The sequence below is a fragment of the Xiphias gladius genome, chromosome 17 (genome assembly GCF_016859285.1).
Source record: "Xiphias gladius isolate SHS-SW01 ecotype Sanya breed wild chromosome 17, ASM1685928v1, whole genome shotgun sequence".
In the NCBI taxonomy this organism is placed as follows: Eukaryota; Metazoa; Chordata; class Actinopteri; order Istiophoriformes; family Xiphiidae; genus Xiphias; species Xiphias gladius.
The window spans coordinates 2,973,581-3,117,759 of NC_053416.1; the positions used below are offsets into that span (position 1 = coordinate 2,973,581).

General features: G+C 42.6%; 1 protein-coding gene across 1 annotated transcript; it reads left to right on the forward strand.

Moving 5' to 3' along the window:
- Window positions 1-31,914: 31,914 nt before the first annotated feature.
- Window positions 31,915-103,190, forward strand: LOC120802654 (polypeptide N-acetylgalactosaminyltransferase 10-like). Its single transcript, XM_040150706.1, has 15 exons — window positions 31,915-32,137; window positions 51,152-51,254; window positions 55,068-55,206; window positions 59,683-59,849; window positions 82,729-82,914; window positions 84,617-84,800; window positions 88,982-89,099; window positions 94,697-94,804; window positions 97,151-97,372; window positions 98,572-98,676; window positions 99,237-99,386; window positions 101,413-101,647; window positions 101,794-101,845; window positions 102,606-102,769; window positions 102,851-103,190. The coding sequence occupies exons 1-12, from the start codon at window positions 31,979-31,981 to the stop codon at window positions 101,575-101,577; spliced, it is 1,806 nt and encodes a 601-aa protein (XP_040006640.1). The 5' UTR covers window positions 31,915-31,978; the 3' UTR covers window positions 101,578-101,647; window positions 101,794-101,845; window positions 102,606-102,769; window positions 102,851-103,190.
- The last annotated feature ends 40,989 nt before the right edge of the window (window positions 103,191-144,179 follow it).

Genomic DNA, 144,179 nt, shown 5'->3' on the forward strand with positions numbered 1-144,179 from the left:
TCTCCAAATTTCCTGAAAAACAAAGAAATCACACACGAAGCCCCATTTTCAGCACCTGCTCTCGTACAGTCCCATTCCACTACAATCACAGCTCACATCTCTGCCAATTTTCACTTATGCTCATTTCACTTTCCTCCCCCACATTGACTATCTGTCCGTCTCCCTGAAAGCAGCATCATCACAAGCCCTGGCTCCCTCCAAAACCATTGTGATGGAGCACTTTATCATCCCACACACACTAATGGAGGGAGAGCGAAAGAGACAGAAAGGGACCAATTACCATCTCTGTGCCAGACTTTAACCCCAGAGAGGCTGGCGTTATCTCAGGTTTTTCATTATGCAGAAGACCTTGTTCTTTTCACCCAACTTGCCTCAGCCCAGTCCAAGAAAACTCAGAACTTCTTCAGAGAGAAGAAAAGTCAGGAGGGGAAAAACTTCAGCTATTAATCAACGCCAAGGGCCTGTGGAGGAAAAGTGTGGCCTGCTTGAAATTTGCTGGAGGGCTAAAGTTTTTTGTTTTCTTTCCCCCAGTATTCACAAGTGTATTTGTTGTGTCAGTGACATAAACACTTAATTATACTTTCCAACATGACACTATTACAAAAGTCAACTTTGATGGCTGCAGCCTCCTTTTCCCCTTTTTTTAAATCTTTTTATTTGATGTGATATTTTTTATTCGACATTCAAATCTTTCAACTAAATAGTTCGCTCAAAAAAGGGAGCAAAATCTTTCAAGCAACATGAATTAATGGTTTGAAACTTATTTCCAACCCATGTTCCTGACGCAGGCAATCGTTTTGACAAATTCTGGGGAAAAATCAATACACCATAAGTAATAACATGTTTAATTTTCCTGAAAGGTGCTGTCACGCAAATCTTTCAGTGTGCTTCTTTAAATAGTTTCTATAGTTTTGTTCCCTCTCAGTGGCACTCCGTGCATGGAGGATTCGAGATTCAGCCACCGAGCAGCGATGTTACGTATGCAAGAAATGTCCAAAAATGTATTATTCTTTTTGACAATGTCAGTGTTTACTTGCTCATTTTCAAGGGTAAAATTTACTCAAGTAGTAACCAAGTCGTTTTTGTGCCTAAACCCAACCAAACTGTGACTCTTGCATAAGCTTAACTGCGTGTTTATTACCGTAACCACGGCCAGGAGGGACCAGTGCACCTGCCGCAGTAGGGCCACTATTTCACGCGAAGTTCCTATAGGTCGCCTCAGAGGGTGGGGTCAAATAACCTATATGGTCGTTCTGGTTGGAGGACTTGTTGGGTTGTCCGGTGGCCATATTGGAGATCTTCAGCTCCTTGGCAACAGTGGCCATCTAACCACCACAAAGTAGCAGTCTCAAAAGAATTCGGTTCACATTCATTTCCATGGCTGCTTTTAAAAGGAACTGATCATTTAGCCACTGGTAAAAGGGAATCTTCAATTTGATGGGTCAAGTCTTTGCTTTGGAGATTTGTGATACATTCCTAAAAACAAAAAAACAAAAAAACAAAACGAAACATAAGCTGTACTTAAAAACATCTACTGTGCTGACACTTAAGGTTCTAGTGTTTCGGTCGATTGTTTCCACATGACAGCAGCACTAAAGTACCGAGCACGGCGGCAGGTAAACCAGCTGTGGCACAGCTGGTGACGATGTTCAGGTAGAATAGTTGGAAAGGTCAGAGGGCTGTTTATCAGACTGCCATTGACTGAAAAATAATCCACTTTCTTTCCCTCACTGGTTTCAGAGCGGGAGAAAAAGAAGAAAGAAAAAAAAAGAAAATTACCGTGTGGTGGAAAGGGACACTTGAAACTCACATGTTGGAAGTGTCCAACCGCGGAATCATGCAGATTCACTGTCACAGCAGTGTATTCGATTCAACATTACACTAAATGCATCAATTTGTCAGTCAGTGTAGCCATGTTGTAAGACACCTTGATACATATTAAAAGCCCTTCCTCGTGCATTTAGTCTGTACCCACCGTCCTGATTCTTGTAAAAGCACATTTGATATTGTTTTTTTGCTGTTGCATAGATAATTATATGGTAAGAAAAAGCAATTGTGAATAATTGTTCTGTCAAATTCTCGGAAAAAAAAAAAAAAAAAAAGATTCCCTTTAGGGAAAAGTGGTCCGCAATCAAATGTTCACTTATTTTTGTGGACTTCCTAATATCAGCCGCCTGCTGTGTGTGAGTGTGTGTGCCTCTCTGTGTGGATGTGTGTGTGTGTGTGTCTGTTTGTCTGACACACCAAAAGGTTTTGGTTAAATATTAAAACAGTAAACACGTCAGGCCTCGCATTTTAAAGTCCTTTGGACTTTTTTCAGCATGATACGGAGACTACGACTATTTCCCCGACCTTAACCCAAAACTCTGAGCGCCTAAACATAACCATGAAAAAAAAGGTAGTGACGCTTTTAGTTGCTGCAAGCGGAGGTTGTTTCGTATGGTGGTTTATAAATGAAAGGTTTTACCATACCCAGACCGAATCTTAATAGCAGTGTCAGATCACAAAAGCGCTCATATAAATGATTTTTGTAATGGTTTTGGAAGGTACTGCCAAATAAATGTTGTCCTGCTGATGGGGGTGTGAGGTCATAAAATAGGACATGGACAAAGACCATATTTTGTTATTTAGTTTTTGAAGAGCTGTTGACGTGAGCACATACTGCATGTGATACATTTATTGTAAAGCAAAGCATACAGCTTCAGCACATTATAATCGTGTATCACGTCATGATGATATTGTGTTTCTAAAACACCGAGTAAATATGAGGTAGAACTACACAGAAGAGCAGCCCAGGTTCAGCACTTCATCAGTGTTAAAGTTTAGTTTGACTGCAGACGGCGGGGGGCAGACGTAGCTCTGTGGGCGGAAGAGTCAAAGCAACTCCACAGAAAACTGGTATCAAACCTGTTGATCTCGCCGCTGCTTATCTGCACGGAAACAACCGACAGATTACATCCGTAACAAGAACCGAGACCCATCGGGAAGATAACGCCACACTGCCTGCTAACGCGGCCCCAAAAGCATTTCACTAGCCTCTGATTTTCTTTCCGACTGTAAAAGGACAAAAGCTGAATTTGTCAAAGGCTGAATCAGAGATAAAAATGGAACAAGACTGACGCACATGTGCACATGGTAAGACAAGAGGCAACCTTCACCACAGGATAACCAGGATTCGAAATGTTCGCCGCTTACAGCTGAAAAGATGTTTCTCACAAGGCCTGTCTGCCTATTTCCTATTTTTGTTCTTTTTCTAACTTCCCGTCTCTCTCCTTCCATTCCACCACTTTCCTTCTTTCACTCTCTTTTCCACCTATTTCCCTCTCTCATTCTTTCTTACACAGCATAGTTTCCTTTCATTCCTTTGTCTTCACCACAGTTAAAAAAGGATTTTTTTTCAAAATTCAATTTTAATATTTTTTTCATCAAATATATTCGAATGTTTAATGACGTGCAGATTGGAGCAGAGAGGTGCTGTTTTCTGTAAGACAGAGTTCACCAGTGTGAGTCTGTGCTTGCAACGTGTCTAGTCAGCGAAAGGCTTTGTGGAGTATCCAAACCCAGAAAGAGTCCATCTTCTGTAGACCAGGACGGTGCTCAGTTAATTGAGACCTTTTTAGATACAAGTCAGTATTCGCAGGAGATTTCATAGAAACCTGGCCCTGATTTATTTGCAATTTTCCAGCTCTGGAACGAAATCTTGGGACGACCAGTTGACTAACCAACTGACCAGCTGGCGCCGTCCTCTCCGGGCCCTGGTGGGATCTGGGTAACCTTTTTTCTCAGTAAATTAGTAGCGCACCCGAGAGAACGTGCTCAGTATTTAAAGTCAAACTTCCTCACTTCTATAAGGAAATATATGATGATACTGCAGCCATCGTGCACATACCGTATTTACTACATTTGTGGAAAACTTTGTGGAAACCTTTGGTCGTTGGGCGGGCGGTTCCCTTAGCAAACAGCTGACAGTTGAGAGCTGGCGTTGCTCGGAGACGCGCTGTCCACTGGCGTGGTGCGTTACTAACTGGAGTGCGTCAGGTCCCTCTACTATGCTATAGCTCATGGCACCCACTCGTACCAACTTAGGTGGCAAAATCCTTAATAAGTCGGACTTTGGGAAAATCGTATATTCTGAAACAAGAGCACAAGTTCTATCTCTCGCCTACACAATACCTGACAAGACCATCTGATGACCTACGCAGAATCACGGCTTTGAAATATTTATGACTTGGAGGGCACCACCCATCTTGTACTTTTGGACTATTATTGTGGCTGCATCTCTGCTCCTGTTGCTAAGCCCCCCCCCCCCCAGTTTGTAACACTTCTTTCTTTGGGATTAAATAGAAGTACAAGAAAGTAGCGGAAGACCTCAGTAAAATATGAAAGGGAATTGAACTTGACATCACAGAAACATTACAAAGTAACTCTTGAGGTTAAATAACTCTATTGTCTTGTGTTACCTACTTCCGTTTCATTCTTCCTCCAATTTTCTAGTTAGTTAGTCAGTAATTCATTGTCCACACAGCTGAACAGTACTGTATGTTCATAGGGACCGTGGCCATATTTCTTAATTTCTTATTCCTCCCCCATCATGTATTCCCACCTCATCTCACACATTTAATGTTATGGCCGCAAGTTTTAATTAATTTCCTCTTAGTTTATGAGAAATCATGAGTACCCATTAGCCTCGGCTGCTGAGAAGAAACCAGTCCGAGGCGCGAGTCAGGACGGTGTCAAATTCAAAGTGCTGTGCCGAATTCATCCGTAATTGTCACAGAGTTGAAGTGAATTGATTTAAGATGCATATTGTGTTTTCACAATGAAACACACACCATAATCTCAAGCTTGCGCTTGCCGTTAGCGGCTTGTAATAAAATATTGTTGGTGACTGGATATTTCTTGCAGAAATGCACCTTGGGAGTCAAAATTGAATTCCACCTCTCAAGTGTTTTTTATTTTTTTTAATGCCCAGACTTATGCTTGCAACTTTAATAAGGGGAAGCAGATATTCTCAAATAAAATTGTAATCCAAGCTGTAACACTGGGTCCGGGGGCACAAAAGTATTTTGAATGTGCATCCCATTCAAAGCAAGTCTTCCCACTTCACAACTATACGGCCTCCTAACGTTATTGTGGCGAATGTGTTAACAGTTACAAACAGTTATTTTGTCTTTCTGCTGTTTGGTGCTGGGTAAGAACATACAGTGGGTTTTGGGAAGAGTAAAAATCTCCTGTAAAACCAAAACAATGAACTACTGTAAAAAAAACTCTGTGGATCAGCAAAGTTGAATTTAATTATCTCCGGGTTCATCACTGCAATCCACCCATCCTTTCTCTTCTGCTTATTTGACATCCCTCTCCCCGGCAGCGTTTTCCAGCTCCTCCTGGGGGATCCCGAGGCGTTCCCAGGCCAGATGAGATATATTATCTCTCGGGCATGTTCTGGGTCTACCCCGGGGTCTCCTGCCAGAGCCCAGAAGACCTCCAATAGAAGGCATCCAGGAGGCATCCTAATCAGATGACCAAACCACCTCAGCTGGCTCCTTCCGACACGAAGGAGCAGCAGCTGTACTCTGAGCTCCCCGCCGATGTCAGAGCTTCTTACCCCATTTCTAAGGCTGGGCCCAGCCACCCCACGGAGGAAGCTCATTTCAGCCGCTTGTATCCGCGATCTCTTTCTTTCGGTCATTACCCAGAGCTCATGATCATACGTGAGGGTCGGAACTCAGATCGACTTGTAAATTGAGAGCTTTGCCTTTTGCCTCAGCTCCCTCTGCACCATTACATACACTGCTGATGCCGCACCGATCTGCCTGTCAATCTCCCACTTCATCCTACCCTCACTCATGAGCAAGACCCCGAGATACTTATACACCCCCCACCCGGGGCAGAAACTTCAACCCAACCCGAAGGGAGCAATCCACCGTTTTGGTGCAGAGGGCCGTGGCCTCAGACTTGGAGGTGCTGACCCTCACCCTAGCCGCTTCACACTCAGCTGCAGACTGCCCCAGTGCATGCTGAAGGTAACGGTCTGATGAAGCCAACAGAACAACGTCTTCTGCAAATAGCAGAGACGTAATTCTGAGGCCCCCAAACCGGACACTCTCCTCTCTGGGCTGCGCCTTGAAATCCTGCCCATGAAGATCACAAACAGGATTGGTGACAACCCTGGCGGGCCGACACCCACCCTGTGGGCTCACCACCTGGAGGGGTAGGCATCCGGCTGGGGCAGATCGTGAGCTGGGCGGCAGGCTGGGACCGGCGGCCTGGGCGAGCCGATAGCTCCAGGACATCAATGCAAGCGATCGCTTTTTCGAGCATGTCATTTGATTCCATCTTAATTATTGATCTTTTGGACTTTAATGCTCAATTCAACTTCTACAAACATCTGACAATACAAAAGGCTACACCACTTTTAAAATTAACATTGTCATGACCTTCAAACCTTTCCTAAATTTTTGGCTTTGAAAAGTTTAAAAACTGTTCAACTAAGCTGATTAGTTTTTTCCTCTTGATTCTTTTGAAAGTACTTTCACACACGATAATGAGGAACTTCGCTTTTCTTGTTGGGACTCTCCATCATGCTGAAGCCTTTTCCCCTTGAAAAGGCCTATGTTATGTCTCTATCCATACAGATCTGAAGGTGACTGTGAAGTTCACTCCATATTTCCATGGTGGAGATGATTTGCTCCTCTTGTCTCTCGTCTAAGCCCTTTTCTGCCTTTAAGAGATGTATAAGGAGGAGGGGACACACTGGGGATTTTCTATAAGCTGACTCTTTCGCCTGTCGACTCTGCTGATTGCTTTTTCCTGTCAGTAAATGTACATCCACACTGCACTGAGCAGCGATGCACATATATGTGAACCCAAAACCCCCTTCCCTCCCACTCTGGAACCAGCCCTTTGCTGTTGAGTATGATACATGCTGGATGAGCTGCAGTGCCCTTTATTTCTCTTCTTTACATCCTCAGTCCTCCTCTTTCTCTCGCCCTCTCTCTGCCCCCACGTCCCCCCTCCCTATCCGTTAGTCAGAGGAAAAATCGGAGAAACATTGTTCTCATTTTCCATAACCCAAAAAACAGACCTGGCCTACAAAAATGGCCCCTTCTTCACCTTCCCATCGGAATAAGCCAAGAATATCTCCTTGGAAGAAAAAGAAAAAAAACGAAACAAAACAATAAAACCCCTCTGTAATTTTTTTTAATCTCATAATTAAATGACTTTTACTTACTTCATGGTTTACCAGTGGCCATACAAGAACACATCTTATGAACATACTCCTGCCATTATACGGATACCAGCAACAGTGACTACTCTAAAATAAACAGGCACGGACTGAGGTAATTTATGGTCAAACTCTATATTTATTTATGTTTTCTGTCGCATGTGGTTTGTGTGTCTGATGGTGTGAAAATAATAACAAGAAATGTGTAACCATTTTCAAAGCAATGGAAAGTATGGAGGTGCTTCAGACTTATGGCACAAAAATTATACTGAGCGTGTAAAAATAAATTTCTGGTTAAGGAGAGAAAATTCTTAAAGCCAGACACACGTGAACAACTTTGACATTCTCAGCCTTTTTTCAGTTTTTATTTGTCATTTTTTTCTATTTGTCCAGGGTAAAATTGTCCTTTGCTGTACATCAAGTGTTCTAGACAGCAAAATTGTCCAAACCATGGATGCTGAGGAAAAACAGGTAGATATTTCTGACATTACACTTGACTCTGACAGGAGGTTTCATGATAGGTGCCCATCTTGAGATGACGTGCAGATATTAACGCACTGTATAAACAATAAACGTATTTGTTTCCCCCTCAATTTATCAACCTGCCTGTGCGACTCCCCTATCTGAATCCCTCCGAACAGAAGGTCGCAGCACTCAAATTCAGTTCCCATAGCAGAGAACCCTGCAAGAATACAGAAAACAAAAATTTTTCTCTAGAAGCCTCACATGTATCTCACAAGCCTCTTTGCATTTAGCTTGCTCTGTCATCTTGAGCGCAGATAACCCAGCACTGAACCCGAGCAGTAAAGCAAGACGTAAAATAAATATTGTAAATAAAACAAACATTTCATCATGTATGGAATTCTAAACATCACATTTCACATTTTCTGCTTGTTTTCATGAATAAGCTGCAGAAACTGGGAAACTGCTGAGAGTCAGGTCCATGAAAGCTTCATATGTCTCTCATATGTCAGTCCAGCGTCCCTGTGAGTTTATGGTGGACGATTCTGTTCCTCATGAAAGTAGGTGCAGGTGTAGAAGTTGGGGTGGTGGATGGGCCTGCAGCACGAGGTGTTAGAGCTCCCAGACCCTAACCATACTTTAACCAAAGTTTATTGACATAGCTACAGTCTCTCCCTAGCCTGAAATCTTAACCTTTAAAAAAAACCCATCCCGCCACGTTACGGCATGAATTAAAGCCAGTCGAAGGCATGTAAGGACATGACACCAACAAACAACATGACTAAGTCTTGAGAACACTCGTGCTAGGCCACTGCCAACAGCATTTGACTGTTTGTACAGTCAAAAATGTGTTAAATTTAATGTGATGGGAAAATGTTTATTTCTCATTTGATTATGTTCTATTTTTCCTTTAATGTGTAAACGGTCGACCCATGTCCCGCCAACTGAGGCCGATGTTCTGTCTGTTGAGCCAAGGTTGTTGGAATGAACTGTACGAACTGATTCTGGCCGACAGATGCAGGCCGGAGCTCGTTGATCTTCTCAAGAACTCTTGAGGACAGGGTATGGAACTTGAACAGTTTGTCTAAACTCATGCAGTGCCTACGTGACCACAACTGTATTTAAGGACAGGATTCTCCAGTGATTGACAGCGTCCGGTCTCTGAAACCTCTGTGGTGGAGAGAGACTGAACTCTGTTTGGCCAAATAGTTTTGAAGAGCTCATCTCTGTCTCTGTCTGATGATCAGTGCTGATTATTGCTGGTTGTTCACTTTGATTCATTTAATATTCTGTAATAAATTCTTAGAATCTCAGTAGACTCATTGTTGTCTTTACTTCCTCACCACAGATGAGATTTTTGCCTCTACAAACTTGGCGACGAGGATGGGATCGGGTGCGTGATCTGGACTCCGCCGGACGGACAGACTTGGCCAATCGAACCTCCTGTTGAGAGACTTCCATCCTGCTGAGCCCGGATCGCCAATCCGATCCAGCGGACAACCGGCTCCGCTGAGGACACACAATGATCCAACTCAGACAGAGACAGTTGACAGGAAAATATCTCACAACCACGGAAAAGTTGTTGACAGACGTGCCATGGTTATTGCTGTAGTATTTCCTGGATCTGTATGCTTCAAGTGAAATTTGAAGGTTCATAGTTGCACACTTTTGGTAATACAGAAGAGACAGATAGTTAGAGATGGGTAGCGGTCAAAGTAAAGGAGAGACAGATGCAGCCGTGGAGAACCTGTCACCCTTGTGTAAATTCAGGACTGAACGTTATCCTGGCAGTTTGAACCAAATTCGGAGGTGGGTAGAGCTGGGGTTTCCCTCTAAAGGAAGCCTCAGTGAGAACCAGCTAGAGCAGCTGAAGACGCAGGAAGGTGAAAACACACATTAAAGGAAAAATAGAACATAATCAAATGAGAAATAAAGATTTTCCCATCACATTTAAAACAGGCAGTTCCTGAAAATGTTAAAAGTTCTAGAATTGTACAAAATAGCAGTTAAAAAAAGCAGGTTCTGAGCAAATCCTTCAAAATTTTCTGAATTCTCAAAAGCTCCTCAAATCCCATATAAATTTAAAATATTCAGTCCAAAAATATCAGAAAAACTCCCTGTTATTAAATGTTTTAACAGTAGAAAAATGTTGGCATCATTACGCCAGCAGCACGGAACCAGAACTACCGCCCTGCTTCTGTCCGGCTCCTCCCACCACTCAAGTTGCAGTTTACGTCCACGTCTGTCCAGCCTCATCTAATACACGTGGTGAGGACTTTTGGAGACTTTCCAGCACAGAAGGTCTATACAGTCACCGCAGTTACAAGGTGGGCACCCAAGATTAGTGTCACCAATTCAGTGTCCGACCAAATGTGAAATATGGCCACAGTCTCCCTTTCTGTTCCAGTTATGGTGTTGAAAAGGGACCCAGAAACATTATGACTTCCCAGTGAAGTCGGACTTTGACCTTTTAGATATAAACTGTCATCACTTCATCAGTTTATCCTATTAGACTTTTGTGTGAACGTTTGACATAATGACGGTGTGAATTCTTGAGTTAGGGCCAATAACCTGTTTTGCCAGGTCACAGGAACCCTAACCTTTGACCTTTGAGCACCAATATCTAATCAGTTCATCATCGAGTCCAAAGGAATGTCCGTGCCAAATCTGAAGAAATTCCGTCCAGCCGTTCCCGGCCACGGCTGCCGCCGGCACGGCGCCATATAAATGAAGTAACTGTCAGCGAAAGCCGTGTGTGAAAGAAGTGTTGGATCTAAATCAAATCTGAGTGCTTGTTTGCAAATGTTCATCAAAACACTCCACTGAATTATTGAATGAGTACTCTTAAACGTCAGGAGGAGGAGGCAAAAATGTCCTCTTAAAAAATTAATTCCTAACACTGACAGGCACACACATACAAATGCTCAGTCTGGCACACACTCATACATATTCACCACCTGCAGTCCTTGTATAGAAGCAGTGGACCTAATCTCGTCCACATACTGTTGGGGGTAACACAGCATGAAAGATGCATGCACGACATTTTGGAAAGAGGTTACACCCCACGAGAGAATGACTTTCATTGTTTTGTCCTGATTGGATTGTTGTTCCTTTTTAAAAAAAAAAAAAAAGTAATAGATTTCGCTCTGCAGGGCTGCAGAGTTTGAATGTGAAGTGAAGGTCGTCCTGTCGGTCCAGAACCGAGCCTTGCACTGTTTTAAAAGAACTGAGCTATATCAACAGAGCCTTAATGGGTTTTAGTGGAGAGGAGGTTATTTTCTGGTTTTTAAATGGGTTTGCTGAGCAATGAAAGTCCTTTTGCATCTTCTTTGTGACGGGGCACGGAGTTTTATCTCTGAATAGAAAACGGGAATGATTGTGGAGGTAAGGTTACCCTCTGGAACCGTAATAATGTGCTGTAAAGTTAAAATAAATTCAATACTTTTCCCAAGGACCTGCATCTGTTTTGAATCCGCTCCACTGAAAACATCTAAATCAGTTCAAACATTTGCTTTCCAAAAACATCACTGTGCTAATGTCTGCAGCTGGCAGAGAGAAAACTTGGGCCAGAGTTGTTTGGAGCCACATTTTTTTGCATCAGAATTCAGATGAAGACGTCTCTAGACTGCAAAAATGTATCTTGGGAATCACGTGCACAATTTGTCACGAGTTATTATTCCAAGGTTATCGGTGCATAATGACGAGACAGTAAACTGAAGCTTGGGTTTGTTCCGACGACTTGTTTTCCTCCCGTGGACTTTTGATTATGTAAGAAATTACAAGACCATTAGAATGCAGATGGAAATATCAGGCAGGGCTGGATTGACTCTGCTGTATGAAATGAGGGACACGTTTCTGCAGTCCTCATTCAGTGCCATAACGCCTGCTGATGCCAGCCAGATAAATGAGTCTGTATAAAGCTGAACAACCCAGTCAGATAAACGGTTTGGCACGTGAGCACGGTATTAAGACAGACTCTGAACAGTTTGAATCTATCGTTTAAATCGGACTATTTTTCTCTGCAGTGGAAAGGTTCCATTATATGTTTCGCAATCCTCAGTAAATCCAACGGTTAAACTTGTGTTCAAGCAGCTCTTTTTTAGAGTCTGAAAATTTCCACTTTGCACCGGGATCGATCCGTTTCTCTGTGAACACGAACCGATGCCAATAGAACAATGTGAAAAATAAAATAGTGACATCAAATTTCTACATACGGGGCCTTTAATATGCAAAACAAACAAGCGGAAGGGTTGATCTCCAGCTTCTAAAACCACGCAAATATGCTCGCATAATAATGGCGGCTCTCCACTAAAACTACTCTTAAGGTCTTTATTCACTGTAAATGTCTTTTGATTGCACATTTGTACGTTGAAATACACTCCACCAATGCTTACATTCTGGTGGTCCGCATACTGTCCGCAGTATGTGTTGCTTTATTTGCTTATTTAAGAGTACTTTCATCTGTGTGTTGGAAAAAAAATATATATATTTTTCAATTTAGACTTACAAAATGTTTAAAACAGGTAAAAGAAATGTGAAATCACTACAAGACCTCCCCCTAAGCAGCCGCATATTCACAACAGAGCTCGTTTTATATTTTTACATGAAATAGAAAAATTCAAAGTGCAGACTGTTCTGAGAGAAAAAAAAAAAAGAGGCTAAATTAAAAGTAGTTTCAGCTATGACAAACATAGTGAAACCAGCTCTGTCTGGCAGCTTTGTGGGGAGTCGCTAATCAAAGGCGGCAGCCAGGAGGAAAATCAGTAAACTGAGTGCTCAGCATTACATTGCTGTTGTGTCCATCAGGTAAGCGAACCTTTTTGCACGGCAGCTAACATCAGCCGGAAAGTGGAAAATCTGGTGAATCTGAAAAGATATCTCCATTTCATTACGGCAATGACCAGTAGACATACCCGCCCACTCATACATCTCTCTATGATGGTCCAATTAAAGTAATGCTCTCTGGCGTAATGTGCGGCTGTTTGCTATATTGCAAAATGAAACGATAAAACAGGAATAATGTTTTCTTTGGCCCAGGCAAGCAAAGCTTGTGACATTTGCTTGATGGCTTGTAACATTTACAGGACAGTACCCCGCCTCCCAAAAGAAAGAAAAAGAAAGAAAAAGGAATTCTTGGACAGATGCAGCCTCTGCCCTGCCAAAGTCTCACGTTCTTCCTGCAAGCTTGCAGAACTACGGCTGAACTTTCGCTTATCCCTCAAAGGGGACTGAGAAATTAACAGACGGACGTTCTTTCAGGCGCCATGAAGCCGACGTGATCATTGCTGAGCCGGAAAACATTAGTTCTCTGTCCATGCGCACTTGTTTTGTTTTACTGTATAGACTTTTTCTTTTTAATTATTGAAAACCTGTTGCTAAAATACAGCTTGGGTTCAGGTTTATTTCTTGTTAGCTGCTTTCAATATTAGCAATATTTGAGCCTTGTATTATACTGTAAGTGAGGAACTGGTAAGTATCGTTCTGCAAGTCTTTATTAGAGGACAGTTTGTCCTCGTAGATAAAGTAAAAAATATATGTATCTATATATATAGGTATGCAGGATTTTCTCTAATACGGGACAATGTTGGAAAAAGACTGAAAAACCAAAAGAAAGAGCTCTGCTCTGTCCATTTCAGCACCAATGAGTCTCCAGAGAATACAACCGAGAATAAGGATGCTGAATGTCATAAAAATTAAATTTAACTTTTAATAAAAACAGTGCCCCGAAGTACTAATTTGAGGTAAATTATTGATATAAAAATAAATAGAACTAGAAGAGCAGCTCACTGGGAGTCTCTTCCTCTATATCAATATCAACAAGAGAAGAAATTCAGTCTGTTCTGGGCATCATCCTTGTCCTTCAGCCTCCCGTGTTCAGCAGATATGGAAGAGATTCAAGTGGAAAACAGAATCATAGAGCTAGCACATACAGCAATACCACCGTGGCTGCCTGCTCATCATTTTTACCGTGTAGCCGGTGTAAAGAAATAACACAGAGACCTGCACGGGGGCCCAGAATATGTATTTATAGCAATGCACAGTGTCCATGGCAACAAACAGCATCACGTCCCCTACCAACACCGAGGGCCTACAGAAGTGCACATGCGGTCTACGGGATGACAGCACGGGAGAGGACGGGCTGCTAAGTTTGCCCGCACCACAGAATGCCGTGTAGGGGAGCTAACAAAAGCCACAATGAAGCTGAAGGGCACAGATGTTTAAAACCGACACGGCACATGTGAAATTCGAGGACTCAGCTGTCCCGGGGTCCCATAGTGTCCGTGTGAGTGCATCCGCGGGACCGAAACGGACGTTAGAGTTATTGGCGTGTGCAGCGACAATCTTCCTCCGTGTCAAACCCCAGGAGAGGAAACGGTCGAACCGCTGGCATCTTCCTAGTCCTGGTCCGGGGCCGTCGTTGGCTATCAGAAGGACCCCGAACTTATCAGTCACTTAGGCATTCATGAGGTTTGCTATGCGAAGGACGTTAATAAATACTAGCTAATCAGATGAAAGGCAAGAGTCTTAGTAACTTAACGGGAGAAAGAAAATCTATATCATGTGGGAGTGGAAAGAACAAACCAACAACACTTGACTTATGCTGCTTTTAAATGGTAATTGTGAGGCTACGCTGTATTTTCAAGATGAAATGTCGAGCTCATAAAGAGCTTTCAGTAATGTCCCCGCATTTACAAAGTAGTAAATACCATGTCACCTTGCCTTTCAGATGAACTCATGCATTTTAGAACAACATGAGGACGACTGGAGGCAAACAGACAGTGTGGTCTCCATACTTAGCAGGAACTCCAGATCCGTTACGTGTTATTTTCCTCTGGACCATCTCCGTTTCCTTTTCCATGCGTGGGTCTATGAACTGGAGTCACACAATCCTGGGATGGGTGCGAATATTTTCTCGAACGCTGAAGGATTTTCAACTTTTACCGACACGTCCTCCCATCGCTCAACGCTGCCACAGGCCCATCCTTCGCCCTGCCTCCCATTAGTTAGTATTTTCATCATAGTTCCTGTCACAAAGTATACGAATGCCTGAGTAATCGAAGCGTTCCTTCCGACGGCCGTCCAGTACCGTCATATGTAGTATGACCTGGTTCACGCCTGGGTGCGTACAGGACATCCCCTCCTCCGTGTCAAGCCGCCGACCATAGTGAGTGGATTATAGGAGGATGCTTAATTGGCTAAAACACTGGTTAGTGCCACATCCGCGGCATTAGCTAGTTCTGCTTCCACTGTAGCTGCTGGCTGATGAAATGCCACAGAGGCATGCGGTGTTTGTTTTTTTAAAGTCGAGCCAATTTCAACGTGTTCTAAACTTGTGTAAAACGTGCTTTTATTTGAGCTTAATGGTGTGTGTAGCCTGAACGCGCAACAAAAGCTGCGGCAAAGTCGGTCGCGGGGAAGACGGAGGGCCGCGCCTGGCCCACACACCTATCACCGCGTCGGCACGCGAGCGCACTGCCGAAGCCGGCGAACAGAAGCTGTCGCATCAGTCACTCTTTCCTTTTTTCGGCTTTACTGTAGAGGGTTACAGTTGCCGGTTGTATTTGTCTTTGCAAATGCTTCACACCGGCCGTTTTAAGCAGCTTCAAACTGTTTCTTCAGAGCCAGGCAATCTTGGACGTTCACCCTGCAGAATCTGCACTCGGGGACCCGTGGACGCACTGAGCGAACCCCTTCTCTTGGCAGTCTGGTCGATTTTGCACCAGGCTATCAAAATTAATTAGACAGTGTTGTGTTGAGTGTTCCACGTGTTGCAGTCTTAAATGTATCAAACACACATTTGCATAAACCGAGGACTCTGGAGAGAAGCTTGTTATTTACAGGCTCCATAGCAATGCATAAATAAATACTCACGACGCAGTTTTTTCTGATGCAAGGCCAACCCAATCGCTCTGTCAATTACCTCTGCACTTTTACTTATTTCTCTCTCCGTACTTGGTGATCCGTCTCTCTGCTTTCAGAGCCCCTCTGGCCTCCAGTTATCTGTCTTTTATTCTCTAATCTCTCCATCCAGGAGCAGCCTTGGTCTGGCTCCATGTGGCGGGGAGCTGAGGTGGCAGCTGGCCCTTTATCACGGAACCCGGCCAGGTTGCACACTAACGCACACCGGGGCAGAGCACACAGATACAGTGCACACAGCAGCAGCAGCAGCAGCACCGGCACTCTCGCAGGCCCTCGCCAGAGTACACACTGTTTGACAAGGCACACACATGCAGTTCAAAATGCGCATGGAGACTACCACGCAACGGAACGACAACACAGGCTTGTGCAGGGCAAACGCGTGCATCGGTGCGCGCGCGGTTTGTCGGAGAACTGGGCACGAACACCGGCTGGAGGGAGTAGAAGCGGTTGCACGACACAGACAAAAAGGAATTGGATGCTAGACTGGGGTATGAACACAGTTTGGGGACAAACCTGTGACCACGAAACAAATCCAACTCTATTCAAGACAGAAGTCGCCACGCGAGAGCACGGTTCGACCACAGAAGCCTGATGAAACCACAGACCACATTTCTCTCTGCGGCTCTGTCACTCCCTCATCTGACTGGAGAGCGCACGGCTGTTGGAAGTTGAGTGGCTTTTATGGTTGGTCCCTTCTGTCGCTTTGAGCAGCTCCACGTCGTTCAATCGGAACATTGTCAGTTCTGCACAACTTGCTGGAAATCCGACAAGGGACACGTGTTTTTGGGCAAGGTATAATTTTGAGACTATCCTCACCAGAAAACACAGCTTCTGTTGTTTATTATTGCTGTTTATTAAATCAAAACGAAACAAAAGAGACAAAAAAGTATTGAATTGAAAACTCTAGAAAACATCAAAATCTACAATGGATTTACAACCAGTTAAAAATGCTTTGTAACACACAAAGATCACTGGAGTAGTTCAAAGGACAGTTTTAAAAAAATGTATATTTTAAGTTATTTTACTTTATTTATTCATCTCATATGGAGCATTTTATCCCAATCCAGTTTAAAAACACAATCCTTCTAAACCGGTGTCTCGACTTTTGATGATCTCTACCTTTTCAGATAAGTTCAGGAGTTCCATGATCATCATCCTCTTCCGCTTGATTTATTATGCGAAGCATCAGTACATGTTCATGAATCGTTAAGAAGTTCATTAAACACTATGAAATATTGTGTTTCAGCAACTTTGAAGCTTCCAAGTCGATTTTATTTGAAGAACTGCAGCTGATATCCATGCTTTCCATCGAGAAGGCCGACAGTTATTTGTGAAAGCAATCCATTTTTATTCTTGACCATGGGCATGTGAGCGCCCGTGTTGACACACGTCCCGACGGTTCGCGAGAGCAGGCGAGAAAACACCTGAGCTTAGCCGTCTTTCCATCCACGTCCTCCTTGTAAACACCAAGAGCGGGACATGAATATTTTGTCTGACGTGAACGCAGTACGTTGGCTTGTATTTTACGGTCAGTCAATCCACTCGTGAATCTAGTCTGGTCCGGTCCCGTCTCACTGACTGCTCTGAGTGGATGGGGCAGAGGCCGAATCATCCAGGAGTCTAATGTATTACCCATTACTTGATTTCTGCCCGCTCTCGGTCAGATGCACTGATGCAGTGCGGGCTGACAGTGAAAGCCAATGTAATGTATGTGGTGACTTAGGACTGAAGACATATTTGTGGATGGGCAGCTCATTAATCAAGCCCAATAATCTACTGTGTTATCAATGCATTGATTGTTGGCGCGTCTGAGCCAAATCTATTGATAAAGCAGGGGGTTGTAATATGTAGTGAATGGGGAGCGTGTGAGTTGGAGGGAAGTACGTCATAACATGAATCCATAATGGCGTCATTTGAAACACTGTCCCCAATTTATGCATAACAGTAATTGTGAGATCACTTCCTCCTGCAGGCCCATATATATTGTTTGTACAAACCTCAACAGCAAAAGCGGTGTATGCTCATTTAAAGCTGCATTAATAGATTTGTGAGCCACTCGCGGGGAGTTAAGAGAGCTGTAAACAGAGCAACACCACCAACAAAGTTATTTGGAGTTCTGCCCAAAGGGTTGAGTGTTTGTCTCATCGGACCAGAAAATCTTTTTCCTCACGCTCTCCGAGTCCTTTAGATGTCGGCAAACTCCGAGCCTTTTACTCAAAGCGGCCGCCGCCCGGCCACTTTACCATGACGGCCTGACTGATGGAGCGCCGCTGAGACGGTCGTTTCTTTTGGTCGCAGCTTCTCCCACGAGGCCACTGGCCGCTCCTGGGAACACGCCCTAGACACTGTTTTACACCCTTTGCCCTGATCTATGCTTTGCCACAATTCTGCCACAGAGATCTACCAAGAGTCCCTTGGACTTCATGGCTTGGTTTTCATCGTGACATGCAGTGGGAATTGTGGGGCTCAAATGCCGATCGGCCACAACATGAAAACCAGTAGCTGGTTTTCCATGTTGTGTATGTAGGTATGTGCCTTTCTAAATATGTCCAACAACTCAGTTTCTCTGTCTGCTGTTTGCTGCTGAGCAGGTGTTGTGCAGTTTTTTTTTTTTTTAAAACTTTTTCATATAAAACAGCTGCCCACTGCAGCTGAAAATGACGCTATGAGAGTGGTCGAGAGTGACCCATCGCATATGGTCATTATAAACTGTTACTACAAAAAATATTGATCGCTGCTGCTTTAAGTTATTACTTAAGAGGAAATTTAATAAGTTCAATTCTCGATACAAAACAAAGTAATGAGATACTTCTCTTTTTTGTCTCTTTTTAACACAGGAACACAAAACTAGCACTAAAAAAAACAAAAAAAACAGATTATCATTGTTCAAAGTTCTGCCTGAAGCCAGTAACTCACTACACACACACACACACACACACACACGCACACACACACACACACACACATGTGCTGTACATGGGGACGCACACATGTGGACATATATAGCCACTGCACAAACATATGCATTCACATTGACGTACATCAGAGGTAAATACATAAAAGTGCTTCCACTGATGGGAACGTTGGAATCATTTCAGCCCATTTCACTGGAATAAGTAGCTGAAGCAGCAATCTTGATATTTTTCTCCGTCAATATTGTAACGATCGCTTTGCTCAGCTTTCATGAAGAAAAGATCTCGGGGGAAATAAAGGCAAAAAGAAGAAGACGGATTGGGAAAAAATCCCTCGTTTGTGTATTCATTTTGACCGTAACTCACCGCGCGTGAGTATTTCATAGCTCTGCTTAATGCGGTGTCATGCAGACGAGGATGTGAAGCTGTTAAATCCAATAGAAGCCTCACAGTGACAGATACCGAGAGACTCTCTCCTAGCCTCAATCAGAGGGAAAAAACAAGACGTAGGGGAAATCTGTAAAGATGGCATTCGCAGGAACAAAGAAGCAAGAGTCACATCATGTACACAACTGCTTGTCATGTGAGAGGTCAGCGTTGCCCACTGTCCAACTCATTTTGTCAAAACTGTTGGCAGCCGGAGAGCACACAGATTCACACGCCGAACACCTGCGACGTGACGGAAAATCGCTTTGTGTTTCGAAACGAAGTTGGAAAGTTGGACATCTTGTTGAAAATCTGACATTGTGAGAAACTTCCTGAGCAGAAGTGCAGGTCTGCTATATGGACTGGATATTACAGACTCTCCACAGGAGAAAGACTGTCTTTGACCTTTCTTTATCCGCAGTGGGTTCTCTTACTTCCCCTCCTCACCTGTAGCTACAGGTGGTACTAATTAAAGATTTAATAATGTTCCTCCTTTCACCGACAGCTGTGCACCACCGTGACCTTTACTGAGGCAAATGTACAGTCTGTACAAACTAGCAACGAGGTGCTGTTCATAAATAAGCTAGGACTAAACAGGAGTCTCCCACCACAGTAGCGGCTCTGTGAGACACCTCCATCAACCTTGTGTTGGGGAATGTTGGAGTTGCCCAACAAGTTTAATGACATGCTGCCTTTTCTAACCTTAAGCTACAGTACAGACCTTGGTTTTTATAGTGAATCCTTAAATTCAGAATTTCAGTTTAGTGTGTCAGCATGATGACATTTGTGAACACGCGCTAAAAGCAAAGTACAGCTGGGGCTGATGGGAAGGTCATAAATTTTAAAGGTAGTTGGTCATAAACCAAAGCAGGCAAACTGAAATTTTGATGATAAGTCAGGGATCGCCTAGGTTCACAAAGACCATGGGTGTCTGCACCAAACTGCGTAGTCATCCATGTAACAGTGGTCAAGACATTTCACTCAGCGCCAGAAATGTCAAGCTGCTGATGGTGCGAGAGGAAAAGTCAGGGCGGTTCTCGGGGCACCGCGGATATCTGTACTGAAGACTATGGGTATTTATCCGACAGGGGTCAAGACATTTCACCAAAAACCAAAAAAATGTCAACCGTGCAGTGGAGCACAAGGAAATTGCAGGGGAATCACCAAAATCATCCTCCGGGGACCATGAGTGTCTGCACAAAATGTGGCAGTCCAACCGGCGGTTGCCGAGATGCACTTCAGTCCGAAGCAAAGCGGTGAAACAACTGACCTGGCATTGCTCTTGTTAGAGCCACACTGCCGGTGTGCCTAAAAATGATTCTTTTTTTGAGTTAACTTTGTATTTGAGCGGCACTGACTGGCGTTGGCTTCCAAGAAAAGTCGCAAAAGTCCAGCACCTCATTTTCCCATCTGCATGCGGAAAAAAAAAAGCAAAATAGAGCCGCCGAACAGAGCGGGCTAGTCTGGTGCTCAGGCTGTTACAGTTGGCACAAAGACCCGGTTGGCTCTAGCCCCTGATGTGTCAGCGTGGCGGGCCAGTCCACCACCCGATTAATAGTGGAATTTACTGACACATCTGCAATGCTTTAAAAAGGGGGAGCAGCACTGCAGATGAACCTTTAGATGACAGAGAAAGAAAACTCAAAGAAAATCATAATGACAGAGTGGTCTCAGTGTTCTGGATTCATCCCGCAGGCCTGAACACAAGCTCTCAAGTATCAAACCATGTCTCCGTGATGAGTGAGACAGCGTTCCGGTCTATTCGGAAGATTGATATCATGGTTACATACACGCAAATGTTTGTGTTTTCTTGATTAGAGCCAGAAAGTAAATAACAAAGGTAACATTTTTTTCCCCGTGAGTGTTCTTTTACTTCTTTGTTTATTTCAGCTAAACTAAAAGAAACACCAAAACAACCCACATCTAATTGACATTGAGATTAGTTTTATGTTTTACAACTTTTCTAAGGTTGGTTAAGCATAAGCTCCACAGCTGGATGAAAATGTAGCTGCTGTCTGAGTGCTGGATGAGGTCCTGCATTATTTGACTTTAAAGGATAATAGATAGAAGCCCGAGCCGTACAACACTCCATTCTCTTTGGCTCTTGACATATCTAGCGTGTCTATTTGATCACAGAGACAAGGCACTTGTAGGAGGAGTGGAGCAGGAAGGCGCTGGAGCGTAGCTGTATGATCTTATTCCTCATCTTTTCATTCCCTCATTCGGCTCCGTCTCCGTCTTACACTCAGATTTCGTGTCTCGGCACACTCCTGTTTCCTCCCCTCTCCTCTTCGCCAGGAGTGACAGAGCCTCCAGACCGGTGTTTACATATTTCAGTAGTGGGAACTCGTGGGTGTGCCTCGGGTTACGGCTCATACTCACCGCCCCATCACAAGAAAACTAATTTAACAGGCTAAAAATATTTTTTGCATTATAGCTGATATGCTTATCCAGGGGGACTTACAGTAAGGCTTGAAAACGGGGTTGTACTGGAACGAAACAGGCGTCTAAGCTTACATTATTCCTTATCATGCTTATAATTCTAGGACTGTCGCTCTACGCTGTGATACCGTCAGCTGTAAAGACACGTGGAGCTGACATTAGCTCAATGAGCTACCTAGCCATCATTTCCACGTGATAAAATGCTCAAAACTATCTGCGCGGCCCTTTGTCTACCGCATCCATTGTCCTCGAAGGTCAGCTTGCTCTAAACGAAACTCACAGTCCTCGAGCAGCAACATTGGCGGCACCATCTGCCGAACTCATTAAGGCTGCTGTTTGTATAGCGGCTGATGAAGCGATTAAGGTAGCAGTGGGGAGAAAGTAAGTCAGAAAATGAGAGGAAAAGTGGATGAGCTGGCTATGTTTACGGAAGAGAGCGACGCTTTATGAAGCTTTATGTGTTTGGGATGGCGAGGAAATGAACACATTTGGCCGGCTGGGTATGATCGCCGCTCAGAGTGGTCGATGAAGCATCAGAAAGAGATGGACAGAAGAGAGAGAGAGACGGACAAACGGTGGCAGAGAGGGAGAGAGAGAATACTGTCACTTTCGTTGTGTGTGTGTGGTCATAATTCTGAAAATGGGGATGGATGGCTGAGGGTGGATTAGCATCAGAGAAAAACAGATCTTCAGAGTGACTGAAGAACCATATTGTCGGAGGTGACACGCAGACCTGTGGCAGAGAGTTAAAAGCAGCTAAAGCTCTCAGTATTACTCAGAACATGCAATCGCAAAGCTGTTGAAGTGAATAGCAATAAAACTGCCTCGACATATCAGACGTTGTTTTCGCACGATAACTTATCCGATTTATTATCTGAAAATAATTTGGATCTTTTGAAGTTGGTTTCATCATAGCATCTTGAGCGGAGCAAAAATGCAAGAAGGTAAACAAGCTTGCCCGTAATATTAATTTCACAGCTACAGTCTGACTGCCATTTATTATCCTGATATGAGGATAATAAATAAATAACTACAGCACCAGGGAAACACGATTCCTTATCTAATGAATATGAAATGATTAGAGTCGCAACCCCGGAGATTTTCATCAAAACCACGTTTTAAAAGTATTTTTGACCAGCAACAGCTATAGCGCTTCAGTGTATTCATTGCATTCCTTTATTGCCTCTCCATCTACGCCACAGTTTGTCTGGCGGTGCTGGAAACAGATGCCAGTCGCTTCTCCCCCGCTGCATTTCTGGCAGCGTCGCTGCTCCAGGTGTTTTTTCCGTGCCGTACGCGGCATTACCCAGATGCCATTCTTCTCACCCCCTGTAAGCGCCCGGGTGTTGCCGAAACAGCCGGGACTGAAACCCTGAACACGCCGTCGCCGATTTCTACGGCCACTCGGGAGCAGCCGTCGCAAGCTGTTAGAAAAACGACTTTGGTCTATTATCGCCTTTTAAGTTGATTTGGACGACTTGTTAGGAAACAGTTGCCTATTTACGCACCAAGAAGACACGGGGCAACATTATCATTCATCTGGAGGCGTGTCTCTTGGCCACCTGATCAATATAATGCCCAACATTCTCCTTTAATGGCTTCTTCCGTCAAGCCAGTTAGACAGTTAGATACTCGTGCTTGCATTGTGTTCAAAATGTCCGTATGGTACACTGCTTGAATCTGTAAATACTACATAATAATACAGGCCTGAACAGCTCAGTAAGTATAATCGGGTGTGGATCGCTTACTCAGAACTTTCATTACAGTTACCTTTAAGTCCGTGAGCGGGGGGGAGAAGTAATTCAGTAAAAGCTCTTCCCGCTCTGAAAGAGGTGTCATTTTTTTGTAGAGACAGAGAAGGAAGCAATAACAAGGATGATTTCAAGACAGACAAACTGCAGCTACATAAATGCATGCTGAGAGGGGAATAAGAGATTTGTCCTGTTTTACACCTCGAGTTATTTTCAGCACGATGCAGGAGCCACTTGCTTTACTGTCTTCTACTTTTCAATACGATTACCGAACTGTTTGGCTAAAAAGAAACCAGATGCTCTGTTTGGCTGGACACAAACCTACATTTGCATTGTCACTCTCGTGCATACAGCATGGCATCAGTGAAAACATTAGGGAGGTCATGAAAAAAAAAAAACCCACCAAACTCCAGTGAAATAAAAGACAAAACTGACAATCAAAAATAAAACAGGCACGATTTCTAATAGTTTGGTACATGGTTTGTTTGCCGCACAGAAAAGGGAACATAAAAAGAAGGAAAAGGTGACTTCAGAAACACACACTTATGCAAGTAAAGAAACACGTCTGCCGAAAAAAAACCCAAAAAACGGAGGTTTCACATCACTGCAGAGAGAGAAGCACATTACGAACTGCTCGGGGGTCAGAACTGACAATTCAGAGGACAACAAAAACCAACGAGAGGCAGCAATAGTCTGAAAATGGGCACGGGAGACTTTAAAATGGGATGATGAGACCGACCTACTGTCCACGGGTGGGATTTTGTCCTAGACAGGCTTCTAGGCAACAACAGAAGTTACTATGGGAAAGACAGATAGAAACTGGCAGGTGGTCATATATCTAAGGAATGTAGCAAAACTACAGCCGAAGCTTTCGGCTTCAAAAAAAGAAAGAGAGAGTTAATATAATTCAAGGGATGTGGAAAGTACTGTGGGACCAGAGGAGACAGATTTACAGAGGGCACTGGTCCAGTTCCAGCTTTGGGAATGTAACAGCCTAATCTTTCTTTCTCTGCCAGTTACACCATAAGTCCGTGGGAATACTGATGCCGTATAATTAATTTAAACACAAAGAGGGCAGGCTCGATTGTAGTCAACACAGAGGGATCCCTGCATGTAGAATGTTTGATTTGGCTGCCAAGCACCACCAAACAGAGTGATGGTGCAGCTGGAAGACCCTGGTGCATAAAATGAATAAATACATGAATTCATGTGACAAATGTGATTTTAATCTGTGCCAATCAGCGGATTCCAGGACTGACCACAAGATGTAATGTCGCATCTGACGTGACTTTACTTTCCTTCAATTGTCACAATGCCTCCTGACAAAAATGAATACAGTAGATTAATTAAATAAAATAAAATAACACAACAAAAGACCCCAACACTGACTGTCCCACAGTGATATCAGAGATGACTAATTACCAACAGGCACACAAATAAACCCTAGGAAGTCGGTTTAATTTACTTTATCCACTCACTGTCACTACTGCTTTCCAAGGAGTCCTGGGTACATACTGTACATTCAAATCAATAACAAAAGAAACAGTCGACAGCCAAGCTAGCCGCTCTGTGAGGCTGTACCAAAGGCAGTGCCAACATGCTGATGATAAGCAGGTAACGGTCACCATGTTTATCATGTCAGTTTAGCATATTAGCATGCTAACATTTGCTAATTAGCACAACGTCGCGGTTGTGCAGGAATCCGGTCATAGACCAGAGCACCGGACAGAATTAAAAAGTTGACCTCATGGTCAGGGTGTCAGCAAAGTTGTTACAATTCATTCTGAGAGGGAATTTGATGTGTGCACGAGATCTCGTGGCCAACGGCAGACCATCCAGTAGCTGTTGAGACATTTCGCTCTGAACCAAAAACGTCAACCTTATGGTGGCACTAGAGGAAAGGTCAGAGGGATCACCAACAAGTCATTAGGCTTCATGCTCTGGGAATCATGAACAGAGTTTTGTAACACACACACACAAACACGCACACACACACACACACATCCTCTGGGCACGATAAATGTACCAAAGTTCTTGACAATCCATCCGACAGTTGTCGAGATATTTCACTGAAAACCAAATGCGTCAGCCTCGTGCTGACACTAGAGGAAAGGTCAGAGGTCTGCCGAAGTCCATCGCTGTCCAGTAGCTGTGGAGACATTTCAGTCTGGACCAACTGTCAGACCGGACCGATCTCTAAAGCCCCGGCTCTAGCATCGGCGGTTACAGACATATCAAAGAATTGCAGCAGTCAGCAAATCCGTCAATTCCAATCTGTCAATCGCACATTTCGCTTTGAAAGACTGTGAATTAGTTTGTTCCCTTGTCCAACGGATTCCAGATATGGTGGCATATTAAACCCAGAGGCTACTTTTAAAACAACATTTTTGGCCGACCTTCAACCAGTTCAGAACAGATATGAAGAGAAAGACAGTTTCACACAAAATAGTCTGTTTAAAGCAGGTGGAGATTTTATGGCTTCCTCTGTTGAGTGAATCTGCTTCCTAAACCCTCCCGTGTTTACCCCCATGAAAGATCGCCGTGCTACAGATTTAGCCAGAAGAACTGATTAATTACCTAAAATGCATCAGATGAGAAGAGCCAAGTGGAGCCATAAAACAATGTTGTTTCACTTCCGCTCTTCCACTCAGCGTACCAGTCAGATAGCCTGACACTGTTTCGCTCGGTCCTGCCATGTGCAGTGATAATTCCTCTGGTGAATTACCACTTCTTGACCTTTCGTGACGGTGTTCCCCCAGCCTCTTTATCGCCAACAGTAAGTACGCAAAGGCAGCAAAGGCAGTGTCATTGTGGGAGTTTTTTTCCAGCCATGTCAGCTATATCAATGATTGAATGCTTCTTTTTTTTTTTTTTCCCTCAGCCTTGGATGCGCTTACCGCCAGTGGTAATACAGCATTTGAATAATAGTGTCATTGACATTGAGTATGTGCTGGAAGACATACACAAGTCCTTGTTTTCAAGTAAATACCAACCTGTAGCACATCCCGCTGACTCATGGGGTGTTGTTGCACATTAAGTCATTTTTTTTTAAATCTAAAATCACGCATGTCATTTTCCAGTGTATAATATACATTAAAAAAAAAAAAATGTTTTCTTTAAAACTCAAATGCTTGAGGAACAACTTAAACAATGAATCAGTCATCAAAATAGAACAGCATCTCTGATAATCAATTAGTGGTCTTTGCTTGAACTGGCAGACATCCTGTCATCAACGTGCAAACCTTGACAACAGTTCAGAAGAAGACATTACTTTGTCTTAGGGTGCATTGACCGCAAGGTTCGGGAACCAATGGTTTAAGTCATTTATCAAGCAAGAGCACCAGAGATTTTCTTCTTCTATCCTCTGAAGTGGGAGAATTGTAAGCTTTTCTCTAGTTTATGGTATGATACATCAATTATCTATGGGTTTTGGATATTTGACTTCCATAAGTCTTCCAACCTAAACCACAATATAGGTAGTTTGTCCACTGATAATTTGTTAAAAATCACTGTTGAAGAATGAACACTGAAGCCTTTTATGATGTGACAGTGCTACAGCACATGTTTGGTTAGGTGTAGGCACAAAAACCACTTGGTTAGGTTTAAGGAAAAGTTCATGGCTTGTGTTCAAATACGTTCTCTGTTTAGGTTCGAGGACCCTTGTCCTCATGGCTACACTAATAAACAGGCGGTTGAGGTTACTGAACGACTGTGGTAAAGAATGTTGCCTAGCGATTTGAAATGGCAAGCAAACAGCAGTCTCCCGCGTTGAAGTCCAATGTTTTGTCGACCCGTCCATCCGACCTCCTCCCTTCGCCGGCTTTCTGGCTCTATAAGCTGTTATGCCTTAATATTTTCTGTCGTCATATATTCTACCATTTTTGGACTCAATGAATCCCATAAGAATATAACACCTCCATTTAAACGTAAAAACTCAAATACTGGATATGCAACAGGATGCCGATTTATTGTGACCTGAACCTTGAAACCATGCCGCCCACAGCTACCGTAAGACTCCGAACTGGAGCTAACTGGGTTGGAACAAGAAAATAACTGGGAATGTGGGAAAATAACCTTCCTCGTATCGTGGCTATGCTAAAAATGAGCTTCGTCAAATACACGCTCACCATCCTGAACATGCCTGCAGGCTTCACACTCATGACAGATCAGACACTTTCTGCCTTTCTGCATCCGTATGTGTGAACATAAGATCATAAGATCTCATGTTAGAGATATTTGCACTGACGATTACTAAGTGTAAGTGTTCTTTTACACTCTGTTGGCCCTTTATACTCCGTTTTGTATTCACACGTGATTGTGCCTCAGGCGCCAAAGGCTCTCAGCCAGTGGTGAACACTTTGCTCTGGGGTCACTGCGGCCGAAGCATCATTCAGTTTTGCTCGCTCAATTCGAAGGCGAGAGGTCATGCATTCGCTCTTTGCTTTTCAATTGAGATAAATCAGATTTGGAAGAAGCAATTTTCACTCACTTTGTGGCAAAGTCTGACTGTCACTCATGGCAAAGAAAATGCGGACCTCCTCTTCTTGATCCCAGCCCGCCCCATGATTCCTCATTGTTTCAAGTGGCAGCCGATTTGCCTTTTGTTTCCCGTAACCTCTGACACACGCGATGAACGAAACCTAATTTCTAAACCAGTCGGGCTTCACCCTGATCTCCTCTAACCTTTGTATTTGACAGGCGTGCCTATAGAGAGCAGAAAGAATGAGTGCGGGTTAACTGAAGATTAGCCACATTGTTTAACAGAGTGGACTTGAAGCCATGACGTGTTGGAGTCACTTCCCCTGCTAATCCTGATCTTTCTATTCCTGCTCCGGACGCTCAGAGAGAGAGAACGGCTCATTCCTCTCGCCTTCTCCTCATCTGTACCAGCCTGAGTTGTGACAATTCAATCTGTTCAGCGTCTTCCCGCATGAATTATGGATGAACCCCGCAACCTCTGAATGTGGTGGGGATTTACGCTTTATAGCTCCTCCTGCCCGTGTCACAGCCTCAGCATGGATTTGAAAGAGGTTGGAAAAAATTCAAGGTAATTTGCAAAGCATAAAGCAGAGGAAATGCCAGTATTATTATCATCTGATGGCAGACCACTGATTGACTCCACAGTATTGAAAGCCATTAGCAGAGCTCATTCAGAAAGGGCCAGGCCATGACTTCCCTGATAAGCAATTACTGAACCGTCATTCTGTCTTAATGAACTGAGCTGTAGAAGCCGCTCTCCATCGGGTCAAATAAACAGAAAGATGCCCCCCAAGAGTCTGTAGAGGAAGAACGGCAAGACAAACCTGTGAAGAAAAAAATAAACATGAGGGCAAAGTTTGCAGGGGACATCATGATGCACACGTGTAAAACAGCTTGACCATGAGTGAATGTTAAGCTCTTTTTTCAACGGGACTCCCAAATGGTGTACATGAGGCAAATACTGCATTAAGTAACAAGTAATCATATGAATAGACAAAGAAATGTATAAAGTAATGAACCTTGCAATAACAGCAGGTTTAAAAACTCACGTGGTAATATCCCTGTCTACAATGAGGAGCAAAGGAGACTAGTATCAGCACTGAAGAGAGGAAAACATCAACCTGGGACTCCACTGCTCCACACTGCAGTCCACTAGGTGGCACTAATGTTTTTGATAAAAATAACATTAAAAGAACAAACTTCATATTCAGTTCAGCACACAAAATACTAAATCTGTTGTTTTTTTTTCCTTTTTCTCTTTTATTTGCAAAAACACCGGTCCCCCTCGTCACCAGTCACCATCTGCAATCTTCCAAAGGTACAAAATGGTCGACTGAGTGTTCAATGAAGACGTGACAATCAGTGCATTTCTGCAATTCATTTGGCATTCGCTATATCCTATAGCAAATGACGCGCATGAATAGTGGAGCTAACTATCTAGGGCCCCAGCACGTGGAGGGGCCATTCAAGAAAACCACAATTTGAATGTATCTTATTGTAAGCGTAACGATCTTGTTATTAGGAGATCACTATTGCTGGCTGAATGCATGTCTTGGCAGATAATTGACAGGTTTTTGTGTCTAAGTCAATATTGAAGCCCCCCCCCCCCATTGAAAGCTGCTCCCGCAGTACGGTTGGACAAAAACTGTCTCCAAACACGGTGAACTGCACGTTGAGAAAATGGGAGTGATTTGCTGAGATTTCAGGTTGTGCAGATCAAAGCAGATACAGTAAAACAAATTACTGAGTTTTTTTTTTTTTGTCCTAATGTGGTATAAGCCTACATCATTGCCTATGTCCATAATAACCACTACAGATGGTTGAGTTTAGTTTTTGATTCAATTATTTGTGCATGTGGAAGAACAGATGTCCTGTGAGGGGCCCCCCTGAGACCAGATTGGAACTTGGACCATTTGGCGAAAGAGCGTTTTCTCTGTTGAGCAGACACCTGCCCTGCCTCCAGTCCACTTTTCCGTCGTTGTCATATCTATCAAAAGATCTCGTTCAGATTCTGGAGGCAATCGCCGCCGGTGTTAATCAATGAAGTAAGAAGCGCGGCGCACAGCGGCAACGCACTTTATAATTCAGCGGTTACATTTACTGCCTCTGTCTGTAAGAGTGGCCTCGAGAAGAAAGTGGCATAAGAGAACGCAGGTGGGAGGCAGCGGAGGCAAGGCGGGGTGAGACGAGGGCAGTGACACACACTGGAAAGCAACGGTAACAAAATGACACAAAAAGAACTGTCCCTACTGGTCCGTATTAGCATCCCCAAGCCGGATTTCGGTACTTCAATGACCTCTCTGGTCGAAGGTTCCCGGTTTGTTTGACCTTTGTTGGGTGTAGTCGGCGGTCGGCTGCGTAGCACTCCCAAGCGCGCCCGACGGCGATGTCACAGGGTCCTGGAGTACACCCATACGTCACTGCAGCTTGGGGAGAAGTCAAACTACTGGAGGTCGGCAAAGACCAGACTCTTCAGCTGCTGTCGGGTTGCGCTTAAAAAGAAACTTTACCGGTCTTTTTTTCACGATTTAACCCATTTACAATAAATTGAGCCTGATTTAAATGGTCTGCACTGCATTACCATACAACAGTGTGGCTCGAGAGCAGCCGTGATGCTCACTGAGATGGATCACCTCGCGGAAACGAGCTCAAAGCCCCTTTCATTCTGATTGCGGTCGATTTTCACACCACATGGACGTCAAAGGGGAATCGGTGGCCGCCTGGATGGCGAGCGCCTGAAAATCCCACCGTGCTCTGGGCAAGGCTCGTCGGTTAGTTGTCTCCACATCTGTACTGTCGAGGTGATCAGGAGTAGAGCTCCCCAAGCACAGAGCGCCACCTGAAGACACCGTCTGGGACCAGAAGATTTAAACCGGTCACATAACCGAGCTTGGAGCCGCTATAGAGCTGCTGCGTGGACACGGATCAGTCGCTCAGATCATATGTCGCCAAATTATGTTTATCGGAAATATTCTGCATGGTCTGCAACAGTCCTGAATATTTACTTACCCGGTTTGTATATTACTTGTCCATGCCTTTACCCGGTAGGTATCTCAACATGCTTCGGCTTTGACTAACGCAGCGGGACGGCAGTGAACAAGAGTGAGTGCTTTTCAGTTTATGTAAGCGCTGATCTCAGCCACGGTCAAAGGTGGGATCCAGGCTACTTTCCCGCCCAGGTCTCCTTTCAAAATGATAATCTGCGTCAAGCTGCCGTGGAGGCAGTCAAAGGATTGCTGTTCTGCCCTTCAAAACAAAAGCGGCAGTTCTGTCGTGGGGGCTGGGGGGCATCAAGTGTATGTGCAGGACAATGTAATTCCTATGGAAACACTCAGTGGAATCACTGCATTGACTAAGGGGGGGGGGGTGGCAATCTAGCAGGTACATGCTGAATGGTTAAAACTGGGTTACGGTGCAAGGGAGCTCCTGGTGTCAGAGTTTCTTCTGGTGTATTTGAAACCCCTTGGTCTCGTAAGCCCCCATTTTTGGGGTTAAATAGACCCTTCAGAGCCAGTGGACTTTTTGTTTTTGTTTTTAACTTTTACATAAACCTTCTTGCTTCTCCGACGTGATCATCGGGGACATTTTAATTTTCTTTTCATTTTTTTCATTTAGCGTTTTGAATCAATTCCTCAGTCAGATGTACTACTATGGTCTTTTATGATATGATTGTTGGTGTCTAGGACGCTACCATTTCTGCTTCTCTGAAAGAAAAACAACGTATTGAATGTTCGCTTTTGTGATTCAGTCTCTATTTCCTCGAGTTCTAGTCAGATGTTAAAGGCTTTTCTACATCCTGATAAATGTTGTGATGAATAAAACTGTGAAAACAACAGGATGACTTGATTTGCAAACAGGCAATTAAAAGAAAAAAAAAACAAAAATCCCAGAGATTGATTTGATTTCAAATCAGGGAATTAACCTAAATGTGACACTGTGAATACAAACTGAATGTCGGGCACATTTTACATGTACTGTATATATGTAGGTCATTTTGTGAATGTTTAATGTAAATGTCTCTCTAACTGTGAATCCACAACTTGGTTGTCATCGCCACTGACTTTACTGTTTAACCCAGACGCTGTTTTTACAGGTAACATAACTGAGTTGTTGTAGTTGTTTTTTTTGTTTTTTTGTTTTTTTGTTTTAAATCGTACTAGAGTCAAACAGTCAAAGCAACGTTTGAGTGTAGAGGGTCTTATTTTGAAAGTGGCGACCGGACGTCGCGTGTGCGTGGCTGTTCCGCCCCCCCCCCCCCCCCCGCCCGGTCAGGGTGAAAGTTGTCTCCGCCAAGCCGAGCGGTGGTTTCGGGACTCGCCAGTTTTCCTCCGCCGCCGCTTCGCACGCTTTCTCCCGGAGAGATGAGGCGGAAGGAGAAGAGGCTGCTGCAGTTCGCCGGGCTGCTCTTGGCGGCTCTTCTCTTCCTCCCGAACGTCGGGCTGTGGTCTCTGTACAGGGACCGAGTGTTCGACAACTCGCCCGACGCAGCGGACGGTCCGGGCGGCATCCCCCCGGTACAGGTAAGGGGGAGCTCGGTCGCGACTCTGGGTCCTTCGGGGGGGGAGTCTTGACTCACGTTTTTTCGTTTCTCCCTTTCTTAACTGTCTCCTCGTTTTCCTCTCAATTCGACGGACTTCCGCGGCGGAGTGGAGCATTGATAGACTTTGCTCGGTACCTGATAATCTGAAACAAAGAGCAAAGAACCGGGCGACCTCCTAAGTGACGGTTACCGTGGCGGAAAAATCCGCGCAGACCGGCAGAGGAGGTCTGCGAGGCGCACGCCGACTGGATCCACTGTACCGGTCGCAGAGTGGCACTTCGAGCGCTGCCCGGGGTTCAGCACCGCGGAGAGCGCCGGGTGCTGGCGCCGGGTCTGAGGCGTCGAAAATTGAACCGTCGACTTCGTCGAATACTTGATCGGGTTGTTCAGGGTATTTTAGATTCGGTCCCGGCGGCGGCGGGGCCACCGGGTGGCGAGAAGTTGGGCGTTCAGATCATCTCCCGGGAACCGTGGGAGCGGTGTTGGTTTCGTCGGCCGCTCGGTGGCACCGAGCTCCGTTCCCAACTGGTACTTGCACCTGACGCGTGGCATCGGTTTCTTTATGAGAAGCAAGTGTGGACGGTTTCCCCTTCAGCATCCGGGTTGTAGCCGTTGCCATGGTAAACCACTAAGGCAGCCACCGGTTATTGTAATTGATTTATTGTAACCTAATGTTGATTAACTGACTAGAAATGACACTGGGACTAGGTCATAGAGATAGAAATGACTTCTACAACTAACTAGCCAGTCTCTACATTGTGTCTCTGGTATTTACACATTTCAGTTCTCCAGCGCCTCCCTACAGCAGCCAGTCGCTTTTTGAAACCGCCTAGGGTGATCCCACGGCCTGAGCACCTGCCACATCTGCCAGAATCGCTCTCGTCGGGTATCTGTTCGTATTGTACGCGTGAGAAGAAAAAGCCACCCCGACCCTCCGATTCAAAGCATGAAACGGCCACTTTTCCACTGCTCACGACGAGCTCCGGGTGGGGAAGACTTCAGGTTTTTGTCTGAGGGATTAAGTTCAGATTCAGCAGCCTGAGGTAGCACCACAACTTCTGAAGGCACGTCGTCTGCCGTGACTTGTGTGCAAATCCGCGCGTCGCCGGTCAGCAGCAGCGCTTGCGTTGTTATTGCATTCAGATGGCGATCCGCCGTCCGCAGCAGCAGGTTCAGACAGAGGTTCCCAGGCACGAATTTCCCCTTTGAAGATGAGAGAAGGTGATTAGGATCGATAAGGTCTACTGACGGACTGACTAATGACTCACTGATTTACCGACCATGGTGCAAAGTGGGCCCCCTTTTTTTTTGTTTTGTTTCTTTGTTATTTCCTCAGACTCACTTTATTAGGATTTGTGGATCAATTTTGAAGCAATAACTTCTGAGGCCAGAATATCTGAGCAGAGTTGGAACTTCCAGGCGAAAAACGCACTATCGCTCTGAAAATCAGAAACACCTAAGATTAGTTTTAGCCTTTCAGTTGATTTTTTATTCCATTTCCCCAAGTGAGAGTCCTCAGTCATTTGCCCCCAAGAATCCCCTCGTGGCAAGGTGTTGTGTTTTGTAAGATAGATCGCTGATGTAAAGTAACTCTCTGGTTGTGGAACAAATGTCATTTGATATTATCCTGAGAGAACGTTTTGCATAAATTGCCCCTAATATCCCTCAGAATTTCAACAAGAACATCACGGCTAATTAAATAATGCATCTTCTTTACTGCGTCGGTTTGGAAAAGCGTTTCTTGCTCATTTTTGCGAGCGAGATCATATTTATTCTGTTTAGGTGGTGGTTCTACGCTCCCGACGATTCCCAGAGTTGTCGTGTGAGAGGGAAAGTGAAAGGAAACGGAACCTGAGATTATTTTTGACCATGGGTGAGGAGCTAAATTTGTCCCCCTTCGTGGTTTCTAGACGTCGGATGGACGCCTCAGGATCATCCTGGCAAGTCGTCAAACGCGCAGGCAGGTTTTTTAAAAGTTGTAATGCTGGTCTGGCTGATGTTGTTATAGGGCAACAAAGTCCACGGATGGAAGAGGTCGTTACGGTTTTGGAAGGCACAGGCAAAAAATATTCAAACAATTGACTTTGTCATTTAAGTTGGAGCAGTTGTTGGAAAGTTGGTTTACGCTGGACCTGTTCAAAAGTCAGTCTCATTGCTCAGGATTGCGAGAGTGAGTCCTGGAAATTATGTTTATATGCAACTAGACTGCAACAGCAAATTTGTGCTTTGTCAAAAATGTCATTCTTGGCTGGATTATGTTCAGAGGCAACATTTTTTTAATTGAATGAAGCGCTATATTTATGGACAGCAGCGGAGTCACCGGGAGGTGGTTGGGGTGGATTTGGGGGCATGCAAAGGACACGACTGTCGCCCCAGAGACCGGGACTCGCGCCCACAGTCCCGGTCGGGTTTACCTTTCCTTCAAAACGTATTTGCTGTCGTGGTTTAGTTGTAGAGAAACGTCATTTGTGGGAGACAGGGCTGTGTCTCTGCCTCTGTCCAATGGCTGTTCAGAAGTCTGGTGAGTAAAACACGGTCTCGCCTGATGCAGTAAGTTTGATGGCTAGATCTATGATAAGCAGACCCGGGTTCTGAACTTAAAAAAGAAAAATAAAACGTCTTTTGCCCGTGTTGTGTGACATCTTTGGTGTAATTTTATTGAGGGATGAGATACAGTATTGGAGACTGTCCCCCTTGGGTCTCTCAGCATGCACTGGGTGAAAAGCAGCGAAGCGCCTCAGACAGGCTGCCGGTCTGTCGTCGGCCGGCACCCGCATTCGTCGGACTTCACCGTCCCACACGCCGCTGGACTGCTGGAAACTGGCTGCGGTCGTTCACCCTTTGCTCGGCCTCTCTCCCCTAAACTTTTATTAGCGAAAGACAGATGGGACAAGGGTGCAAATGAGGGAAAAGGAAGGAATGATATTTGTGACTGTGCTCCGTGTTTGTAGTGCTCCCTGTGGGCTGTTATGGCTTCACTGAAGTAGATAAAAATCAATACCCTAATCCTCTTCAGCCTTTTCCCACGTAAGTCTTGTTAGAGACATTTGTAGCTGATTTTTCCTTCCCCCTTGTTGGTTTCTGTCTGTTTCACTTGTAGAAGACACCATGCTTAAACCATCAGAATAAGATCAGAGCGGATTAAATTCAAACAGTATGAGCTGCAGTCTCATTCATACACAATCTCTCCCACTGATGTATTAGATAAAATAGAATATAAATGAATAACATTCATACAGATTGTTTTTTTTTTTTCTAAATGTATTTACCCAGGGAGGAAGACAAGAACGAGTTTCCTCAGCCGCATCCTCGTTTACATTTATTTGGTTGCACTTTTTCTCAGCCAGATTTCTGCTGTTCGCCCCGGAGCATTTTAGTTCCAGGAATTTGCAGTTTCCAGTCATTTCTACTGAGTACTGGTTATTCTAGCTCTATTCACATCACATCAGATCAGACCGGTCACTAAAACGAGCACCGCAGACATGTTGAAGGGTTGTTTGCCCATTGGTTAAACAAAAAAACCCAACCCGTGCTTCCTCTCCCCGAGCTCCTCTGAAGCCTTTCCCCAAGGGCAAGGATGGGAGGACGCATAATTAGCTGAATGAAAAGCACTGGCGGTTGAGCCCGTTGAACTTCTGGCCGCATGCCCCGATCTGTGATACGAAACCAGGTGTTTTCCGATGCGGTCTGGCCGCTGATTAAGTTGTGGCCAGAAGTGTGAAACGGTTGGAGGTTTCAGCCCCAGCGGGAGCCGAGCAGCGGCGCTTTGTGTGTTCTGTGGGACTCAGAGTCTCCATTTCATTAATAGACTGAAGAGTAAATGTTTGTGAAGTGAAACAGGGCAAAACGCGGAGAGGCAAAAAGCTGGCGTTGCTCCCTTTTATTTAAGAATAAAATGGATTGGGGTTAACTTTGCCAGCCGTGGGCGCTCCGGTGTGGCCGAATCCCTTTCAGCGGCACACTGGCAGTTCTTTGTGTCGAATCGATGGATTTGCTCTTTCTCGACCATATTGAGCATTGATCGCCGTGGCAGAGGGAGGGAGGGAGCCACCTGTCTCGGCGCGACGCAGCGTGAGCAAGGCCCAGCAGAGCGGAGCCCGTCTGATTTGGACGGGCACAGCCGCTTGAAAGCCGCATCTTTCCTTCGGTAGCCCCGGGTTGAACGGAGCCAGGCTCAGAGGCAACGAGCAGAGACAAGTCACTCATCTGTAGTCTGAATTCTGCTGACAGGGAGACATTCACACACGAGGGAGAGAGAAGACTGCGGGGCTGCCGCTGCTGCTGCCGCCGGTCATGTGACTATAGAGCTTCATCTGTGGCTCTAAAACAGAGACAGAGGGATGCAGTTTGTGGTGGCCTTCGTCGTTGCAACAGGGCTCCGCGTCCTGACTCGGGTGGGATTCTGTTGCGTTTCCTCGTGGTCTGATTTATCTGACCGTTTATGTGATTCATAGAAAATAACTCATTTCATTTGAGGTTTAACAACCAGAACACTGCAACGCCGCCTCCATGACCTCTGTGAAGTTTTAGGCAACTAAGGTAGGGGCCTAAGGTTAGACAAGTGTTATCGTCATGGTTACGGGGAACCAAGCGACGGCGTCCGAATCTGGCCTCCCTTGTAAAGTCGTGCGCTTTGTCGACCCAAAACGTCAACCCGAGCCTCTTGTAGATATTTTGAAGTGGTAAATGTCACGTCCTGCTACTTCCATCCTTGTCACCGTGGCAAGAGGTCACTTGTCCGGAAAATCTTTTAACAAATGCTGTTGTTTTCTCTGGTGAGGATAAAGTGTCTCAGTGACTGAAACGACGCTTTTCAACTCTACGCTCCCTTTTAACTGCATCCAAATCACCGTAACAGACAAAGAAAACAACAAACGCAACAGGAATTTTTGGATACTTGTTAATTTTTTTGATATTTTGAACAAAGGCAAAACCTTGCAATTATCACATAAATTGACTCTAACAGATACAGGTCTCAGTCTTTTAATAAATTCGTGTTTTGATGTCTGAAACAACTCAGAAGGGAAATTATCATTCACACCTCATGGCAAAAGCTGTTATTGCTCTCTACAGTTGATCTCCTGAGTTTTATTCTCTTGACAACAAAAATAAAATAGTAATTGGGTTGTGATTTACAAATGATCATCCTTAAAGAAAGAGGCTGTTTGACTAATGAGCCTTTTCACCAGACCAGATCAGAACGCATTAAACTTAAATGTTGAGCACTTAATGTCAGGCGGTAGCAAAGAAACGCATTTGCATAAAAGACAGCGGATAAAAAAGGGAATGTGGTGAACATAAAGAATAATTTAATATAATTAAATACAATATGATATTAAAGGCATGCAGTGTACAAAGTTTGAAATAAATTGATATAATTTATACATATCACTTTGTGGGAAAATATTAGACAAAGACAAACACTCAAATGAATCCTTCTGCTGATGAAGCTCACGGGATATGACCGAAAGCTCCGGAGCGAGCACTAAGCTCACCTTGAGGTGAGATGGTTTTGCAGTTTCCAAGGTGGAGAATCAATTTTGCCCTACTCAGCTCAAGTCAGATTGAAGTTTAATGAAACCATGCCTCTTTACTCTTCTGCTTCCCGAGAGACAAAACTCTTAACACGATTCTACTAAAAGTCGGTTCATTGTAATATTCAAGTTCTGCCCAGTTCAGGTTGTAATGTGAAAAACACAAAGTGTGTCTCGTGCATTGAGAACACCGGCAGCAGCCTCTTCCCCTTGTTTCAAGGGTGAAAAAATCTATATTTTTTAGCATTATCTCAATAGCAGAGGGACGGCGCTTTACACACAGAGTTGAATTTTATTTCCCTTTTTCTCACAAGGAGGTAAAATGCCTCCCTTTTTTCTCAGCTTCATCTGGAAGCTCAGGGTACCTCCGAAGCTTTGAAGCCGGTCCTTGCAGACTGTTTTCGCAGAGCGGTGAGGCAGGGGCTGACAGGTGCCTGTCTGTCAGGCCTCGCCTTCAGCGGTGGGACAGGAAGCTGCCGCTCTGTACCGGTGGCACGGATACTCAGCATTTAGTGGCCACCATACAGCATTTCTGTGCTGTTATTCCCCTGGTTTCCTCTCCCTTCGATATGATAACAAGGAGCTCATTTGCACAGCTCAGGTGGGTCTGGACCGGAGCCAGCGGAGGCTCGCGTTTCACAGTCACATATTGTGGACATGGCTGCACGGGAGAGTTTTTGCTCAATCACATCGAATTGTCCGGATCCATTCACGACGGTACCCGCGGGAGCACATCTCGCCCCTTCCTCAAATTAAAGAGGAAGGAAGTTTGCCGTGACTGCACCTGTAACACTTCAGAGAACCTTGGCAACAAAAGGCAAAAAGAAAAGCAAACGAACAAAAAAACCCCGCAGCATTGGGTTTGATCACTGTGTTTAATTGTGATTACAATGGGAAGGAAGGAAGCTTTGAAGCATTTTTGTCAGCCCCATTTTTTTGTGCTTAAGAGGCTTTAAAAAGCAAAACAAACTCTCTGTTAGCAGTACTGTATGCATATGTATCAAAGTGTTCAGTAGCAGTAATAGGAGTTTAAATTCCGATATCTGCATGTTCCCCAGCCATATCCGTCAGACGTTTTTATTAATATCCTTTAGCTGTTTGGGAGACTCAGCAGTCAGCTGTTACCGGTTGATAGCAGGATTGCTTTTAGCTGGAGGGGTGTTTGTGTACAGTTGTGCAGTTTGCCCTCCTTAGTGTGTGTCAGCGATATCTTTTTATTTGTGCATATTATACAACTGAAAGTGTGTCTCTCCTCTTAGTGTGTACTTTCTTGTTTTTTTTTTTTTTTGTGTTTGTTTGTTTACTATCTGTGCATGTACACGCAGATCAGAGCAGATACAAAGCCTGCAAGCTGAAAAGAGAAGCAGAGTTCTGCAGAGGGAGAGAGAGCAGGAGTAAACTATATCGTCAAATATATGTTGACACACTAGCGTTGCACCTGAACACGTCAAATTCCATGGGACTTTGTCTGCCGCTGTAGCAGCCTCCACCCTTCCGGTTTCGGTCTTTCCCCGAGATTTGGGAACCCGGCTGCAGAGATCCAGAAGAGCGTCAGTGATTTGGGTAGATAGGTTTGAGGTCAAGGCTCTGTGCAGGCCAGTCAAGTTCCTCCACACCAAACTCGGAAAACCATTTCTGTTGGGACCCGGCTTTGCGCACAAGGGTATTGTCACGTTGAAACAAGAAGGGGTCTTCCCCAAACTGTTACCACAGAGTTATAAGCACACGGTTGTACAAAATGTCATTGTATTCTCTGGCACGAGGAGCTCCCCTGTTTGGAACTAAGAGGTCTAGCCCAAACCAGGGACAGCAGACCCAGATCATTTCATCTTTGACTCAAGGAGAATGTACAATTTTTACAACTTACCTATTTACGTATAAGCCCCCTGCTTCTCTATCCGGGAATTCAGCTTGAAAACAGATCTTTGTTCACGCCACATTTAGTGCCTTTTAAAACAGCAGCTGCTGAGTGCCTTGTGGCTTTTCATTGCTCTCAGTACAGTTAGGGAAAAACACACACACACACACACACACACTCGTTTGCAGAATCCATTGTACATCTTTTTATTTCCCTGTGTCCTTCTTCATCTTTACTTTGACGTAATAGTTAAAATCAAAAAGGAGTGAGAGCCATAATTTGGATTCATCTTCTCAACAGCAGGTGGTCTAAACATTTTGTGAGATGTTCGTACCACAATCCGTCAATATCAGGAGCAGAGAGTCTGAGACAGCGGGAGGCAGAGGGGTGCAAAAGTCCTGGCTTCTTTCTGATTCTGTGGCTGCTCTTTCAGTCTCAGCAGGACTCTGGATAATGAATCCTTTTGGGAGATAATGGACTCTGCCGTGGCCTTGCAGAGCCTCTCTTTGAGGGGGGTTTGGAGTGCCTCTCTGCAAGGGCCTTCGCCTGGAGGTCCTCTGCCTCAAGCTCGTGTCTGGCTCAGACAGGAGTTCCAATGCTGTTTCGCCGCTTCCCTGACGCAGTTGAAAGTTAGAACTGACACCGTCTCTGTGTTTTGATTATGTCTGTCACAACCCTCAGAGGAATGATAATGCTGCTGTCTGCTGGGTGTGTTAGGAGAAAATTGTTTGCTGCCATACTAGCTGCAGCAGCTTTAAAACGTGATATTTCAGGGCTGTATGTCTATGGGCTATTCATGGAGTTCTCCTGCCCCAAAGTTGCCAAAGGAAAACAAATAAGAAAACCAAACAAAAAAAATCAGTCAAATAAAATAAACAAGAAAATGAAATAAAAATCAGAGTATGCAGCTTGAACATCCTTTCTGCACAGCAATGAAGCTGGTACCAATATTATCAGTTGTGAACGGACAATCATAGGACTCCTTCATCTCTCTCTATCCTGGCCTTTCACTGAGGCATCTGCATTTATGTATAAATTTGTCTTAAAATATGTTGAGATTTTTATGTTGAGAAGTTACAATTATGAACAAACACAATCTATTTAAACTAAAAACACAAACACAAAATTGCTTCAGAAGAAGCATCTGCTGATGTGAATCATACTCCCCAAAAAAGAAGAATCAGGAATTGTTGATTTGTATAAAACTGGAAAGGGTCACAGAGTCATCTCAGAGGGTTTGGCAATTCATCAGTCCACAGTCAGACAAACTGTCTATAAATGGAGATGACTTAGTTCTGCGGCTATTCTCTCTAGAAGTGGGCGCCGAGCTAAGATGACTCCATCATGGCGCCGGTTAACTTCTGTGTTCATGAGTCTACCATACACAAATCACAGTGCACGGTGCATGGTGTCCGTGGCAGGACACTAAAGAGGAAGCTGCTGCTCTCCACAAAAAACATCACTGCACACCTGGAGTTTCCCGCAGAGCAGCTTGACACTCCACAACGCTGGCAAAACGGTTTTTGGACTGATAAAACTAAGGGATAATGTCAGGGTGGCTGTGCGCCATGCGCCAGCTTTAGCTCAGTAGAAGTTGGGTGATGCAGCAGGACAACGACCCTAAACATCGAAGTTAATCTACTACAGAATGACTTCAGACAAAGAAAATCCACCTTCTGCAGTGGCTCAGTCAGAGCCCAGACCTTAATGCAATAGTGGTGCTGTGGAATGAGCTCAGAGAGCCGTTCACACCAGACGCCCTCAGCATATGGCTGAGCTGAGCAGTTCTGTAGGAAGAATGGAAATGGATTTTTTTTATGGGTGAGTTCAATAAATATACGAACGATTGTAGGTGTTTGTGTGTTATTACCTTAAGCACATTGTGTTTGTCTATACTTGTGACCTAGATGAAGATCAGATCACGTTTAATGACCAATTAATGCAGAAAACCAGGTCATTCCAAAGGGTTCGCTCACTTTTCTTGCCACTGTAGGTCAGTTAGTGTATGCAAAAGTTTTGTGTTCGTAGAGGAGGGGGCAGGGGGGTTTGTCGGCCTCCAGCACCGATTGACTTGTCTGTGAAGTGGCTGACGGTGGAGGAGGAGCAGCAGAGGTTGAGGTAGAACAGAAAGGTAATTGTGTCTCTGGGGATTGAGGTAGATCTGTCTGTGATCTGACAGAACAGGAAGGGGAAGAAAAAAAGAGCACTCCGGGCTACTGTCGACTCTCAGCGGGAGGAGAGGAAACAGAAAAGGGAAGTATTGACCCAAGGTGGTCTGATTCATCCTCCTCAGAGAATGAATGGGAAACTCTGTTCTTAACAGACATACTGCTGTTACACCAGCTTTTCTTCCACGCCAAACAAAGACTGTCCAGTTGTACTCCTCTACCTTCTTCACTCCTCCCCTTTGTTCTGCACAGCACATCTGAAAGCAGCTGAAAACAAGCAAAGCATCATCTATTCACAGGTGAATGCGAGAAATAAGGAAATAACAATGCCTAGCTAAATTGCACCAACCTTAGGTGCTCATATTGACTTTTGAGCCATGAGCTGCCATCAAAAGGTACCATAAAGCTTAGCAATGTCGATTCGGACACTCTAACCTTGTTTTTTCTTTTAATTGTTGCGCAACAATAGTGTTACAACTTCCCACAATGCAGAGCTACAACAGCTGATAGCAAGGATGAGGATGATAAAAACAAAAAAGTGCAATAACCAAATGAACTGTTTGGTTTGGACTCGAGGTTCTACCAGCTGACTGCTTCCTACAGATCTAAGATCTGGGTTTATATTCTTCAAGGCGATCAGACATGTATTTTGGCCTCACAGTATTGAGTGAATTATAAATCAGCAGCAGCACTTTCAAATCTATTCTGTTTGTAACTGGTAGCCAGTGTAAAGATTTACAAAACCAGGATTGATTTTCTCATCTCTCCCGGTTCTCGTTAGAACTCGGGCAGCAACTTCTGAAAGAGCTTAGGTTGTCTAATGATCTTTTTTTGGAGGACCAGACAAGAGCCCGTCAGGGAAACTCATTCATGCATTTTTCTCCACCCTGGTGATTAAATGCTTGGATTCTCTCAATCTAGTATGGACATGGGACATCTATTTCTCGTTATTAGTTTGAGAGGATAAAAAGCTGATTTAGTTGTCTTGATGTGACTGCTGAAGGTGCACTGCATTCAAGCGTTCAAGCATTGTGAGCACTGGCGGAGTGAGTCTGTGAGACCTCAGTAAATCTGAGTGTCATCTGCGTAGCTCTGATAAGCAATGTTATTGTCGGACAGCACCTCTGAAATTCAAAAATGGTATTGAAAAACTTTAATTTGGCTACAATGTCTAGTCAATGTTTTATCTTTTTTTCTGTCCCTTCCTGGTCTTTGAGCAAATGGAAATGATGGCGGGAAGTGTGGTGCACCCGGATGTACAGGGTGTTACCTAAATTAAAAGGAATCTGTGTCATGGTATTCCTCTTTTCAGGTTTTGAGGTATGTTATGTACAATTACCAGGGAAAGACATTTTCAATTTCCCATAAATTTTCTAAAATGTGTCACGAACCAAAGTGTTGGACAAGTGAGTAATTTGAACTCTTAGTGGCACGAGATAAAAAAACAAAACAAAAACAGAGGATCACCAAAGTAATTACAGTTCATATTGTAAGGGATAATGAACGTCTGTATCAAATTTAATATAGAGAATAATAAATCTAATAAAATAGATAATAATAATAATTTTTCCTCTGAACAAAATGATGTGAAATTACGATTTTTCCTCTCCCCCAGTACGAATGAAAGAAAATGCAGAATAGATGCTGTACAGTATATACTCATACTAATTGTACAGTGGATGCATTCATTTTCATACAACACTACCAGCAGATATTGTGCCCATGCCCTTTTACAAATGACAATGCAAATTTTGTACAGTTTTGTGATTTAATAATTATTTTTGCCAGGGAACACATCATTAGTTCAAATATTAATTGTAAATTGTTGACATGGCTGGTCTGTTGAAGATGCTCCTCGCTACAGTCATTCATCTTAACAGCCTGGAGAGCATAGCATTACGGTAAACTACATACTGAGGGCAATGAAAACAATAACCCAGTGGTATTTATTCAGTCAAGACCTACCAGGGCGCTTTCAAACAGAGCGCACACAAAGCAGGACAGGAGAACACACACAAAAGGAGGCTGGCATGTGATAAAAATCTGACACTCTAAACTCTAGGGGTTTTTCCCGGCAAAGTTTTTCCACTGCGCTTTAATCGAGCGTTTAGAAGCAACACTTGAAAGAACAGTTGAGACCTCAAATGTCACCGGTATTTTTTGCTCTGATTTTGCTGTCACTTATTGCTCAGGAGAAACATTTCTCTCCTGTTCCACATTACATCCACTGCGGAATAAAGCCACTGCAAAGCATGATGCAGTAACTCTTTGCAGAGGAGGTAATGCCTCAGAGGTTAGCACGGCATGTCCATTCCCGTTGGTCTCTTTTTTTTCCCACTGTGTTTTTGTGTTGTGGAAAACCTTTTCAAGTCGGGTCAGGTGCGACGTGTCAGACATTTTCAGAAACCAGTGGGAGATGGCATAAAATGGCTAGTAGATATTTCAAGAGGAAGAAGTAATGTACAAAAAATATTGAGTAAAGTAGAATCAAGAAGTACAATGTAGGAAAAAAAAGGTGCAGCAGGGTAGATCTTACGTTTTCTTAAGGTGCAGATGACTGTTGCTAAGCTCTGCTTTCCTAAATTATGTTGCTATGCCTGTCAAGATTTCCATACTATAACGGCACATTTCCAGTTTACATTGATAAACAGTGATTTAAAAAAGCTATGACCGCACAAATTCATTAGATACTGGATATCAGTTTCACAGCTCCATGCACGCTGTTTTTTGAGATGTGGAGAAATCCAGAGTATGACAGGCATCCCCTGCATAGTTACAGTTGCTAAGCTATGATGATCACTATTTGGGTGAGGGTTTTAGCAAATAGTCGACTTCATTGTGAAAATCCTCTGTGTGTGTTCATGGTGCTGAAAGAGTCAAACGAAGTCCCTTTTTCGTGTTTCGTTTCGTTTCGCAAGTTTAGACCACTATTTCAAGCCATTTTGAAAAGAAAAAAAAAAGATACAAAATTTAGAGTTGAGGTCTTCTTTCGTAATATAACTGCAAAACTGCATTTGTAATTTTCTTTAAAAATTGTTTAGAGGGGACTTTCAACCCTGGGGGACATCTACATATCAAAGAGGGGACCTCCATGGCCTGCAGGGGAACTGTCTGTGGTGAACACAGACAAGATTCGTTTTGACACCCCAGGTACTGAAAACAGTGAGGACTTGAACCAGACACTGCACCACTGGTGCCTTAGGGCCTCAGGAGAACATACCAAGGTACTGATTGCACTCGGGGCGTCTCTCCGAGCACCTTTCAGTCTTCACTTAGGGTGTTCGACTTCAAAATTCACTGAGCCTTATAAAGATCAAAACCACATCCTCAGAACTTCCAAGCATTCCTCTTTTACACCTAGTTACCTGGCTGGAGACGCTTGAGCTTAATTTCTTAAGTTCTCAAGTCTTTCATCTGGGTACTGAATTTAAAAATTCACCAAGAATTGAACCCACAAACTCAAAATTTCAGAGAAATCTTCTAACACCCCTGGGCCAGTTGGTCAGACACTTCCTAGACCTTTTGTGTCCACCCTTTGGAAGTCAGACATCGAAATTCAGTAAGTGCCCTGATGATTGAACCCACAACCTCAGAATTTCAAAGCAATCCTCTCACACCCTGAGCCATTTGGTCAGACACTTCTGAGTTGTATTTCTTAGAGAATTTGAGTCTTTGGGTGTTAGGTGTTCAAAATTCAGTGAAAGAAAAAAGGATCAAACCAAAATTCTCAAAACTTCCAAGAACTCTTCAAACATGAGATTGTTGTGAAGAGATATTCAAAAAATATTTGTTAGAGCTTCGAGTGTTTACTTTAGGTGTTGAAATTCAAAATTCAGTGCAGACCCTAGGGATTTAAATCAAGTCCTCAAAACTTGGTGGTCTTCGGAGACCCTGAGCTATTTGACCAGACACACTTGTGCCTCATTACTAGGAACCTTTGTCTCTTTCCTTTGGACACTGGACTTTTAATTTAGTGAGCATCACAATGATCTAACCCTTGACCTCAAAACTTCTCAACGGTTTTTCTTAGAACATATGTGTCCACCCTTTGGATGTCGGACATCAAAATTCAGAATGTTCCCTGAGAACCTCTGAATTTCAAAGAGATCCTCTCACACCCTGAGCCATTTGGTCAGCCACTCATGAGCTGTATTTCGTAGAGCCTATGAGACTTCACTGTTAAGGCTGGACTTCAAAATTCACAGAGCCTCATAAAAATTGAACCATAGAACTTCCAGGCAGTCCTCTAAAATGCTGAGATATTTGTTTAAGGAAGTCTTTTTCTTGAGCCTTTGACTCCTTCCTTTGGGTCCTTTCAAAGGGAAAATTTCGGACCACACTTGGCAGATAATGGTGGCCAAGTGGAGAGTTACTGGAGTAACAGGACCATTCAGACATTTTGAGGTTGTAGGTTTAATCCTCAGGTAACTTGTTGTACCACACTGAGAGGAAAGACTCAAAGGCTATGTTGCCCCCTCCGGACTTCCAGAGAGAGAGAAGCAGTTATGTACAGTTATGTCCACTGCCGGATAGGAGGTACACAAGCACACACACACACACACACACACACACACACACACACACACAGTCCATAAAAAGTCTTCAAAGTGGAACTCATAATGTTTATCTCCACCCAGGGACAGATACTTCGTAGCAGCAAACATTAGATGAAGAGATGAAGGGACCATTAAAAGGTAATATGACAGTTAATTAGTGATCACTTATGCAGGTGAAATTGGACACTTCCATGTCTTCTTCTCTTTCTCTGAATGTTTTGCTTGAGAAAATATGAATTTTCATTGCAGCCTGTCACTTATCAGACACAGTGCTTTGTAATTAATGATTGAAGAGTTGATGGAGATAAAGCATGGGCTGCATGGCTCCTGTGATGCCCTATTAGTTGTTTTTTTCGGCACCTTGAATTGATTGAGTAGAAAATTGACCAGAGCAGAAATTTGTTTGTGGCAGCGTGAAGTCTTGTCCCAGCGATGATGGCTATTAGGAAGGTACCAGCAGAGCACACAGCAGGGAGGGATAGAGTATGTCACAAAGAATAGAATAAAAATTGCTGTTTTTACTGTTTGTTTTTTTTTTCTTCTGTACAATGTGTGCAGCTTTCATGGGGTAGGTGTTGGAGATGTACGCAGTACAGGTCCACAGCAGTGTAGATCAGCTCCTTTATTTGAAATCCTGCACCACCTGCCTTGACGGTTCAATTGGACCTTTTTTAAAGTGTGGGAGTGGATGAGATAGGGTCAGGCAACCCTGGGGGTTTGGTGTAGTGAGGCAGAAGCAGGTGAGCCACCGTGAGACAGAAGAGAAACGATTGTTAGGTTTGCTGAAAGGATTGCTGCTATTTTCTGAACAAAAGCTTGACTGAAATTAAATCTTACGTGATGTGTTGTCGTTAATAACCCGCTGAGACCAAAATAGTGACAATTGATAGGATTTGATCAATGTACATCCTTTTAACTGGCTTTGTGACCTTACTTCCAACCTGAAGGTCAGATGCTGCCAGTTGCAGTTGCTTGCAGTTTTTTTTTTTTTTTTTAAACTGTATTCAGTAGTGAGTGTATAGTTTAACCACATCCGTCTTGCGGAAAAAGAAAAAAAAAAAAACCTCTTGCAGAAAAAATGATAGACAACAATTTTTCCAGTTGATGAAAAATGAGAATCACGGTTTACTTGTCTAATGGCTGCACCGTGTTCATGTCTTTTGATTTCGATGTGGATGTAGAAATGAATCTACGACTCTTCTGCAATGGACTCCATCTTGGGTGATTGTTGAACCTCGGTTGAAAAAACGTGGATCCGAGAGGAACTTTTAGCTGTTTGGATTCTGAGGGACTGACACCGGAACTGAATTTCGCAGAATCTGAAAGACAAATTCACCTGCAACTGGGCTCTAGTATGTTTGAACTGTTGCAGTGACTATATTGCACTTTTTGTGAATGGATTTATTTCACCGACTCTAGTTTGGATGCTGCTGTAACCTCAACAGAAGAGGTACTCCCTTTAGCTGTGCACTGGTGTGATGCAGAATGTCAGTACTTTCAAGCGTAACTGAACTAAATACAGCTGAACTACAATGAACTGAATGAAAACGAATGTGCATCTATGGTGGGGAGGAAATGGAAGTTCCACCAGAATGCTGGGTTAATGTGGTGTCCAGTTCCATTTAATGCATGTTAGTGTTGTGTGGTTACGACAGCTTTTCATCTGTGTGTGTGTGTGTGTGTCTTTTTCCATTTCAATCAGTTTTTCTTAGCCCCTGTCCACAAACACAAACGCACACATACTCAGATTGCAAAAGTTTTTCTTTCCCCATGTCTTGTTTTTCAAGGTCTTGTTAGAACACAAAGTCTCAGTGGAATCATGGTAATGTGTGCTGAAAATGTAATCAAAGGAAATGGGTCGGCACAGTGTCGACTCCTTTTATTTGGAAACACACAGATGGAATCTCCTTGCGTGTCAGGTCCTGCCGTGACACACCGAGAGGAGATATGAAACAAAGAGAGACAACAATGAAGTCTTGAGATAATTATACTGACATTTTACTTTAATAAAGTAAAGACAAACTAACAGAAACAAAACAGGATGGCAATCTTAAACTGAAAATTGTGAGGAAAGTCAGAGTGAAGTTTTGTTTTGTAGACTAAAATCGATGCGCAGCGACGCTTTCCATCATTCATTTCAGCTTGCAGGACAGCACTGTTTCAGTTCAGTGACCTCCTCATCCACAAAATCATTCATAACCGACCACATCACTAATTCCATCAATCGGAATAATTTGCCACTAATTATTTCCAAAAGAGGTTGGTATTGGAGGTATTGAAGCTTTGTTTCAAATTTCGGCTCTGGACCCTTAGATCAGCCGTTCTGTCAGTTGAAACTGTCTGTCTGACCATTCGTTGCCTCCTGGCACTGAGCCGTGGCTCGGAGTGCTCTCATGCACACTTTTTTTTTTTTGCATGTAATTAAATTTCCCTTCCATTTTTGTAAAAGGAAGGAATCATCAGTACTTGGTTGCATGCTGCGGTTGCATTTTCATTCTTATTATACTTTTATATCTGCTTTAGGAAGACACAGTGATTTCATGAGGAGAAAGGCTGATTTAGGTTTTACTCATAAAATGACATCCAGTAACACACATCAATTTGTGCATTTATAAACAAAAGGGGCCACGGACCAATAAGGTTGAGAAACTCACAAGGCATTCATGAAATAGCAGGCATTTACCACTGCTTGGTAAAAGCCTACATCTTTCAAACTCCAAACATCCCGAGCACTCAACCTGAGGGGTAAACTGATCTTGCGCAAAATGAGTGGTGTCCATTAGATTTAAGGTATAACTAAATCCAATGGATAAAGTTAAATGTACTTAGTGGTTGGCAGTGGATACTCAGAGTCGCTAGAGAATGAACAGTCATGGTTTTGACAACCACTCACCTTTTCACTAGCCACAGCATCAGGCTCAAACTTCCTCCGCTGTGCAATAGGTATCAAAATCTATGGGGATTCAGATCGCCATGACGTTTACTCCCCAGAGGAAAAACTACGTCACTTTATTTGTCACCGCATGAGCTTTCATCTAGCACCATCCCGAAGCCAAATTGCCCATTTCGCCCACAATAAACATGATATCTGAGGAGAGCATTTGGGTCAAACCATTATATTTTTAGTGCTACTATTAGCAAAGCTTGTAAAATATCGAAATCGCCACCGTGTCGTTCCATCCAACACTGCGGAACTGTGGGGTGTCATGAACACTACAGCCTCAAGCGGGTCGATTCTGACTTCTTCTGCTGTGTCCCGAATACGTACGGCCCTGCTAATCCTAAGCAAGTTCACACTGCACGCAACTGCACGTAACATGTCAGTATGCACGATAAAATAGAAATGCTCGATTTCTGAGTGAGTCACTGTTCTCCCACAATGCAGCGCACAGAGGAAATGGAGGTTGTTACACAGTTTCAGGGAGATCTCAGTAAATAAATGATAAAATGTTAGATATTTTGAAAATTATTTTTTTTTACAACAGCATAGTGTACTTACCTGTTGTTATGAAATGATAAAGTATGTTGATTTATTGCCTACTAACTATGGTTATTGTCGAGATTAGTGTATGGTACGTGCTGCCTGCAGTGCGAATGTAGAATGGCATACTGACAGTGTTTTGGCCTTGTGTTCTACCACCTTGGCAGATTGGCTCGGCTGTCGCTGAAATGTCAAGCAGACTGGAAGCAAACAGAGCAATAGGGAACAGCTGCCGTAAGCACTTTCACACTCACATGAACACACACTTCCATTGCTCGCCACAGTGGTTCGTTTGACTGTGCTGCGGTGCAGCCTGGTTAATAGCATTCCTCGCAGTGTCGCGTGTCGCTTGTAATAACAACATATCACTAATTGCGTCCTCCCATGGAACTAATTGATTTACCATTGTGCTGCGATCCTATAATATCATGAGTCACTAGAAAGTCATTTCTAAAGCAAAGACAATTTCATAAATGGCTGCTTTTACATTTTAATGCTGAGTAGAGAATAATAGCTCATGGTGATGAGTGTGTTTTTCTGTGTGTGGTGTTTACGGATGTATGTTTATGTATCTGTGTGCGTACATGTTTTTTATTACCTCTTTGGGGCCTTTTCTGGTATAAAAACTGACCTTTTCGGGACCAGTAGTCCTCATGGAGGACCAGAGCCTGGCCCTAATCAATCAATCATCGTTTCCGAGGTCCCGGTTAAGGTCCAGGGTAAGGTGTTAACTGAGGTCAGGTTAGGATAAGGGTAAGGCATGAATTGGTTATGGTTAAGGTCAGGGTTTGGGTTAGGCTGTTTGCAATGGAGGTCGGCGCAAACTTGCGTGTGGGTATGTGCGGGTGTGTGTGTCAGCAATGGCAGTGAAATTTTTAAGAATTTTTACTTTGTCCAAGCCAAGCTGATAGCGGCACATTTTAGGAAGCAAAATGAAAGTCATGCAGGTTTTGGGTGACTGCCAGGAGGAAGACTGAAGTGGGTATAAAGCCTGTGTTTCTTCTGGAAAAATATGTGTGTTTGTTGAAACAAAAAGGTCCAGTAAATAAAGTCTACATTATTTACATCGCAAGGTCTCTCCCTCCCTTTTTTGCTTTCTTTCACTAGCGCCAGACACCACTCTATTTCAAAGCATCATTTCTGTTTTTGAGGAAGCATCTCATAACTCTGATTGAGAGCATACTTTTCTTTATAGCTACGACAATGACCCTAGAGGTCACCAAGTTTTCATAAATGGTGTCCGTGCTCTTTTGGAAATAAACTCAATTTTCACTTGACTTCCATCCAAGACGACGAAGAGTGTGATACAACTCAACTTTGCACCATTTTTTGGTTGAGGTAAAGGCATGATGGAGGAATTAATAGTTTGCGTGTGTTTTTTCTGTGTGCTCATTTAGGAGCTGAGCCAGATGAGGAAGGCCGCTCGGGTTGGACTCGACGGTGTGCGGCGGACAGACTGGCACAACTACGAAGCGATGAGGAGAGATGCTGCTCGCGTCGGTAGGTCCGCGCTCTTTGCTGATGCTGCTGTTCTGCCGAGGCAGGTTTGCTGAGAACATCTCCTCTGTTTCAGCACAGGACCACACGCATATACACAAACACTGACACGAGGCAGCGCTACAGTTGAGCCCTTCTTTTTATTCTCTTAATTCCCTCCGAGTGGCGTTCTCTCTCTCAGAAGCAGTCTAAATCAATGCTGCAAGTAAAGTTGAGTTCATAATTAAACGCAGTTAATCCTCTACAAAAAGCATTGATTCAGCCTCATGCCTTCGGTGGGAAACATACCTTTGCCTTTTTATTACCAGTGCAACGGATTTAGCTGGCTTTTATCTGGTATTAGATGCTTAGCTGGCAAATTAGCTGATTTTGTGAGAAAAGTACCAAGTGGATTGAGACTCTAAAAGATCATACAGTGATTTTGTGGACAAAACAATGGTTTGGAGTACCAGGATCCAGGATTGGGACTTTGTTGCCCCCTCGCTGAAGAAAGAAAAACATTTAATGATTTATGATAAAGCACTGTCCCGTAACTTACACGTTTTCACTAATATTGCTTTGTGTTTGCTTTAAATTTTTATGATTCACCCTCGGCAGTGTCAACATGTGGAATTTCATATGGGTGGTATTTTGGGCACCACTGGTTCCAGAAGTAAAAGTCTCATTCATTTTCTCCATAGAGACAATGTTAGGTGGCTAACAGTTGGAGAACTTACAAAGTTTGGATACTATCCTGGTTGAATCATCAGCAGAAAAGACAAGCATCCGTGTTAGAAAAGATCTGGTTCATTAAATACATAAAAAGTGAAGGAGAAAATAACAACTACGACTCCCAAAGGTGAATTTGGGTGGCAAACATCCAATAAGTGTGCTTAAAGGTTCTGCTGCATGTGCCACTAACGATGGGCAGAACGTTGAAGGTATCGTTAAAAGAATACTTTGAAAAGGGAATTCAGAGTAAGGGAAAAATCTGCATTAGAATTAGAAAAGCTTCATCGATCCCCGGAGGGGAGATTGCTTTGTTGCAATTGCAGTCATGAAAGAGGAAGTAAATAAGTAAAAAGGAGTAAAAACTACAATAAAATAGTAATAATAATGAATACAAATTAAGCGAATGGAGAAATTCGCCAACGTAAATATGTAAAAGTAATGTGTGAGGTAGAATCAACAGAAAGAAGTCATTCCACGGTGAAATAAACTGACCAGAACTCTCTCTGCTAGCGTGTTTAACATTTAAACAAATATGACTTTACTAAGAGACATCAAAATGTGTCTCTAAAGATTTATTATTTTGTCTTCCAAGATCTCTCTGGAGCCATCTCACCACCGCCTGATTTATCTAAACTTGTTGCGGCTGTGACAAATGCCGACCTGAACAACCCTGTAGGTCGTTCGTCCCTAGTCTCCGATACGACACAGGAGCGTCTCCCCTACGGCAGCATGGTTGCCATAATAAACACGAAGTTAAGCTTATGAAACGGCCACGGTTTTGCTCGGCTCGGGCTCAAACGGGACCAAGGTTTAAGGTATTTAAGGTATGGGTTACCATGAGTCTCAGAGGACTTTCGTTGTCATGGTTACAATAATAAATCGCAGTCGGGGGTTGTCGAATGGTCATGGATAAAGGAAACAATGACGACTATCGGTTTGAAACAGGGAATGAACCCATCAAACCGCCTCCTAATGAGGACTTTGTAGCCCTATAAACTCTATAACCTTACGCTCCCCTCATACTTGCTACGTCTGCTAGAGGTAACCCAACAATAAAATAGAACTATGGGTCATAAAAAGCTGCTTGCACAGATGATCTATGATTAGGACAGTCTTGGCTGTGAGCATAGCCTCCATTTCCCTTTGTGCACTGCACAATGGTGCCCGACAAAAGCACGCTTAAAAATCAAGCATTTATTTGTGTTAATACCAACTTTTTTTGGTGTAATTATATCACTCTTCTAGGGTAAATGCACACTTTATACTCAAAACCTGCTGAGACATATCATGTCGTGTGAATTTGGGACACGGCTTGTGTTGTCGAATGTTTCAGCACCATGGAAAGAGAGGGAGACACACAGAAAGAGGGACAGGGGGTCCGTCTCGATACCCAAACTTGTCTCATGCGCCTCACATGCCACCAGTTAAGAAGGCAAGTGTGTATGATTTTATTTGGGATTTTAGGAGTCAGTTACACTGACAGAACGCAACGCTAGAAGTTCTTCCTCATGCCTGAAAAATAAGAGCTAAAAAAAATCCCTGCACTTTGTTTTAAACATTTTAAGTATGCATTGTGACTGAAAGGTGGCACAGACGTACACTCTGATGTGTAATATGCTTACGAAGAGCGAAAAGGGGGGATTGAGACCCGTTCAAAGCCTCTTTTCCCTGTTCAGAAAAACACAATACCGCATGATGTGTGAGTGTGGGTGATGCAGCTGAGCTGACTCCCTTTATAAGATCTGAAAAAGCAGAATACTTCAGCTGAAAAGACACCAACCCTCATGAACCGATAAAAATCCAAAATATGTAACCTATCTGAAGTTTGAATACATTTTCTGCAGCAAGGTATGCCAGTTTATTAGGCCTCTGAGATGAGTAGGTTTAAGCATCCCTTGCATTATCTTCAGGGAATGACAGATCATTAGCAAGAGCTCTCGCTGAGTTGTGTAGTTAATGTGTTGAATATGTACCGTATGTTGTGCAGAACTGTGGGAGAATATGTGTTTTGAAAGACAGAAAAGTACCATTAAAAATAAAAGATAGCACGAGTGTGCGCTGCCCTGCGAAAACATTACTGGGATCCATGAAAACCTAGTTTTTGAATAAAATCACTGAAAAAAAATCACTGTGACTTGGTTAAAAATAATCTAATGAGTGAATTTTCAAAATATTTTGTCAGAGTTCATATTTGCCCGAGGAGGGCCAGCATAGCATATAAGTTATAATTTAAGTGATCTACATATGTAACAAGTTTATCATACAGGCAAAAGTGCAACGCGAAGTAGAACGGGGTCAGAGTTAATTTCCACCGTCATTACCTTCAGGAATACAGACGTATCATTTCTGCCTAATGGAACAAGAAAGCTCATTTTGACGCCATTCGTTGACTATAGATCAGCCTCCGAGCATGTGTCTTTGTGTGTGCGTGTGTGTGTGTGTGCTGTATGGAGTGCATTGATGAGTGGCCAATGACACTTGCAGCACAGTGTAATTTGACGCACCCTTGAAAAGAAGCTCAAATTTCATCAAGGGTATGTGACGTGCTGTATAGGTATTAAGCTGAAAGTCCCACTGTGTAGAGCTGAAACAATTTCTCGACCAATTGATCCCCAGGAAACTTATTGGCAAATATTTTGACAACTGATTGGACTGTTTAAGTCGTTTTTTCCCAACTGGTTCCATCTTCTAGAATGAGGTTACTTTCTTATTTTCTTGGTCTTCTGTGATATTAAACTGGCTTCCTCTGGGTGTTTTGAGTCACTTTACACGCAATTAAAATAATTCAGCGTCATGTGTGAAGCAAAAACACCAAACCTAAATGGAGTGAAGAGCAAGAGTAGCTTCCCGGGGAGAAATCCAGGGGGAAAAGAGAAAGGGAATCTAGTGGAAGTGTCTACAGTGCAGCATAACTACCACACCAAGGACTAGGAACAAAACACTGACAAGGCCAAAAATCAGGGGCAAAAATCTGTGCCACAACCAGATACATTGCATGTGTGTGGGGTGCATACACCCTACAATGGATACCGATGAAGAGTGTCTTTTTTTTTTTTCACTGACATGTACCTGTACTGTACACGTGTGTGTGTGTGTTTGATGCAGGTAACGGTGAACAGGGGAAGCCGTTCCCTCTGACAGAAACCGACCAGGTCGACCAGGCCTACAGGGAGAACGGATTCAACATTTACGTCAGCGACCGGATCTCCCTCAACCGCTCCCTCCCTGACATCCGCCACCCAAAGTGAGTCCTGCGTACCAGTTCTGACGTCTGTTCTAAGAAGTCTGTGAAAATGCAGAACCAAGATGACAAAAAAAAATCCAAAAAGTGCATTGGTTGTCTTGAACCTTTTGTATCCCTTTAAGTCCAAAAAGGGCCCTGCAATTAATAATGTATTAATCACATTCGTGATATGGATTAAACATGATCTCTTGTGATTATTGTCCCTACCTGTGACACGACACATCGGAGTATCTCCTGAAATAGCGCCCCCACGGCGGAAGGCGTACCGGACCTTCGTCATCACGGTTACAATAATAAACGTGTCATTGTTACGATGACAAGCACGCCGTTAAGCTCATGGGACGGTCATGGTTAGGTTTTGGCACGATAGCAGCCAGGTTTAGGGAGAGGTCGTGGTTTGGATTCAAACAAATACATTGTTATGCTCAGAGGACCTTTGTCATCACGGTTACAAGAATAAACTCGCAGTTAAGCAGTACTGACTATCAGTTTCACAAGGGGACTAACATGGACTTCCTCCTAACTAACCTCCTCCTTTGCTCTTGTCATAAACACTATGCCCGCTGGAGATCTTCAGAGGATAAAATATAACTGCGGGTCATAATAAGCTGCTTGCACAGACGACCTATGGGGCTGTTTTTTGCAGTTGAATGGTCCCTTTAGATCCCAAGAACTGACGCTTCAACAGAGGTGCTCTTTATTCCCTCGTAAACATTGTGACCCCATATGGTAAAATTTGTAAGTTTTTCTTTAAGTCCCTGGAATCCACCTGTGTGTTCATCTCCATGGGAAAAGGGGGTTACTGAGGGGATGTTTGGCGCAGTGTGACATGACACAGATTTTGTCCATGATTACCACAGGGGCTCTGCGGCATTGGGAAACAGTGAAAAAAAGACTTTAAAGTTTTAGAATTCCTCTCTACGGAACCAAAACCTTTCCAGACTCTGACCTGCGTGCTCCCTTTCAATCCCAGAATGTCATTTTGAAAGAGCTTTAATCAAAGCTTTTCTTTTGCCTGACGAGAAGCTTCCTCTGACACTTGACCCCTCCCTCTCCTTTTATGTGAAAAACAGCTTTGAACGCTTCCTCTCTGCCAGTTTCCCCGGGAGGACTGGTTCTTTTCATCTGTGTTTAAAAACAGGCCCTTCTTGACCTTCCATATCTCTTGCCACGACCCGTCTGTGCTGTCAGGAACTCAGAATAAACGCAACATCTCTAAACATTCAGCCTCAGATAATTGGGGCTTTTTCTTACGGATCTGAAATTTGATTCTAAAGCCGACTGATGTAGCTGCGTGAAAGATGTGAATCCTGGTTTTTGGACGGTCATGGTGGGAATGGTGGTGCTTGCACTTCTTATGACATGAACACTCATGCATGCAGATGACAAGGCTGCTCTGAAGCCTTCTGGGATGAGTCCAATGTAAAACTCAAGTCAAGTCTCATGTCAAGTCAGCAAAGTCCAAGACACGTCTCCATTATCAGATTGCGCGTCGAGATAACGGTCTGTAAGGTCTCTAAATGCTGATAATTACATGCCCCAGAATTTGAATATTTCTTTTCAACACCGGTATTAGTGCTATGTTTACATAACTGAGACTAAGTCCTCTCAGTACAGAGGCCTTATAAGTAAATATTGAAGGTGTGTAGCAATGCACTTATCTGCATTTATTTTTCATGTTCCAGGATTCCAGCAGGTCAGAACTTAATACTTTACCGACGTTGTTCACCCTGCGCACGGTCCCGGAGGACTGGGGCCTATCCGAGCTCACACTGAAAAATGGAAAAATGGCTAGACTGGCCCATATTGGCAGATTTTTGACCTGGCGGTTTTGTCGGGGTCTTCCAAAAAGCATAAGACCGGTATGAAAATGATTAGTATGACTGTTTTCTTATCTGCCACTGGTGTGTTAAAGTATGGTGAGCTGCCGTCCAATCATCATGTTGACATCACAGCTGCTATAATCAGAATCTGGCTTTAATGTAGTTGTAATTGAATTATTAGCGTGAAATGTGCTAGATGAATGAATGCTGTTGCGATCTGATGTCGCCCCCTGGCTGCAAGACATTCATCACTCTCCTATGACCAATCAGATGGACACACCTGCTTTCCCCATCAACCAAACCCCCCCCCCCCACACCCAAACCTCCCTCACCTCATCTGCCCTGAAGGCAGCGTCTGCCTCTTGGTGATTGGCATTTTGCCTGTGCCTCGGAGGCAGACAGTCCCAGACCCACAACTGACACATTCGATTTCTGCACCCTGACAAGATTTAATTGAAGCACACTCTCCCTCATGCACACAGACACACACACCTCCATCCCCCCGCGGACTTGGACGGGGTTTGTTAAGATTCACCGGTCGGCCGCCTGACGAACTCTCTGCCTACCCGTCTGCCTGCGTTCATATTTGAATGAGCAACACGCATGTCTCATGTTCAACACAGACGTTGATCGACTGACACAGTTCACTACACGCTGTCTCTCTTTCTCCATCAGAGGGGGAACATAACTCTCCTCCCATGATTAGCTCCTCGGCATGGGTCCCGCCGCTCGCTGTGATGAGCGCGTACGAGGTGATTGCTGTAGCCTGTCGTCGGAGCGCGTTGGTGGCTGATAACAGCTGTATGTGCTGCAAATAATAAAATTAGAGCTGTCGCTGATGCAGGAGGAACATGTCACCGGCATCACTGCGGAGCCTGCTGCGCTGAGCTGTATTCAGCGGCCTGTCTGAAGGTCTTTGCATAGCGATCGGTCAAACTGATGTTGCCTGAGACCTAGTTTCATAGTTTCAGATACTTTTAGATTCTTTTTTTTTTTTTAAATTTCATAGACCTACCCACAGAAATCTCGCCAGAGCATCATTCATTGATCCAAAGAAAAATATTCTCCATTTAGAGACTCTTTTGCCTTTTTTTTACTGCAAATATAAAGACCGAGATCATTTTTTTCTGTTTTAGTTTTTATTTTGAAGTCAAAACAACATAATAAAAAGACAACACATCCAGTGAATTTAACATCAGAGTCAGAATCACAAAAACTTTATTATCTGTTGCAAGGCAAAGAATTTTGTATTTGACAGGGCTCACACATGGAGTAAAAATGATATACATATGTTTTTTACACATAGGAGTTAAGAACAGTTTGACTGTAAAGATCAAATAAGTCAACATCATTCTCTTGTACTTGATTGTCCTAAAACATGTGGAAAAGAACCACAAGAGCACAAACCTCTGCCGGCTTTATGATGTTGGTCACAACATAATGTGTGTGTCTGACAAATAAAGTTGTTAGAGGATGACCTTTGAAAAGTCTTTGCATCTTTCTGTCTAAAGATAGATAAATAAATCTGTGGAATTCCTGTGCCGAGCAACAAAGACTGTCTTCCCAAGAAAAATGGCAGCATCGGGTGTTTGTTCAAAAGCCCCAGAAATGACAGACTATGTTTATGTTTAACTAACAAAGACCTCGTAGACAAGTAGACAGAGACTTAGTATGGAGAACGTGAAGCAGTTGTTGACCACCGTTAAACACAACAAGTCCTCCAAACTTAACGACCGTACGGGTGGGCTTGTCCCCTGCCCTCAGAAACACCCCGTAGGAGCCTACCAGCAGCTGGTGTACTGGACATTTGTCGATACGTTAACAATGACGTACATGCGGTTAAACTTATGGCACGGACACAATTTTGTTGGGTTAAGGGGCAGAAATGCCTCGATCAGGTTAAAGGAAAGATTGAGGCTTGGGTTAAAATAACTGCCTCCTTACGGGGTAGAGGACCCCCCTCATGGTTAGAGTAACAAACACGTGGTCAAGGTTGTGGAACGGTCGTGGATAAAAGAAACAACAGAAATACTCGAGAAATTAACCCTGGCTTCCTGTGTGGAAGTCCTGTATTTTGTCAGCGCCTCCATCCACCCCAACCTCCACCTAACGTGGACTTTGTCCCTCTATGTCACCTAACTTCCTCCTTTGCTCCTGTCGTAATCACTACGGCTGCTAGAGGTCGTCTAACAATAAAACATAAGCTGCTTGCACTGAAGACCTCTGGGGTCGGAGAGATCTCTTTTTTGACAGGTGTAATTTTACACCTTACCGTTTACCGTTAGCGCTCGCCAGGTCTTCACTTACTTTTTTTTCCCTGTCTGAGAATCGAGCAAATACAGTTTTCGCTGAAACAGCAAAGGATAGAGAAAGGATTGAATAGCGGTTCCAAAGAAGGCTGCACCTGGATTTGAACCGCCGTTCTGCTCAGACACATTCATTTTAGCACTGAATCCATATGTCACCCCAGAGACCTAAGAACTGCTGAGGGGGTGAGTGTGTTACCAGAAGAAAGGTTGCTGGATGAGGGATGTGAATGAGTTGCTCTCTTCCTTCCTTCAGCAAAGTGGAAAAGAAAAAAAAAGAATTGTGAAATGGCCGCCATCCAACTATTGAGTGCTATATTTCCCTGTTCATTTGTGTGTTTGTGTAGCTGTAAACAGAAGCTGTATGCGGAGAAGCTGCCCAACACCAGCATCATCATCCCGTTCCACAACGAGGGCTGGTCGTCACTGCTGAGGACCGTTCACAGCGTGCTCAACCGCTCTCCTCCACAGCTCATCGCGGAGGTCATCCTGGTCGACGACTTCAGCGACAAAGGTACAGAGGGCACACACTCATCGCCGATCAGAAAACACACACCTGCACCTACACTTCCTCGGGGATTTGATTTGTGCGACTTTGATTTGTGGGAATTTATTAATACTACAGTGGTTGTCTATGAAGCCTGTGACCTAAATTAGTTATTATAATTATGCTCAGATACATTTTTTTTGGTATTTTTCTGGTGCTGTATTTTTTCGCGTCCCTATCTCCAAATGTATGGCGTAAAGAATGGTGCAAAGTTCTAGGTAAAAACAGAAACCAAATAGAAGACTGAGTGCTGAGTACTTGTCTCTTTTGCAGTGGAATGAATGAGAAGTGATGTATATTATAGAAGTCACCGTGAGATGCTAGAACACCAAGAGATGGGAAAAAAAACGCTGGCATCTTACTGTGAACTGAATAGGTTTCATTCACAAGCCTCCATGTGTACCACTGGTTTGTTTTCATAGGTATTTTCTGGGAAGGGAGGAACTCTATATATATATATATATATATATATATATATATATATATATATATATATATATATATATATATATATATATATATATTCCTGACAGTGCTGACAGGTTAGTATGCTCTCCATCTACCAGGAGGTTCAGTCCTAAATTTTAAGGGCTCACAAGTGAGAATTTTACTGCCAGGAAAATAAAGTTACTGATCAGTAACCCGGTTACTCATCACTGAAAGTCACTGATCGGCACCAAAGACACACTGACTACTTGGGCAGGGCTTGGAAATTCTTACTTAAACAAAAAACTCTTCGTCTAGGAGGGTTTTGAAAATTCTGTCTCTGACCTCCTCACACTCAGCCTCACAAAGCCAGCCTAAATTGTGAAAGCTCTGTTTCTGATGTGAGATCATGGGAAACAGCCACAAAGAACTGACTGAATCCAGCAGCTGGAAACCAGACTAATCTGTGGGCTACTGGGAATTTCCTAGAGGATAACTTGACATGATGTCTCTTTAAACTCCCAAAGCTTGTAAAAAACTATTTAAACAACATACTATAAACTTTAGATATAAGTTGAATATAAAATTAAGCCCCTTTCTGCAGCCTCAGTGTGTATATCTTGCCTCATTTTTACTCAAAAACAAGTTTTGTTGAACAATTTGGCAACGTTGCTAGAAACCCAACCCTAGAAGCAAAGATCAATCCAGTTCATTTGTCCAGGAAATGCTCTATACAGTAAATAAACCACTTCAGCTTCAAAAATCAAACCAGAAAAACAAATGACAAACCAGTAATATACCAGTGTTCCGCCTGGTGGTGTGTAAAGTATTACATCAACCCTAAGCAACACCTTCTCGCTAGATGATGTGAAGACAGAGGCCTGTTTCAACTTGGGCTGGGAAAGTCGAAGTAAAATACTTTGTTCTCCCCTCGATTCCTGTTGAGTTTCCTCTGATAAAGACACGTAACCCCAGCTTCCCCAGTTCCTCGTCTTATTGGTAATGGTACCATTTGAATGATGGAAGTAAGATGGTGACTCAGTCAGATTTTTTCAGAGAAACAAAGGTTTTGTGAAAATAAAAATAAAAAATGTCTGTTTTTACCTGGAAAGTGAAAGACACCCGCGGCACACGGAAGCTGCGCCGTTAGTTTTAGCCTCATGTGTCTTTGTAGTTTAGGGCTGCAGTAATCAGTCATTTAATGATGGCCGCCCATTTTCCAAAAGCCTGGTGACGGCATAATCACATCTCTGCCGCAGCGTGTACCGATCTGGTCCGCTCTGTCAAGTGTATGTGAGCATGTCTTTGTTTGTGTACCTCTGCTGCCGCTCCTCAGCAGGTCCCCGCCCTAAACATCTCTTTTCCATTGTCGCGTAGATTTGTGTTATTTTCTCTCTCGCTCTCCCTTCACCGGCTCTCTTAAGAAAGTGTTTAATTCCTTGATAATTAGCGTTCTCAGTCACAGTCCCTCGTTGAAGGATGTGTTTACCTCTCATCTCCAAGGTAATGAGGCGTTTTGTTGCCTGAGACTCATTTAGAGGTTAAAACCCATCAGAGCTCAGAGGCAAAGCTCTCCCACTTCTGCTTCCCTGTGGAGCAGAAACAGTACTTTGTTACTAGGCATTTGAAGTTACAAACGATGTCTCAGCGTTTTTTGAAAATGACCATTGGCGGAACCTTGTTTTTATTACCAACCAAATTCAAGATGTCCTTGTAAAATAACACACAATGCACGTGTGTGAGGATGCAAGAGTGGCAGTGGTTAGCGCCAGCGCATAGCTGTGCTGTAGCCCAATAAACCAGGGCAGCAGAACACCTGAAGAGTCTAAAGAGAAGCCAGGAAACTGAGACTCTCCGTGTTCAGAACTGTCATTAATTTAGTACCAAGTGCACATCAAAGCACATTAGAAATGAGCGTGGGCTTTCCTGTTATGTGCAAAAGAAAAAAACGATGATGAATTACATTCATGTGCAACAGTGCAACTCATTTGCAATGGAGATTCAATAGCAATTTAGCATCATTTACTTCCAGCGCAGCAAGATAACGTTCTTGGAGCAGAGCAAAAAGTTGCAGGGAGAAGATTGGATGGATAGGTGGACTGGGGTTTGCACCCCAGACCTCAAATCTGCATAGATTTATTTCAGAATTTTAAAAATATACTACGATCCTTCCCGAAGCTTGACGGCCTTGCACGCCCACACAGGTGTTTTCAGTTATTCTGCTAATTAGACCTCTGTTCAGGTTGAGGTGGGACAGACCTATACGCTAGAGTTAGAGTCGGGAGGTCACCCAAGTCCATGATCCAGAAGTGTACAACCTCTTCCACTTTTACAGGTGAAGCCCACTCGACAGGTGTTGTCAGGTGGATGTCAGTGAAGAAAAGTCTGAGCATTCCCACACAGGCCTTGGACATTGTCCAGTCAGGGACGTTAAAACACCGGTCTGAGTGGACCGTGGGCCTGTAGAGTCTGTAGGTATTTGAAGTGTTTTAGTTGCGGAACCTCAACCATATTGTATTTACCATTACTAGTGTTTCCCTAACTTTTACCAAATACTTTTAGGTAAGCAAAAATTATACATAGCTTTAACAGAGGTAAAAAAAAATCCCATGTCAGATTATTGTAATGTATTTACTTATTTTTTCTTACTTATTTATGCTCAGTATAGTTAATCTTTTCCAATAGTGTTTAATAAATTTTTGTCATAATATGGATTAAAAAAATCATTATCCAGCAACATTAAATTTCTTCCAGATTGTGTTCAGCTACTAAAACAAACAATTGTCTTAGAAGGAATTATTTGAGGCAGTAAGTGAGAGTGGTGGTGTGCACATCCAACGAACCTCAGTGTCATCGATGCTGGATACAACGGGCATCATAAACATCTAATCACATCCACGTGTGTCAAGATATTCCTGTTAGAAAACAAACATTAATAGGATAGAAATATAAGGAGCGTAAACATAAACATCCAATAAAGTAAAACAGGAAATCATCTTTCCCTGTATCATCACTTCCCGTCTCACAGTTCCCTGGGGGCGGGAAGCAAAGAACAACTCAGTTTACGTGAAAATAGCCCGGAACCTGTTGTCAGGATGGATGGGAGAACATTCCACAGCCGCGGGGAAAGGATTTAACCTCTGCGGCCCATCTGCTCTAACATTCCCTTCTCACCATCACTGTCCTTTGATAAGAAATGAGTTGGGCTGTAATTAAGGCTTAAGAGACACAAGGACAAAGTGAACTTCAATCAGTTCCGGCCCCTGGTTGAGTAGTCGGTGTTTCAGTGTCGGAGAGAATATTCCCAGAGACTTTCTGTGCAGAATACCACAAATCAATGCTCCGCTTTGAACCCTTGCCTAGTAAATTAGGGAGCAAGTGCATGATAGAGGAGGAGAGAGAGTGATTTATTGTAGAGTGTGGTTCAGACTTACAGTTTGGTGCTTCATCTCTGGTTCACGTATTCATTTACCGAGATGAGGAGTCATTTTCTGTAAGAACGTAGATAGGGGTGGAAGACTGACGATACGCATGTACTACACTGTCAGAGTGAATGAGTTCTGTCTGTGTATATGCGTTTGTGTGTATTGCTGCAGCTGTGGGTTATTTGATTCCTTGCTTTCAAAAATGATCAAAAAAAGAATACGATTCACTCCGTGATTTTTTTTTTTCCCCCCAAATGATACAGTCATAGCGAGCCTGCTAGACGGAGAGGAAACCTCCCGTGGTCCTGTCGTCGAATACTTTTCAAATTGGTGTCATGTATTGTTCTCACCCCTCTCCTGACAGAAGACGGACTGATGGCCAGAATATAGAAATAGTGGAGACAATAAAGTCAAATCTGGTGCACAAGAAAAGCCGGCAGCGTCTATTGGTCCCAGGAAACATCTCCGAGTCCCAGGTTGAAAAGACCCTGGTGACAATGTGTTATCGATCTTTCATTGAGTCTGTGCTCACGTTCTCTTTATCTGCTTCTATCAATCTCTTAAGGTCAAACACAAAAATAGACTCAGTAAGCTGGGTAATGACCGCGGCAAAATAACTGGCACTGCACAGGAGTAGGATCTTTACTACAACAACAACAACAGTTATATAAGACAGCAGAATCCATCCGGTCTGATAGTTCCCGTCCTTTCCATCAGTAGTTTCAATTTCTACCATCTGGTTTTTTCTACCATCGACAGATTCAAACACGCCTTTGTAGGAAGAGCTAGTTATATGCATATCTTTTAACTAATTGGTATTTATGTATTTTGTATTATGGTCCTAGTGTTGTATTGTATGTTCCCTGTGTTTTTGTGTGTGCTATATGTGTGCATCACACTGCTGCATAACCAACTGCCCCACTGGGGACAAATTAAGTTATTGATTGATTGATTGATTGAAAGATAAAGTATTGTTAGCGTCAGGGCGGGGATACAGGCCATAAAAATGATCAAAATGGATCATTGTACTTCTTCACATATCCCAACACAAATCACTTACCTCAGCTCCGATTTTAAAACATGAGAAAAGAAGAGTCAAACAAAAAGGCTACTCACCTCTCATCTATCAGGACAGCACTGTCTTTGTGAAACTGGTCCCCCCCTCGTTGATTTTACTTACTCTTGGGGATCAGACCCTTACTCCGGTCTGTTTGTGTGTACAGACTGTCTTTGGCTGATATCTCCCTGACTCGTGTTCACTTTGTTGCACCCGTTAGTGTGGGACAAATTACCCCCCCTCTATCGTTCGCAACTAGCTCAAGGAATCCAGTAATCTCACGCACATCCCAGGATACTTTGCCCCCCGTCATACTGAGCGGAAATATAATTAACCAAAATAGCTGAGAGCACCTGTTTGGGTGAGCGGGGCCTGTAAGGCAGTCGACAGGGAACCACTTGGGCAATCGCTCCAACACAACACACCCTCAGGGAGAGAGAGTGATCCACAGCTCGTACCCAAGTTTGATCATTTCAGTGAGACCTTAGGATGTAACACAGGTTGCAGAAGTTCTATTTTATACCAGTTCTGAGCAAACATTGGCTAAGGTCCATTTTGGCCTCTTTTCCATCCACCGTAGTTGTCAATTTCTGTTTTTCTGGTTCTAGTTTTTTTGTGTTTTGTTTTTGTTTCTTTGTGTTTTTAATCAATCAATCAGTTAAAAAAAATTGGTTAACATTGGTTCAGCTTAGATATTAACCGGTCCTTTTTTATTTGGATGCTTTTATAGCAATGTATGTGAAGTTCTAAAAACAAAATTTTATTGTGTGGTATTGTGTGGCGTTGTTTCAAGGCTGTCAGACCCTAGCTAGCTACACGATGCTACAAATCACTACTTGGGCCTGTGCGCCGTCTTATTAAAAAAAATAGGCGGGGTTTGAAAGGTTCGAAAGGAGGAGCCCGTCCGTCTATTGAAATTTGTTGTTGTCAGCACAGATCCTAAAATTACCGACTGAGAATTTTCACCTGCGCGCTTTATCGAGCAGGAGCAGAAGATATTTCACCTCATCCCCATATGGTCAAAGTGGAAGAGTGTACACAGTTTAACTACGGTAAATGCACACTTAACAGCCATTTGGTTGTTTTGGAGCTTAATGGAGACATCCTCTCTTCTTCTTCTTATGCAGCTCATGATCTAATTGCCGTTCAAAAAACAGAATCAATCTACACGGGTCATTAACGACTCAGCCAACCCTGACAAAAAGGTACAGCTCCTTTCTTAACGCTCGCACAGATGGTAAGAAACTCTCCCAGTCAGTTCTGCTGACGCTGAGTTACCTCACTGTCCTTAACAGCAGCCATTCTATTAAGCCTGGAGTTATACTAATGCTGTGTTATATTTATAACACGTCATTATTCACCAGAACTGCTGTAACAGTTATCCTGAGGCAAAACAAATCACGAGGAGACGGTTTTTCAACGTTGTGGAATGAGCCTGTAAGGTGAGTGAAATTACACATGTTGTAATTATAAAAATGACCTACACTTTTATTAATGCGGTCGTTAAAAGGATCCCCCCAGTGTTGGTCAAAGTAAGGCTCATTTTCCAAATCAGCCTCTCTCTCCCTTCTCAACCTGCTGTTTATACAGTCCTGGTTGAAATTACGGGCACCACTGAATTCAAAGTACAGAATTTAAAATATCTTCAGAAATAAATACAAATGAACCAATTTTAATAGTGAAATAATACAAATAAAAATGTTCCCCATACACAGTCAATACCCGTCACTACTATTTGGTTGCAGAACCTTTGGCAACAACAACAGCCGCTAAATGTTTCTTGTAATCACCTAGAAGCTTTATGCACCTGTCTGCTGGTAGTTTCTGCCACTCTTCATTATCCTAGAAAGACTGTGGCCTATTTATGACAGTTTTTGCAAACATTAGTTCTGCCTTTTCTGTTCCTTTCTTTCAGTAGGGGCGTCCTCGTTGACCTTTGCCTATGGAGCCCTACCTGGTTTAGTGTGCAGCCCATGGTACAGGCTGAAACCACCAATCTAGCTCTGGCTAGCTCCAGCTCGGCCTGAAGCTCTTTAGACGTCTGTGTGGCATTTTTTCCACAATCTGTATCAACCTTTGCAGACTTCTCTCACTGAGTTTCCTCTCAGCATCACATCCTGGAAGCGTCCTGTAAAAGCTTCCTGATATCATTACGGACGGTTGAAACAGGGATTTCAAGATCTTTGGCGTTTGCCTTGTAGCCTTTGGAATTGTTGTGTTTTTTGATAATAGCATTTCTGATGCTCTCAGACAGCTCTCTTGTCATTGACGTTAATTATACAAAATTGGTAAATCTGCATTTATTTCTGAAGATATTTTGAATACTGTACTCAAACTTCAGGGGTGCCAGTAATTTCAACCAGGACTGTACATAGTTAGCTAAGGTGAAACGCCTCCTCCGTCTCATTTGTGTCACTCATTGTTCATGATTTCATGTCTAATCTTCAGACACATGTAGTAATGTTGGTCATGAATTGTAATAGTTGAAGATGCAACCTGAACCATATGTGTGGCTTCATTATCCCACACAGTTATTTGCTAGTCCTGACGCAAGTAGCCGATTAATTGATTAACCATCCAACAATGACAGCAACCAAAATGTTCACCTACAACTTTGATAAAATATAAATCGATGAAGTAATTCATGAAGCGACAACGCCAAACGTTTGCTGGTTCCGGGTTCTCAAATGTGAGGATTAGCTGCTTTTCACGGTTTTATATTATTGTCTTCAATTTACGTGTTCTGTCCGATCAAAGATCCAAAACCCAATTGACATCACCTTGCACTATATGGACATTATGGACATCTTTTCATTTTCTCCGGCATCTTACAGACTTAACGAATAATTGATTAATCAAGGAAATTAAGCAGTTTAACTGATGATGGCAGCAAGCGCTTGTTGCAGCGCTAATCTGAACCCTTTTACAGCCCCAACCATAACATCCTCCAGTTAACTCTCAAGGGTATCTTAAGGCTCCTTGCCTCATCCTGTGAGCTACACCTGTCTGTCCCTTTCCGTAGAATCCATAAATGTCAGCAATGGCCTCTGTGATACAGCCTCTGTGTGGGAACGGCCGTTGCTATGCGTGATCTTTGCACTCTAGAAGTAATTAATGCACTAATTAAATCTTGTCTCTTGGGTGTAAGTTAGCTGGTCTCATTGCATCTGAACAAATATGTCACTTTAACTGTCACGCCTCCTTTACTGACCTGATTAATGGCAAAAAGACCAGTTTTGGGGGGAAAGTTCACCATTGCCAGACAAATTCTTTACTGCTTACATTTTTAGAATATTTATACAATGTCTACACGAATGAGGATGATGTGCATGGTAAGTAACTTCGATGAAAAACTAGTAACACTACTTAATATTGATGTTGTTAATCTAAGACAGTGCTGCAACCAACATAACCACTGCTAGCTTAACGGTGTGTATATAATCAGTAAGCAGTTTGGCTGTGTTCTTTAGAGATCTGTCGATTGGAAGGCTTTGGCAAACATCCAAGCGGCTCTCCGGAGACATGTACTAACTCCTGGTTTAGCTGCTATTGGTCAGTGGGCAGTGATGTTGGAGAGGTATCATGGCAACAAGAGCGCCAGAGGTAAGGGGTCAAAACCTCCTGTCCTTTCATTCATTGGACCATCTATCTTTTCACACCTGTGACTCTGTTTTTGTCACATTTTTTGTGACACACTGTTAAAGTTATGGTTTATTCATATTATAACAAACTGGGTTGAGAAGACCATGTTTATAGGAAGAGTCCACGTAAATGACCCACTCTTTTGGTATTTACTGTGCGGGCTACTAAACAGAGCGAAGAGGAGTCATATGGCATCTGTGTCAGTTGTCAGTTGTTAGCTTGGTTAGTGGAGGTGTTGGGTGATGATGCTGCGAACACCCAGACACCCGCTGGACTTAAACAGACTCGCTAATTAAATTCTGTGGCCTTTGCTGTCTTGGGTAGAGCTTTTTGTTCCTTGAAGCTGAATATTATGATTCATGAAAGTGCGTCAGTCTCTTCTGATGTTAGCAGAGGCGCTTTTAACAGACGCTTCACTTAGACCGTGTAAGGAGCAAACCTGAGTGGCTGCTATGTAAACTCGGTCAGTCCGAGACCGATCCACAAACACCAGTGCCGACACATCTGTTGCTCTGTGCAACAGACTCGCTGGTCAACTTGGACTGTGATTAGCGTCCGGCTGATCAGACATTACAGTACAGTGAAACATCAATCCAGGGGGAGTAATTCAGGTAACACAGACACATGAGTTTAACCACGTAAAATTATTGTTGCAGCTTACGAGCGTATGGGCTCTGATTTACAGCCAGCACTCAAGCCTGACACAGAGCTACAGAGTGAGCAAGTGTTGCTCTCGAAGCTGACAACGGCTCTTTCATGTCTGCTTCTTTAGAATTTTCTCTACCCTCATTTATTTACCTCCCTTAGAAAACCCTTAAAAATAGTGAAATTGTTTTGTGTCTAAATCCCATTGTGCTGCCAGGACACAAATAGCACCTGTCTCTCTCTTTGTCCGTGGTTTTATATCTATCTATCTATCACACATATCTATATCTGTATCTAAATATAAATCAACATGTTGTGTCTAAAGTCACTGTGAACTTTTTCTGTATCAAACCAGACCAGGATCTTTCCCTGACCTCAACCAGTCGCTGTGAGAGTCTAAACAGAACCATATAAAAGTTTAATGATGCTGGACGCACTACAAGTTGATATTGAGCTACAGGATCTGATATTTTGGTGGAAAACAAATATGTTGTCTGTCTGCATCAACAAATCTTTGACTTGCAAAACATATAAGTTAACAACATATATCATTGTTATTTTAATAGAAAAGTAATCCAATTGCATTTAAACATATCTACTGTTGCCAATCGGTTGTATAAAAGCAGAATTTCTAGGAGATGGGGTTGGAGAGAAAGACCTGAATGCAAATGCAAACCGGTTTATGGAAAGTCAGAAAAGCACCTCTGCGTTTGGCTTCAGAACCGTCTGTTGTTACTCTGGATCTGCACGAGTGGTATTGCAGTAATTCCACACAACACAGCAGCACAAGAGAACGTTAGAATTCCCTCGGATATGCGAATATTTAAATACTTTATATACTTAAATGTCTGCCCTCTTTTTACTCAAGTTGTCTTTACAGTACTCTTTAGAACCAGTCACGCAGCTAATTTAACAGCTTTTGGTTCTTGTTGTCACGCAAATTCCAACGCCCTTCTTCTGCTTTTCTCTTCTTCTGATGAATTTGTCATCGGTGACCACCGGTCACTCCATGCTTAGATGTTCCGTGAAGTCACCGATAAGAAAGTAGTTCGCCCTTTCATTGGGTTAACCCTTTACCCTCACCCCAACACCGTCACATTATCAATAGAGGTACGATAGCAGAGCTACTGTATTGAGTTTGGGATGATTGTGATATGGTTACGTCGACACCGCCTAACTCTGCTACGGCGATTCCCACAGCTCGCCCTCTGCCGTGTGAAGGGTGGCCTGTGTGTGTCTGGCAGCCCGGCGCTTGTGGTTGAGTGTGAGCGATGAATACTGCTGGTGGAGCCCAAGTCATTTCACGGATTTATGGCCAGACGGGGCAGAGAAAGTAGCTGTAACCTGTCACTTAAAGAAACAGAAGAAAAAAAAAAATACAGAAAGCTGCCTGCTTCTTCTCCGCGTCAGGGAGGAGAAAAGTGCGTATTAGAGGCGAGGAGAGCGAACGCTGTATGTAAGAGTGTGCGCGTTACATTATGTGCCTGCTGGAGCCTCATATGTTTCACCATATCAGCTTTTTCTTGGGATCAGATCAACAAAGCTCCTAAATCTGACTCTCACGGATCCAGCAGCATCAGCTGTTATCACTGCTGGGACTCGGTGCTCAGATTTTAAAAACCTCGCCTCTGCTCCGAATCACACCGCTGTTTACTTGAAATGGTTCCCCCTGAGGTAGAAAAAGGAATCCTCCACAAATAACTCACCCCCCCGTAGCCTTGAAAATAGGCTCTGAAATCTCTGTACCGACGCTCGCTCCTTCGTGGTGGACAAGCAGCTGCTGACGGCTTCGATTCACAGAAGTTGAGACCCGTTTTTTTTAAAAAGGGGAAAAAAGGGGCCAAAACATGGATAGAAGCGAAAGAAAGGACGCACTGCTCACCTGGGCTTTTTATTTATGACATGATGTATCATATCTGTTATACATCAGATTATTCTGATCTTTCTAGCTTTGTGCAATTCATATTTAGCTCTAAATATGAATTGCACCAATGTTTAGTGTTTTATAGTTTTATATTACCACCATTGTACAGTATATATTCAGAACACAGTATAGTCTATTTGTTATTGTACAGAATTTACCCTTTAATTGCACTGGTTGTGATTTACCTACCTCATTGTTTTTTGGGATTTATGTGAAGTGGCTACTGCAAAACTGCGAGTTCCCTCTGGGATTAATAAAGTATTCGACCTACCTACCTACCTAGAACTGAATGCAGCATAAAAAAATAAAATATTAAATGTCCAGCAGGTGCCTCTGAAACACAACCCAATTAAGAAATACTGTAGCTGGCCCCTTTACCACGACTAAAGCATCGTTAACATTTTTACCATTCAGCTTTTTAAATTAAGATTAGAGAAACATCATTGTCTAGACTTTTTAAAATGTTTCTCTGAAAGTATTTAACCAAAACCACGCTCTTTCCCGAAATTTAACCAAATGCTTCAGTGGCCTAAACCCAACAATGTGTGTGTGACACAGAATGTGAACCACCATAAGTGGAAAGCCAGGTAAAGCCAGGCAAAGCCACAGCCACAGCTGAAGTGCAGAGTTGTCCACAGTCACACCTTAACACCTGGGAACCGGACAGTGTGATCACACTGGCACATAACCAGCACCAGTGGAGCGTTCTGGGACTGGAAGCTTGGTTCAGGAGTCTGACAGGAGTTGATGAGTTCATTTTCTTTGGCCGTGTCACACCGGGGTTTCAAACGGGTGAACTGAAATGCAAAGTAGTGGGTTCGTTATTGTATTAAATCGAGTCGTAACAACTCTGAAAACTATGAAGTGATTTTCATAGTCAGAAAAACACTCTGTGTCAGGTTTCCTCCTACCAGAGCTCCTAAGTGCTTGGATGCGTAACATTGATTTACTGTTTCATTTTCCTCTCTCATGCGTATTTGATAAAACAGCACTAAGGGATCACACTGATATTCTCTGCATTTTCACTCATGACTGCTGATCTGCCGCAGGCTTCCGTGATTATGGGGCTGCCAGTCGGTTTTGAGCCACGGCGTGCTTCACATGCTGTAGGAGCCTCTAACTTCAATAACCTCCATCTTCCTCTTTTCCGGACGCCGTTTTGTTTCTCTAAACCTCAGGTAGGAATGTTCAGAATGATTTGTCTTATTCGTCTGTATTCTGTTTCTGTGCTGTACGCGTGTTTGCCGGCTTGAGTAAATGCAACGAGTTTCCCCGGGAGGACACGTTCTCTACCAGTGTACTGTCATTTCCAAGTCCTCCCGCTTCATAATTAGCGAGTGAAAACAAGCATGGTACGGGGCCCTATTGGCCATTTTCTTGTAACAATAGCAACCGTTTTTGGAGAACTGATATTTACTTTTTGAATGAATCATAGAAGGTGCTGAGGGTAGCTCGTCTTCTCCTGCTTTATTACTGCAACAGTAATATCTAGTATTCTGATCATAGAGTTGCTCCAGTGGAAAGTAGTAAAACCCAGTAAACTGAGCCAGGTGCCCAGTGCGGATTCTTTTCGTGCTTTGAGTGTAAGATTTAGGGGAAAACTCTCCTTTATGTTTGCCCACTGCAGGGCCTGTAAACAGGACTCTTTAGCCTGCATTTTGTTCAGATGTCATACAAAATACTGTTGTAGCATTTGTCAATGAGACGGATGTTTATTTAAAATGAAACACACTCGTTTATTCCGTGGTACCTCGGTGGCAGCTGCTCTGTGATGGAAACCTGCTATTGGCAGATTGATCATCCAATTACTTTCTCCCTTTCTGCTCCCCGGTGGGAGCGGTTGGCCAAATGCCTCAAATAAGGAGTGGCCTGTGCGCCGCTCTTAAGCAAGAGTGTCTTGTGATGTATTTCCAGTGAGACGTGGAGGCGGTGTTGCGGTCGGACAGCATGGCTCCCAGCAGGTGTCAGCACAGCCTCCGACCTGGAGCCCCCACAAAGCTGACCGCGAGAGGTCCGCCGCTGATTGCGCAGAAATGTGTCACGCATTTTGGTGGAAAACAAATATTTTCATTGTGTTCAGAGGAAAAACACAGTTTAAACTTTCGCCAGTGTGGCTGCACAGTGCTGCCAACCACATCTGCTTGTGGAATGATGCCACAGGCATTTTTTCACCTGCTCTTCTCTGCTCATAAAAAGAGGATTAAGTGGGGAAAAAATCAGAGATTTTCAGAATGAAATACTGAAAATGAGAAGTTAAACAAAGCTGCTTTCGCTCGGAAGGACCACCACATCAACAAGACAGGAGCTATTGTTGTTCGCTGCCATGCTGTTTAACACCACGCTGTGAATCCAGCATAAGAGAAGAATGACACTAATGGAGCCTGAGAGTTGAGATGCTTTCTTCAGATTTCTGCTTTGCTTCAGACGACTCTCCCTGTGAATGTCTGTATTTTTCTTTGTCTTAATACACGAGAGGCTTTAAGATGTGTTTTCTTGTCCTGTGTCCATGTGGCTTCAGCATAAAAAAAAACAACATACTCTTTTATATTAATTAAATGTAGTGTGTCTACTAATTGTATTAATTGCATTGATATCGCCAGCCGTTAAAACAATACACAGAAAAAACAAACAAACACTCAATACAGCACAAAAAGTTACCAAACATAAGCCTTTTTTTTTCTATTCGGTTCGTCTTGATAGTGGAGATGAGCATCACTCTTTGGTCAAGCGCAAACTAATTAGGCTTGAATTAACAAAACGGCAATATAGTGATTATTTAGCGCTTCTAGGAGCCTTATCTTGGATTTCTGAGGGCCTGGTCTTAGATGAAAGGCCCTGGGCTTGCTAGAATCAAAGGGGCTCATCCTCTGGGGAGCACGAATGTGCTCAGTCAATTTCATGGCAATCTGTCTAATAGATTTTGAAATTCTGCATGTACTAGGGGAGATTTTAGCTTGATGTTGGCCATGAGAACTTAATGAACTGATTAAATTTCAGTAATTCTTAGTAGCCTCGGCTGCGTGAGAAAGCTGCCGTCAGCAGAGCGGAGCTGCTTCGAACAGTCTTATCACCACCGCCAGCCTCGCCATCTGCATGATGGAGAGGTGAGGAGGAGAGGCAGCGGCGATGAGGAGATAGGAGGCGATTTGTGGGACGGGCAGCGACGGAGGCGAGCGAGGAGGGAGAGATATGCAGCAATGCAGAAAGACTGAACAGAGTTCAGCGTGTTTATTCGCTCATGTCAGCGTGCGTGCGTGTCTGTTTGTGTATGTGACTGAGGGTGTAGCGAGATAATGGGGTAATGGTGCTCAGTGAAGTGTGTGACGGAGAGACGAGGGAGAGCGTGATATGAAGAGGGAGGTTGAGAGGGAGACGGATGACAGAGGACAAAAGGAGCTAATTGAGTGTTGCCATTTAGAGATGTAGAGGCATCAGTGGGAGCTGATCGATTCAAACGGCTTTCTGGAGAGGAGCGGACCGGATGAGTCACTTTTCCTGTGTGAGGACAAAGTAAATGGCATCTACTGTAGCTTTGCCGATGTAAAGTTGGCCACGGCATTAGGTTATAACCTAGAATATACAGTCTAGAGGGTCTCACGACTAACTACTGTTTTGTTTCTGTCATGTGCCGTTTCCTTGTAAATGCAGTGTAACCCAAAACCAAAAAATAAAAAATAAAATGAAGCAACACACCCAGTTTTTTTTTTCCATTTAAATGTACTGTTACTCTATTGAAATCTAAGATGAAAAAAAATATTCTAAGATAAATGTTGCAAAATGTTTTGACAGCTATTTAATTAAAGAGGTAAGGAGATATTTGCTTCATTATCTACCACCTGCACTTCTGTGGAGGGGTAGAGGACTTTCCTAAGTCAGGAATGCTCTCTATGTGGCCAGTGCACACAGAGAGGTGGCGTTGATAGGATGAAGGTGTAGGGGCTGGAATGGGATGGACTGCATTCACAATGTAATGGTCATTTGTTTACCCGGGGAGTAAGTCGTAAAGTGCACCTGGGCACCGAGGCTACTGGGCGCGCCCCGGCCTTCTAACCCATCAGAGAAGGCCGGAGTCAGAGGTGGGAGCTCGTGGCTGTCGATCAGTACGTGGACACGCTTCTCTGGTCTGCTGCTCCGCCGGCATTGAGGCTTTAGCTGCAGGAAAATACGTCACCGTGGGCTGACTAGTTCTTGGGGAGGTCACTCAGACTGCTGATTCAGTTGAATGCAAGTACGGTAGAAGTTGTATGCGAGTGTGAATTCACATTAAAAAAGGGAGACAGAAATTTGTTGATTTGCAGAAAAATAATAACATAAATCATAAAAGTATTTCCCCCTCTACAGTTGTTCCCTTTTCCCCCCATTTTTGCTCACGCATATTAAATATATATGAAGTTTTAGAAAGCGCTTATATTAAAAAAGAAAATCAAAAAACAACGGGGGTTTAATAATCCCTATTGTAGTCTGAAGCCTGGAGTACTGATGTGTACAAACACTTGGCTAAGATCTACCAGTAAGACTGTAATTTCGTAAACTTAGGGGTAGCAGAGTAGAGATATTTAGGGACAGCAGCTCCAGTGTTTTCAGGCTAAAGTACGATGTTTGACACTTTTCAGGTTCACCCGGGCAATTTTTTTTTCTTTTTTCAAAAAGGAAAAGAGAAATGAGTGGTCGCCTGACAATAAAACATAACTAGGGGTTGTAACAGGCTGCCCTGAAGAGACGACCTATGGGGTCACTGTAGGATGGAGTTCGACTGGCTTCATCGACCTCTAACCTCTAGCACACACACTTCTTGATGCAAAGAGATAAACAACGGTCCCCTTAAATACAGTGCGTTTCCTTTAATTACGACAGAGTGATTGTGGACTGCGTAGAACTATCGGAGTACACTGTGGATTGCCTCCTTTGGGTTCGGAGTGAGCTGCTGCCTCATGTGAGGGAGTCTAAATATGTCGGGCTCCTGTTTATGAGGGTAAAATGGAGTGCGAGACTGGCAGGCTGATCAAGACTGGCAGTGATGCTGGACTCTTAAAAACACTGACCTACAGCCCGCTCAGTCCATCTCTCGAGAATCAGTTTTTTTAACGATAGCAGCAAAAATTCAAGCTGGCACAGGAAAAAGAAAAAAAAAAAATTGACAGTGTAATGGAGTTCACAAGGGCATTGGAATATTTTGCTGAGGAAATAACTGAGCAGCCCCCCTCTTTGGTGGTGTGGAGCGTCTGGGGATTAATCCACCACCCTGGGAACAGCTCAGCGGGCCATGCTGGATCCACTGTGTCTCAAAGCTAATTGAATTTTTTTTTTTTTTTTTTAAATATATATGCATCACGGAGGATGCTGCTGGCGGTATTTGGGCTGGAAACGAGCCTCTGTGTATGTGTGTGTGTTTAAACACGCGCCTCTGTATGGTTGTTTGGAAAAATTTTGGTTTGAGACCATTGTTGTGAGGACATTTTTGAATATGATTATTTTTTAATCGTAATTTTAAAAAATATAGGCATGTTTTACTCCAGTATTTACAAAAATGCCGAAAACATGATTAAAATACAGCAAAGAAGTTCATTCTTGATCTTTGGAAAGACCTTGTTTGAGTTGTTTTATTAATTATTTTAGGTTTACAGATTTAGATTACAAAATTGCTGTATTTTTTTTTTCTGTAAATCACAGATTATGGCTTTATTTCAGTACAATAATAAATAATTATAAATTATTTTTGAGACTGTCCTACTAGAAAAAAAAACCCTAAAACCATTAAAAATCACTTGAGGACTTGAACAAAAACCAAAAGAAAGTAACTTGACGCTGTCGAAGCACCACAAAATTATTTTAGGGAGGAGGTAGGGCTGGATGGTTCCTGTGTGACTTGGACGTCCGAGACCAAGATTTGTGTCCTCTTCTCCAGCAGTTAGCATCGGTTTCTTTAACCAGGAAGATAATCTTTGTCAGAGTTTACCCTAGCATTTCTAGTTGTCTAAACCTAACCGTAAAAAGGCGGCAGATCTCAAAAGACGACAAAAAGACACGACTGTCCCCAAACGTTACGTAAAATGACTTGTCGTAGTCCAGTGTGTGAAATAGTTCCAGACACACGTCTAGATTCCTCTCGATCATCATGTCTGCATTGAGCTCAATCTGTGGCTTTAAGGAAGACACATAACAAATCAATACGAGTATAACTGACATGCTAGGAGGGACATTTTGCAGGTGAGATGTTTGTGGATGTACTGAAAGACCTGAAGTGACTAACTACCCCTTTAAGAACACTCCAGTCTGCGGGTGTGGTTTTAGTGGTTGAAGCGGGACAAGCATAGCACGTACCTTTTATCAACGACATTTTAAATGCAGACTGACACTTTGACAAGAGCCTGGGGCCGACTGCTGTGCCTTTCATCCGCTAACAGCTAATTCATGTTTGAGTATGGCCCCGTGTGAGCGGATGAAAGAGGTCCTGGCAGCTCCAGCACCGTCCACAGGAGAAATAAGTGAATGACAGACTGCAGGGAGGCAGACAAACAGAAAGGGATGGATGGTGTAGTGGGAGTTCAGGTGGAGTCTAGTCTGGGCTGAATAAATGGCCTGGATTTCTATCGCCAGCCCGGTGTGTGAGTAATTAATCCCTCTGCTCCGCGCCGTGAAATGACCCCGACATCCATGACACCCAAGCCCTCCAATCTCCTCTGCTTCACATTCTAATAAAGACTAATGTGTTTGCTGACATCAGCTCGCTCTCATTAGCATGATTAATTGCCTCCTTGCTTTCAGTAAACAGTAGGAGCTGTATTCCAAATTTATTCAGGGAAAATGAACCAATCATAATTAAATATTCTGATCTTTCTCTCCCTTACCTCTCCTCAAACGGGTTCTCACATGGGGCAAATGTTCCGTTGATTAATTTTGCCTGGCTTCCTGTCATTAGCGGGATGATGTTATTGTCGCTCTGTGTAGTGCGAGCCTTCATAAAGAGCCAGAGTCAGCCTCGTAATGGTCAGTTTTTAATGAGGTGATTTATTGCAGAGGCGTACGGGGAGGACAGCTCGCCTTTTCCTCGCGGTTTGACGCTGACCTCACAGAGCCCTTCCGCCCTTGTTGCAATGTCAGACTTTACAACGTGTACGTCGGCCAATGTGCAACACGATAAAACGCAGCATCGGAAAAAATAAATATGGCTGACCTTCGCCGGAGTCTGACAGGATCTGGAATCAGGAGACAGAAACTGCACCCTGAAGGGTGGGGATGGAGGGGTGGCGGGGATTCGTTTTTGCCGGAGTGATAGAGAGAGAGACAGAAAGAGACAGACAAAAAAAAAAAAAGAGGAGCATCACAAACACCCAGCTGTGAGGGATTATGTTGAGGGGAGAGTTTGGTTACTTGCATAACTCACCGCTATATTAGGGCCTCGTTTCAGTGTCCAGCACTGACTCCTCATGCAGCACAGTGGACATTGATTTCAAAACATATGGGTGTTTAACATCTGAACTGAGAGAGAGCGAACGACAGCAGCAAAGTATCTCTGCAAAGCATCATACACTATTCCGTTTAATCTAGAGGACTTCGAGTCGTATTGAACTGATCATTTTACTATTAATCAGTTGAGTGCAAACACTGCCACTTTCATCTATACACTCATTTTTAGATATTTGCTGTGTGTGTGTTTTAAAAACAGACAAGAACTCCAAAAAGTTTAAAACTGCTTTTACCTCCTTTTTTTTTTTTTCCATTTTCCCCTCCCTTTTAAGTTTCCTAGAACATGTATAGTATTAAACACATACCCAGTGTTTATCCTGAAATCAACAGTAAGCCATGAGCATGGAAATGAAGGGGAGAGAAAACCCAACAAAAGCAGTGTATTAAATGGAACTGGACACGGCGAGTAACACATTGGTGCACAGGTTATCTCTGTCACCTCCAGCTAAGAAGGTTTCTTAATGCCTTTGCGGAGGGTTTTCCTCCAGCATCTAAAGACCCTGTCAGGTTAGGTGAATGGTTGTCGGTCTATACTATTTGCCAGCTCTGTGACAGAGGTCTCCAATGTCCTGTGCACATGATAAGTGTGTGTGGAGGATGGACAGATGTATGCTTCACGAACCGAAGAAGCCTCTTGGACCTGAGATGAAATGTTCTCGATTCAAGTCTTGGACAACCACGACCTGGATGACCGAGAATCTTCAGACGCTTCTCATATCATCACTTACAAACAGTGGTGATAACGCAGGGGAATATTGAGGTCAGGATGAATGATTCCTGTCACATTCTCGACGCCCCTGTTCTAGTATGTGTGATTCTTCGTTGCCCCTTTATATGTTTCTCTATGAGAAAAATGACAGTTTTATTCACAATGGGTTTGAGATAGAAAGAAGAAACAGAACAGATGGGAGTGAGGATCCGAGGATGGATGGATGGAAGGATGGAAACGTTCCTTCTTCCCAGTAATTAATTTAACACTTTTCAGCAGTTGTTTTTACCCTCCCTCCCTCACAACATCCTACAAAAAGAACCATTAATGGTTATATTTTCTCTGGTAAAATGCACCCTTTCAGAGCACTCTGCTTCTTACTGTCAGTCAACTGCTGCTCAGTTAGATCTCCAAAAGTAAATATAGTTACCAAAGGATGACGTTAAAAAAGGTCAACATTTAAAACTTCTTAGTCTCTCTCTCCGCTCCTGTTGACAGACGGTATTGTGCATTTTTGTAAAGAAGCTGTCACCTGTCATATTTCGTGTTTTGACTGCCTCGGGGAGGATTTCTATTCAAACCACTGAAAGCATTCAGGGCTCGTGCTCTTATCCTCAAAAATGGAATATGTAAAAGAAATCTAATTTCCTGCAACATCCTTCTATGAGGATGAGAATTTGAGACGTGGTAGGGCGGCACCATTCTCAGTGTGTACTGATTTTAGAGACCCAACTCTACGGTCAAACATCTATTTTAAAGATACGATCCAAATCTTTGGTACCATGGGCCGCATGGCACGGGCTTTTAAAATAAGTGATGCATTTGTGCCAAATATCACATTTGTCAGAAAATAAGTTAATACATAAAGCTACATAAAGCCCCACTCGACACCCTTGGTGTCGAAGGCTGAACTAGTGAACCCAGGTGTAGTAGTGGGCTAAAAGGTCATTTATTGAAGGTGGTACTTTGAATGAGAGTGAAGACCAGCTGAGCAGGCTTGGGAGACAGCGGAGGCTTGAGCCGCGGAGCGGGGAGAATGATACACAAAGAGCCAGGGAGACAAGACAAGAAGCCAGGGGTTGGAGACTGAATAGACAGAACTGCAAGGGGAGAGGAGACAAGGGCCAGAATACAGGTAATGGGCTTAACCCCCCCAAAAAAAACCCAAACAGCTCAACTCATAGACTGTCCAAAGCAGAGCCTACAATCTTACAGGGTGATAGTGGCAGCGCTGTGGGTATTTGTAATTTGTAAAGGGCTTGATTAGGGTGATGGGGCGCAGCTGGTTTGGCGCCGCTCTGGTTCCAGCACACCTGCTTTCACTCAGACAATCACAGGCACGGGGAGAGAGAAGGTGAGAGCCAGCGGGGAGGTGACGAAAGGTTAGGGGGACAGAGTGAGGAGTGGAGGGGTCGTCAGCGAAGGTTGCTGAGGCAGATGTGACAAAGGACTACTAAAACCTGCCACAAAAAAGCCCCCGTCCAAAAACATATTTCAAATCTTTTATAATCATCCAAACAAATGTCAACAGAGATGAAGGGTCCTTGGATTATAGCCCCTGAATCATTTTATCAAGCAATGAGGACCAATAAAACGTGAAATGGAAGTCTTCAGTCTCATCTAAATCACATAACAACCAAAGCCTTACTCTTTCCGGGAGACCATTAAACTTACCTGCTTCTATAACTAATGGTAGCTGAACTATAGAGATATTTGACTTGATGGTTGTCAGTGATGGATGAGGATTTGATTACAGCGGCTGTCACAGGGCCCACGCTTGTTCCTACAAAATAAAATCCATCCACCTGGCAATGCTGATAGATCTGACCAACCTTTCCGTTATAATGTGCTACAGCTTTTGTTTGCTTGTTAGACTTTAACTCAGTGGAGGCCATTGTTGGGGATGACCGGTTCATTCTGATAACTTTAGACTGTTATGAGAATTACTCTGCAATGGCAGGTATCTGTTGGCAGGAAAAAAAGGTTCAGTACCTGGTTGTGAGTGCAAAACGCGCCTCAGGAAGAAGATTCAAGTTTGTTTAATCCACCATGTTTCTTTCTCTTTTCTTCGCAAAGAAAATGTTGGTCATTTTCTGCCTTTGGTCATAAATAAATACACCCGAAGCAACACAGAGCTGAGGGTGGTTCAGACTATGAACCGATGCCAGATAACTTTCATTCATTCTTACACTTGAACACATTTGTCCCGCATCAGTAAAGTGACCCTTTCGTACATATTGTCGGCCAAATCCAGTGCCTGCGTGGATTAATGTTCTGTCTGTAATGAAAAAATGTGAAAATCCCAAAGGACAGTATTTTTTTTTCTACTTTGTCAGGATGATTGGAGGTTCTGAATTGGAGGCATTCAGGGAACTGCACAACTTTTGCTGTATGAAAAAGTCCCCCATCCTGAATCTGACCTTCACTTCTACTGCAGCAACCATCCATCCATTTTCTAAACTGCTCATCTTGTGTGGGGTTGCAGGGGGCTGGAGCCTGTCCCAGTTGCCAGCATGCACTGACCAAGAAGCAAGGTACACCCTGGACAGTTTGCCAGTCTATCACGGGGTACTGCAGTAACCACTGCAATATAACCTCTATGCTGTAAATCCAACGGGACAGACTAATTTAAAGGATTTCACACAGTAAAGAAAATAAATTCATGAGGTGCCTCGATTTCTGGATCCACACTGTAGTTTCCTATCATTTTTATTCCTGAGGATAGCAATAAAATATATTAGCCGGAAAATCTTCATCTTTTTAAAATGTCAAAGATTAGGCCTGCAAACGAAATAACATTTGGCTTGTCCACCGGCAGGCAAATAGTTGTACATTCTGACTCCAAGTGAGTTTCTTAATGGCACTGATCAAGGAGCTTGCAAGTCATAGTGTGTGTAAACTGGACACCCCGTGATGTAGTGGTGTCTTGGTAGGTGGGTATACTGTAGCTGCAATGGACCTAGCCCCCCCAACCCCCACTCTCCCTGCGTGTACTAACACTACACCTCTGTGCGCATCTCAAAACTTGCGTAAATCTACGAAAAGTACTGGCTCTACCAAAGTGGAACAGCAAAAATATGCAGACTAAATCCAGTCAGCTGCAGCCACTGTCATTTTTTTGGTGTGTAAAGTTGAAACGAGCAACTTTTCCTGATTTAGTTTCAAAATATACTGCTGGCCTAAATCATGTAAGGTTTTTGAAGCGCATTCTCTGTGCAACTGCCAATTCCCCAGTTAAACAATCAGACAGACCAAACTCCGTTATGTTGGAGGCAGAGATACCAAAGTTACCGTTACCAGACTCAAAAAATGCGATGTAGACAAACATATGTGTGTTTGTGAAAATGTAAGTTTGTTTGTTGGCCATGTCGGCCAAGGTCCATATATGGTTATAGTACCGTCCCTTCTCTGTTGTCTCTCAGACATTTTGTGAAACCATTAAAGGATGAGAAAAAAAACCAACAGAGTAGCAGTAGGACAAATTATACCACTTAACAAAATAACTCGACAGCACTGAACAAGGGACTGATGATTTCACCCTTTTCCCGCAGAGCACCTAAAGGTTCCACTAGAGGAGTACATGATGCGGATTCCGAAGGTTCACATCTTGAGGACAAAGAAGAGGGAAGGGCTGATCAGGACTCGCTTGTTGGGAGCCGCAGCTGCTAAAGGAGAAGTCATCACCTTCCTGGACTCTCACTGTGAGGCCAACGTCAACTGGCTGCCTCCACTGCTAGGTGAGGAACACAAACGTGCAGACGCGCACACAGAGACACACGTTTGTATGACTATGTTTCCGAGGGCCCCTGCTAACATAACATTTCCTAGCCCCTAGCCCTAACATAACCCTAAAAGCTAAGTTTTATCGTCATATAGCAATGTGAAGAAGAATGGCCAAAATGTTCTCAAGTTCTCAAACAGTTTCAGAAAAGTTCATGTTAAAAATTTTCCCTACTCTCTCAAAAATGTCCTCACTTTCCAAAATATCCCTTGATTTCCAATGTCCATAATTTCTAAAAATGAAACCTCAGTTTTCCAAAAAAGTTCTCACCTCCACAAACATCGTCACTATCCAAATATCTCCAAATAACTTTTCCAAAAAAAAGTTTTCATTCTCGAAAATATCCTGTCTTTTAAAAAACATGTCCTTGATCTCCTCACTCTGTGAAGATGTCCTCACCCTCAAGTCCCTCTCAAAGACTGAAGTAGAGCAGAGCACACAGATGCACAAAGTCTTTTATAGCTGTCAAATTGTTTTTCTCAAACACACGACCAATCATTCTCAAACATCGAAATATACACCTACTCACTCACACACACACACACACACAAACACCCCTACAGTGAGGCTGTGCCGCTGGACTTGCGCGCCACAAGAGTCTCACGTTCTCAATTACCCCTTTCTCCATTAAGGACTCGTGTTGAGCTCCGTTTCTATGCATGGCGCCATTCCACATGGAACTATTTCACAGCAAACCTTGTGACCCATATTACCTTAACGACAAGCTGTTCACACAGTGCGTGTGAATATGAACAGGCGGTCACTGTGTTCATTACGGCCTGCTGTTGCAATATTAATAATGGAGAGACAGTATGGAGGCTGTCACCAAATGATGAGTGAAATTGCATTTTTTTCAAGTTTGCATCACGTGTAGCACTCAAATGTCAACAATATCTATAATAAACTATAATTCGTTATTCGACAGAGGAGGGGTAAAAACGAGCACACACACACAGACACACAAACACACACACACACACACACACACACATTTCTTAATCTGAATGCCATCTAGTCAAAGAAACTGCAAGTCCAAATCCCGATGCCTAAATTACCTTTTCCAAGTTGAGCTCAAGAACCAGGCCAGGCTTGCTCTAAGAAATGAATTAATATTAACAGATGTTAATTATTTAAGCTGTACTTAAATATAACCAGAGTGGAGGCTCATGATGCAGTGGGACATGTGAACAGAGGACGCCGCTGTGTGTGGTGCTGAGGGAGAAATCAGTGCCACAGGTCAAAAGATAACCTTAAGCTCTGCTGAAAAACCCCACCAAGAATCTTCTTTGACATTATGAGCAGAGGAGATGACAGCAGGAGCTGCTTATCTCTCGCCAAAACTTTTTCACTGAGGGACCTGCGTCAAGCGGCTGGCAACCTTTTCTTAGTAATGGTCGATCTGCGTCTGACATGCATCGAGAGCTCAGTGGAAAAGGGCAAAGCACACAAATAAAACACACGTACACACACATAATAGTATTTACTTTCTTCCCGAACAACCACCTACTTCCTCCTACACGGCTGCGGATGAGGGATACGCTAATACGATATACAAACATAAATATAAGCCCTGTAACAACAAAACCTTGTTTGTTTAGCTGTGATCCTACATTGAAATCTAGAGGAAAAACATAACTGTTTTGAATTGAATCTCTCAGACCGAATCGCCCAGAACAGGAAGACCATCGTGTGTCCAATGATTGACGTGATCGACCACGACAACTTTGGTTATGACACGCAGGCGGGGGACGCCATGCGAGGAGCTTTTGACTGGGAAATGTACTACAAACGGATCCCCATCCCCCCGGAGCTGCAGAGGGACGACCCTAGTGAACCCTTTGAGTGAGTGACAATACACTTCTCTAAGATGCGTCATATCTAAACAAAGATGGAATCTACACTTTGTACAGTTGACAGACATTTTCCCATGAAGTGAATATTAACTTTCATGCTGTTTCTTTCCAATATCCAATTAAACTTTTGAAGGCTTTACACAAACTGACAGCTGGGCAGCTTATCATCACAATATCAGCTTTTTTGTTTTGGATGAAAGCAAATGACAGCTGATTTTTTACGATGGTGTTTTTGTTTTCATGGTCCTCCAGCAGGCTTTAATTCAGCATCATCTCCCCTTCAGCTGCCTGGCCGTCCGGCAAAATGTTGAACTTTTGCTCAACTTCTGCTGCAACGCAACACGACGTCATGTGGCAAGGGGCTGCACTGGCCAATTAAATACATGCATAAGTTCTTGGTAGATTACTCCGTAATGTGCATGCTACGTTTCTACTGTTTACATTGCTATCGTTGTGAGAAAGATAGTTGTAAAACCCTGTCTGTGAATATTACAAACCATTGTACAGCGTTTGGGCATCTGATAAGCCTTTAAACCCATTCAACTGCTCATTCAAACATCAATGGACATCACCAACGCAGTCCCCCGCACTGTTGGAAAGCAGGGATGGTTTTGGATCCCCACTTCACAAGCCAAGTGGAGTCTGCCTAGCAAAGAACAACACCCCTTACCAGCTCTCCACACTCCCCAACCTCACTTAGGTTGATGTTTCAGCTCTGTGTACGTGCCAGTGTGTCATCAATTTTAACTTTTTGTGTTCAGAGCCCTGTAGAGGGGGAATCCATGTGTTTGCACACCAGCTAGTACAGTGGAAGTAACCCCCCTCCCCCCAAACGCACTCGAGCAGCCACTTCACTGGTACACTGCAGTGCTCTTCTAACTGTAGAGACTGTCAATGCATGAATTAAACATTGTGCTCAGTGGTTCTCCCACTTACAGCCAGACTGTTGTAGTACAGCACTTTACGCATGGAACACCTAGAAACAGGTGCCAAATTCCCACTTGAGACTGTTTTTTTCTTTATCAATATGTATAATGTGCATACTGTAGGCTTTGGCCAATTAAGCATCTACAACAGGCAATTTTGAATGAAGCAAACACCATATGAAATGTCCAAAATGGCCTCTAATTAGCACCTGTCGAGGTGGCAGTGTGGGATGGGAGGAAGGAATACTATATCTGTTTATCCAATACTTTCTCTGGAAAAAAAAAAATCCACCTATCTATCTATCTATCTTTTGTGTGAAATTTGATTTTCTCCATGCGCAAAGGACAATAATATAATTTCTGAGGGTAATTAGGGCCGTACAAGGAGTTTTATTTTATTACTGCAATATGACCTTTTTTAATTAACACAACACACAAAAGCTGAAATTTAAAAAAAAAAAGGAAGCTCCATCTACTCCTTTGCTTCACGTTATCTCAGAGGTAATTAAGTCTCTTCCCCCACAGTCTTTCAAATTGATTCTCTGTGCTCAACTTCTTACTAATATAAATGTTTTTAGAGCAATGGGGTGCTATTCCAGGCACTCTTGTATCACCTGACTGCAGCTGCTTCACCGTAAAAGCCTTTCAGCTGGTGGGAATCTAGCAAAAGTCATGGTTTTTAAGTCATCCATCTCATGCCTATCTGATCATCAAATTAATTATATTTTAATGAATACAGTTGTCTACATAGACTGTATAACGGTGCATGTTTCACGGTTTTCTTTTCTTCCAGTGTAAGTCTGTCACAATATTTGACTTCATATTGGACTATGAGCTCTTTCACAGCTCTTCTGAAGGCACAGGAGCTCTGGCTAGAGGATCCAGTTGCTGCAAGTCTGCAGCGTGTGGACAATGTGGTCAAAAGTCAACGATATTCTTGACAATGGTTTGCCCCCAGATTTGCGGAGACAGTTTGAGGAGACGCTTTCCTGTCTCAACATGACAAATGCCGCCATGCACAAAGGTAGGTCCTTAAAGAAATGGTTTTCCAAGTTTGGTGTGGAAGAACCTGAACCTGCACCGAGCCCTGACCTTGACCCCATCCAACGTCTTTGGGATGGACTGGAACACCTACTTTGAGCCAGGCCTTATCGCCCAACATCAGGGACCAACGCCAATATTTCTCTTGTGGCTGAATGGGAGCAAATCCCTGCAGCAGGTTTCAAACTCAGGTGGAGGTTAAGTAGAGATTAATGTCCAGGGTTTGGGAAAGTTTGTCACATATTGGTGTAATGTTCAGCTGTTCACATAACTTTGGCCGTCTAGTGTACATTTTTCTTTCATCAGCAGATACTGCACATAAAACATTAAAGTGTCATCACTTATTACTATTCTCCAAATTGTTGTTACTTTAATTACTAAAAAATTAACAAGTTTGGTAGAAAAGTTCCGTGACTGGTAAGAACAAGGTGATCGAGATTTGTTAAAATATATTAAAATATATTAAAAATGAGCGTTGGGGAGAAGAACCGAGGTTTTTTTAATCACTGCTAATTTCATTTCATCCTTTTCACCCTTGGAGACGGAAAACTGCGGAAACATGGTTCTTATCACCATGGGACTCGTGTCCGTGCTCATGGCTCGTGAGGTGTGGGGAAACCCCGGGGCGTTTCTCACTGCCAACAGCTCAGGAGCTGTCCTGTTTCTGGATCCTCCTCACGGACAGCTTTGGTGAGAGCAGACTACCTGCTGGCTGCCTGCCTCCGGCTTCTACCTGAGGAAAAGATCGCAACTATGACATCCGGGTGCACCTGCAAGTGTGCGTGTGTTGTGATATTTCTGCACTGAGGAGGACCGCAAAGATGGGAAACATCCACTTGACTTTTGATTGATTGTCAAGATTAGTATTACATTAACTAGTTGATGACGTTCCCCACAAGAAATCTACAATAAATTTGTGTGCGTTTGCACCCGCTGCCCCAATTTTTTCCACCTCAGCTCAGTGCAGCAGCTACAATCAAGTACCGCAGCGATGCAAGAACTAGCAAGCCATGCACTCAACGGCACAGAGCTTGTCACAGCAGACAGTGCTCTGTAGTGGGTTAATTGCTTTTGCATTGTTCAGAGCATCTTCATTATATGGGGAGAACTGGTAACACCACAGTTGGTGTTTTATAGTACGACAGCTGTAGTCAGCAGTTCCAGTGGATGGAGTGGAGACCCATAGTCACAGAGAAGAACAAACGCGCATAAAAGCCTCTCAAACCGCTCCTGCAGCATAATTCACCTCTCCATATGTTCAGTATGTCTCGAACAATCGTTACTAAATATGCCCCTTCCAGTGGAGCTATTGGGATGAAGCAGAGATGCGACGCAGAGGATGCCGTTAGCCACATAGTGAACACACTGAACATGATTTAAGATGTCTCTATGATTGATATGTTGCGACGCTTTTTTGTTGTGACTCAACAGCCTTCAAAGCCAACATAACGATTTTCTGTTTTGCCCTTGGTCACACACTGGATACCTTTAACTTTCTTCTTCCAAAGCAGAGCACAGACTTGTTTTAATGTGAAGAGAAATAAGTGAGCATAAATTAATCCTTTCCTTTTTTTCTTATTAATTGTTAAAGATACAGTGAAAAAAAATGTCTTAGTTCTAATCATGTGTCCCTGTGTTCAATGTTCCCCTTGGTATATCCCAAGTATATATCAAAAAATCAATTTAAACTATTTTCATATCAAAATCTTCATTGTTTCTCTTACTGTAAAATAACTTTGATGACTGATCCTCAACTTGAGGGCTTGTACATATATGTATCCAATAAAAGTTGATTCGGAGCAACTAGCTGACCCCATCCATCACTAAACCTCGTTTGCACACTTGTCATATTTAATCTTATGAAACGCCTTCTCTTTTGGAGAAAATTCAAGGACAAAGTTTATGAAGTACCTGATGTCGATGTTTTAACATTTCAGTTGTTAAAGGTGGTGATTTCTGGTCGCATTTACGCCCATCTTTTTTTGTTTTTCCTTTTCCATCTCATAAAGTGATTACCTGAAGGATCTCATTCTGTCGGTTGCAGTTATTTGTGAACAGAGGAAGTGAATAAGTCTTTCATTGTTTAGATGTTTTCTTTGACCGATGAGAAACACTAAGTTGACAAATAAGGCTTTGTATCTAAATGTGATGGTTAAGACAGCAACTGTGCGTGACTCTGTGCTTTCATTTGTGTGTCCCGCAGGTCACCGGTGATGGCGGGTGGACTGTTTGCCGTGGACAGGAAGTGGTTCTGGGAGCTGGGAGGATATGACACGGGTCTGGAGATCTGGGGAGGAGAGCAGTACGAGATCTCCTTCAAGGTAAAAATCTCATTTTTATGTGATGGAGTTTTAGCCAGTAATTTAAGTGTTTGATGGCACATGGGATTTCTGTCTTTTACTGTATTTACTCACCATCCTGTAACCAGCCATTCTGTCACCTTTTTAGCCCTTAGCTATTGCATCAGGTTCATACCTGATGCAATTTCAGGCTCATACCTGATGAAATAGCAATAACAAAAGATGTTCTTTTGGAAATTACAGTTGTCCCCAGGCAATGATACAGTCCTCTATTCTTATGGCTTCAGGCATCTCTGAAGTTTTACATAACTGTTTTCTAAAGATTTTATTTGTTTAAAAAGAACAAGGACGTTTGTCTTTGCTTTGTCCTTGAGTGTCCTGCTTTATTTCCCCCTCGGATTCAGTAGAATCTCCATCTTACGACATCTTAACTAGCCCACACAGAATTAAAAACCCAGGCAATTGTTATTCACATTTATGAGCAGTTTCAGTGTCAGGGCCGTTGACAGATGGGGCAGTTTGAGGAAACGGAGGCAGGATGTTGTCGGAACCCTTCTCATTTTCTCCTTCAGCAAAACATTTCTGTGCTCATGTTCTCTCTACCAGCCATTATCAATTACACAGATGACAGAAGACGAAGATGCATGGACAAACCGACTCAAATACACAGAAGACCCCATTTTGGAGTTCCCGAGGAAGATTTCCTAACAGACAGTTGTAGTCACATTTTTGAGATTGGCATTGTTCCCATCCCACACTAACTTCAAACTTCTTTTAGCCATGACCAAGCGTATTTCTCTCACTTAAATAGTTTTTCTGTCAAAACCTAACCAAACATTAACCATAGCACTGGCAGATCAGAAGGCATTGAAAATCGTATTGATTGCAGCAGTTATTGGAGGACACTGATGAGAATATTTGTGGCATCCTGGCAATAGCAGCGTCAAGTCAGAAAATGCCGCCATGGGTTATTTTGGAAGGCAACGACAAACGAAGGACTGTATCATTAAGTTTTTAGAAATTGTACTGATGTCAGTGACAATTACAGACAACATTAAATAAGCAGAAGACTCAGTAAGCTTTTCAGTAACACAACATATTTCGTGATCTTTCAAAATTATTTCCAACACAATTTCCTTGGGTATATAATTAAAGCACTGCACAGCCTGATAATGTATGACACAGTTGTGTTGGCACACGATAGACCGATTCCCACAGCAGAGGCACCCATGACTGGACCGCCGTACACTGTGATGAAGAAGTATAATTCCACCTTAACCTTGAAATCTAGAGGATAACCATGCGCTTGAGTGTTTTTTTAAGCCATGAGCAAAAGGTGAGGACTTCTCACATTTAAAGCTGTCAGTGTGAAATGAATGATAGGCCTTGACTAACACCAGCTGCGACCCAAGGGCTGCGCCTGGTGCGGAAAGCTCTTATGTTTTAATACTGATTTGAAGCTTTTCATCTTATTTAAGTTATTACTGAGATAATATCCCAAACCAAGGTTATTGTTTTGGCCAAGATTATCATGCTATTAAATTTTGCTATCGGCACATGCCTTGCTGCTTAAATCTACTTTACACCCTCAGATATTCAATTGGGTTTCCTTTTTATTAAGATCCCCATTAGCTGATACAGTGCAGACAGCCAGTCTCCTGAGGTGAGACGATTAACAGGCTCTCATCCTAATCCTTACAACCAAACTGCTGCTCTCACAGTCAGTCAGGCCCTGCTCACATGTGAAACACAATCACTTCATTCAGTGGTATAGTTAATCTAAAGCTCCACCCTGGCAACGCTGGTACGGGAACACTGAGCATTTCCAGCTCGCACAGTGAGATAATGTCAGAAACTACAGCCTCGCAGCGCACAGAGGAAATATGATTTTACGTGCAGTGAGATGTCATTTCTCGGAGACAGAGCTGTTCTGCAGGCAGGAATAATTAAACCCCTACGGATGGAGCCAACAAAGTGGTTATTCAGAGTAAAAGTTAGCTAATTGACAAACAGCTGGTAGAATAAAACCTTTCCAAACATATACATAAAAAAATAAATAAATGAAACCTTTCTTCATGACTGTAACATTCGGAATTTTGGATGGATGGGTCACTGACATAAACCTTCCCATACTGGCCAGTGGTATGATTGACGAAATAATGCTGTTGCCACCATGATAATGCACATGACAACACAATCAAACAGTCTATTCTGGCCAGAGAAAAAAAAACGTTATGGGTAAAGACACAGACTTTCTTCCATCCTGCTTATTACCATCTTTCTATACTGGGAAAAGCAAACCAGATTGAATGCAAATATTAACATTTAAACCATCTGTTGTTTAAAAACCATAGGGTCAGTGCATTCAGATTGGTGTGGGAGCCAGCACTAACCTTGAAGTATTAAAGTCCTGTATCCTGACTTTGCATTTATTGTTGCCAGCCTTTGGTTAGGTCATTATTATTCATGTGGTGGAAGCAAACACATGACCAGAACCACTGAAAAACAGTATATTTTCAACTGTATGCATCAATATTTTATTTACTCTTAGAGAGACAGCTCGAGTTTTTGTTGCAGTAAAAGTCAATTCTGGATTTTGTCTTGCAGCAATATGTTTTATTCATCAGTCGGAGTGAATTCTGTTGTTCTGTAGTTTCTCACTATCAGCTGAGCTGTGCACCCTCTTGCGATCTGAGTCGGTTTGCTGGTGAGGGAGGGTTTTCATCTGCAATAGACCAGAGAGAGACTGTGGGTGTGCTGCAGTAACAATGATGTCAACACAGGGTCATGAGGGCTGGCTGTTTATGGCTGGATGGTTTAATAGCCCAGTGTTAGCTGGTGCTTGAAATTATTCCCATGTGGCACGTTGCTTTGTAACAATAAACAAACTCAGTCCAAGTGAGTGAGAAAGTTCCAATTAAAGTGAAACGAGGAATGCAAAGTGGATTGGTTGTTGACAGCTCACATGTTTTGATGAGTTTAGGTGTTGTCATCTTTTTATTGTTGATACTGGTGTCTCTGCAATTTTGGAAGCAGGTTTTGAATCAAATCAAATTTTAGAAAGTAAAGGATGTAATGCTTTCATGCATTTCATTATTTGTTTTATTGTAGCACCTGTAACAGGTAGATCGGTGCAATGTTAGGACATGACACTGGCAAAATGCTTCACCAAACCTGAACCAGGGATGTCAGGGACATTAGGTTTTGATTTGAGTTCGACAGTTCATTTCTGACCTCGGAAACAGCAGTTGAGAAAAAAATCTCATCTAATGGAATAAATATTTTAAATGAAACATTTATGAAACATTCCTCATTACAATAATTAGCAATCTAGCTTGCTTGCCGTGTGCAGCAAGGTTCACGCTAATTTTGCTTTCAAAAAGCTATTTTTTTTGTCTACCGAGTTGTCAGTGTAATGTTTTAATACAGGAACACAATGTCATAATGATTCATAATGGAAGTGAGATATTATGTAATTGAAGTGAGACCATTTGTTTCTCACAGAGAGAAAAAAAAAACGACACAAAAAGACTAATGTCCTGCTAGCAGCCCCTATATACTGCAATGGAAATAACACCCCACAGTATTAAAATGCTGGGTGGAACTTCCTATTAACAATTTTGCAATTCTTAGCAGTAAAGGTGCTACAATTGTGGTGCTAGAAAAAAATGTCATGTGGTCAAAAACACCAAATGGGTACATCCCTTTGTGAGCATGAATGTGCTCCACGAATTTATGGTATGGTTATACTGTAAAGTATCTTCTGTGCAGTGTTGATAGTCGGGCCCAAAGGCAGTGCTACAGGAAAGCTCATAGAGTGTCCTAGATGGAAATGGTTCATCCTCTGGGGGGCATACATGCCTTCTGTGTTGTTGTTTTTAAGGCAATCTGGTAATTGGATTATGATATTTCATGTATTGAACCTTTGGTCTCATTGTGATATTAGATGAAAGGTTAGAAGGCAATCAGAACATTCCGGATCATCCTCTGGGGACTATCAATACCCACTTGCTTACTTACTCTTCCGTCACAGTTCTGTGCCAGGTCATTTTTGAGTCTCTCTCAGTGCAGCCTTTGGGATGCAGTTATCCTCCATTCCAAGCACATGACCTAGCCACTGCAGTGGCTTTCTCCTTATTTGAGTGATGATGATCTTGCTTTAGGATTTTTTTCTGTAAAGTTCCAATGTAGTCATCTCGGTAGGTCTGAGAATGCCAAATACACATCTTGGGCATGCCACGTGGGACGACTCGGTCCTTTTCATATGGGCTTTGGCTTCCCGCTAGCATTATGAACCCAATATTACGATAGACTTGATGCTGCTGTATATATGTCATAGGCTATGTATGCCGGGAATTTCTTATTAAGCTACTCAGTGTAATGTTTAACATGCACTGCAGTAAAATACGGTGGGTATGATAATATGTTCACACCTGTGACTGCACTGCAGTCCACCTGAAGTCAGGTCATGGCGGGCGGACAGGAGGTTGACCACGGCCTTTACGTCCCTGTTGAACTCTGTCTCATACACCATGAAGTCGTATGTAAAACATGCATATTTCATGTGCCATTATTTCTGTCCATGTTCTTGAACCGCCCACAGCTTCAACCTGCCTCTGGCCTTCAAACAGCATAAATCCTATTTACATATTAAAGGCCTCGACTCTGCAGTAACAATTTGGAAGCGCTGTCTCTCTCTCTGTCCATACTTTCCTTGTTTGTTGTCATGTTTAAATCCAGCTTTTCATTTCCCCAAGTTTCATTTTGCCATTGTCTTGAAAACAAAACCCCTTTTCCCTTTCGCCAGCTGTCTCTAAGTCTCTCTTTCTTCTTCATCCTCTTCATCGTCTCTCTTTCTCTCTTAAGGTTTATTTTCAACATTGCCAGCCAAGAGAAAGAATCATCACTGTTGTATTCATTATGGTTGGAGGATTAAAATGAGGAGTCACTGCTGGATGTTCCTGTTGTGTGAGATAGACAAGCAAAAGGAGAAGAAATTGGGAAAATTGCTGTAATCGAAGGTTTTTTGTTTTTTGTTTTTTTCTTAAGACAAGCACATTAGGGTGCTTAAAACATATTAACACCTCATCATACAACTTAAAAAAAAAATTCAGACGGCATGCCTTGCTTTCCTGAAAAGATTTTGCAGTTGGCAGCTTTCGCACCTGCCATTGTACTTATGTTTCTCTGATGCCTACAAAGGTCAAATACTATACTAATAAGATACTGTACCAATGACTTAACCCCGCAGCTCAGTCTTTCTCTTATCTGACCCTGCTGCTCAGGTGAGCTCAGGTCACCATCATATCATAATTTGGTTTTGGTGTCTCCTCTTCTTCCTCCACTGCCCTGCCATCTCATCTTTATTGCCTCTCTCTCTGCATTCACTCCTCTCTCCAAGGATTTATAAGCCTGTTAGACCCACTGAAACTCATGCTCTTTCGTCTCAGCCATCTGTCTCTTGCTCATCTCCTTGATAATCCCCTTCCCTCACCTTCTTTTACCTTTCCACAGTTTTCTGTGTTTGGATCTTGAGATGGACAACACTTCTAAATACAATAGAGATCCAGCCGATGAAAGAGCTTTCTCTCTCTCTCTCTCTCCTTGTGTCTCTGAAGGTGTGGATGTGTGGTGGTCGGATGGAGGACATCCCTTGCTCCAGGGTAGGACACATCTATAGGAAGTACGTCCCCTACAAGGTCCCGGGCGGGATCAGCTTGGCAAAGGTAAGTCTTCACACTGTGTTTCCCTCCACGGTTCATGATGAAATACAACACAGCAGATCAGTGACAGATCTTCTGGATACTGTAACATCTCGTACAGGGGTTCAGTGTCGGTATAGCGCTCTCACATCATCTCTGTTAAATCCGAGTCACAACATAGCAATGGATTGTATTATTTTGTAAGTAGAGCTAATCTGTAAGATTGATAGCAGGGCTAATCAAAGTGTACTGGATCTGTTTTTGGACCTTTGTTTATGTACCTTGATATTTACTATTTACTATCAACTGTGTTCCCTGGATTAGTAGTACTAACTATGACTAATACACGGATTTTAATTTGAAAAATCCCCGGAGTGCCACTTTAATAAATGCTTTCCAATAAGTGTATACCGTGGAGCTGAATTATGTGAAAATCATTATGGACTCAATATGAGAAGATAGACAGTAATAGAAAATGTTAAATTACTTCAAATCTGGGACATCTATCATCGTATGTCACCGTAAGTTTGTCCTTCCTTTGTGTTCATGAGCTTTTAAATGGAACACACTGCAGAGCTCTTTGTCCGCAACAATACGGTATCTCGCTCTGCTTATAATAGTCCATTCATATTAGTAGTTCCTCTTACATTTATTACATGTTTTTTTGCTCTCTGGCCTCTTGAAAAAGCTCTTATCCCTAAGGTTTCTTGATTAAACAAACACTAAAATGAAGCAAAATCTAATTATACTCTTGCAAAAAAAAAGTGACATCTTATCAGCAAAAACTGATTTGAACTGTATTAGTATTCTCCAGTATTCACACACACACACACACACACACACACACACACAAGGCTCTAAAGCATTTAAATTACAGTTAACTTCAGTTGACAATAACAGTGCAAAACAAAACATTTGGCTTTGCGCTGTACTGAAATACTGAAATATGGCTTGATGTGAAACCAAATATATTTCAGCTCATGAAATATACAGGAGTAGGGGAAAAGTGATTTTTTTTTTCATGCAAATACACACACTCACACACACACACACACACACACACACACACACACACACACACACACACACACACACACACAGACACACACACACACACACACACACACACACACACACACACACACACACACACACACACACATACGTAGAGCACAAATGCTGTAAAAACAACAGCTGTGTCCCTGAACTTCACCAAACAGTGAAACTGAGGTAAAGTAGGTGTAACTGAATACATCAGCTAACAAGAAGGAAGAAATGAGCCTTGTAATTAAGCTCAAGTACACCAATCAACAGACACATAGCCATACATGAACACGACACATATGCAAACACATTTGCTCTACACATAAACACACATGCCCCAGCATGAGCCAGTTTTTTAGTGGCGCAGTATAACAAGTGGCAGCTACGTCCTTTACCAGATACTCTCCTCCTTCTCTTCCGTGTGTGAGAGCACTTTACAGTCAGCTCAGCGTCCACTAACAAAAGACCACCAGATGAGAAGCAGCAGAATGCAATATATCTACTATCTGCGACTCTTAGCCTTCGCCGGTGCTACTGTGAAGAAAGAGCTTAAGTTTCTTTGTTCCTTGTATTCTTCAGTGTACCGCCACAGAAAGGGAAATTGTCTAAAAGCGCTAAATCATCGGAGGTGGAGCCAAACACCATTCATTATGTATGCCTCTGCTGCAGTCTGAAACATAGCTTGGTTTGGCTCAGTATCCAACTGAAAGGCACTGGCCTTTGTTTTGCTTTTATATTCCGACCAACAGTCTTCAAACTGGACCTCAGTGGAATTCTGATGGCCCTGAATCAGCCCAACCCTGCAGATAAAGGAGAACATTTACATAACAACATTTATTAAAAATGAACTTGTTCTCTGCACGAGTTTGAAACCGCTGTGTCATTATCCGGTTTTAACTCCGATTTTTGTTGAAGTGCTACAGTACTCCCTCTAAAACTGCATTCATGGAGGCGAACAGACAAGGTCATCTCGAATACAGTTGGCTCCACGTGGATGTCAATGAGGAAAAAATTTCACAGATGCAACAGAGTAGCAAATTGTTGCTGCCACGTTGGGTTATTCTGGGGCAGATTCAAGAAATGGATACCACTCTCAGGGCAGACTCCCTGAGGCTGCTGGCTCTAGAATAGAACCAGCAGAGTATGTAATCACTTATTTTCACAAAACAGGCAAACGTGGTTCCACAAGATCATCCTCAATGCAGTGGACTGTGGGATTTTGTGTTTATTTGTGGGACATTCTGTGAGATTTGCAATGCCTGCTAAAAAAATTAGGCTGTTTAGTGAATTAATCTATCCACCTTACTCCGTTTGATTTGATTTCAGAACCTAAAACGCGTGGCAGAGGTGTGGATGGACGAATACACCGAATACATCTACCAGCGTCGGCCCGAGTACCGCCACCTGTCAGCGGGAGACATGACGGTGCAGAAGGAACTGAGGAACCGGCTCAACTGCAAGAGCTTCAAGTGGTTCATGAGCGAGGTGGCCTGGGATCTGCCCAAACACTACCCACCGGTGGAGCCTCCCGCTGCTGCCTGGGGAGAGGTGAGAGCAGATCAGCTGGGTTAGTTCATGAAACGGCTTCGATAAGTGTGGGGATATTAGGTTGAAAGGTCTATAGAGAGGACTTCACATACCTGCAACCATGCCTGCAACGACGAAAACTTCTGAATAACAGCGCGGTTTTATCCTGCAAAGGTTGTACGGCTCTGGCTGCGTGACACTATCGGCCAATCAAAATGTATCTGCCCAGCAACTTTCATCATTTCAGAGATGCACTGTGTATGCTGTAATGCACAACTGACTGACAGGTGCACGGGGGAATGAAGTCGTCTGATGATAAGTTAATGAACTCCCACTCCCACCCACTGTCAGCACTAATACGTTATTTTAAAGCTTGTTCATGACTAATGGAGGCCCTTCTACCTTCTTATTATTTCAGATGAAAAGAAAGGCGTCAGAAACAAAAGTAAAAGGAAAAACAATTTCAGAGAAAGGAGAAAATTAAAATAAAAATGAATAAAGACTTTCCCTCAGATAAAAAAAAAAGTATTATACTATATAGCTTATACTCTTTGGGAAACTTTATTTTTAATGCCAAAAGGCTCCTTCCCCAACTAGCAAGTCCAACTAAGGTGGATGGAGCCATGTCCCTAAAGCTGGTGACAGGGGGGACAACAGTGTCTAGGCTGTGAAATCATCTGCAGGCAGCACAAACAGTGCATGGCGCTATAAAGTGCACTGGATACAAAGGTGACCATCACCGGGGCTCTTATTGTGTTCACTTCAACAAAGGATTTTTGACTGGTCAAAAATGAAATAGTGGTGGGAATTTTTCCATGTTGAAAGCAGAGAGCTGCGCATCAAGCTGGAGACAGTGATAACAAAATATGCAGTGGTAGCAAGAGAAAAGAAACAGTGATGAAACATGTTTGCAATAAAAACACTATTTTTCTTCCTTCTCCTCCTGTAAACCACAATCTACCTGGGCCAAACATGCCTCTGGGATTTGAAAGGAAAGTACACAAAAATAAATAAATAAATAAAACCAAACATCAAGCTGGAAAACACAGAGCCCTCCGGTATGTACACAATCATGCGTGTATGAAAGAAAGAACTGTGATCAAAGTATTGATTGACATGACAACTAAGAATGGCTATGTCAGTGGATTACTATGGGCAGAGCACTCTGTCTTCTTGGACTCCATTGCCCACGTGTTTATGTCCGTATATGTGTTTTTTAGATACGAAACGTGGGCAGCCACATGTGTATGGAGATCAAACACTTTGTGTCAGGGAGCCCCATTCGCCTGGAGAGCTGTGTGAAAGTAGGCTGGAGTCATGGACAGGTGAGTCCAACGCCCTGGGAGCTTAGAGCTACCTCACATGTACGGCTATACAGCATTCCCTTGTTGCACGGTTGCAGTGCTGCACTGCAAATATCCCACCTGAAAGGACCATAACACAAGCGGGTTAAAAGACTGATGCTTGTAGGTCTGGCCAGGAACCGATTATTTTCCTGAACCGATCATTGGGAAGCCAAAGTAGTTCATTTTTTTCAGTAGCTCCATTCTAGTGGTATGGCTCTAGGAACAACAGTGACAGTTGGTCGGCCGCTATGGCCTAGAGGGAGACATTTTAAAAATATTGCTTGTAGTGCCGTGAAATTTGATAATGATATTTATGGCCCCAAGAGGCCCCAAAGCTGCAATAATGCTCAGAAAGCATATGGTCTGACCAGTCAAATTCATTCAGTCCAAAATCACAAGTTTCATTCATGTTCCGTTCCATTCAAATAAGGAACATCTTGACAAAGAATCCCCTTCACAGGAAGAATAAAACGGTAGAAATGTCAGGAAGAGCACGGAAAGTCCGTTGTTGGTTACAGCTGAGATGTGTTCCCCTGCAGGTGTTGACATTTGGCTGGAGGGAGGATATTCGAGTGGGTGACCCCATGCACACGAGGAAGGTGTGCTTTGACGCGGTCTCCCAGAACAGCCCCGTCACCCTGTACGACTGCCACGGCATGAAGGGGAACCAGCTGTGGCGCTACAGAAAGGTACGGGGGGGGGTGGAGTTCAGAACTTGCAGAAAATGGGAGAAAATATTTTCCTGGCCTCTTTTCAGCCCCACAACTCTGCCGCCGTTGTGGTTTCTTTGGTCAGCTAAGCATCATTTAAGTCAATTAATGAATCATTTCAGCATCATTCTGGCCATCTGTTAACATCTAATTGAACGAGCGTGTGAGAAAATTGAAAGATGCATAAACTGCAGATATAAATGACACTCCCCCAGCTTCTGTTTCTGGAAAGCCACAACGTGAACATTTTTTTGCGTGTGTGATTTTAGTATCTTTCAACCTATTCAGATGGCATCGAGGTTTTGTTTGTACAAAAACAGGTCAGTTGTGTTAAATAAATAAATAAAATGGTGCACTTTAAGCCTTATATCTCAGTGTCCTCCAGATGGCTGTAGTGTCTTTTCTCTACCACCACTGGTGGCGCCAAAGACAGAAACAACCAGTGGCTTTAAAGCTCCTCTAGTCAATATTTATGGACCAACAATGACACTGTGAGCTGTTGCCTTCAGTGACAACAAATCTGAATTCAGCTGACTAACTACCCGCTGACAGAATATCACCGTTACAAGCGATACAGAAATATCTATGCAGGTATTTTTTAAACTGATAAAAAAAAAAAAAGATGATATTCTAGCTCAAACCCCTACCACTGATTTACTGCAGCAAAGTCACAGTGGAGACAGGAGTTTGTGCAAAATAAAGTTAACGAAACGTGGTAGCAACCGTAGTTTGAGACCAGTGTTCACAATAAAAATATAATTTTTAAAGAGAAGTCCGGGGCTTCCTGTTTTTGGACCGTGGTGAATTGAGTTGAGTGAGTTGCTCTGTTTTTTTTTTTTTTTTTTCAGTTAAAGATAACAATAAGCGAGAAGAGGTTGGTTGCATCATGCACCATTATAAATAGAGCAAGGCTGAAAAACAGAAAAAATAAAACATTTAATAATTTGATCAACTTCACTTATAATAGTTTTGCCATTATATTGAATAGCAATTATAATTGAAGAGAACATCCAAGGCCTGTTAATGCAACAACATAACGTCCCAAAAAACAACATCTGGGTACTCTTGGATTACAATACTAAAGAAACAGCTAAAGATCATACTCTGTTATTTTTTCAAAACTACCCATTAAGGACATTTTACAAGGACATGGGGAAGAGCTCTTCATGAAAAGATGCATCCTGGATATTGATTTCATTTCTTGATTTTTTTTTTTTTCCGTTCTATTTTGAGTTCCAGGCCCAGAAGATCAGGCCCAGCTGATTCAGTTTAGACACTGGTTTCCAGCAGGTTTCCTCATGTCCCACACAGCGTGAACAAAACAGCATCGACAAGACACGCAGAGAACAATTAAGCTATTAAGGAATAAGACAAAATCATGTTCATGTATACGGGCTAAACAACAGACTTGTTTTCTTAAGTGAACACTTCATCTAAAATATATATATATATATACAGTATTCGACAGAGAACAGCAAAAACCAAAACAAAACCAAAACAAAGAAAAAAAAAACATTGGGTCGCCACTTGCTGCGACAAAAGTGGACAAAAGTGTGACACTTGTCCATGATGGTATTGATTTACAAGCAGAGTTAATGTTTTTGCTACAGAACGTTAAGAAGTACAGGCTTTAGCAAGGCCTGTCTTCATCAGAGAACATTAAGTCAGAAACAGCTCAACTGGGATAAAACTATGCTTGAAAGAAACGTTTCTTGTACTTTTTCTTTCATAGTTTTACTTTGAGTCAGTGGATGTCCTAGTATGGTAAAGAAAGAGATGCCCCTGCCATATTAATCCAAGTAAAACCAATTTGATCGTGACTTGGTTTTAATTAGATTTATTTCCAGCAGAAAATGAAGATACCTTGAGCCAGCCAGATACCAGTAAAAATAACACAGTTGACCCAAAAACACCAGGAAGGAAATAAATGCCAAGTGAAAGAGTTTACGTCTCATAGGTAAATGACCAAGGCTGTTTTATCTCTTTGTTGCTGTCTTTCCTGCAGGATAAGAGTCTGTATCACCCCGTCAGCAACAGCTGCATCGACAGCAGCCCCAGCGAGCGGCGCGTCTTCATGAACACGTGCGACCCCTCCTCCCCCAGCCAGCAGTGGCTGTTTGAGAGAACCAACGCCACCGTGCTGGAGCACTTCAACCGGGGCACCGACTGAGGGCACTGGGCAGTGAGATGAGGCGTCTTCCGAAGAAAAAGATCATGGAACAATGATCACCTTTGATCAGGTGAGTAAACCAATAGCTTTACTTCTACCCTGCTTTGTAAGGAACAAAATTGCACTCATTCATTGTGAAATGAATCATTTTAATTTGCACGTACTTTGTGGTTGTTTTAGTGGCTTTTTTTGTTTTTGTTTTTTTTCCCCAACCAGGGCCAAACTCCCGGAAGCCTTTTTAGAATATGTTTCTGCGTACAATTTGAAGGTATGTTGACTGCTGACCTAGATAATTACTGGATGCCAATACGATCAAGTCTCTCAAGGGGGGGGGCCTTAAAAGGATAAGGCTGATGATATTTTATATTTTTCTTATTGTCAACAAATCCCATGAAAAGATCAAAACTAAGAATGCATTGATCCTACTAACAACTATTTCCTGATATACTCCTCTGCGCCATAGAGTTGCATTATTGTCAAAAACTATTAAAAACACATCAGGGAGCGAAACTGTTGCGCTGGGTGACGTGTTCCTTTATCACCATGAATACACACACTGTAGTTTATTTTGACTCGGTACCACATACGCAGTCCCGCTGCCATAAATACTCCCAAACACCTGTGTTAATCCACAACTGACAACAAATGCTACTCTTGTCTGATTAACGTTTGCTAAAAGCTACAGTGCCAAGCTGTTTTACAAAAACAATTGTAGTATTTTAAAAAAAAATTGAAGCTATATATTCGTGATTTCTTTTTTAAAGGTTTACGTCTTCAGAAGGAACCAATGGACTTGGAGGTAGGGCCACAGACATGACGTTGGAAAGATTGATTGAGAGAGACTCATTGTTAGATTTGGCCTTTTTCTTGGGATTGGTTGACGATAAGAAAAAACAAGGTAACTTATATAATGTTACATATACAAAGTTATATATACTTATAGAACTCAGCCTGTTGACTTGTGCAAACAACACACTGTCTGAGCTGCTGCGAGCTGGCAATTTTGCCTCTTTTTCACTGTTGTCCAGATGAGAATGGAAGCTACGAATGGACAACATGCTGCTTTAGAAACATTCCCCCGTGGTGAAGCAGTGACCCGCTGCACTGGCCGAGAGCTCAGAGCACTGGTCGGACCGCACACAGCGACATCCAGAATCCAGTCGTACAGCATGAGCTTGTGACGAGGAAGGAGGTAAACGCACTCGTGCCACTAACAGTCAATCTAAAAAAACAGCTGAAAACCTTTGATTGTCTGTAGTCTGTCCTTCCCCAGGACGGGGAGAACCACGGTGGAACCTGATTGTCCTGTGGAAGCCCAAAAAAACTGCAGTTTGGAGGTCAAGAATTCACAAGAGACAAAGATTTGCAAAGATGCTCCTTTGAATCTGTCAAACACAGACTCTGCTGGATAGAATGGATGATCTTTTCTTTTGCCTCTTTTAACCTTGCGTTTTTTTTCTATTATTGCCTTAAAAATTTCAACAACGGGATGTGCCTGCTCTTTGTTTTTATTCATGGTACCAAAACACTTTTTGAAAGCAGTTATTCTATGGAACCTGGGAGAGAAAAAAATCATCAAACATATTTGTGAACAATTATTCCTGCACAATGAGCAGATACACTGCAAGAATATGTCTTTTTTCAGAGGAACAACATCTTGTACAGACTCATCCTGAAAGTGCAAATATTTTTTCAACTGTGTAATAAAGCGACAAAATGACATAAACAGTCCGTTTCTAACTCAAGATGATTTTTTTCTTTTATTTTAATGCTTATGATCATTTGTTCTCGCTGACATTTTGCAGGTGACATACTACCCACACATGTTAAAGACATAGATTCCTTAGAGGCCTGAGGTAAAACATACTGCATGTTAAATCAGGGAACGCTGTCTTCAATCGGGAGAAAGTACAAGCAAGGCAAAAACTGCTCAGCTGTTCATGTCTGTCTATTAACAAGTGTAGGCTAAAATGTATTTCTAGTACACTACATTCTTAGCCATGCTAATGATACGTCTGTATGGGTGTCGCCTGTTCTGTTGGTTGATTGATGGAACAAATCCTGGATTTATTGCAATGATATTTTTTTAAAGACACTCATGGCCCCTGGATGATGTTGAAAAATTGAGGAAAAAAAATGTATGCAGCAAAGACTCAGCGGGTGCTGGACTAAAGAGGTGACATGATGGCAAAAAGTAGGGTCCACACACAGATCTCCACTCCAACAATTTTTTTTTTTTGTAATTTAAGGTAAATGGACTGCACTTATACAGTGCTTTTCTAGTCTTTTCAGCTACTCAAAGTACTACATGCCACATTCACTCATTCACACACACATTCATACAGCGTTTCCTATGCAGAGTATCTTGGCTGACGAGATACATATATACACATGCACACATACATATACACACACATATACATATATATATATATATATATATACACATACACACACACACACACACACATATATATATATATATATATATATATATATATATATATACACAGCCAAATACCTACACAGAGTAAGGCAGGTCCTGAAAAGTCGGCTGAATGGGAAGAACAAGATACGGGCCATCAACACGTACGCCCTGCCAGTCATCAGATACCCCGCTGGATAATAAGCTGGAGATAGAGGCCACTTTTATCAGATGCTCCTGGGACAGTTCAGCACATAGTAGCAGGGTGTAAGATGCAGGAAGGAACAGCGTACATGGAACGCCATAACCAAGTGGCTGTTCGTGTACAGGAACATCTGTAGTAGGGGTTGGAGGTCCCAAGGTTACAATGGAAGACACGTCCTAAGGTGGTTGAGAATGACCAAGCCAAGATCCCGTGGGACTTCCAGATCCAGACTGGTGATGGCTAACCAACGGGACATCGTGTTGATTGACAAACAGAAGAAGGCAGTAGTGATAGACGTAACGATCCCAAGCGACAGCAACATCAAGAATAAGGAACACGAGATGATCGATCAATACCAAGGGCTGAAAGAGGAGCTAGAAAAGATGTGGGGAGTAAAGGCAACAGTGGCGCCAATGGTAACTGGACCACTGGGGGCTGTGATCCACAAACTGGGAGAATGACTCCAGCTGATTCCGGGTAAAACATCTGAGGTCTCTGTCCAGAAGAGCGCAGTCCTAGGAACAGCTAAGATACTGCACAGAACCCTGAAACTCCCAGGCCTCTGGTAGAGGACCCGAACTTGAGCAAGACACACCACCACTCCCCATGGGAGGGGGGTGAGAGGGAGATTTTTTTTATACAAACATACATATATATATACATACTTATAAACATATATTATATACACACACACACACACACACATATATATATATATATATATATATTTATATATATAGAAAATATATATATGTGTGTAGGGATTACCCTTCTCCATCTCTTTCACATATTCAACAGTGAACATCCAGACCCCTTTCAGAGTGTCCGTGCACCTCCCTGCAGCACAGAGAACCATAGTGGAATTGCAGAGTCTGATATAAAGACAAAACTGAGCAAAGAACACAGACCGAGACACTGACTCTATATTCATATTTTTAAAAGTATATTAAAGCGTCAAGTGTAGGGTTTAATATACGTATAAAATGGATACGGATGTCAAATACTAAATGTGTATTCTGGATTTAAATTACTGGATGTGCATTCTGGAAAAAGTGAAGATGGGAAAGAGGAAACAAGAAACATTGTGCTTATACCAGTTTTTTCCTACCACAAATATTGGAATGCAAAAACAGAACAGACAGAGAGTATAGTAAATTACATGGAAAAAAAAGAAAAAAATCCAATTAAAACTGGAATTGAGCTAGGGTCATCAGAGCTGAAGATAGGTGTCACCCACAGCCAGTACATTTACATGATAATGAAACAAACTTTGAAGTTTGTATAAATTATCATACAGCATCCAGTACACCCACACTGTGCCCACTCCGGCACTTTCGGCCACTCAGGTCCTTGACTCAGCACCGATATAAGATTCCATCTTATTGGAAATCTGATAAAACCGAGGTCACACAAACTCATCACTCTCTGCTCAGTCTGGGGATGAAACCTGCACAGCAAGCTAACATTTCCCCACAAAGGACAGCAGCTGCTGAGGCCCAAAGTTCATTTACCACTTTCACTTTTTTATTGACAGAGTGAGTCATCAACCTGAGTGGCAAATCCAATATCCAAGTATGAGTCTGGGGATTTTATTGGCTGTCTAATGCCACCAAGGTCAAACAAACAAACAGTGGAGGCCACTGCATAAGTTGCCCTAACCGTGGTCTTTTTGCATGCAAAAGGGTAGAAAAATACTGGTGTATAATAAAACAGAAGTCCAGTCACCAGACTTTCCATATCAGTGTGAATGATAAAAAATGTGCTTACATTAATAAAATAGTCCTTCAAGACCCCACACTTGAATACATAAGACATGTACATGGCACATATGACATCCCAGCTCAGGCTTATCAGAAATCCACTTCATAGCCAATATGTCAAAATAATATGACCACCCCTGCCTAATGTGCTGTTGTTCCTTCATGCGCTGCCAAAACAGTTTTGACCAGCGTAGGCACGGACACGACGAGACCCCTGAAGACGCCGTGATATCTGGCGTCAAGATGTTAGCAGCAGATCCTGTCAGTGCTGTGAGAATCAAGGAGCAGCTTCCACATATTGGACCTGTCGTTCCACCATATCCCCCATATTTCCCCAATCAGTTTATTTATCTTCAACAGCATTTTTGATTTATATCTTTAAATATCTTAATATTGGTATTTTATCAGTCTCGCCACCTTTTTTCAAGGGCTTTTTTTTGTAAAAGTTGATATTTTATATTGGGTGCTTTTATATTGTTATTTTCATATCTTGACGACTTGGAACCTGATGGGAGATGCAGCTGAAATTTGCTTGTCAGAAAGAAAGACAGTAAAGCTGTTGGTTCAGCATGACATGCTTTTCAATAAATAAACAATCCAGTACAGTAACATCAGTTTGTTTGTTGAACATATCATTTATTTTTTCTGTGGTCTCCTGTCCATAGTGTACCGATGAGACTGTCCAATCATAAAAAAACAAAAACAAAAAAAAACCCATAGGTTAGTTGTTAGTTGAACTCCAGTGGTTGCAGTAATTATGACAGCAGCAAAGTAATATGTTAGGTTATGTAGCAGTAGTATAGTGCAACAATGTCCACGGTGGACGGGTCAACAAAACACAGGAGGCCACTGTTCATTTCCCTTGGGAAACCAACAGTTAATATTTTTATAATGGAACCATGATGACAAAGGCAGTCTGACCTTAGGGAAATACCTATTTTCACCAAAACATTCATCTTTTGCTATATCTAATCAAGTAGTTTTACTGCCTCATTTTTACCATGATGAAAAAGGTCCGGTACGCCTGTCAGTGGTACACGCCATTTCTTTTGTGCATTGTTTTCAGCGACAGCAGTGTCGATGAACTTCCTGCGGCTCTCTCACCACTGTCTGCAATCTGTTTTCAAATATGGAAGCAATTAGCTCCTCCATTTCCTTTGTGCAATGCTTTGAGTGACAATAGGGTCCATCAGCAGCACGCTGAAAAGTCAAGCACATTAAGGGTGCGGACAACTTGCGTGTGCTAATTTTGTCACTTTCCCAGTGTCTAATGTGGAATTCAGTAATGATGTGATGTGTGTCCCACACTCCACACCTGCTGTTGTTTTGCAGCTATAAAAGTAAAGAAATATCAGAGATTGCGTTGACTAGTCACTTATGAAAGAATGAAGATAAACATCATCCTTGATTTTTATCATCTTCTGAGGTTCTTTGTCTTGCTTTATAAATCTGAATGGCTGCAAGTTCTTTAATGATCGCCGAAAGCTACAACAGTGGGTTTTTCCACACAATAAATTTTAAGGTTTAAGAAATAATGGTAGACATGATCATTGGTTTCACTGCCCTGAAGTAAAATTGGGTTGAAGTGAAAGGCTGGCACACGATTAAAAAGAATATTTTCACTCACTTTCTGCTCTTCATTGTGAGAGCCATTTGAAAAAATGTGTTTGAAACTCTGACTACCTGAGCCCTTAACAGATGCAGTGTTTTACAAAAGGGGGAGAGACCCACTGTCATTTAGATTCCATTTCTAACACATCCAGCTCCACATTCACCTCCATCATATTATGACCCCGCAGATTGCACCCACTCCTTTTGATGATGTGCGATATGAACGTCAGACAGCAAGAAGTGGAAAGATAGGTGCGAGCTGGAGACAAAGACTGAAACAAAAAATGCCAATTGAATCCTGTCCTGACTGTAAAATAAAACCATCTTCCTTCTTTAGTGTCAACTTTGATCTTTTATATCTGGAAAATATGTTTGCAGAAATAGCTCAGAATGAAAAGCACTTATTAGCATGTGTGTTAACCAGGGTAAGAGGAGTATTAGTCGCATGTTGGTGATGATAGACCTAAAAGAGCCCTCGAATGAAACATGACTCCTAGTGAAAATTGAAGTTTCTCTTTCTCTGGTGAGACGCTTGCTGCCAGCGTGACTAATATCCAAACGCTGCTCCCGGCTCCTGATTCGCTAAGTCCAGGGAGCCAGGAGAGGTGTGACAGGCCTGCTCTGCTCGTAACCTATCAGCTGAATAATTACAGCTAACCTGCTTCTCCACAGGGCTTCGCCGCCATAAAGGGCCCGGCTGTCACACAGTAATGGAAAATCACGGCAGTAGCAGTGTTGCAGTGGCAGGCTCGGTTCACAAGGGACCTGGGTGGACGTATTCGGGTCAAATCCTTTAGCACGCCTCGCTGTTTAAAAAGGCAGGCTGGAGCTGTTCTACGCTATTGCTTTTAGGGGATTTAACACATCCTCTGGCCACCATTTTGAAGTCCACTGAGATCAGACTGTTTGTAAATTACTTGCCCCATGGGGCAACTAATTTCCAAACAATCTGATCCGGACCCGAATTGGAAACAAGCCATCATGGCGTGTTCCCAACTCAGGTCGGGATGCCATTGTTTTTCTTTTTACATTAACGTAGACCTAATATGCACTTCAAATAATTTAGGTTTGCACAAAACAGATTAGCTTTTTTGCTAATGCTTTCTTCTTAACTCCTGTAGAAGCATGGACACATCTTGGACCTTGGTCGCTAAAAAAGGAACCAAAGGAACATTCATCCGGGGAAATGCACACTGCCAACATCCGTTTGTGGGCTAGATAGCTAATTAGCTGGCCACCTAAAAATGTATCATCAGATGTCATGAATAGTTAGTTGGGATGCAAAAATGGTGTGATATTTAGTCATTTATACTGCTTCTAACAAAACACCATCTGTACTTACCTTCTAAGCTGTATTTACCACCATAAGTTTTGTTACTTTCCGTCTCAGTAGCTCTGTGTTGATAAGCTATCAACACAGACACCAGCCTGCCAACTCAGTTGTTTATAGGCTTAAGGAGCAATGTTTCTACGGAGACGCTTTGATGCAGATTTTTGACTGAAAAAAGGGGCGACTCTTGTCATTTCAGTTCAACCTTGTTCCATTTTGACCATGGGAGCATGTTTGTGAATATATACCATGTGTCCAGCTACACTAAATCTACTCGCTATATTACTGCCCAGTTGAAGTAAGTAAATCGTGTGCTTGATGGTAAAAGCACCTAAAAGCTAAAGATTCATGAAAGGCAAGAGATAGTCTGCCACTTTACAATCCATATAGAGAATGGGCATTGCATTCTGGACGGTGGTCACCATATTTTAGGATACACCTCTTCAAACACAAATCAACAGAGACAATTAAAACACAACTGGACTGTGTGAAGATTAAGTGCAAGATTCCTTACAGAGAGAAGCTGAACAAGGAAGCAAATAAGTGCTACTTTGGGAAAATAACGGAAGTTAGCAGGCTCGATCCATACGAACACAAAGAGTGGTCCGGGGATCTCAATGAGCTACCGCAACTAGCATTTCCAGACGTGTTTTCCTACCTCGTTTGTAGTGTGAGCGCTTACACATTCAAACAGCTACATTGGTACTGTGAACTTTTCAGTGCAATAGGTTTTCAGTTCAGATTTTATCTTTGAGTGTTTTTATTTTTATGTTTGCCTTTTGTATTTTTACTTGTTTACTTATTTACTGCCTTTTTAATCTCAGTTTTCAGTGCTTGAAGTGTTGTTACAAGGCCACTTTATTTTTATTTTTTTTGCCTGTTGTATTTGCACATTGTAACTGTGAGCTTTATACATATTTACTTGAGCATTTCACTGGTCAATATTATGCTACACCAATGAATTTTCGATCATTTATTATGGTGGTACACGTGCATACGAACATATGAATAGTGCTGTCAATGCAACATTATCAGTTCATATTCAGTTCACATGGTTTATGGCATGGTTCGTGGTCTCATAACAACACTGGGGCACATATTAGTCAAGGCACAGCACACAGACATGATCTTGTCAAGAACAATCATGTCCTTGCCTTCACTTGGGCATACCATGCACCCTGGTATGGTCTCCCTTAGTATGGTGTACTTGGTGCGTACACATCCAATCACCCTCTCCACATGGACCCTGTGGTGAGCTATCTGCCGTGTCTCCTCCGCATCTTTTGCGTCCAGCTGGCAGCGTCCTCTTGTGAATGCAGGGATTTTCACTTCTGTACACATTAGTCCAACACTCTCCCTGATGTCAAATCCACGGTCCATCAACGTGAAGTCGCCAGGCAATTGTTTACGAAGAAGGCCACTGTTCTCAATGACATGCTTGTCACATGCTTGTCACTGACCTCCCCACCCTTTGGAAATGAGAGAGATAGCTCCCTGTGGTGTAATTCCAATGGGATACTTCAGGGTGTGCTTGTGTTTGTAGTGGGACAATACATTTCATTCCTGATTTGGCCTTTGTACTCTTCCTCCTGGTTTATTTTTTAATTCATTTTTTTAGATAATTGATATATTCTATTGATCTACTGAATCCCCTAAGTGACATTTTCACATTCTGTAACCCTGGCAATCCCAAACCGATTCTGATCAATCCTTACATAGATTTTCTCAACCCCCACTCACCTTCATGCTCCTTCCTGCCTTTCTGCAAACACCGACTTTCCCGCTTGGCCTATATCCACATTTTCATCCTCTCATCAATCCAGTGAAGGTAATTACTCATTTCATATCAAGTCCTCAAAGCACAGAGGTCCTCATTCCTCCAACAATGGAATCAATCACAGGTAGGGGGAAAAGAAAGAATATAGCAAAATATGGTAATTCATTCAAAACGGCCATCACTGACTATCTATAATGAAAGGGTCAGAGAAATCCTTTACATACCACAGAAAAAAGCATATTGTTGTCATTCTATTTCATTTCATTGGACGGGGAACTGAAAGCCAAATGTTTAGACAATCAGTGCTATGTATTTTGAGAGCATTAATTTTGCTGTAAATGTAATGGCAGTCATCCTATTTTTGTAGAATAGTTTCAGAATTCATTAAAATAAAAGCCACTGGCAAATGGAAAAGTTTTAAGAAGAACTGAGAATCAAATGTTCTTTAAGTTTGTTTTAGCCAGTTGGTGCAGAGAATCAGGACGTCGCTTCCCCGTGCTTTGTTGTGACCCTGGGAGCAGTTAAGTAGACGTGTTCCAGTCTACCTGAAATGTCTTAGCCATTTATAATGTAGAAGCAGGTCAGGGGTCTATTTTGACCCCGAACCATTCACTGCTTTATAAACCAACACAGGAAGCAAACACAAAGGGTGGATCTACAGCAGCCATGACGAGAGAGAGCATTATCCAAAATTGACAGGGTTCGTTGCCTGGGAAGCACAAATATAGTCCGTAAATTTCCTGATGGTATTTCCATTAGATTTTCATATTTCCTTTGTACAGTTGCAGGAAGATCAAAGAAATTAGGATTATTCCTATGAATATCCAAAACAGATTGTATGAATTTTTGGCTATTGCTTTTCTAGAAGCCTCTTCATGGACCGAAGTGTTGATCAATGGATATTTTGGTGGCACTGGATGAAAGGTCAGGGGTTTACCAAAATCATTCAGATTCAAATATCCGTTTTAAGAATACACAGTCAGATACACTTATAAAGTTCAACAACAACATCAGATGAAAAACCATCCAAACTCACACAAAAAACATTATCCTGGTGCAGATCGGATGGCGGATATTTGAAAATGAAGGCCGCATAGCATCAGTTACTGCTGAAGAAGAAGAATTGGGAGATCAATCAGTCACACTCTGCAATGTCAAATGGATTTTGGCAAGGATGACCTGACAGCTTTGCTATATGTTTTTTCCTCAAATTAAATGCAGTTGCAGGAAAAAAAACCCCCACACATTTAATACACTACACAGTTTCTTCAGAGCAGAAGCTTATGAGCAGGGGGTTTTCAGAAAAACTCATCGTCTGGGCTCTTATCCAAGGGAAATCTCCATGAGGGAAAACCACTGTCTGTAAATAAAAGCTTCCCTCCAACGCACGCCCCGCTCTCTGAATGCCCTTCCCAGACGTATCTAAGTCCATACCGGACCATATTACATTAGAAAATGATGATCGATCTTGATGTCTGATGATGATGCTCTTTCTCAGTATTATACATTGTGTCTTAGTTAAGATAAACATTGAATGAATTACTGTAAATCTAAATGATAATAAAAAAGGCCTCTGTGGATAAATATTAAATGAGAGGTTGCCGCTCAGTGAAACTACCCTGCATATATGATTCTTTTAACTAATATCCTAAGTGTTGCTCTCTTGCTTGATGTGTTCTTGGACAACTCAGGAGTTTTGAGATTTTTTTACTCTGTGTGCTACTGGAGCTGGTTAAATTAAAACTGCATGAATTGACACAGCGTCGGCACAGCAAAGCAGACACAGAGCAACACTATCATTCACTTGGAGTCGTGTTTGTATCGAGTTGATGACTCTAAGCCTTTTAGCTCTGCTTTGGGCTACATCAACTCCTGAGAGAAATATATGGCTCTTTAGCTGCTTAATTCTTGACTTTCTTTATCAGCCAGTCACTTTGTCAGTCTGCTGTTTGGTGCCAGGCAGGTTGTGTAAAGAGCTTGTTTGCTGAAAACAGGGGCCCTGTTGTGACCGAGGCTGATAATCGCGTGAATGTATGTAAAGATAAAAATATGAGCTTAAAGAGACTAAAAAAATGAGTGAAGTGGCAGAAGCATGTCATAACTTTTAAGTTGCCCAAACTGAGCCAAAGTCATTACCAACACATGTGGAGCCCACTTGGAAATGCTGTCTGTGTGTTTCAATCTTCAGACTTTGTACTGTAAACATGACCTACTTAGTCCGGTTTCATCCAGCCCATAAAATTCATTAATGCAATTTTCATGGCAGAAATTAAATCAAACACTGAAAACCACACACACACACACACACACACACACACACACACACACACAGAGTAACCCTCAGAAACTTGCCACATGTTCGGTAGCATGAATCTTTCACAGAAGGACGCGTGAAGAGTGAAGAGCCTCTCTAAATGGAGGCGAGGCAGGCATATTAGTGTCCCAAAAACCATCTAACTTGTCAGAAGAATTTTCTTCGCTTGAAATTAGCTGCTTCTAATAAAATTTTAATTCAGTTATTACAAGCACAGTAACGCCTCAAGTGCGGCCCCTAAGCCCTGTCTGGTTTATGGAAATGTATCCGCTAGATGCACTTAAGCCTCATGCAAATGAATTTTAATTTGGCGGAAATTGGTTCTGTTCATTAACAAGACATTACCCAAGCAAGAAATGGATTCTGACCATTTGTCTCCCCACACTGGCATCAGTTCAGTCTGGCTGAAGAAGCAATCTGCAGAACAACAGGGTTACACCTCTTGACAATACTCATGGGGCACTGTGAAGTCACTCACTGCACTGACACCAAAGGACTTTCTGCAGAAACTTGGTGGAATTTCCCCTGTTCAAGCTGCTCCAGTAGGGGCCTGAAATCACAGTCAGAGAGGAGAGAAACTGTGACTGATGAAAGTTACATTTCCCAGGGGGAAGCACAACAACATGTGAAAAGAACTTGTTTCGAGATGCATGTAATGCACGGGTGTAAAGACAACAGTGCATTTTGGAGTGTTTGATGATCCTCCGGTGATGAAAAACAAAAACGCACATATAGGTGCAAGTAGATGTATCTCCTGAAAGTCTGACAGCTTTTTAATAATCTGTCACATCGAGGCTTTTCTTTCCATGAACTGTAAGTGTTTACAAATATACAAACAGCTCGCAGCACAAGCTGTCTTCTGTTTTTACACTCTGAAATATTAAATATTAGCAGTAGTCCTCATGAATTTAAGATGGATTCTCACATCAGTGTTGCTTCTCCTTCTCCAGCATGTTTAGCGAGTCAGGGACTCAGCGGCCCAGCGAGAGATCATTACCGTAACCTGATTCATTTGATGTGTGTGTCCTATTGCAGCTTACTTGAGCAAGGCACTAACCTCATGACATTGTTCACTGTAAAGTTACTATGGAAATGAGAGAGGAGCAGGGCGTTTCTTCAATACACTCTCAAACATCATCTTTGAGACACTATCTGTCATGCACCTTCGAATGGCTCCTAAAATCGTAGAAATTTACGTTATGTGAAAACACTTCAACATAATTACATTCCGGTCTAAAGAGTGTGACTTAAGTGTTATTTGTAAAGTGTCCTACACAAAAACTCTCAGTGAGTAAATTTTCTCCTACGAGAAAAAGTGAAATCAGTCATAAAATGTAATGAATGATATCTAACAATGTTTTTCCTCAAAAGTTGAGCCATTCACATTGAGAAGGCCGATAACAGACTTGTGGTTAAAGGCTATAAAAATATTTTTTTTACCAAAACTGCTAACATTACTGAAATAACCTATTCTGGAGGATCAATACTTTGGTCTTGATGAAGGAATATTCTGATTCTACAACAAAGGACCCCAAAGCTCTGGGAGATTGGTCTAATAAAATGTTGCATATCAGTTTTGAGGCATGTCAAACTGTTTCATGAATGCCTGGTATCTCTTGTGGTGATCATGTAAACAGAAAAAAAGGCAAGCAAACGCGTCATCAACTCTTAATATCCACCTGCTTCCCTTTCATTTCTGAAAATGCAGCAAAAACCAAAAAACAAGCTTTGGCAATAGTGTTGGCGCCATTCTTTTTTTCCCTTCTTTTTTAAACCTACCCTTTGGTATTTACCCTAGATATGTGCCATCCATATATACAATACACACCATTGTGATAGCTGCATATAGGTATATGTCTAAGGGAGCTTGCAATGCCAGCTTCAGCCAGTGTTTTCTGTGTCTCATTTTGCAGAAACTAACCAAGCCAGTGGATTGCTGTAATTCCGCTGACTTGGTTGGTAGACAATACACAGCAGTCACATTGTGATACTTGGATAGGAATTTTCTGAGTGTCAGAATTTTGACACAGCCTGTCTATTGGTTCTCTAAATCAGCACTCAGTGGGTGTGATCTAGGACCACCATTTAGGATTGGCCCCCCAAAGAATTCACTACATTCCTCACATGTTTATCAACTTTTGTGTGGGCAAGCCCAAAAACAAAATTTGCGTTGAGGTTGTCGGACCGGAATCGAGTTTTTAAAAGATAATTTTCTGGTCGATGATGATGTGTTGCTTCAGGCCTGTAAGAGCTTTTCTCCTGAAGCTAAGGGCTGAACTCGATCCAGTTTTAGAGTGCCAGACGGAGGAACCATGTAATCTTGTCTTGTCAGTCTTGAAGTATAAAATGACTAAAATATCCCAGACAACATTAAGCTGTGTTGTGTCATGTATCACAGTATTGGAAAGCATTTCTCATCCAAATCTGAAGTACGTGAAATTCCTGTAGTCTGCAGTTTGCAGTGAAGTCTAGTTTTTTAAACCTGATCAGAACAACTGACTGCACACATGTTGCAATAAGGGGCACATCAGAAAGATGAATGTGTGCATAGAAACAGGCAACATCTTCATTTGCTTAATGTCTAAATGGTGTTGACAAATGCAGTCCATAAATGGGTGGGCTTTATCCATAATTCATTAGTCAAGGCCGTGTAGGGAGAAAACTACAAGCTGGAACTGTACCTGATGGATGGTTTCTTTGTAAAATATGTGTGCCATATTTTTTGAGTAGTTTAAATAAATAAACTTAATTATGTTATGTTTATATTTATATCCCTCTATGACTCCAGCAATACATTCCCAAAGAAAAGAACTCCTCAACCATCAGTCAGTTCCGGCAGATGACTCTTCTGAATATGGATTTTCTTTGGTGGTGTGGCCCAAAGACTCTCAGCATTCTTGCAGAGCAAAAACTTTGTCGACACATCAATGCAGAAAGCAGGGATTCGTGGCTTTTCAGGATATCTAGAACACACACAATGTCATCTGGCACCAAATAAAAGATGCCAAGAAAGAAAAGAAAGACCTGCATGTGGTTTTCCAAGATCTTGCTAATCCGTTTGGGTGGGTGCCTCATGAGATTCTGTAGACAGCATTTAACATCTTCCAAGTCCCAGGGGGCATCACAAAGCTGATCAAAGCCTACTTCCACGATCTCCAGTTCTGCGTCACAACACAGGACAGAATCTCCCACCTGGCCTACCTCAAGTTAAGCATGACGGCAGGCTGTACCATCTCTCCCCTGGCATTCACCGTGACACTGGAGCTAATCATCAGAGCATCGCGATGGGTGCTCGGAGGGGAACGCTTGAGGAGGGGGCCGTGCCTTCCTCCAATCAGGGCGTACATGGATGACATAACCACAATAACAACAACAAATGCATGCACCAAGCACTTGCTGGATAAACTCCAGGGAAACATCAAATGGGCAAGAATGGAGATCAAGCTCATCAAATCCTGCATATCTCCACTGTCAAAGGCCGAATCACTGGTGAAAGGTTCCGCATCAACAATGACTCAATACCAACTGTCCTGGAGAAGTCCGTCAAAAGCCTTGGACATTGGTACAATGCAGACCTTAAAGACTCTGAACAGGTGGAACAACTCAGGCAAAATAAAATCAGCAGCCTCAAGCAAATCAACAACACTGCTCTCCCAGGGAAGGTGTAGCTTTGGTGCTTTCAATTTGGTCTGGTGCCTCGGCTAATTACCATCTACGACGTCACTCATACCAATCAGTCGGAGAGACTGGTGAACTCACAAGTGAGGAAGTAGCTTGGACTACCAAGGTGCCTCAGCAACAAAGGGCTTTACGGGAACGGAGCCATCTCGCTGCCAATATCCATCCTGGGGGAGGAATACGAGGGTTCCAAAGCAAGGCTGGACATAACACTCACAGAATCTAAGGCTACTCCAACTGAACGCCGGCACCTGGTGGTGGTGGAGGAGGTGCGACATAAAGAGGGAGCAGCCAGGTGTGTCAGAAGGGTGTCCCAAGCCCACCAAGGCCGCTGGATGAGTGGGATGGCGTCGAGAGGAGGTGCCCAGTGCTGAGTTCCAGCCTAACTCAAGGTAGATATACCTGGTGACACAACCAAGTGCTGAGATGTTCGGCAGCTGAACATGAGCGCATTTCCATCCCGTAACCACTGCTTCTATGTCTCTGGATATTAGAGTGGGAGACAGGATTGGTTTGATGGTCCAGGTACCGAAAATGGGCAGGATTTGAACAAAACACAGCACCACTTGTGCCATGGGGCTGCAAACTAATCTACCACACTACCAGTTGTACTGGGAGCCTCACTAAGAGTGCAAAAGAATAACTGGTATCTTTAAGGTTGTGGGTTTGAGCTGTCCCTTTGAGGTGCATTGAATTTTGAAGTCCAGTTTTCAAAGGCAAAATTCAAAATTTCTAAGAAATATAGCTCAAGTGTCTCTGTTTAAATAGCAGAGGACGTAAGAGGACTGCTCTGCAGTTTAAGGGCCTTGGATTCAACCATCAGGATCTCAAGTGCATTTGATGTCTAACACCCAAAGTAAACATGTCCCCTGTTGGTTCTCCCCTTCACTATCGGTGAGTGTGTATCAATGGCGAGGTCCACTTTTGGATAGGTACGCAAGCATTCACTCACACACACACACACACACAAACACACACAATTTGAGATCTCAACCAAATAAAAACATGCACATTCAGACTCTTATACACACACACACACACACACCTCAGTACAGTACTACCCACCCACTCATAGTGATGATTATCTTGCATAACTAATAGACTGGAGCTGAATATAAACACAGCCTGCCACTTTTGCTAAACTTGAAAAGAAGCTGCGAGTGAGGAGAGAGTGAATAAATAATAAATGAGGAAAAGCTTCTTGTTTTTCAGCGTGGGTTATACGGATGCTCCACGTTCCAGCGAATCTGGATCCAGAAATATGATATTTGAGCTGGAAGACAGAAAATACTGTATCATATAGGCATAAATCAAGGAGGGAAATATCACACATCAATGCTTTCTTCCTTCCTCTAAAGTGATCATATTCCCTTTTCACAGACATCTTGAAATAAGATTGTGACTGATTAAAACTTACATTTTTTTTTTTTTTTTAATTGGTAGCCCACATTTCTCTATACTGAGTTCACTTTTTCAACACTCTTCATGAAGCGTAGCACAACAGTTAATCTCAAATTCCAAAATGCACCATTGCAACCAAAACACCTGATGAACTCAACTGACATTAGTCTCCCAACAGTAACACTTTGCAGCTCATTACACACGGACCGAAAACATCGACATCAGGTGACGTTGTAATATGTATCACTCTTGTGTTTGAAGTACTGTTTATTCATTTGACATAAACCAAGGTTCCATTACAGCAAAAGGAGGGGCACTTCTTTATTGCATGGATTATGCTGCCTTACAGTATATGTCACAGAAATGCAGCAATATGCTTCTTAAGGCTTTACTTTACTTATTTTTGTAATTTTGCATAAAGTAATTCCAGATGTACAAAATGAAAATTAAAGTAAAACCAGTAATGCAATACAAAACTTTACATATTCACTTTACATTCATGTACAGGAAAGCTACATGTACATACAGTATAAATAGAACAGTGCTAGTCAACCCTGTCTTTTGAATGTGGCAACAGGTTCTCATCCACATTATTTGCTCTTCTGCAACAGACCTGAGAAATTATATTTTGGCGTGCCGGATCCGTCCCAGGCATCCTTCTGCAGATATCTCCAGCCATCTGATCGTGCGGCTGGTGGTCACAAACTCTCCACCTCCATGAGGAGAAGAATTCCTTTTTGTTTTTATGTGACAGTAAGAAAGTCCTGCAGCAGCAGCAGCATAATGACTATGTAAAAACCAGCATAGACTCAGCAGCAGAATGATGCATCGTCGTATTATCTTGTGCCATGTTCTGCACTGTACGCAGCCTACTGTGGTAAAATGGATGTGGTGTGTGTGTGTGTGGGTGTGTGTGTGTGTTGTGTGTGCCTGCAAAGGAGGAGAGGTCAGGTAGGTCACCGTCACATATGAGTGCAGATGAAATCTAGATAGCATCATTTGTTTGTGTATACACAATAGTGTTAAAACAAAATAATGATTGTACGAACAGCCCCCAGCCAATTAACGTCAAGTGTTCTTCATGGAAATTAAGAATTCATTAACCACCATACAGTATGCACATACAATACTAACATTGTGACACTGAAAAAGAAATCCCAGTGGTGTTACTCACTCTCCAGAACTTACTTTGCTAATGCTAAATATTTGCACATGATCATAATTTATACGGGGGGGTCAAAGGAGTGGGATGGAGGAAGACCAAGGAGCATCCAAAGACCATCCCGATGTGTTTTAGGAAAAATGGTCACACGCTCCCCATCACTTCTCAGGCCCGAGGTTATTGTGCCATGTGTGTATATTGTAAGTGTTTTAAGTGACTCTTTGTAATCTGCTTTACACCGTCATCGATTTGGTCAGGTCTGTCTTGTAAAAGAAATAACGAACCTCAAGAGACTTCCTGGTCAAATAAAAGGTTAAATACATAAATCAAATGCAATCCCTGCTATTGTGTGACAAAAGCTGATTCACGCAGTAAAGTATGAACAGGTAAATATGAAGACATAAGCTCATCCTGGGCTTTTTGTTTTGGAAAGTCTTTTAACTCATGGGATTTCAAGGTTGGGTTCACGAAGGTCACCAGGTGACCTGTCGCGGGCAGAGAGGAATGCGAGAGTCCCCCACATGGCCTCTCACCTGTCACCGCTTTTCTGTGTCATTACCCAGCTCTCCACCCATTCAGCATCGCAGCTCACAGGCCGTCTGACAGATGGTGACCGTGGTGACTCCATTATAGCTGGACAACAGCGAGAGGCCACACATAAGGTCGCGGAGCAGCGGGGGTGGAGGGGCAGGGTGAGGCGAGGCGCTGGTGTCCCTCTGCTGTGCGTAATGGAGTTCATGCGGGCATGTGTGACAAATGACAGCTTGTCACCGTCCTGTCTAGACACTCGATGAAGTCAAACTTGGATAAATAAGGTACATATTTGTGATTTGAATTGTCATGTCGGAAAAAAAGGAACTTCATCGTGTAATTTAAAAATTGTCCTTAGACTGTCTGTTTTGTCTTATTTCTCCTTAGAAGGACTAAGAACAAAACAAGAAAAAACCTCTCTGGTTGAGTCCCAACAGTCCACATATTTCACACATATCCTATAGGTAACAGATATTTTCCCTATGAGATGAAATTATTAAGAACATGATGAGACGCTTTAGTGCGAGACGTAGCCTGTCGTTTGTATTTCACCTGCTCCATCAGCCCGCTTCATTTCGCATGCTTTACATTGAGTGGACTAGAAGCCAGAACTAGTCCCATTCTCAACATGTATTCGCTCTGATTCAAAAACTAGGTGCCTTTTACAACCATTCTCCCCTGGTGCACAGGGAGCTCTCATTAAACTTTGATCAAATCACTTTGGTTAATTAAAAAAATAAAAAATAAAAAATGGATGGATGAAAAAATGTAATTGGGCGGGCATCAATCCACACACACACACACACACACACACACACACACACACACACACACACACAGCACCTGACTAAATTATGACATACTAAATATACCACACACACACACACATTTGAATGCGTCAAATGATATATTCAGCAGTGGCTGCAAATTTATACTTATCAGTCATAAAGCAGCTGGAAAAAAAATTTAATTAATCAAAATGCCAGCCCAAAATTAAGACACAAGCTCCTCTGCTGATTGATTTAGCCTGTCACTCTCCGTCGAAGCTGCAGGGGGTTTACAAATAACGCACAAAGCTGACAGATCGCAAATCAGAATTTTTAATAAAGTTTTTAACCGGTTTTTGTTTTATGTGACAGTGACGGTCGAGGGGAAACACGGCAGTTGTGAACAAGTACGTAGGGAATTTACATCATGTTCAATTTTGCCACCTCCAGCTTTTCTGGAACTTCAGTCCATCTTGGGGTTTTTTTGCACGCCAGACTTTCTCGCGGTAAGTGAAACACACCGGGGAGGCAAAAGTCGCTCGTTCACAAGGAAGGTCACATGAGAAAAGGTCATTTGGAAACGCTGAGGCAAGCGGAGGCAAACCGTAGAAATGAGAGCTACAACAGTTAGGCCATTAATCGATTAGTTGATCGAGGGAAAATGATCAAACAATTAATCTATCAACAAAATAATCGCTAAAGTCATTTTTCATGTAAAAATGCCAAACATTTGATGGTTCCAGCTTCTCAAATATGAAAATTTGCTGCTTATTATATATTAATATTTTTGGGTTTTGGACTGTATGTCTGAAAAAAAAAATCAATTTTTAATAACATCATCTTGTGCTCTAGGATAATGAGAGAGACATTTTCTCTGTTTTCTGACGTTTAATAGGACTAAATGATTAATCAAGATGATAATTGGCACATAAATTCTTAATTAAAATGCTAACCATTGATAAAAATAACAATAACTGTTAGTTGCAGGCTGACAAGGAGGTGAGAACTTGCGATAAACAACATGAATCCATGGTCAATGTCTCTCATCCTACCACTACAATTAACTCTGAACATACTGTATTTGGACAATGACACACTACAGAGCCTACACAAGAACAGAAACTGTGCCCCAGCTTCTGATGAAGGAAAAGCAGCTCCTGAAAGAGCTTTTTTATGACCTCCTCCTGCTAATTCCATTGGTAGCTGAGCGTCTGCAGAGCTGCATTCAAACCAATCACCGCACAGGTGATTTCAGTGATTAGTCCTCCCTCTGTGATTGAAGGTGTGCTTATCGGTGAAATCGCTGGCTGAAGACTTTTCCCCTGTCAGCTGCTGCTCTCCAGGCTGGCAGTGTTTCACAGGCGAGACACAGCTGGCGGTACTGATAAAACAAATGCGCTCTTTTCATTTGTGAAAGTCCTCCATGTCAATCAAACAAACATGTTTCCTCTGATAGACCTACTGCTTTTGTCTCTGCAGGGTTGAGAAAGCTTTCAAGCCCTTTTTTTCCCATTTTAGCAAACACGTATACTGATACATCCGTGCTTTGCATTAAACCTATGCTAATTGAAAAGATTAGCGTATTTACATATTTTCTTGATCTATTTCTATGATTCGTCACAAGACCTCAGTTGTGACCAGGATTCTTGGTATATAACAGAGGAGGTAATGACATTTGTGCCGTTGTGCACTGCCTGTGCCATTTTCCCCTTTTAGCTCCGCTTTGATCTCCTCCAGCTGCTGAGGAAAACGCCCGACTCTTTAGCGGCTGGATGTTCCACCCTCCTCAGCCACCAGCGCTGCAGTTCAAGCTCAGACAAGTCACATTTAAACTCTCTGTGTCAGGATCTGTATTCATTTCCTGTTTTATTTTGAAGTCTTGGTTCTGTTGTGTTACTGTTTGTTTTACTTCCTGGTTTTTCCCGCCTGTTTTGATTACTGTCTCCACCTTAATGTCTTTCACCTGTGTCTTGTTTTCTGTGTATTTAAACCCCGCCTCCTTTCTCATGCCTTGCCCGTCTTGTCTTGGTTACCCTTGTGTTCAAGCTCTCTCGCATTTAGTCCTGATGGCTTCCCTGTGTATGATCTGTTTTTCCGGTATTTTTGTGACCCTTGATTCTGCCGGTTCCCGATCTGCCTTGTTGCCTGGTTTAACTGACTCCTGGTATTTTGACATCTGCTACGTCTCTCGGATTAAAGATTTGGATTTTGGACATTGCACTTCTGCCTGACTCTCTCTCTCTTGCACTTGGATCCACACACACCTGTCCTTACACTCTGCCACAAACCAAACGCCAGAGCAAGCAGTTTTTTTCTCAAAAGTCTCACATTACTTTCACATTACACACCCACTTGATTCAGTGTTATTTAAAATATCGCTTAATTTTGGTTTAAATGCATTCAGTAACATAAACAATAAACAAGGGTGGCCTTACGACTTCAACGACTCATCATATTCATAGAAGAGCCGAGCTTGCAAAACTTGATCCCTAATGTATTCAATTTTCTCCAGATGCAGCGAGCAATCCATCATTAAAACAATGGGCCCTGTAAAAAGTGCATTCGTTCATTGCGCTCTAGGAATAACGTCGCAGTGGAAACCTGATTATCTCATCAGAATTCTCGGAAAATGCCCACTCTGAAAAGAGGGGCCGCATTAATCAATCAGTATCTTTCCCTTTCTTACACACACACACACTCAAAGCCAGACACTATGTGTGTAAATCTGCGAGTCCCTCCGTCCCTCCGGAAGGGGAAGAGGAAGAATCACATTAGCGGTACTAGGAAAGAGTAGGACAGAAACATCAGCTGAGGAGGAGTTGTAAGGCCTGTTACTCACACTTACCACCATCACATAGAAATGCACAACATTTCTTGTGTGTACTGAATGCTTGACCCTCAATGTCTCCTTTTCGAAAATGTAAAAGGCATAAATGTCAGCATGTATCATAAGATTGTAAATCATACATTGCAAAGAGAATCCAGTCTGAAGCATCATAATGTCCCATGTCAACAAGTAAAGTGGCACTTTGGTAAAACAAAAGAATAATATTTAAAATCTTGCGTCTTTGACCATCATGTGTGTCAATATAAGGCACACGTTACCCCAGTATTAGTAAGCAGCACTCTCCGTCGTCACAGTGGCTTAAAATTCTCCAGTGACTTTACAGGCCCATGTGTGTACGTGAGAGGAAAGTAACAGGGCTAACAGTAAGGATAAAAGGGGAAAAAAAGAATTAAACCTGCAAAAAAAAAAAAAAGAAATAGATTCCTCCAAGCTAACCCCCCTGCTGCCTAGAGACCACCGGTGGTATGTTGTGGGACTGGCACTGGGGTTCCCCGTGCTGTGACTGGATTGATGCCGAGTCTGGGATATCAGAAAGAGAGCGCAGCATGCCCGGCAAACTTTCTCTGAGCAGGCCCTCCTTCCCGAGCCGGAAGCATCACAGCGGGAAGTGGAGACAGCGCTCGAGTCTCGCTGGTGGTGGTTTTTAGGCGGAGTGCAGAGCTCCGAGTCCTGCCAGTGTTGTCATTTTTCCAGGCAATCAAGGCACATCTCTAATTCAGGTGTGAGCTCCTGCACAAGCTGCTAGAGAAATGTATATAATACTGTGTATAAGAAAACTAAGCAAAACAAAATAAAAACAGAACTCAGATGACTTAATTTAGTTTTTTTTTATTATTGTATCTATGAGCAGCAGAGGAAGCAGGAGGAGAACATACAGTATTTATGTTTATTCAATAAATTCAAAAATATATTTGTTCTAGTCTCCTGGATTTATTTATTAACATAATGAGGAAATGTTAATGGTATTTGGCAAGTTGAAAAATGATGATACTGAACATATTAGTAAAATATTCACTGACAACATACCTTTATATTTGTTTCCCTACTTAATACTTTATCTTACTCACTTGCTTGGCTGAGGTTGGGAACCACAACCACTGTCTTTTCCGCCTCTTAACCCAATAGTTTTTATGCCTAAATCTAACCCAGCTTTAACTATAGTGGAGGCAGATCAGAAAATGCTTATTTTTGGTAACATTTTGGCAGGTACTGACAATGGTATCCTGCAGATGGGGGAGTCAGATCCCTAAACACTCATATGGGTTGTTTTGGAAGGCTCTCATGCTGTAATGTGATAGTTGCAGATATAAAAAATAACGTGTAGACGATTAAAGTGTTTAAATCAAAATGCAAAACAATCCAACCATTTAAATGGTTAATGATTCTCATCCGTGTCAGCTGCCGTGCCGTCATTAATCATTAACGGGCACTAAAAGTTGTGTAACTAAACCAAATCGTAGGAGCGAGTCTCTTTACAGTCGCCGACAACAGGAATCAGCGGTAATATCCACAGGCTAGTGGGCCAACAGGCAAGCAAGCACTGAGTCTACCGTCTGACTAAATGAATCTGGTGAGCCCTGAAGATCCCAAGCGGGGTCGTCGTCATTCTTCGGCGTATGGGCTGCGGTGCGGCGAGCGGCAGGTCTCGACGAGAGCTGGTGTCGCCAGCGGCCAAGCTGGGTCGAGTAAACGGGTTTGCGGTACTTAGCTATCGCAGCAGCGAGCACAAACAGTATAGCTCGGTAAGCCCTGAGGGGAAAATGTGTCAGTCACCACCTGCACTGCTTAAGCAAGCTAAACTTTGTCACACGGTACTCAAGTGAGTTTGTGACTTTATTTAAGATCGTAATGCTTACATTTATAGGGTTGAAAGTTGGACTGGTAACCTATCAAAGCTGAGCGTCAGACTTCGGAGCGTCAGCATAAGGCTGTTTCCTGGAGGCAGTACGTACCACTGTAAACTCGATTCATGTCAGTGCCATGAAGATACCAGCAGAAAGTATTTGGTCGTTAGTTATGGGGCAGGACCACAGCATATTTTGGTTTTGACCACCACAATTGAAAGGCCTATTTCATTGCTGCTTGGTAAAACATATGAAGTGAACACCGATCAGCCACCAGTGGTTTTAATCATGTGGCTGGTCGGTGTAAATGAGCCTGTAGCTCTTTCAGAAAGCACTGATGACCGTTGTTGGTTTATATTAGTGGGTGTCAATCATTTTGAGAGGAAAAAGTCCTATCACTGTGTTTGAACTTTGTGTTCTGTTTTCATTTCGATAACAATTAACCTTTAGTTAAAACAAAATCATTTTTTTTATTTTCTGCCTTTCACAGAAAAAAGGTATAGTAAAAGATTTTAGGCCGACTTTGACAGTGTTTCCTAAGATCCACTATAAACAGCTCAATATTAAAAGAAGCTCAATGGCTCCATGGGCTCTCTCTCCAGTCTACCTCTACTTACCTGCTGAAAAATTATAAATACATAAAAATGCAAATGAGAGGCAACTGCCAACTTCCTTATCCTTTGCCCCCCCCACTCATTTGAAGGATGTACATTTTTTCCAGTCTTATGGTAAAAGCAAAACTAAATACCTAGTTGTTTTGATGGAAACACTCCAGTTTTTTGTGTTTTACAGACAGCTTAGCCCACAGCAGAAAACAACCAGGTACCCATCCAGATTCAAGCATCTACTTCCTAATGTAATTACCCTGCCACAGGCTGCAGCTCGCCATTTCTCTTCCACTCGATTAAATAAAAACAGACGTGGAAAAAAACAAAAACAAAAAACTGTTCAAAAACAAGTTCAGATGGATGGTGATGATGACGTGTCCCTCTCCAGCTCAAGAGTCTGGGTTTAAATTTAAAATAGTTTTTAACCACCAGAAGCAACAGACATAGTATATTTTTCTCGGAATCGTTAGGTCCTGGGAGTTGTTCCTCAGCACCCGTCATCAAAACTGACTTATCCCTCAATTTCTGGCTTTTGCTCCAAGCTTGAATGCCCCATCAAAATTCAGAGCTCTATGCTCTTCACTATAGCTGGTTCAGGTGTGTGAGAGCAGGTCGGGAGTTAAAACATGTATGAAAAGGTTGCATTCGACATTTCAGTTAAGAAACACTAATTAGCACTCTTTTTAAAAAAAATCCAGAATGACCACCATGTTCCACACTGTCATAACATCTCATTACTTTTATATATTGTCTTAATCTCTCTCTCCCTTTTAAAAGCTAGAACTTCTAGAATGTCTGTGCACTTGAACACTCTTTCAGAGGAACACCTGCCTTAACTTTGTTTGCTATTGCAATAGTTCCACGTCATTTCGGCAGAACAGCGATGTCAATGTAGAGGTGCTACAAGGTAAACAGATGTGTAGTGGCATATACTGTGACTGGTTGCCTCACGTTTGGCTGGCCCTATGAACGTAAACGGCACTGACTGACTGACTGAGTGAGTGATGAAGTTACACCATTGGTCGGCCGGCCTGGTCTTGGAGTTTCCCCATGGGCCATTGATCTTTCGAAATGAATTGGTGCAAATGGTTTCTACGGCCTCGTCAAGGGGGCATTTACAGGAATTATTACCAATGTAGCTCCTTTGTCAGTAGATTGACCGACTTTTCGGACCCCTTTAGCGACTCTTCCTCACAAAAGCGCCTAATGACAAATCTGGTGACTTTTTGGACAAGCCTTAGCTGGTTTCCCTCGAAGAGAGTCGCCAGTATTGCCCTGGGAGAGCAAGGTCGCGCTTTCCCTCTGCAGTCACACCTCTCTATGCGTCTAGTTCAACTGACGGCACGGCAGCTGACACAGATGTGAATCAGCTTTTAACTTATATATAAATATGGCTGAAACCACAGCACAGCCGATGTCTTTAGCTTGTGTGTCTGGCGATTTTGTCAGACGCGGCTATAAAATTTGTATCTTAACAGAGTGGAGCGGCAGCTTGGAAATGGCTCGGAACCGACTGCTGGTTACCATATGGTCTTAATGGGCTGCGTTTCAGTCAATCTTTCACACTTGTTCCACTGTCTGACAAGAGAAACAGAAAAACACGTACATGAGAGCAGCTTTATTGGGAATTCGGCTGCATCAAACTACTGTATATGTGAGCACAGAGAGTAGGAGAGAAGAAAACATATATAGGGCGGGTAAAGCCGTATACTAGGTTTTGACCTAGTCTTGTTTTCAAAAAGGAAGGTTTGTGACAGAATGTAAAAAAGGGGCCAACGTGACAACATGTCTGTGATGCTTTTTGGTTTTTATCTGTATTTCATTGGTTTCGCTTGCTCTACGTGTCAAAATGTATGCAAAATATCTCTCTCTCTCTCTTCACCATCATTACAGCCTCATTAGGAATGTGCTTTGCCAGAACCATGTTTTCTCAGCCTCTCCTGGTGTTTTTCTCCACCCTAATGCTATGGTTTGAAAACTCACAGCTGCATTCCTCCAATACAAACATTCCTGATATGGCATCACTGTCTGGAGAACCAGCTGCCCTGTCAGCAGCACAGACAGGTACCAGTAAACTGTCTTCACCAGATGACTTGGTGTGAAAAGGAGAACAAGAGTCTTAAAGTGGGATGGATGGGGAGAATACAGGACAGAACTGCATTTTTAATATCTGATTCATTTTTTTGACTGTAGCTGTGTCTACCCATAGATATATAGATATCATCAATGTCCATAAACCTTTAAATATTAGTATTTATTCCAATACCAGTCATGAAATAGTTTTTGAGCCATTAGCTAGTAGTGACCCATGCATAGGACCCCTCATTTAAAGCAGACAGTATGACAATATACTTCAATCTTTCTCCCAACCCGTCCCTTCAAAACTGGTCACCAACTCTGACCAGTGTTACGATACTGCTGTTAGAACGACCAGCTGTCCGGTGTCCAACCAAAACTGACTTAACCAGCGCGACCAGAAATGCAATCAAGCAGGCTATGTGGGAATTTAAGGTTTGCTTTAACTTGAACCGCTGCGAAAAATTAGGTTTCTGTGTAAAAGTCGATGAGTCGAGGCATCAGTCGAGAAGATCCCAAGTTGACTCGCATTTGGAGACACACGATACCTTTTTTCTTTTCTTTTTAAGTTAGCTTCCTCACAGTACACAAATGGCTGGCTGTAAACGTCTTTTTCTAAAAATGCCCTGACCAGGCAACTAACTGCGTTGGAAGTAGAGACGGTTGATGGAAACGGAGGACAACGTGACGCTGGACGGCTCCTGACAAAGCTGTTCTCAGAGCAGCCCAACTCGTTTCTGCTCCGTGACCGGCTGACAGCACCATGAGCCTGACACCAGATATGAACATTTCACTGATACATTCAACATCAGCGTATTTGTGACTTGTCAAATGTGTATATTAACAATATGTCCTCATTACTTTAATAGAAAATGTAAATGATCTTTCCTACAACGTAATGGTACAAAATGTATTTCCTCTTGCATTTGAGTTGAGTTGTACATGAACACATACATACATATATATATATATATTTATATATATATATATATATATATATATATATATTACACACACAGCAACATGTTCACAACAAATAGGGTGTGTAACACAACCCAGAGAGGCTCTGAGGTGTGGACTACCCTTACATAATAACAGGGGCAGGGAGATAAAGGGCTAACGATCTGTGGCGTCTGAGGCCTGTGAGGACCAGCTCTTACTTTCAGATGCAGGTCACGCTATTCAATCAGTGTGCACCGATACATAGTGTTCAATTCGTACATGTTAAGGGGAAAGCGTAAGCGGGCCGGTGGCCTTAATTGGTGGTAAACTACCAGAGCGGCATGCCAGGACTTGTAATAAAACATGCTGGATTCGATCAGCTGGACTGCACAACATCTGGAAGACACCTTTGTTTCGTCTTGACCGCCTTCTATCAGGTTATCGATTGATCTCCCTGCTTTGGCAGCACCCTGGGAAGCTTATTAACCCTGCAGATTTAACCAAACTGAAACAAGCGAATCTCAAACCTCCAGTGGCACAAAACGCTTTGCTGCTTTCCCTCTGTCACAGCAGAGCAGAGAGGAAGAGGAAGTCAGGGAGCAAAGCAGTTGATTTGTTTTTTCTTTTGTGTGTGAAAAGAGAACAATAAGTGCTGCCACTGCTGACCATCTTCCAAAACACACAAGAGTCTTCTTTTTACATATTTTTCAAAATTAGTTTTTTCCACCTCTCATCTTTCCGTTCATCTTATTATTACAACTTTCAGAGACTTGGATCAATGGATCTCTACGCCTAGTAGCTAGCAGGTCTCTTGTGTTTCAAACACAAATGCTACCAGAGCTCTGATCATTTTCTCTGCAGTCTCCATAATTCTTGAGCTGGAAGAGGAAAAAAAAAAAAAAAGCAGAAAAAAAAACAAAAAAAAAAACAAATGCAGAATGTAAAATAAATTTGTAAATAAAGAAAAAGGATTCAACAAATAAAAGAAATACAAAAATTTGGTGACAATTACATTTTATAAATTGCATTTGCAGCGCAAGCAATGTCTAAACAGGATTTCTAAAAACAGGCTCACAATGATGCCTCTTCCCCTGTTGCTCTGCTCCCATTCACACAGACGTGTTCTTCGCAGTGAGAGGCATACTGTTGTTGCTAGGCAACGAGGCACAGCTGTCAATCACTTCTGAGCCAATGAGGGACACGGAACTTGCGACATTAGCTATGGCCGGGCACTTTAAACGGTAAATGGACTGCACTTAAATAGTGACTTTCTACCTTGACGTACAAAGCGCTTTCCAATTGTTTTTCTCATTCACGAATACAGTCTCACGCTAGTGGCAGGTTGGGTTGCCACAAAAAGGCGCCGGCCGAAGCAGCTTAGGGTTCATTGTCTTGCCCAAGACACTTCGAGGTTTGTCTGCGCCATCTGCATTTTCAGAGGTCAGGCTACTGTAGCTGCTGCAGCGATAGAATGGGTCAATGCGATTTAAGAGAAAAGGGGATGGGTTAGCCTCACAGCCAGATGTTTCAGGAACAGTTGTTGTCCTCTAATTACAGGGCCACAGGTTTGCACAAACTGTATGTTTCAAAAAAGGAGACTAACACAGCGAGGAACTCGTTAGCCTACGGCCCAGTCCCCCATCTGACAGCGAGTCAGACGGGCAGTAAACATAGACTGATGTTCAAAAATGGCTCTTTTATCTGTTTAAAAAATTGAAGCTACGGCACAATAAAGTGTGCGAAACGTGAAGGGGTTGGAATACTTTCCGAAACCACCGCACCAGCCTTATGTCAGTCAAAATGCCCTGGAAATTTAGTTCTTGAAAAGAGTGGGAACCCTGTGTAAGAGCAGGGTTTGGACCGTCCGCAGCGACTACTTTTTGTCCCAGGACACCCTTGTTTACTGTGAACTGTGGTGATAATCTGTCTGGCAGTAGGAGACGCAAATTATCGCTGCATGGTGGCATTACATTCAGGTGAACATAGGTTCGAACTGATCTGCTCATTTCAAAAAACAAAAACAAAGTATCTAATCAGTCACCATTGGTATTGCTTTGGAAAGTGGTCATTAGCAGTGTAAATATGCTTCATGCAAATGGGCGGAAACATTGAAAAACTGGTTGGGGTCTGGTGTTTCAGAACTTTCCAGTGCTAAAAAAAAAAAGTGCAATACGCAAGATTTGCTCTTAAAATGGTTTCACAGTGGGCTGTATCAACATGCACATCAGTGTTACACACCATTGCTAGCTCTCTTTGGATACTGATTCATGCATACTGAGCGCAGCCACATTCCCATAAGTGATGCAAAGTGTATGAGCGGAAGTATTTTCAAAGGCCGTATGATCGTCTCCAGGGGTTCTTCACCTGAACTCGCTCCAAATGAACCTACTCATCTCCAGCATCTTACACACGCATGCATACACACAAACGTACAGTATGTATATTAAGATGCAGTGGAACTTGATGAGAATATAATTTAATATTCCGGTTATAGGACAGGGCTGCTGTACCGCAGGGAAATCCATCATCCTTTGCTGCAGCTTCAGGCTCGGGTTGATCAAATTAAATGCCTTCTGCATTCTCTGCTGCTTTGTAGTTTTCCGATACCTCCAGAAAAAAAGAAAATACCCGGAGAACAGTTTCAACACCTGCAGTACTCTGAACAGAATTTCCCTTCAGTAGCACTCTTGAAAGAGTTTCAATGGTATTGTGTCATTTTGCCAAAAAGTCTGCTGCCCAAGGTAAGGATGCACTTGCCGTGTTTAAAAACAAAATGGGTTACGATAGGATACGGATATTGTCAGTTTACAGCAGGCACAGGGAGGAGTGTTGAGCACACAGCTAATTCACACAGACAGGTCATTGGCCAATCCAGTACAAACCAAACAAACAATCAACCAGATATGAATGAGCTTCATCGTGTCACTGAAACGGCACTGCGTTACCATGGCAATGTACGTCTGAGGTTTTGCTATTTTATATCGTTGAACCTTTGGGGTTTTAAGCTCTGGGAACTTGAGAATTTGACTCCTTCATACATGAGGGAGTATAACATTTCAGCTTGACCGAAAAATGGGTGATGACAATCATCTGTAATTGTGGCCCTCATTGTAAGCTCGTAAGAGATTCAGCCCCGCACCTTTAAAGTAACTGAAGTGCAGCTGCAGAGTTTTCCTTTTTTTTTTTTTCTTTGCTCCCAAACAGCTGTCGGTCGTCAGGGATACAATAAGCTACAGCCCACGTGGTCCTAAGTGCTTTCCGAGCTGAGGTGACACCCCGCCTGCAGGCCTCTGGTTTTGGTTAATTTCATTCCAGGCCAGAAGCTACATACATCTATTATGGGGATAGCCCAGTGTGCCAGATATCGGGCCTCCAAACGGGCACGTCCGGCTCGCTCGCAGAAGTGACCTCATTATACCTAAAGGAGGGGTCCCTGCGGGTCATGACCCGGCAGTGTCCTTGTCAGATAAGCTGATTGAAGAGGAGAAATTAATCACACCTGCTGCTGAGCTGTGATTCGACTGAACGAGTACTGTGATTTGCAGGAAATATGTTTGGCATCCAACGTAGAAACTACGTATTGAATAAAGATGCAATCTGAAGTGTGCATGTCAAGTATTTCCTTTCAAGCTCACACAAGTTGCTTTCACTGAGCGAGCCTCTATTGGAGTTCCCGGTGGGATAAAAAATGACAACCTGCATACGCTCGACCCCCTCTTGACATCACGCCCGCAGGCATTAAATACAGCCCAGATCTTAATTTTCCCCTGCGCTTCGGCTGGCTCGCTGTTGTAGTGTGCAACTCTGACATGAAATATACCGTTGTCTTCTGTTTAGTGAAACTCAAGGCTGCGGCTCAGTTGGCGTAGTCACTGTCTTGTGTGCCATTTAATGAAAAGCGATATTCAATGATTTTTATTCTTCATTTCTGCTCTTGCAATTATGCTTCAGATTTTAGGGTTAGGGCCCTACAAGAGGGGTCAAGAATTAAATCTAAAAAAAAGGAGACTCAAAGTTATTAACTGAACAGGAAGTAGAAAAACACATTTCTGCCACACAATATTATGTGTTTTAATTTATTTATTTATTTTTTCACCTAAAAGATTGGAATCCACCGTATTTAAAACCCATAAAACAGAGGAAACTTCAAATTTGGATATTGAATTTGTGTGTGGAAGTAAGTAGCTTGAGTAGCTATAAAAAAGAAATCAAGGGCAATGTCAATGATGTGAGGAAAAACCAAGTAAAAGTATGCGGAGTACCACTTTAAAAAAGGGAGAGAAAATTGGTTTACTAGCTTAACTTTATGTTTTATAAAACATAATTTAAAAAAAAGTTTGGAGACCTGCAGCCTAGTTGGTATTAAAATATGAAGGGTAAAAGCTCACCAGCCGTCACTGTTCAGGACTGCATCTCCGTGATAATATCCATGCAACACACTCCTGCGTAGGATTCACGTTATTCCCGCTATTGCTATACAAGGAATAGAAGGGATTTCAGTTGAATTTACAGCCAACGTTATACCTAGGTCCTTCATCGGCACGGGACAGTGTGGGGTTTTTTTTCCTAAATGGATCAGGCTTCCCAGTAGGAGGCAGGTTCTGGGCTGCAGTGAAAAGTATAACGCTGTACTGAAATCTGGAGTTTCGGGGAACGTGGGCTTCCAATCTGGAGGCAACGAGTCAGTAGCGCTGTAGCGAGCAGACGTGCTTATTCTTGACTGAGTGGAGATGACAGAATTAAATTGCTAAGCCACATTCACTGATGGTAATTTCACAGTCTGGGGATTTCTGAGAGCTTGTTCTATTAGCTCTGGGCACACTGGACATGTTCAAGATCCATTGGCCAGCAGCTGCCAGGTGTGCAACCCTTTTAACCTTTATCTACCCAGGAAGGGTATTAGAGGGGTATTATGTATGCTATTTTCCAGCGGCGCCATGTTCCACGTTTCGACACTCACACCTGGGACCTGGGACCTGCTAGGCTGAGCCAGAGTCTCCTTGAGTGAGCGACATTCTGCGCGGCAGGGACGCAGTGATCCAGCCTTTTCTCTCTGCATATAGATTATGCAACAGGTCCTCCGACCTAAAACAACCATGGGGGGGTCGCTTGGAGATTGTAGGTTCGGTTCATTCGTCATCGTGGTTACGGTAATGAACATGTGATTAACGTTGTTGAATAGTCATGGATGAAAAAAGAAAAGAAAACACACTGACTATCGGTTTCACGTGGGAAAAAGCTGCCTCTTCTGTGAAAGTCCCGCGCTCCATCAGCTCCAACTTCCTCCTCCTGACGCAGACGTTCTAGCTCTATGTAACACGTCACCTGACTTCCTTCCTCTTTTTTTTCCTCCCGTCATAATTCCCGTCAGAGGTCATCTAACAATAAAACCTAAGTATAGGTCATAATATGCTGCTTGCACAGACGACCTATGGGGTCTTTTTTTTTTTTTTTTTTTATAGGACAGTCTCTGATTCTGATACTTCAACTCAAGGTATTTGCTGATACAGATCCAATACCAGTGCCCCCCCCCCCAATTAAAAATCTATATATGTCAATGCATAGAAATCATTGGAATCATTTTTATATAAAAAAGGATCATGAGGCCATGCATTTCTTAAAGCTGCCTCGATTATTATTATTATTATTATTATTATATTTTTGCCCACTTGGGGGCAGTGGAAGACGCTTTCTTTATGATTGTTATTTATTGACAGAAATCAAAGGAAGCTGACTACTAGGTAGAAAGCTAACTAATGAGTATAAATAGATTTAATGGCTAGAGCAGGTAAAATGCCAGCCATAGATAGTGTCCACAATTGGGATTGATATGATGAAAATCTTAAGGATTAAAACTTTAATGAGAGCTGAATCAAAGTGGAAAACAATGAAGCATGTTTTTATCGGTGTTGGGAAAAATTTTAATTAGATTTTCTCTGGCAAGGTGTTGTGCAGATTGTCCGGGGCCTGGGAACACGCTGGGCCGTCAGCAGCATGAATCACTGATCAATAAACAGATACTGCGTTGTCTGGTTAGCTCCCAGCACCGGCTGGAGTGTGACCGAGGCAGCAAACCTCTCCGTGGGAGTTCAGCCACACAGACCCATTTTGCCAGTTCGACTTTGATGCCGGGTGTCCAGCCCGTTTAATTGTTGTCGCAGACAAAAGATGATAGAGCGATGTGTCTTATTGAGTTGTTCCTGCACACAATAGTGAATCCTGTACATTTTCAGCCACTGAAAATAGCTCCAGACTGGAAAACGTTCCTGATTCCCAAGTCTCTCTTATAAGACTTTTCCTCAGTGAAGCTTCATTCAAGCTCTTCATGGCTGGTTTCGAATAGTGTCTTTGGTAGAATGTTTCACACTTCATGTAGTCATGAATTAATTAACCCTAAATCTGTGCAGAGCTCCCTTTGGATGTGTGATAAAACAGGGTTGCGTCAACACTGTTGATACAGGTGCTGCTACTCAAAACAATCTAAAATTTCATTTACTCCTGGTATTAGCATGTAGCCTGTATCGGGAGCTCTTATTTGGGGAAGGAAAAAAAACACATTTGAATGAAAAGTGTAAATGCATACAGGATGTAAACTGCTAGCCAATCAGCCAGACCGTATTAGGGGGTGGTCTAACTCGCGATGTAACCGGATCGCCGCCAGGTGTGAATGCAACCTGATCAGACTGGCCACATTCTAATGTAAAAATAAATCAGCCAAACAAGTGAAGTTGCTTTCCACTGCTGGCGAAAGCTCCTGGCGAGTAAAGGAATGAAGCGTAACATTCTAACGTTCCTTGTAGACTGGTTAGTAAACCGCCATTAATGCTGACGTTGGCTGTGCAGCGACAGCAAAAGAAACTACATATAGCTCCTTTGAGATGAGTCCAGATTAAAGTTGTAGAGCTCAAACACATTTGATAATGTGAGAAACTGCTTACAGTATAATGTTGCCATGAGGGCATTAACTGTGGGCTACAACTTGAGGCCCCTATTTTTTTTTATTTTTCTAAGTTTATACCTGTTTATTTTCTGTTTCTATTAAACCCAACTTTAAAAAAAAAGTGAAGCTTCCCGAGCAGGCTCCAGAATAATAAGTAGCGTCTTTTCTAAGCAGGTTTATGGAAGTTTATTCGCAGAGGAAATGATAATGAGGGTGTAAGTCACGCCGACACCATATGTTTATCGTGTCTGTGTGATCTGTGACTGACTGGTGACTCTGAGAGGGAGTGGGATTTTTGACGCAAACTGTGGGCCCGTAATAACTAAATTCCCGGGTCATACAGCTGTCCTCTTCACCTCACAGGTATCTTTGCCTCACGTTTCTCCCTCTCTGCACTCCTTCAACCCTGCTCCCAGCTCGAGCTCATTTATACGCCTACCACGTTCCGAGGAAACTCGAGACCCAAAAGCCCAACAGTCAGTCAGTGATGGAGTCTTTACTGGGATGTTCAAAACAAGGCAACTAACCCGGCAGGCAGGTTTGCCAAACAGCCAGGAGCAGAAACCAGACAGGTATGAAAACTAAGGTCTGGAGAGTTTTGCGACGAGCACAAGACAATCTGACGACCGGCGAGTGGAAACAGGGTGGTGTATATATACAGAGGGATGATTAGGTAAATGGGAACCGTTGTGCGCAGGGGCGGAGCGGCCAGCTCGGCGGGAAAACGGGCGGAGGATAGTGGCTGGGTCTGAAATGACACGAGGGTTAGTGACAATGAGAACTGACAGAGACACCAGATGGAATGTGAGAACCCTGACAACCCCTGTAATTAAAGTAAGTCCCTACATGTTCCAAAGTTAAAAATGTAAAACATTACCATCTTTTCCTGTTCTATAAATTCCCAGAGAAGATGTGCCAAGAGGAAATTTCCAATTTTACCCGTGCATGTTGCTAAAGGGATTATGCATGGATTCTCACAGGGCTCTCTTGTCCACTGAGACACACTCAGCCTAAAAATGTGCAAAGCTCAATATTACCAGGATGTGCTATGCACTCTGAACATCCCGCTCTGTCTCTGTTCTACACGCCTCATGCTTCACGTCAGGGGGCTGTGCAGGAATTTTGAAATGATACCTTTATCTTGTATGAAGGTTAAGGCCTGTATGTCCACTGGCTCGGCCCATGTTAAAAATGCATATAGTGTGATGACACTGCTGTAAAGCACTTGGGATACTGAACCTCCACCAGAAAGTGCTTGTCATGGGTTTTGTGTCCAATTCCACGCTGGTTTCCATTGGAATTTCTTTTTAAAGGCGGCATGATTTTCCGTCTCACGCCCCATGTCTCACGTCTTCGTGTCGTCTTGTCGGAACAAAGTCTCCCTTTGGCCAACGAGCATCTGTTTGCATGGATAAGATGTGAATGAGGTGCGACAGTCAGCCTTGCTTAAGGAATCATTTCGCATTAAACTCATCCGAAAAGTCAGCCAGAGGACGGCGGCAACCCACGTGCCCACCAGCGAGCCCTGTGAGACCCTGAAGCAAAACGGCACTCCCTGAGATTGGACATGACTGCACATACGAATGTTGAATTGGGCTTCTCATTTTCCTATTTTTGTGTGGAAGCTGCTACAGAAACCTTACAGGAAAATAAAGGGAGACAAATCTAAATAAAACACTAGAGACACCCTTTTTTATGGTGATAACTCTGTTAGAAACTCACAGTCGCTATTATATAATTGCTAGTATTGACAGAGATCCAACGTTATGTGTTTCAGTTCAACATTACTTTTGTCCTGTTTCCTTTATATTGTCGATTTGCCTCGTTCTGCTTGTTGAGATCTTGCAGCAACTCACTAATGTCGTTTTTTCTTTTCTTTTTCTGTATTTTCACAAGTGGTGGTTTCTGTGTTCCACCTGCACAAAATCTGTTTCTTAGTTTTCTTGTCTTTTCTATTTTTTCTTCTTTTTGAAAGTTGAACTTTGTAAACTAACCTGTTTTTTTTATTTTTTTTTGTAAGACGTATATTGTAACAAAAGTGACTTGACTGCAGCAAATGTCAGACAAAGTAAAGAATTCCCGGAAGAGAAACCAGAAGAAACCAAGAAGTTGGATTTTTAAGTTTCTCCAACTTCTGTACCCAAACATCAGCTTTCATAAAATGTTTTCGATTAGACAGACATGAATATGTACATGGGAACATTTGGGAACAATTTCTAATAAGACAATTCTTGTAGTAATAATATGAAGCCTGCAAGCATGAATGTGTTTGCAGAATGTGTCATATACTAATGCTACATAACTGAATGGATGGGCATCATAAATGTTTTTTAAACAAGCAGACATAAAAAATAAAATAAAAATCCACCCATGGAATAAAAACAGCAATGATTGTAGCTCTGAGCATTAACAACTGTTAAGCATTTTGTGTACGAGAAAAACACACATTGCTTTATGGTGGAAACAGTAGTTTGATTTAAAAAAAAAATCTTAACAGAATGTAAATTCACTCGCTTTTCTGGAGCTTTGACCACACCTGGTGATATTAGTCCTGCCTGCACAAAATATATTTTTGTGAGATACTGTCCACCTGAAGACTCAAGGTCCACTCACTAGCTTCACCTGAAGCTAAGAGTTTTGGTCAGAATGTGCGTTTTATTTCATGTGTGTTGCTAAATCACCAAGATTTCTCTTTGGGATATTTTTAATGGGAATTTAAAAGCTGGGAGCTTAGACGAGAGAATCACAGGCCATCTGGGCGTTCGATGCAGCAAGTCTTCACACCTTCACTTTCAGTGGTGGTACAATGTCATGCCACTTCCTCTCTGCTACTTAAAGCCAATGTAGGTCCTTTAAAAGAAAAGCCAATACTGTAATTTGTCTGGCGAGGACGCCGAAACACATCTCGCAAATCAGTAGAATGGTTTTCATCACTTTCAGAACTGCGCCATTGTTAACGTGTGACATAATGGATTTTAAAAAGCTCCAGCCACAAAACGGGTCTGATTTAGGTTGAATACACCTGCAAGCTTCGCCTCTCTGAGACCTGCTAAAGGACGTAATACAGCAAAATGAGGACCCTCATTAGGGGGATATGACAAGTAATGAAGATATAATGAAGGTGTAAAGTTAACAAAAACAGTCATTTACAGTAAATTAACATGGAGCTTAGTTATTGGGAATAAGCAAAACACAATTAGCCAAATATATATGCTAATTGCACAAATGTAGGATGCTGCAAATCATTTGGCAAAGTGCAGCAGCAGCAGCACCTCATGTTGCAAACAGTGAAAATGCAAAGTAGTAAAAACACACAGTGTAATTCTTCTCAGAGATGTTTTATCTCTGAATTGATTCGTGTATTTTGGCTCTATTAAAAAAAAAGAAATTATAAAAAAGTGTTATAATAGAAATTCAGAAAAATATAGATTTTGCTCTCCATAGGTGTTGGAGCTGAGGAGTTAAGAAAGCAGACATTTGTGTCTCGTAAGAGCAGAAATATTTGTCTTCATCACTAATGCAGCATACATGCATGGACGGCAACGTTTTCCACCACCGCACCGTCTCAGGAGCTCCTGACAGTCCTGCCTCAAATTTTGATTGATCACCAAATTACCAGATCGCTGTACCATGAGCGGCTGACAAATGTCTTTGCAGAAAGACAAGGGTGTGCTTCATATGAAAGATAGTTTTTAATTTTGTGTGTACCAAACCTTTGTTCACTTTCTGTAGACAAATTCTGCAGAGCCATTGCTGAAATTGCTTTCAGTCTCCCCGGCCCTCTCAGAAAATGGCATAGCTCTCTGGGGAGTTCAGTGGTGATAGCATTATTTTGGGGTCTGTAGTGAGGTAGCATTAAGAAAGTGACACAAAACTGTGGAGAGGAGGTTCAAGAGGGCAGTGTTTCACCAGCATTTAGACCGCTCCTGTAGCACAGACGCTCTTGTGTTTCCATTGAGCATCTCTCCCCAAAATACTTCGCATCCTGAATTGGCGAGTGCTATTCATTATTGACATGGCACCTTTCTTAAGGCAAGAGCATTCCCTGGAAGTTTTGCTGTACAGCAGCAACTGTGGCCAGATGAGGGAATTATGAAATGTCCGAGTTTCAGTCATTTCCCCAAGATTCTCTTGAGTCAATTGTTCAAAGTGTGATGTGACCTGATTTAAATAAGCCGTGTCTCCTGGTAAGGTGTTTACATCCTGTTTTAATTTTGTTATAAAACCCTATTCAAATGTAGTATAATAGTAGCACAAGTAGAGATGAGACATAAATTCAGTGAACTGATTCAGCTTCTTTTTTTATTATAGTTTTAGTAGCTAACATTACCCACCATGCCGCTTGTCACACTAGACCAGGGGTGGCGAACCTGCGGCTAACGAGTGGCTCCTTGCCTGCTTGTGTGCCGCTCAGGGCTGCTCCCGAGTGAGTTTTTTTTTTTTCTTACCTTTTAAAGTATATTTCTGATAAATTAAAATGCATTTAAATATTTTACGATACCACCGACAGATCTGTCAGTATTTTTAAAATAAAAAATAATTTTGTCGTTATGTGATTGATAGCATTCACCATGCATGCATGGTGAATGCTTGTATGTAGCTACTCTAGCCCAAACATAAAACATACGTGTGCAGACGCAGAAGCTTGTTGGCCAGGCTAGCGGTACTGACTGAATCGCCATGGCATAGTCAGGAAAACGTAAAGCTAAGTGCAAGTATGAAGTAGAGCACAGGACATTCTTATCTGAATGGGAGGAGTTGTATATATATATCTTTTTTGGGGGAAACCATTCTCTTTGATATGCCAGACTTCGCTGTCACAGTTTAAAGCTTCAAACCTGGAGCCCCACTTCACATCACTGTTGGCCTTGCTAACATGGCCCAGGAGTTTCCCAGAGGCACTGAACTTTGCAAGCACAAGCTAAACGTGTTGAAATGTCAGTCAGACAAGCAGTCTCAGTTTTTTCAAAAATGTACAAAGCACTCAGAGACGGTCACTGTGTCATCAAATCAGATGACATGGGACACTGCTCGTGCCGAAAAAGCCCAGACAGTGAAGGGGAATTTGGGAAGAGTTTGTGAAGAGATGCCTCAGAGATGTTGCTATCCTCATTCCTGAAAATTACAATTAGACGGCTTCTGTGTCAGACCAAAATCTGTCACTGCACACCACTCAGCGGAAAATCGGATATTAACAACTCATCTGAAACACAGTTACATACGGATCTTGAGAAATGTCGGTATTTCAGTCTTGCGATATTCAAGTAAAGCCTCAGTTGCCGGGGATTGCGTTGGGATACAGACAGCCCAATGTCAAAGAGGTTGCACTCCAGCTAATGTGAATGTTTGGATCGACTTACGTCTGTGAATCAGTTTTGTCTACGCTGGAACAAGTGACGTCAAAACATCGCTCTGTTCTTACGGAAACACATGTGAAAGGGTTGCTTCGAGTGGCCGCAACTGAGTACAAGCCAGACCTGAAACGGATTGTGGTAAACAAAGACTGCAGGTGTCCCACTTAGTAAACCAAGATAAGAGGAAACCTATGAAAATTGTAAGGCTATGTATTATGTCATTAGGCCTATAAGTCACCGTTGCTGTTGTAGTGTTGCATGCTTGTGTCGTGCAGCTCTTTGCAAAGGTGTGGATTTTTTTGGCTCTTTATGTTTATGCTGGATTGGATGGCCATCCCTGTAGTAGACTAAGTAAGTAGTGCCAAAACCCCTTTATATCTGAGGGTGGAAGCAACTAGCATTTATTTTTTATTTTTTATTATGTTTACCCTTTCCGGTCTTCTGTTCTTCATGTGACTTTAAGAAAGGCGCTTCAGAAATGACGTATATTAGCGAGAAATCAAGCCAATTTACGTTTTTCCAGTACCTCAATCATACTAAAAGTACAACAGTGAAACTGTATCATCAAGAATATTGGCCGCATGGAAATTCCTTAATGAACTTTTAATGTAGGTGGAAAATGACAGAGGTCCCAGTACAGCGCCACAGGGAACCTCTGTGGACTGGAAATCAGGGAGTGAGGGGGAGAAAAGCTGTTGATCTAAATCAAGCAAATTTATAGTAAGGTTTCATTAATTAAACAATATAGAGAGAACGTGTTGAATGAATACATTCTAAATATAATGCGACAAACTTGCTTTATTCTTTACTGTTTCAACACACATACACTGATTCCCAAAACATATATAACATATATGAAGCAAACTGATTTCTAATGGGAAGAGGTAGAGAAAAGTTCACACTGCACCAATTTTTATTTCTTGTCGTAAGACAGGGTAAACAATAACCGAATTAATTATCCAACCCTAATGTGTCAGGTAGCCAGTATTTCATCTCTTTAATGTGCTAATGTTTTTCGGGGTATTTGTAAGAAATGTAATCAATCTGCAAAATTACCATTGGTTAGAGAATAGTAGAGGAAAGCTGTAGAAAGTTTGAACACTTTTCTCTCTCTGCACAGTGAGCTTCTTTCAGTAAAAAGCTGTGATATTTGTGTCATTGAGATTCCATATCCCTGTGTGTAGATAACTCATTGAACCCACGCACGCTGCAGAAACAGCTGACAGAAAACGACTAAAAGCTCACTGCACTTCCTCCCACATCAGCCCAAACTGCAAAGTTTTCTCTGTCTCTGTTAAAGTGTCGAATACAGATGACAAAGTTCACTTCTTCACAAACTTTCCCGAAGGAGAGGAAAAGTTTCAATATGGGATTTCGCTAACAAGAGTCAACAACAGCCAGAAGTTTAGAGTGCAAAAAGGTGCTATCAGAATTGCGATTTTATCCACTAAGCACTGCCTCCTCCAGTGCTGGAGGCTGGCTGCTGCACCTTGCAGTGCTAGCGTATGTGTTTCAGTCACTGCTAATGAGACGGCACGACAAGCCGTGCTGCTGCCGCACCAGCGCACTCACACACTGCTCTACATCCATACATTCAGTATTCAAAACCCCCTCTTCGTTCATCAGCACTCAGACAAACATAGGGTTTGTGGGAAATGTTAAAAACTGGGCTTGTTTGTATCTTGTGATTGTTTGCCTAAAGGCAGGGGGTGGAAGTGCAGATTCTGTACTTAAATTGGCAAGAAAAAGTATGTGAACCCTTTGGAATGATCTGGTTTTCGTGCGTTCATTGGTCTTAAAATGTGATCTTCTCTTCATCTCTCTCTTCATCTAAGCAACAAGAATAGATAAACACATTGTTTTTACACCAGTAACGCACAAACAATGATAATCGTTTGTTACTTTGTTGAACGCACGCATTAAAACAGTCACAGTGCTGGTGGAAAAAGTAAGCGAACCCTCGAAACCTCAAACGACCGCTTCTGGTAACCGTGGCTCAGACCTCCACAACGTTCAGGAGGAGTTTTTGGACCGTTCTTCTCACAGAACTGCTTCAGCGAAGCCATATTCTTAGGGTGTGTGGTTTGAACAGCTCTCTGAGCTCATTCCGCGGATCCTCTATTGGGTTAAGGGCTGGGCTCTGACAGGGCAAGTACAAAAGGCAGATTTCCTTTGCCATTTCGTAGTAGAAGTTGAAGTCATTAGCCGAGAGGGTTCACATACTTTCTCTAACCTACACTGCGCATCTTTGAATGATGTGTTCAATATGGACGAGAACAATACAGTGGTTTGCGTTATCAGTTAAATGGATTGTATTGGTTAATTATTTTAATTTAGATGAACATCTTACCATATTGTAAGACAAATTTATATATAAATATGAGTAATTCCAAAGGGATCGCTTACATTTTCTTGCAAATTTGAGCAAAACAAGAATGAGGAAAAGATGTGTAATTCTTTTTTGAGCATTGTCTTTTGGGTTGTTTATTTACTCTCCATAAATGTGCCGTCCACTTTTCTTTCAAATGTGCAAATTCAATCCAAAGTATTTAAATGAGAAAACCTAAACCTTGATGATGTTGACTTGAGGCATAATGTGTGTATGTTGAGAAAAATTCAATTTTAAATTTCTATATGTGATGAAAAACATTAACAAAACAAAACTCCAGATATAAGTCCTAGTATAAAAATGTCATTTTTAAGCATAAACATTATGCACTTTTAATTTTTTAGTTTTTTTTGCTGTAAACAATATACTATACAATACATGCAACACAGTCTGTTACAAAATGTAACAATTCATACAAATATCCGTGAAAATCAAATCATAAAAGTGCAATTTTCAAAACAATGAATTCTGTTGATTATTTTTTGCTGTGTTCGTATCTTACACTACAAATTGTAAACCATACACTCTAAATTTAATTTTTAATGTTAGAAAGGCAGCCAAAGGCTAAAGCAGATTACAGACAGACTGGAGGATTAATAGTCTGATCATTTGAAAAATCAAATTAAACCACAAACTCACC

Bases quoted from the DNA above. Each gene is read 5' to 3' on its own strand.
- LOC120802654 (XM_040150706.1), top strand. From the start codon at position 31,979: ATGAGGCGGAAGGAGAAGAGGCTGCTGCAGTTCGCCGGGCTGCTCTTG. The intron at 82,915-84,616 runs GTGAGGAACACA...TGAATCTCTCAG, and splicing joins CTGGCTGCCTCCACTGCTAG to ACCGAATCGCCCAGAACAGG. The intron at 89,100-94,696 runs GTAAAAATCTCA...GTGTCTCTGAAG, and splicing joins AGTACGAGATCTCCTTCAAG to GTGTGGATGTGTGGTGGTCG.